Raw genomic sequence first — 144179 nt, 5'->3', positions numbered from 1 at the left:
GTAGCACTCTGAGCTGCCAGGCCAGGAAACCGAGGACCTGAAGGAACTGTGTGGGAGAAGCTGTGCAGGGGTGTGTGGTACTCTACCAAGCCTGGAAAAGAACTCATTATCCAAGTGGGGCCAGTTTTGCCCTCCAAAAAGTCACTTGGGGTTGAGATCTTGGAAGGCGACCCATGAATTGTCTAGTGTGGGAGGAAACTGAGATCCAGCCTCTGGGAAAACCACTATCAGAGGGGAGGGAGTCAGAAAGTGAGCAAGAGGGGAAAATAAGTAAAAAGAAGACTAAAATTACTAAAGATCTCAGAAGAAAGAAAATACAAAGACTTCCAAAGTAAGCAAATAAATAAACAGGGAAAATATTAACAGCAGAAAGAAATTTGGCCTCCAGATATAGTAAATGAGTTCAGACATTTGTGAATAAAGACTGCAAAACAAAGGAAAATGATGCAGTACTTGATAAGACAGAGGACTCTATGAAATTTGAGGAGAACATGGAAGAACAACACACTGTCTAAAAGAGAAATTAAAATTATGAGACCAGAATTTATGGCTTGCACAGCAGAAATAATTGGCAGAATAAAAAATAAAAAACTTGCATCTTCAATGGCAAGTCTCATCAAAGAAACAAAAACAAATGGCTGACCAGGAAGGCATCTACACAGAAGTGAAGGATATCCTAGAAGAAAAAAGAAAAAAGAAAAAAGCAATAACATTAAAAGAAAACATGCTCTCTATTCAAGCAAAACATATTACTCTTGAAAACAGGATTAACAGAGACAACCTAAGGATTTTAGATCTCCCAGAAGAATATGACAAATCAAAAAACCTGAGCACTATAATGCAAGAAATAATACAAGATAGCTATGCAGAACTTCTGAATGTAGAAAAAAGTAATACCATTTGAAAGAATGCATATAGTCTCCAGGGGTTGTGGGGCGGAGTGTGTGTGTGTGGGGGGGAACCAAGGCTATACAAATCTAAAATACATAATGGTTAGATTTAAAAATTCAATTCAAAAGTAACAAATTTTGCACATAAGTAGGAGTAAGCCCTGAAGATATGAAGGAAGGGAAATTTGAAGAAGCTCTTAGCTGCTCTGCTTTTGACAAAGGATGAGTTTAACCAGATAGTTGAAAAACTGAAGTCCCCCATCACTGCTATATTGTGCCTCTAAGTGAGGCTCATGATCTGTTCCCTAAATTCCTCATCAATTTCCATTTTTTTCTAGGTGGTCTGCAGTAGATCACAATGGCAAAGTCACCTCTCTCCCTCCATTGATCTTCACCCAAATACTCTCAGTAATGTTTCCTTACTCTGGTGCCTGAATTTCTCCTTAAAAGTATAACTTCTTAATACACAATGCCACTCCAACTCTCCCCTTTAAACTATCCTGTTTCTGTTTAATAAGGCATCTCAGCCCAGAGTTACATTTCAGTCATTGATTTTTTCCCATCAAATCTCAGTGATACTTCTGGAAGAAAACAATCTATAGTCTGCATTTTAACTAAAATCTTTCAGAGGCAATTTGATAATATACAAGCATTTATGCTTCGAAAGAGGTACAGATAGGCAAAGCTCCCTCTATTTAATCAGAATAGCTTCTGACCCCAGCAACTTCCAACACGTTTTGTAGCAAGGGTTGAGGTCTGTAAGCTTCTTGTTTTTTTAATTAAAATTTTGATAATTGCATTTCAACAGAATTATTTCTCTTTCAGTCTTCTCAGTGGTAAACAAAAAGATACCTGTTTTAATTAGATTAAACAATAAAACATCCCCATTCTTGATCACTATAAATCCTCTAACAATCACTCTGGAAATCAATAGTCTTCTATTTAATGAAGACAAATTAGATATTTGATCAAAGTAGACCATGACATTGATCTGACATTAATTCTTAATTTTTTCTTAATTTGTTTAATTTTTTTTTACTACACAAATGAGGCCTTAGTACTAGATTTTACGTGCCTGAGGTCAAATGTGTTTCATTTTGATAGTGCCTCTGGTTCTTAGCACAGATAACTTTTTTTGTTTGTTTGTTTTGATAACACTTTCAAAGAAAAGGCTTAATCAAGGAATTATTAGGTCAAAGAGCATGATTATTTGTACAGCTTTTCTATGTACTTTCTGAGCCCTACAAAATATTCCAAGTTTGCAATTCCCCAGCTACAAATGAGTTTCATTGTTTTTAATTCTTTTCAGTCATTTGATTTGTGTGAGGGGATACCTTAAAGTCTTTCTTTAATTTGCATCTTTTTGATTAATAAGTAGATTGAGCATTTTTTCAAGTGACTAACAGTATAGGTTGCCTTTTAAAAAGCATCCCTTATTCTTTTAACATTTTAGATATATACATTTGGGAGTCATCTGTATGGAAATGGTCATTGAGGGCATAGGTAAGATCATAGCAGGCTAGGTAAGAGTTAACAATAGGGAAGCCTACACCTTAGGAAATTCCTGCCCTATATGTCTAGGGGTGAAGTTATCTCCAGTAGGGACCTGGTAACTAAAAGATACCTTCGAAGTACTTCTTACAAATTTCCTGTTCACTAAGAGAAAATGAGATTTCATATATGCCATGAAGTAGTTTTCATGCTCCATAAACTTCCTCCCATAGTTGAAGCCCCAAAGGTCATCCTATAAACCTCTCTGCTTAAGTATTGCCCTTGTGCTTTTCTAACAAAATAACCCAAGAGATGAAATGTCTAATGATTGGTCTTAACCTAAGGGCAAATTATTTTTCTCTGAACTATGAAAAATAAGCTCTTTGGTCACTGTTAAGTAATAAGAGCATAGAAAATGCAGGTTTTATGCCTATAATAATTCCTGAAATATTGCCTTTATGTTACAAGAACCAAAAACCACATTTGCAAATCTTATCCTGACCTGGATCTATAGCCTTCAAAAAATGTGAATCAGAGAATCATTGGACCATGAGGACACAAGAGCTGGAAGGCAACTTAAAAACCCCCTAGTTCTATTACTTCATTTTGCAGTGTATAATGTTTATAACTTGCCAACACATGAATATGTACATGCATTTGGATCCACTATTTTGTTGTAGGATGACCTCTCTTAGACCAAATCCTATTATAAGATTGAGGTATTCCTAAGAGTTAATTAAGCATCCATTTACACACCTTTGCTACTCATGGTTCAGTGGGTTAGCATTCAGCCTGATGCATATTAAATGATAACCAGTCTGAAGGAATTAATGATGTTGCTTCTATTCTCAAAGAAATCAGTAGCCATGTAGGCACCTGGGGAGATTTCTTAAAACATTCTTTTCTTCATCATCATAGATATCTATTATTTTTCATCTCTTTCCTCTTCTTCTTGTTCTCCAAATCTTGTTTACTTTTGCTTTTTTGTGTCTTAGGCTTACAGGCTGTACCCCATGCCTAGAATGGCATGCAAATAACTCTTGGGAATACTTGAATGTCATAATAATCCTCTTCAACACCAGCTTCTTGGATCCTCTAACTCCCTTCAAAGCTCAGCACAAATGCCACCTCATGCTTGAGGTCCTGCTTGATCTCCCCAGTCTTTACTGCGTCCCCATCTCCAACACACACATAATAACTCTGTGTTTACTTTGTTTACATTTTAGGGTAGTGTCCCCTCTATAGCTATCCCTAACTCAGTACTTACGGAGAATAGGTTGAATAACCAGGTAGAATCCCTGGGTTCAAAGGTACTCTATGGATCTGTACTTATAGAACTATAGCTCAGGTGCACTTACCTTTTATAATCAACTAGGACACAATCAGCTCAAAACAAAGACACCTGCTAAAATGACATATTACATAGGAGAGTAACTACAAAACATTTCCTCCATAAACATGAAGCTTCTTGCTGTTGTTCGGTTATATCTGATTCTTTGTAACCCCATTTGGGGTTTTCTTGGCAAACATACTGGAGTGGTTTGCCATTTTCTTCTTCAGCTCATTTAACAGATAAGAATGGAGTCAAATAAGGGTTAAGTGACTTGCCCAGGGTCACAGAGCTAGTAAGTGCCTGAGCTCAGATTTGAACTCACAAAGATGAGTCTTCCTGACAGGCCTGAGGCACTCAGCTGGAAAGTTAGCACAAACTTAGAATGCAATGGTAGTAAGGCTCATACATAGGAACACATGTGGCCAAGGTAACTCACACCTACCATGCTGAAGGTCCCTAACTTCTTTTCTCTTCTTATAGTTTCCTCACATAGTTCCCCCTGAACACAACGTCTTTGGTGGTCAGAGTGTTTAGCTGTATTCTTGGGGTTTGTTCTTGCAGCTCAAATGTAGACTGCCAAGACCAATTCTCCCTTAAATCCCTAGATGCCTCTCTTCTCTGCTTCCAGGAGTCACTGTCTTCAGGCTCCATTGATAATCCCTGCCAGATGCAGTGCATCCTGCTGGTTGAGTAGCTCCAAGGCAAGATGTCATAGTTGATGGAGCTAGGGGAAGAGAGAAATTCTCCACCCCACCCTACACTCCAACCATCACTAGCCTTTGGTACAGGCATAAACAGAAAGGCAAAGAATAATCTCCTTCTCAAGAGTTGCATTCTTCTGCCATAGCTGGCTCTCCTCCAGTGTACTCCTTGAGGCTGCCACCTGCCCCGACTGTCTCCAGAGCTGGTAAGCTAGGTTTTTAATTGTCACCTGGGATGGCTGATCATCAGTCATCAGTAGTAACCTCCCCTTCTCAATCCATCAAGCTTAATTAAAGACTTCTTCACACTTTCTAATGAGGGTCGCAAATAGCATAAGCCTGCCTTTACACTTCATTTAAAACCTTAACAACTCATCTCTGTCATATGCTCCCTTATTTTCTATCACCTAAATTGGGAGAGAAAATCAGTTCATCTGAAGTGTCCGAAACAACTGCACCCATCACCTTATATTTACTTATATGTGTATACATGCTGTTTCCCTTGATATAAGTTTTTTTGAGTTCAAAAACTTTATTTTTTTTGGTAATTTTTGCCTTTTATCTCAATGCCTAGCACAATGGCTACCATAGAGTGGGCATTTGAGCTAAGGTGTGAATGAAGCCAGATATTCTAAAAGGTAGAGAGGAAAAACAAATGCAGTCCAGATGTCGGGGACAGCCTATGCAAAGGAATACACATGGGAGATGACATAGCAAAGTCAGAGAATAATAAGTAAACCATTTTGGCTAACATGTAGAATGGATGAAAGGGAGTTAGATTAACCTAAAAACAAAATTTTAAATAAATGTTTTGAAAGCAAGGACAGAGCTAGAAACTTTTTTTTTAACCTGGAACAAAGATAGATGAGGGGGAGCTATGGCCTGAGAATAGTTCAACCATAAATGTAAGGTCATGTGACTTGCCTAAGGTCACATAGCTAGTAAGTGTTTGAGGTCACATTTGAATTCAGATCTTCTTGAATCCAGGTCCAGAACTCTTCACTGCATCACCTAGCTGCCTGATCTTAAACTATATTATAAATAAAGCAGTAATCATCAGAACTATTTGGCACTGATTTTAAAAAATAGAAAAATAAATCAGAGGATTAAACTAGGTAATCAAGATGTAGAAAAATGGTAGCCTAGTGAGAGTCAAATTCAAAAATATAACCTGCTTGAGAAGGGCAGTCCATTTGTCAAAAACTCAAGAAAACTGGAAAGCAGTTTGGCAGAAAATAGGTTTAAGCCATCATTTTATACATTTATCATAATATGCTTCAAATGGATAAGGAACCAAAATTTAAAAGCTCACATCATAATAAAAAAAATTAGAGAAAAATATGAGGAACCTTTCAGATCTATGGTTGAGGAAAACTCATAAATAAAGCATAATTTTATTACATAAATTTAAAGTTTATATACCAACAAAATTAACACAAATAGCCTAAGAAGAGAAACTGTCAAATAGGTAAAAGAATCTTTGTATCAAAAAGAATCTTTAAATCTAATCTCTAAGTCTGAAATTCAAAATATAAAGGAAATTGAAGCATATATGACTACCATTCCATGATGGATAAGAGGTCAAAAGATAAGAGCATTTTTCAAAAGAATAAATGCAAATTATCAACAACCATATTTTTAAATGCTCTCAATCATTAATAAGAGAACTACCAATTCAAATTTCTCCAAGACTTCATTTCATGCCCATCAAATTGGCAAAAAAAAATAAAATAAAATAAAAGAATGAAAATAGTAAATGTCAAAGGAGCTGTGGGAAACCAAACATACTACTAACACACTATTGGTGGAACTGTGAATTGGTCCAATTGTTCTGGAAAACAGTTTAGAATTATATGAGGAAAGTCCTTAAATTGTTCATACTATATGTGCTACTAGAAATTCAAAGACAAAAAAAAGGTACCATATATAGCAAAATAGTTGTATTAATATTTTTATAGTAGCAAAATACTAGAAAGAAAGTAGTTGCCCAAAGATTGAAGAATATAAGAAAAAATGATGGTTAGCAAATGTAATGCAATTGTAATATGGGGAATTCAGAAAGACACAGAAAGAATTCTGTGAACTAATGTCAGGTAAAAAAAAAACAGAATCAGGGGAACAATACACACAATTACTACAATAATGTAAATGTTAACACTAAAAGGTAGCTGAACCCAGATTAACTGAAATGACCAAACTAGTCCTGGAGAGTAAATAACAAAACACTCTTTTCAGTAGCGAGATGAGGCATGAAGGGCGTAGAACATTACCTATGTCCTCAAATTCCATTGTTTTGTTGATCAGTTTGATTTAAATATTTTATTTTGTTGTAAGTGATGATTCAATGGGAGGAGGCATATTGGGAAATCATTGTGGTAAAAAAAAATACATCAATAAAACTTTTAGAAAGAAGCTACCCTTAAAAAGAAAAAAAACAAACCATTAACCATTCTAGTCCACTTCTCCTCTATTATTTGTCCTCCATCTGGCTTTATCTGCAAATGATATTAAGACAATATGACTTAGCTGGGTTTCATGCCAAGGTCTCTGCAGGCTCATTTTTCTTTTCAATTATTTTTTCTACTTTGTGAAGTTTCAACTAAATGGAAAAATGCACCACAGGTTTTCCTTGAAGAGGTAAATAAAGGAGTTAAGGGTTTGTTTGATTTTGCATCCAAAGATAACAATAAATATAATTTTGTGGGATATATGGTTGTGTTATATTATGTAAGTATAGAAAGGAATCAATTAATTACTGATGTGGGATTTAAATCTGAATCATCTATCTATTTTAGTCAGACCACTGACTTATTGGAGCAAAAATGAAAACCAATATCAAATGAGAAGATTAAAAATCAAAATAAATGGTATACAATGGAATGCAATTGAGGCAGTTCCAAACTGACTTATTTAAACAACCCATTTAATGCTTATTGGGTGCTGAAAATTGAGAAGTAGATCAGTGGGTTTGAAATTATGAGAATCTCTGTCAAAGTGGTAGCAATAACAGAAGAGAGGAGATGTATTTGAGAGATGTTTCAGTGGTAGAATTGACAGGATTTGTCAGTATATTAGATATGAAGCAGGGGTGAGACTGAAGAGTTGAGGAGGACACCTAGGTTGTGAGCCAGCGCAACTGAGGATGGTGGTACTCCTGGCAGTAATAGAGAAGTTGGGTGGAAGAAATGGTTTGAGGGCAAAAATAATGAGTTCAGTTCTGGACGTGTTGAGTTTAACATGTTTATGAGATATCCAGGTCAAGGTTTCTAATAGGTATTTGAGGATGCAAGACTAGAGGTTAGGAGAGAGGTTTTGACAAGTTAAACAGATCTGAGAATCAATAAAGATGATAATTAAATCCATGGAAGTGATAAGATCAAATAAAATAGAAAAAAATTAACAAATGCTAATTTGTTAAATGTTAATAATGTTAGGAATGTTTAACAAAATAAATAAAAATATAATATGATACAGATAATGTTAATTTGTGGCTTTCTAAGTGAATATAGGCAGCACAGTGGATAGAGTGCCAGGCCTAGAGTCAGGAAGACTCATTTCCCTGAGTTCAAATTCAGCCTCAGTTACTTACTAGCTGTGTGACACTGGGAAAGTCACTTAACCCTGTTTGTCTCAGTAAAATGAACTGGAGAAGGAAATGGCAAGCCACGCTAGTATCTTTGTAAAGAAAATCCCAAACGGGATCATGAAAAGTTGGACATGACTAAAAACAACTCAACAACCACCACAACAATGAAAGTGAATAAATGGCACAGAGGGCTCCTTTGTGTTTGAGTTTGACACCACTGTAGCAGAGAGAAAACAACTTAAGCTGTCTCCACAGCTAGGATACCAAGAATCAAAACAAGGTAAAAATTAATGAACTAATAGTAGAGATAGTTAATCTCTAGCCCTTACTGCACTCTCACTCAGCACCTCTTCCTTCACCACCCACCACATTTCAGGCAGCAGGGCTATACAAACCTATTTACACTGATTGCAACAGAACTCAATTCCACGCTCCAACCTACACCCTCTTCCCAGTGCTGCAGAGATCCAAACTGCACAAATCTGCTCAAGCTGTGATCGCAATGAGGCAGCACTCTGTGCGAAAGCAAAGCTTGGCCAGAGTATAGAGGATCAGAGGGAAAAGGAAGCTGGACGTATGTGCACAGTTATATGGCATTCCACTGTACCTGAGAGAAAGAACATCCAATTGGTGGGAACTCTGTCCTCTCAGAAGTCACCTGAGGCAAAGATTGAGTCTAGAGAACCATGAATTGCCCAGTAGGAGAGGAGGCTAAGTCACTTTGAGATCCAACCCCCAGGGAAACTTCTATCAAAGTGGAAGGAGTCAAAATATGAGCAACAGGGAGAAATGGTGGGGGGTGAGAAATTACCAAAGATCCTGGGATGACAGTACCTTTCATTCCATGAGAAATACAGAGACTAAAGAACCAAATAAGTATAAAAGCCATGAATCAAAGAATAAAAGTTTAGAACAGACCGAAAGGGAAATTAATAATGAAGAGAATGGGTGAATGAAATGCTTTCCAGAAGGTGGCACAGAAAATAAAATTTTTAAAACTAACAAACAAAACAGGTTGAAAGGGAATATAAAAAGGAGGGTTTTGTTTGCCCACTTCACTGAGAAATAAGAGAAAAAAAAAAGGAACTAACAAGCAAAACTAGATAAAAGAAAGAAAGGAAAAGGAACTAACAATCAAAACTCCAAAACTAGAGAAAAGCATAATAAATGGGGTGGGTGGGTGAATCTTAAAGTGAGTGAGAGATGGTAGGAAGAGAAACCAGCAGAAACAAAATAGATTAAATTAAAAATAATTGAAGAAATACAGTGTTACATTTCTAGAGAAAGAGAGAAAAAAATCTGATTTAAAAAAAATACTTATAGAGGAAAATATAAACCTAGCTCAGAATTTTGACTGTGAACGGTTTAAGTAACCAAGTAACCTGATAATTATTTGATAAAAGTTTCTGGGAAAACTGGAACACAATGCAGAAGAAATTCAGATTAGACCAATATCTTACAATATATTAAAATATATTGTATATTTTTATATATTCTCAAAATGGTAGAATGGGGTAGAATCTTCATTTCAAATTTCTCTGATAAAGGTTTTCTATCCAAGATAGCAAAAAAAAATCAACAGACCAAAAGCTATTGTCCAATAGATAAGTAATTAAAAGAGGAAAACAAACAGTTCTCAAAAGAAAAATTGCAGGGGCAGCTAGGTGGCGCAGTGGATAGAGCACCAGCCCTGGATTCAGGAGGACCTGAGCTCAAATCTGGTCTTAGACACAAGACACTTAATAGCTGTGTGACCCTGGGCAAATCACTTAACCCCATTGCCTAACCAAAAAAGAAAAAGAGAAGAAAAAGAAAAATTGCAAATAACAATCACACGAAAGAATGTTCAAATCATTAATAATAAAAGAAGTGCAAATCAAAATGACCCTAAGGTTTTACACTTCAGCCAGAAAATTGGCAATGACAAAAGATGGGAACAGTCAATGAGGAGGTATTGTGGAAAGACAGTCCCACTGGCACATTGCTGGTGAAACCAACTCCATGTTATGCAAACAAAGTGGCTAAAATGCTCATTTTGACCCAGAGATTCCACCACTGAACCCCAAGCAGGCTAATGATAAGAAGAATGTTTCCATATACGTCAAAATATTTATTTAGCAGCATTTTTTTTTGTGATAGCAAAGAATTAGAAATAAAGCAGATGCCCATTGATTGCAGAATGGTGAAACAAATTGTGGTATGAATCAATATTACTGTGCTGCAAGAAATAACTCATGCTGAATACAGAGAAGCATGGAAAGATATATAAGAACTGGCATAGAGTGGAAGAAGTAGAGCTAATAAAACAATATACCCAATGACTACAATGATGTAATCAGAAAGAGCAACATACAAAGAATCTAAAGTGAATGTTTCAAAATGATAAAGAACAAACGTACCTTGAAAGAAAAGATATGAGAAGAAACTCTACCCCATCTCTCTGCGTAAGTGACAGATCTACAAGCATTGCACATTGCATATTTTCAAACTTTTTTCTATGTATCAATCAGTTTTGCTGATTTTCCCCCCTCTTTCTTTTTTTGTCTTAAAAAAATTCTATTGGTTATATAGGTTGGGTCCCTGGGAAGAGTAGAGGGAGGGAAATGGCAAAACTATAGTAATGTAAAAGAAACAAAATGTATCAATAAAACTTTTTTTTTAAAAGAAATCAATGCTAACTTTGGAAAGTAGTTTCAGTTTAATTGATATTTACCATATAGATATTAAAACATCTTAGTATTATTTTGAAAAGTTTTGACCTCATGGAGCCTCTGAAAGGATTTCAGGGACTCCCTAGTGATTCCTGGACTACTGTTCTATAACATACCACATCTTTATTGCCACATTATTGACTAAAATATATAGATTCTACAAAATCCCACTGTGCTTAATGTTTATTGATTATTTTTAAAAGCATTTGATTCAGTGGATCAAAACCCTTCCTTAAAGATTCTCTTTCCTAGATGTACCTTCCATACATATGTCAAAATCATACACATCCATTTCTTGAAAGAGATAATGAAAGCAACTTTGTAAAATCAACAGTCAACTACACAGTAAAGTGGAAAGGATAGTGGCTCTGAATTCAAAGGACATGGGTAAAAACTTACCTCTAATGATTACTACTTGTGAGACAACTAACTCACTAACCTCCCTGGGATTCAGTTTCCTCATTTGTAAAATGGGGGAGGGAATAGACTAGATGGCTTCCTTCTAGTTCTAAATCTATTATGTTAGGATTACGTATATATCACATGAGGCATAAAACAGGGAGACATGTTTGCCACTGTTAAGATGTTTATTGGAGAGTTTATATGGGAAAGCCTTGCCTAATGGTAAGGAAGAGTGATGTTCCTGTTTGTAGATGACATTGTGTTGATTGCATTAAGTCTCAGAACATTGTCTCCTAGATAAGGCCCATAATAACTCAGAGTTTGATCTCATGTAAGAAACTAAACAGACAAAGAATGCCTACTATCCAGAATATGGGATGTTACTGAATGGAAAATCTCACAGATCTGTTCCATCAGTACAATTATCTTGGACAAACACTGAAAATTGACAATAAGTTGAGCCCAGAGTCAAACATAAGGAGGAAAGTAGGAGAGATTTTTTTGTTTAGGTAATTGAATAGTGATGACCCTAAAACAAAGGCCCATTTTTTAAACATTAACATTCTTCCATTTGTGTTGTATTACTGCAAGTCATATAATACCACAATACCATCTCAGAAGAATTTAAGTTGAGGATCAATCAAAGACCAGTGGAGAAGCTTATAGTGGGTCTGAACAAGTTGTAACACATTGTAATGAATTGCATTGGAAAAGCAGCATAAAAGATGTCATCAGACAGGTGTGAGTAGAACAACAGACGGGCCAGTCACCTAGGAATAACTGACAGATAGTTGCTCTGCTTATTGTTAAACATGAAATATCAAGAGATATGGAGGAAATCTCCCTATACATTAGATAGGCAGCACCTCCACCTGCAACACTCCATTGTAACAAATATGTAGAAGGGTATGGATAAGAGTTGCATAGGAGGGGGCAGCTAGGTGGCACAGTGGATAGAGCACCAGCCCTGGATTCAGGAGGACCTGAGTTCAAATCCGACCTCAGACACTTGACATTTACTAGCTGTGTGACCCTGGACAAGTCACTTAACCCCATTGCCTAGCCAAAAAAAAAAAAAGTGAAAGAGTTGCATAGGGGGGCAAGCATAGATGGGTTTTGATCGTATTGTAAGAATAACCGTACTGATGAGATCACAGATCTCATGAATGAAGTGAGTTGACTTCCTCATAATACTCCTTTATCCTCTTCCTTAATGTTTTGCAAATGAGCTTGTACCTTAAACCAGTGTTGACCTTGGCTTCCATATATCTCCACTTGGCAAAGAGATTAACATTTTTGGAACTTGATGTTTCTGGCTTCTATTCATAGTAACTATTTTGTAGTGTTTAAAATTCTGTTAAGAAATGTTGATTATCAGATTGTCATGGCCAGTGTTTTCTTTTGTTCATTTCCCATGTTTTGGAGTGACCAGTTTGTTTTAACAGGTCAAGATGAAGCTACAATAATTTCATGCAATGTCTTCTTTTCAAGCTTACCCTCTCTTCTTATTTGGTGTTTGCTTTTACTTTTGCTCTCATAATTGATATCTGACTGCATACAGACAACTGGTTCAAAAAATAACTGTAACCTGAGTTATATCCTGTCTGTTCAAATTTAGTAATTATTGTTTTTAAGATGCTGTTCAGTGCTTAACAATATAGCACATTGTATCTCTCTTATTAGGGAAAGTTTTCCCGATGTACAGTTTTGAAGGTTCTAAATAGTTTACACAAATCTTTGGGCTTTTTCATTTCTTGATCCTGAACCATATTTCCCAACAAAATTTTTCCTGCTCTTCCCTGTGTTCATTTACACACAAAGTCATTGAGCACCAAGGATGTGTTGAATTGCTGTGGAGGAGCTTGCCTAGTTCTCGAAATAATTTCTACAGCTCTTCATACTATGATACAAAAATGCTTGCAATATAAGTTGCTATTATCTTCATGGTATTCTGTTTGCTTATACTTATCATAAGCACTTCAAGTAGAGATGACTATATGGTCCATGAAATAATTTTTGCTTCCTTTTGTTGCACAATGAAAGCAATACTTCCATTCATTTATTTTCCTCTCTGAGTAGAAATTATAAGCTCTTCTTCCATTCAACGCAACTTCTTTTCATCTTACATTTGCATTTTTGGGGAGAACATCAAGATAGATGTGGTTCAACTTCACCAGTAGCATATCAAATTATTGGTTATTAGAAAAACATGGCAGAACCCAATATTTAAATTACTGATAGTAGATCGTCTAAGAATTATATAATTCTTTGCATGCTCTGATTCCTTTCTGACGTTCTTCCACCATTGCTGCAGAAAGGAAAGAGTCAGGAACGAAAATCATTATTTCCAAGTGGCCAGCCTCCTAGGGATAAGCCTCTTCAAACTTTCCTTGTCTAGTCCTCAGCAAATACAGTCTGTCATTTGGGAGAAATTGTTAGAACTTGTGCTCTGTTGACATAGTTGCCAAGAACACAAACTTCAGTAGGGGATCCTGTCAAAGCCCCTCCCAAAATGCAGTGCAATCAACTGAACTCAGTAATAGCAGCTCACATTTATATAGCACTTTCAGGGGTACAAAACACTTTACTTATAACGATACAGTGAGGTAGATAGTAAAAGCAACTAGGTAGCAATCAGTGGCTAGAGTTCTGGACCTGGAGTCAAGAAGACCTGAGTTCAAACATGGCCTTAGACACTAACTAGCTATGTTAGTGGGAAAAATCACTTAACTTCTGTTTGTTTCAGTTTCCTTATCTGTAAATTAATATAACAATAGCATCCACCTCCCTGGGCTGTTGTGAGGCTCAAATGAGATATTTTTAAAGTGCTTTGCAAACTTTAAGGCATCATAGAAATGCCAGCTGTTATTATTATTATTGCTATTAGCTATTAAAAATTTATTTCATGAGGAAGCTCAACTTGCTGATAGTCATGGAGCTAGCATGGGACTCATCACAGCCGGGATATGAACCCAGGCCTTCTCACTTTATGGTGCTCTTCACCTCAACTCTCTTCTATGAAATGTACTCTCCAGATATCATTTGGTTATTGCAGAGGACTGTGAGATTATTGCCACCTACCAACAGCTGATATGATATGATATGATATGATATGATATGATATGATATGATATGATATGATATGATATGATATGCCCTAGCAGTGCCCAGAAGTGGAAAGCCACAGAATAAGCATCCTACAACCATAAGGAGGGCAAGGAAGGGGTAGACAGTTCAGACCTGGGGACCTATGATTTCATTGGGGAGGAGAACTTCCTGTGAGGAAATCGCCCCTGTCAATGTAGAATAGCACCTGCTCTGCAAGTTATAGCCTTAGATGTTTGCTGGAGTACTGAGAGACTGGAGAAAGAAACAGCAAGTATCTTTGCTCAACTCCGGTATCTTTGCCAAGAAAACCCCAAATGGGGTCATGAAGAGTTGGACGTGACTGAAATGACCGAACAACTAAAAGGTTAAATGATTTATGTGGGGTTACACAGAGAGTATGTGTCAGAGGCGTTACTTGATTCCAGGTCTTGCTGACTCAGAGGTCAGCTCTCTAACCACTAGACTCTCTTGCCCTTCACTATAGCCACAAGACTATAAATAATCAAGAAACAGGACAGTGACAGAGGTGCTCACCTATCTCTCAGAAATTCAGACACCACAGCACGCTCCCCAGAATTGGAACCTTCTTTGGCATATGGTTCTACTGTGGAATTTCTCAATCTGACTGATGTGTTCTTTTCAGTGCCTGGTACCCTCAGCGTGCACCTCCCTTATGTGTGAGTTCATATATTCCTTTCTGAGTTATGGATCTTAACTAGGCAAGGTTATCAGAAACTTTCACATTTGCTCAATGACATGTTGGACGTCTTCTTGATTAAGACGCTATGGCCTACACATCTTATTCTTTTGCTGGTGGGGGATATTTGATGGTAACTCACTGTGAGGCTCTGCTCGGTGCTAACTGACTGTGCAGGACAGCATGTCTTCCTTGTAACCTGCTTTTCTTTCTGTGATGTCAAGGCTCCCATCTGTCAGATCATGGGACATAAATTTGTAGTGGACCCAGTCAGCATAATTTCCTGGGTTTCTTCAAACCCCTGTCTTCAGCACATGACTAGCAGCAAAGGCAGTGTATAGTGGCAGTAATCCAAGGCTGAGGCTTGGCAGGACAAGAATAGTGATAGGATAAGGACTCAAGAGAAGACAGTATAAAGTTGAACTGGTTCATCAAGGGGTCAAGATAAAGAAAGGAGGAGAGCATAACTAGTACAAGGGTGACAGCCTGGGAAGGAACTGAAGGGTAGAGGTATTGGAGGCCATCCATGGTAAAAATCAAGAACATGACAGGTTGTAAGGCAGAGGGAAAGGTGAAATGACAAACGATTATGATCTTTTATTATGACTTTTTATTATGAAAGGAATTTCTGAGTTCATGAAGTCAGAAGTGAAACTACTTGTGGGGGCTGACAAGATCAAGGGTATGACCATCTCTATGTATAGCTGTGGTAGCTTAGAGGGGTAGGTCATAGGAAATGGGTATGTTGAGGAACTGACAGGTCAGAATGTTTGAGGGAGTATTAAATGAGTGTAGGTTGGTTTTCAAGGTATTTGCACTACAAATTATGCCTAAACCCACAGTATATCAAAATACTGCCTGATACATAAAACTTGGGGAAGATGGAGGGAGAGAAGAAGCAGTGATACCCTACACCCATAATATCTCATTTTCTGGTTACTAAACTTCTATTAAAGTAGCATGAGATCAAATCAGATTTTGGGGAAAGCACATCACACAATTAACTAACATTTTCATTATAGTCACCTAAAGTCTCTAAGTCTTCATGACTTGAACTACTACTAAATAAGTTCTCTTTCCTCTTAGACTTATATGTTTTTTTTTCTTTAAAGGTATGGCTATACATTTGATCTAATTAAATTTCACCTTAATTTCAGCCTATTTTTGTAGCTTTGAAATTTTTTCTGAATCTTCATTCCGCCTTCCAATATATGATGTTGCAGGTGGAAGGAGAATTCCTCCACAGGAGAATATCTAATGAACTCCACCCCTTCTGTACCCTGGAAAATTTTTTCAAGAAGCTAGAGGGTCATTAAAACAAACACCAAAAACTATTAGGCTGAAAGTAACATTCTATTCAAGAATACTTATTAATCAACCAACAAACAAACATTTATTAAGTGCTTAATAAATTTAGGTACTGTACTGGACATTGGGGATATGAAGACAAAAAGGACATAGTCCCTGACCTCAAAGAGCTTGCTTTACTTCTATACATTAGTATATAGATAACAAATCCAAGGCAAATAGAGGAAGGAGGTCACTGGAAGCTGAGTTTCAATGTGGGCTCACCCTCAAGAGTAGAGAGTCTAACTTCTGCTTTGTCTAACTCACTGCTAAAATTCATTGTTTTGGGTCACGGGGCTAGGAGCTAGCAATTGACTTTGGAAAAGTATACATATTTATATTGTATTGGGGGTGGGGGGAGGAGTACAGTACCACATATCATTTGCCACAGGAAGCTTTGGGTAAAGCTAGAATGTTTACTGGGACAACATATCACTGTAAATTTCATCACGTATTTCACTTATTTTAAATAAATATCAAAATGTCATAGCAACCATACATCTGCCAATGGATGGCCATTACAGGGCAGGAGAGAGTTTTCACTTACAACATATGTACAGTTTTTAAACAATTCAAATTTGATTATTAGGTCATCATCTGAGTAGTTAATATAAAGATTGAACAAGGCATTTCCAAGGAAAAAACCTTGGGGTATACCCAAAGAATGACCTCTACCTCTGTCATTGATCAATTATTCAATTCTCTTTGGGTATGGTTGTTCCAATAACTACAAAAGCACCTAGCCAGCTAGCTCACACTACTCCATCTCATCCATAAGAATATTATGTGAGGCTTTTTCCAAATGCCTTGCTGAAATCCAGATATACTTTATCTGATCTGAAAATACTTTCAGAAAAAAAGAAATGAGATTATTTTGCCACGATTTGTTGTAAGTAAATGAATGGTCACTCTTACTGAAAACTATTTCCCTTACTAAGTGCTCATAAACTGTCTATCTATAATAACTATGATGCTCTGTATTATAGATAAGACTCCTGTTAATTTAATCCAACAACCATTTATTAAGAATTGATTATGCCAGGGGCAGCTAGGTGGTGCAATGGATACAGCACCAGCCCTGAAGTCAGGAGGACCTGAGTTCAAATACGGCCTCAGACCAAACACTTAACACTTACTTACTAGCTATGTGACCATGAGCAAGTCACTTAACCCCAATTGCCTAAAAATTAAAAAAAATTAAAAAAAAAAAGAATTGATGATGCCAATAAATGTTTGTTGACTGGCTGCTGGAGGAGATAAAAGGTTTAGATAAAACCTGGTCTCTATACTCATAGGGCATATAGAATGAGGGGGCATATCATATAAATCTGTACAATAAAAATAATACATAAGTGCATCTGAGAAGTACAAGTAGAATTTGATGTGAGGAATATATTGGAACCCCAGTATTTATTACTTGTGTGACCCTCAACTAATCACTTCTCTGAGGTTCAGTGTCCTCATCTGCAATTTGGGATAATAACATATGCACTACTGTCCTTACAAGGATGTTGTCAGGAAACAACATTGAAAACCTTGAAATGCTTATATGATGAATTACTATTGCATAACTTCAGACTTCTTGCAGAATTCTTGAAAGAAAATAGGATATCTCAAAAGTCTTACTGTACTATTAAACTTTAATAGCTTAAATAAGCTTTAATAGCTTAAGACTGCATTTTGGGACACTGCAGAGCAAAAAAAAAATTCAGTGTGAATTGTAATGATGTTGTAAATAACAACATTGTATTCTTTGAAAGAAAAATAATTTCTATGTGAGATCCACATCAGGGATCAGGAAAGGGTCTATAGAGCAGAAGCCCTTAACTTTTTAAAAATTTTCTGATACCTACATTTCAATATAATTGGTTTACTTTGCAATCCTATGTATTTTATTGTGTACATTTAAGAATATTACTCTGAGGAAGGGCTCCTAGGCTTTAGCAAACCACCAAAGAGTTGTATGACACAAAAAAAGGTTAAGAACCATGCAATCAAAGAAGTGGCATTTGAGCTGGGCTTTGAAGAATGGATAGGAATTCAACAAGTACCGGGAGGTGGTGGGGGGGAGGAGGAGAGAGGAAATTCCAGACAAAAGGGACAGTATAAACAAAGGAAAAGGGAAGGGACAGCAGGATGAGTACACAGAAGATGGTGATTAGTCCATTTGGGCTGGATCATAGAGTACATAGGAGGCAGCAGTATGCAATAAGGCTGAAAAGATAGAGTGGTTTAGATTGCAGGTATCCTTAAGGACTACGCAAAGGAGTTTGAACTATACTCAATTGGGAGTAAATTGGGAGCAATTGGGAGGCATCGAAGAGTTTTGAGCAAAGGTAGCACAAGACTAGATCCATACGCGAGAAAGATAAAATTTGCAGTTATGTGAAGAATGGGTTCAAGGAGAAAGAAAACAGAGCAAGGAAAATACATTAAGAAGGTTATTGGAACCATCTAAGTAAGCACTAATAAGATCCTGTACCAGAGTAGTGGCAGTGAGAATAGAGAGGATGGGATGGAAGGAAAAGATATTATGAAGGTAGAATAGATAAGACTTCATTACTGGTTGCATATAAAAATTACAGAGAGGAAAAAATAAAAGATAATACTAAAGTTTTGTAGACAGAACACTGAGAGATTGATGGTGCTACTGAAAGAAATAGTAAAATAATGAGTAGAAGTAGGCTGAGGGGAAAACAAAACATGCTGAATTTGAGACACTAGTGGGATATCTAGGTAGAGATGTTCTGCAGGCAATTAGTGAAGTGAGTCTGGAGCTTGGGGAAGAAGTCAGGGTTGGTGAGAGATTTGGGAGTTAGCTGTGTGGAGGCATAAATTAAACTAAAAGTACCTCCCCTGAAAATAAATGGGATTGCCAAGGGAGAAAGTATACAAAAAGAAGACCAAGGACAGACCATTGGGGAGTACACATTTTAATGGATCAGGAAAGGGATGAAGAGCTAAAAAAGGAGACAGAAAATAAGCTGTTGGAAGAGAAAAACAAAAAGAGCATGTTGTCTCTGAAGTCAAGAGAAGAGAATCCAGAAGACGTGGTCAAGAGCATCAAATTTTATGGAGAACCCAAGGTAGATGAAAACTGGGGGGAAAAAAAGATTATTTTACTTGGTTATGAGTAGATTACTTTCCCCCTCCTGGATCACTGTCTTCTCATGGTGGAGGGGCTTGCATAATTCAACAAAACTATGAGTTATGCTGTGCAGGGTTACCCAAGACAGACTGGTCATAGTGGAGAGTTCTGACAAAAGGTGATCCATTCGAGAAGAAAATGCCAAACCACTGCAGTATCTTCGCCAAGAAAACCCCAGTTTTAAAATGTTAAATATTTAAATATTTAAAATGTTAAATATTTATTTAACAGTTTTAAAAATATTAAAAGTATTAAAATGTTAAACGATATTACTTCAGCAAATGAACTCCTCAGGTCAGAAGGTGCCCAACACATTTAGTGGAAAACAGAAGGGCCTGGCATGCTATGGTCTACAGGGTCACAAAGAGTCAGGCATGATTGAATGATCTAAACAAGATCACATTTACAGTACATTGGTGGAGGGCATATGTCAGACTGTAAAGGATTAAGGAAAATCTTGGGAGGTGAGAAACTAGAAACACTGATTATAGACAACTTTTTCAAGAAGCATGCTGCTTGTAAAGAGGAGAGAAATTGGATAGCAACTGAATAGCATAGGAAGGTCAAGGGAAAACTTTCTTTAGGATTGGCAGTTTGTAAGAAGATGAAAAGTAGTTAATAAAACAAGAGAGAGAATGATTGCTGGAGTGAGGTTTTGGAAAAGGGATCAAGGATGCTGAACAAAAGTTTAATCTTAGTAAAGAGTAGAGGTGGGTGGCACAGTGGATAGAGTGCTAGGAAGACCTGAGTTCAAATCTGCTCTCAGGAACTTATTAGCTGTGTGACCCAGGGCAAGTCACCTAAATCTCTGATTGCCTCAGTTTGCTTAACTATAAAACAGGGATAATAACAGCACCTACTTCACAGAATTGTTGTGAGGATTAAATGGAATAATATTTGCAAAACACTAAGCATAGTGCCTGGCATGTAGTAGGTACTATATTAATGCTTCTTCTGTTCTCTTCCACTATTTCTTCTTCTGAGGAGTAGAAGAATACACAGTGGGTAATGATGCCAAGAAGTTTTGGGGAGTGGAGGAGAGGAGTTTGAGGAATCTCAAATCAGATGGTTTCAACACGTAAAGTAAGAAGTTAAATCATCTGCAGTAAGTGTAGGGGTGAGTGGTAGAAATGTGTCAGGAGAGGAAAACGCTTGAAATAATGCCTGTGAGGAAGGAGATGTTGATCAATAAAAGCAGAGAAGGCAAAGGCTCAATAGTTGTGTGAGGCCAGCTGAGGTTATGCACCATTAATTTATAGTGAGTACAATCAGACTGATTCACTTGTTTGACGGGAGAGCAGCTAAAAGATGTGCTCTTCTAACCAGTAAGAAAAAAGATTTCTCTATAGTCACAATCCTAGATTGTAACCTAAGGACAAAATTTCCCAAGTAATTTTCCCCAGACAGTAAGTTTGAAAAACTACATACCAATTGGGACTCTAGGATGGGAGAGTAGGAGGTTGCTTTTAAGATGCTCTCCCTCTCACTGCCTCAGAATAGTAAGAAATGCACCAAATAAAATAACAAAAATGGTAACAATCAGAAGGGCAGAAGAGAAACAATTCTTCTCAAGGTAATTTCTACAGAAAAAGGAACAAAAAAGCTGAATTACTAAATCTCTGAGCTGTACCTAATTCCTACTGTACCACCTCCCTGCTGCACTGGCCACAGCAGAGCATGAACTCTGAGATACATGTAGCTATGGCAGTGTCTGTTTTTATACTGAAATCTCAATTCAGCAATGGTTTGATGAGGAGCATGCCACACTCAGTGGACAGAGGTCCCTGAAAGTATTTGATGTGAGAGTCACTTAAAAGATGTTGCTCTGAAGAAAGAGCATTATTTCTGCATAGCTACACAACTATATTGAAATATAAAGACTAAGCACCTGAAGTAACCTTCAACAAAAGTAACCAGCCCCAGTGATGGACAGAAGATGCATAGCTGATAGTGGTGTTTTCTAGTAGAGAAGGGAAGAGATTTTCAGAGAGAAGACTGATTATAGGAAGAACATGAGAGAAAAGCTACCAGAGAGATTACTGAAACGGAAAAAATTAGCATGGAAAAGGAGCTAATACAATGAATAAATACTGTGGATTGAAGGAAGTGGACTAAAAACTACCCTACTAAATACTAGGAAGAGCTAGGTGGTACAGTGGATAGAGTATTGGGCTTGGAATCAGAAAGACTCATTTTCGTGAGTCACTTAACCCTTTTTGCTTCAGTTCCTCATCTGAGAAATGAGCTGGAGAAGGAAATGGAAAACCCCTACATTATCTTTACCAAGAAAACCCCAAATGGGGTTATGAAGAGTCAGAAACAACTGAAAAAAAATGTTTGAGTCTCCATAAATGATACCAGAACAATCACAAAAACCTTAAAATGGTTCAGATATGCATTGAAAGAATTAAAACAGAATATGAAAGAAACAAAGGTGGAAATTAGGATAAAAATTAGGATTTTCAAAGAGGTAGTTAATAAGACAGATAAGTGTTTAGAACAAAGCACTAAACAGCACTCAATAAGCCAGTAAATTCTCTGAAGAATAAAAGGGGAAGGGAGCAAATTTGGAAATGAAAGAGTAGAAAGGCAAAAAAAAAAAGAATGATAATTTAATAAAACCAAAAGACAAGAAGTTTTGAAGAAACATGTGACCCAATAAAAGCTTGAAGAGCTTGAAGATAGGCTATTACAATATAATGTAATAATATAATATAAGAATTATAGATCTTTTAGGAAAATATTATGAAATAAAAAGCCTAATTACCATACTTTGGGAAATCATATGGGAAAATTGCCCAAAAATATTGGAAATAAGGCAAAATTCAAATTGCTGTAATCCAAAGGACACTTGTAAAGAGAGACCTCCAAGGATATGCTGCAGTCAGCATTCAGAACTACATTGTCAAGCAATAATATTACAAACAGCCAAGAAAAAAGCCCTTCAAGTACCAAGGAAAATCAGTAAATCCCTTAGGACTTCTCCTGGATTATGAGAACTCAACGACAAGATTAAATTATGATATTGTAGAAAGCAAAGGATATCTGTTTGCATGTTAAAATACCAAATCCTTCAAAGCTGAGCTTAATCAATGAAAAAAAAAAAGACGGACTTTCAGTAAATGGTAGGAATTTGTCTCATGTCTTAAAAAAAGTGTAACAGCATTTCACACACAAATTTGTCAGATAAAAGAAACATTCTCTCAAAATGCTCAAATCAATCTGTGATCTCACAAACCCTTCATGCCAGCCCATCCTGGGTGACTCTTGTCAATGTCCTCCTGTAAAAATGTCACAAGGGTTTCTCTTTAGTGCTAGAGCCTCCCTTGATTTTTTAAGTATCAGTAAGTTAGTAAGATATCAGTAGAGAACTTGGGCTCTGCATCAGTCATCCTTTGCCCTTGCCACATAGGCTCATAAGATCAAATGATTAGCCTATCTTCTCTTCCAATAATATACTTCCTTGATGACATCTTTTTCTCCTTTTTTTCTTTGAAGTTCTTTATTCTTCGTATGTTACAACCTTCTCATACCCACTATTCATCTCTCCTTTACCCTCTATGTGATATTCTTTTTCGGTTCTTCAAAGATTTTGTGTTCTATGTCTTTCTGGCATGCAACAATAGTAGAAAGTTAGTAATAAAAATATATGTGTATATGTGTAAATATACATATACACACACACACACACACACACATATATATATATATATATATATATATATTCCTTTGTTTCTGGTAGAAGCTTGAGGATCTTAAAAGAGCTTTATAATTTTGAAATATAATCCAAACACAAAAGGAGAAAGTTTTTTTTAAAAGAGAAGAGATAAAACAAAAAATAAATAGAAGATTGAGCTGGTATAAAAATACTATTTTTAAGAACAAAAAAATCAATGTTATTTGCTAGTATGTGTGTGTGTGTGTGTGTGTCAGAGAGAGAGAGAGAGAGAGAGAGAGAGAGAGGATCAAACTGGTAAAAAAAAATTTTAAATGAATAAAGTATGTAAACATATAATGGAGAGAAAAAGAATATTCTCAGAAATCAAAGTATACAAGTATAATCAAAAATTAGAATTTAAATCAGAAGGTCTTGTGTGTGTGTGTGTGTGTGTGTGTGTGTGTGTGTGTGTGTGTGTGTGTGTTGTGGATCCCTTGTCAATCTGGTAAAGTCTATGGATCTCTTCTCAGATTGTTTTTTAAATGCATAAAATAAAATACAAAGTGATTACAAGGCAACCCAATTATACTGAAATGCAGTTATAAAATTTTTTTTAAACAAAACAAGTTCACAGAACCAGATTAAGAACCTCTGATTTAAAGGATATAGATAATCTTCTACAAAAAATATGTAATGTCCAAATTAACAAAACTAGAAATAGAGGACTTCTTCAACTCAGTCTCAGAAAGAGAAATAAAATAAGTCATAAATTAATTAACAAATAAAAAAAGCACCTGCTCCAAATGACTTCACGAAGTCTAACAAAACCTCAAAGAGAAATTCACACTTTTGGCATTTCAATAATTGGAATCAATCTATTATTATGTCATTGATGTAGCTATGCCCTCCCATGAAACAGCTCACATCCTATGTATCTCTTGTCCAAGTTCTTCTATAAATCTACTATCTCTATATCTTTTGACATTGCATGGATACAAATGGAGCAAAAAGATTCTCAGTTGGTTATCCCTTGTCTTCCCTATGTGATCAACCCATCTTTTTTTTTTCTGGCTGGATATTTCTTTGATAGTATCCTTTATGTAACTTCTCTTGCTTGTTTTCTCATTTGTATGCGTTACACACACCTATTGTCTACCAAGTAACTGTGCATTGCCCTTATGGTGAGCTTCCACTTCAATTCTTTTAGAAATAGTGATATTCCCTGACTCTGCTATGAGAATATTGAGGTTAACAATATGGGCCTTTGTTTCACTGCACCTTCTCTGCAACTTAGTTTTAGATAGTTGCCTGAGGGCCCTGAGAAGTTAAATAACTCACCCAGGATCACACATCCACTATGGGTCAGAGGTGTGACTTAAAGCCAGATCTTCTGGCTTCTAGGCCAGCTTTCTACCATACCACTAGGAATTCAGAGAAACCCTGGAAAACCTGTAAGAACTGATATAGAATGAATAAAGCAGAACCAGGAGAGCTCTATACATGACTACAATAACATAAATGAAGACAACACTAAAAAACAGTAGAATTTAGAGTAAATGATCAATATCGGTTCCAGATGACTGATGATGGAACCAATAACCACTGTCTTAGTAGAGAGGAGGCAGACCATGAGTGCAAATGTTACATACTTTGTCAGTGGTGGTCCCTATAATTTACTTAACTGTTTTGTTCATGTTATAAATGTAAGTGATGGGATAATTAGGAATTGAATTGTTACAAAAATCAATGGAATCCCAAAGTGGCAATTTTGAAATAGTCAAATTTGAGATATTTCTTTTCTCTGTATTTATATAAATTCAAAATAGATAGAAAATACATTAGAATGCTGAGAATCTGTTGGTCTTTTTTTTTATATTATCCTAGATGATTTATTCTACCAAAGTGAAGAAATTTTATCTAGTGAAAAAAGGCCTGATTCAATACTTACTATGGATTCAATTTTACCTTCAGATTTCCTACTGTCATCAAATCACCGGTAAATCTATTTCCTAGAACCCTAATCCTACCCATCTGAAAAAATGAATATTTAGCATACCCCACAGAAATGTTGTGCTTTGTTACTTGAGAGTCATTTGTATATTACTAATGAGTCCTAGCAAAGTGATATTTTTGTAATTTAAACAGACAAATGCTGAGGAAGGCTATATAAAACCCTTCTTAGCAAAGCAACTAAACAAGAAAAAGTAGAAAAGTAACAAATTATAACATTTAACTTAATATAAGGTCATTTGCTCCGTTCCTCCCCCTACACCCCAAAGCTAAATTGTATGAAACCTGAGTACTTTCTATAATTGGAATTTTTTTCAGGGTGTACAATTTTTTTTCAAGTACCATTAATAACAAAAGCTGACCTTTATATAGTACTTTAAGGTTTGCAAAGCACTTGACATTAACAATAATCCTGTAAGGTAGATGCTATTATCATACTGATTTTTATAGATGAAAATCCATTTTAGGAGTATGGCCTATATTAAAGAATAGCATAAAATCAAGTGTGCACATGCTCACACAGACATGAGGAAGAATAAATATCTATGGTGGACTTTAGCATGTATTCAGGAACATGAACAATATGTTGCCAACATTACATTATTGATATTCTGAATATTTCATAGTCTAACACATTAATTATATGTTTCGGTAATGTTCACTCTATAGGTAGATAATAATAATAATAATAGCTAACATTTCTGCAGTGCTTTAAAGTTTGCAAAGCACTTTACATCTAGTGCCTCATTTCCTCGTTACAACAAGTCTGAGAAATAAATGTTACCATTATCTCCATTTTACAAATGAGGACACTGAAGCTGAGAGATAAGTTTCTTGCCCAGATTCAGACACCAGTAAGTGTCTGAGGTAGTGGTCAAATTCAGGCCTTCCTCACTATAACTCCAGCACTCTGCCACCTACCTGTACATGAAAAATAAAAATTTACTTTCATTTGTTTTTATTCACATAAACACACATGTAGCTGATTAATGTGGTGCTTGTCTCTCACACTGAAGGCAAAAACACCATGGTTTTTTGCCTTAACTTTTGTTCTTTCATTTTAGGTGAAGGAGATTGGAGGCTATGAGTTTTCATGGTTCAGGAGAGCAAGCTACCCTGGGCCTAGGAGTATAATCCATTTTGGTTTTTTTGACTAGTCTAGAACCGAGGATCAAGGAACAACCTTCAGGACCCCAGATCATTGGTAGTTGAGACAAGAGCTCAGCCAGCAGCAATGTTGTATTAAGACGTGCATAAGGTGGGATGAATGCCTTGTAGAAACTGTGATATTAGCCCAAAGACTAAGACCCATAGGAGAGAGTGTGTGTGCCCTTGAAGTATTGGGAGAGGGAATTATTGCTGTGTCTTTGAAGTATGTGTGTGTGTGTTGTCCCTTTGTAAAAGCTAATTGATGGAAATTGGTTAAATGGAACTAGGGTACAAGTCACTAGAGATTAACATTGGGAAGAACCACACCAAAAATCAGGGCTTGAACCAATGGCATTAAGTAAGAAACACATTAAACCCTCAAGGGTATCACTAGAATAGTGAGAGAAAGATATAGCCAGTGTCATGCAGAGAGAGTAAGAGCAAAGTACTTGCTAAAATTATATAATACAAATTCAGAAATAGGTAGATAAAACATTAACAGTACATCACATATTTTTAGCATCATTCACCTTTCCCTATCCATCCTCTAGTCACCCTCTATAAATAATAACTTGGATCCTGGATAAATGTCTGTTAGGATTGGCAATGGACCTGTATAGGGAAATTGCTGTGGAGGAAAGGCTCTCTACCAATATGGCAGCTACTTATTGTCTTAGAGTGTTGCCTAGAACATGAAGAGGTTAACTTACCTGCCCAAGGCCAGGCCAGCATTATATGTCAGAAGCAGGACTTGAATCCTATCCTTCCTAACTCTAAGGCTGATTCTATTTCCTACCCTACATTGTCAATAAGTTGTCTTACTTTGCATCCTAACTCTATGGTTAACCAATAGGAAGAAGCAGATAGAAAAAAGTAAATGCTTTTTGTGACTGTCACTACAGGGATATTTTAACTTTTAGAAAGGAGTTGTGGCAAGGGTCTTTCACTTCTCACTTGTGCTGGACTGGAGGGATTTGTTCCATTGATTGCACTATTTGGGTGATAAATTTTCCAACAAGGTGCCACAGTAGTGCTGGGGACAATATGGAAGCAAAGGAACAGTCCATTTTTATTACTTGTGCCCTGTGCAACTGTCCAAGGTGGAATGATGGCTATATTAGACATTTTAAAGTTGAAAGGCCTAAGCACTATCCAGTGTCTTCTTGACTAAAATGAAGTTAGGACTGAGCATGAAGAACTCTAGCCTGGGATAGAACTAAGCTATCCCTTAACTCCATTACCTGACTGAGCAGAAGACCACATCACAACACTGAGGTTAGCAACACTTGGAGCTGCAGGGATCTATGTTCATAGGATCCTAGAATCATAGTTTAGGAGCTGGAAGTAATTAGTTTTCACGTGTCCCACCTCTTCTGGAGCTTTTTTTAAAAAAGTCTTATTATGATGATGTGAAAGGCAGCCATGATGTAGATAGAGAACCCACTTCGGAGTCAGGAAAAGCTGGATTTCAGGCTCTGTGGCCCTGGGCATGTCATTTAACGTCTAGTTACCTCCAGGCAATTTTCTAAGCCTATAAATTGCAGTGCAGGTATTAATCTGAATTGGTAGAGGGAATTTCTTTCCTGGGAGTTCTGTATATCTATGAAATCACAAGTTCAGTCAAAAAAAAAGCATCATCATCTCTATCATAATCAATTAGCATTTAGTGCTTTTAAGTGCTATTAGGTTTTTGAACCATTGTGAACACTTGAAATAGAAAATGATAGCTACAGAAATATACCTAATATAGCTTCGATCTCCCATTTGCTGACCTGACAAGCATTTGGTGCATCACTGCAAAAGTGTTCTTCAATTTTGGTACCTATAAATATTTTAATTTATGCAGAAATTATTTTGATTGCAAAATAGAGATATTTATAGATGACATTTTCCAGTTTTCTTCTTTTTTTAATCTCTCTGAGGGCTGTTTGGAATTTATATCTGTCTAAGGGCTCTCTTTTCAAAGTGAGAACTTCCCCATAGCACCTAGGAGGTAAAACAATTACAAAACGTCGGCGTCCCCGAGTGCAGTGTTCCCTGGGAATACAACGTCATAATGGTGTGTGCACAGCACTTCCTTAGATTACAGACTGGTTAGGTTAGACGCTTGAGTATCAGTCTTCTTAGGCTAGTACTGATTAACTGCAACATGTGCTCATGTGTCAAAAGAAGATGTCTGCCATCCTGAAAGCAGTACTCAAATTAAATTTTATTTGGCAAAATATTCAGGCTTAGTTGTAATTTAAAACACAATTCGCATTAATAATGAAGATATCGGGAAGCGTCTTGAATATTAAATGGTGCCGGCATAATGTCAGTGGCGCCTTCTGCCCCCACGATTCTATATGCCCACATGCTTCTGTCTGTCAGCTTCTGTCTCATGATCAACTCCTGCTGCGGCATTGATTGGGTTTCAGGAAGGAGAAAGGCGACCCAGGGTTTAAAGGGCTCTCACTTCCACCTGTCATGCATCGTCCACATGGTCTAACTTGCAAATAGCACGTGTGTTGTGTTGGATGAATCTCCCGCTGTTGCTCAGCTATTACGGTCTCCAGTGAAAAGAAAGAGAGTAACCGAGCTGTCCTCACGGTCACCTTGGAAATCTCCAAAAATGAAACTTGTTCCCTAGCCACTCACACAATCCATGGCACCCGGCATCTCATCCTAGGTCATCAGCGCTGGAGGGGCGGGGCAGGAAAGGGGTGGGGCTTGGACCGGGAGGGGTCTTCTGGGCGGGGTGAACTGAAGCCAAGAAAGGCAAAGGGAAAAAAAGCTTACTTAGTTTGCAACCAATAGAAGCTATGTATGCAAATCAAACCCCTGTCGCCCCGGTAACCGTGATGCACCTTGGCCAATGAGAGCCGAGAAGGCCCTAGCTGGGCTCCATGATTGGGGATGGGGAGGGGGATGAGGAGACCAATGGGCTGTAGAAACTGCCAGGGGCTGGCTACTGGGCGGGGGTATGCAGATGTAATTTGAAAAGCCGGCGGGAAATCCGAGTTTCGCGGGAGGACCTTGGCGCGTAAACCGTATCCCTTCATTCATTGTCAGCAGCAGCTTCCTGGAGCCATTTTTCAGCTGCCGGCCGCAGCACCGGGGCTGCCGCTGCCTCCTCGCAATCCGTTGCATCGGCCGCCCCCGCCGCCTCCATCCCCCCTCACGGTCCGATATCTGTGCTGCCGAGACCCTCCTCTCTCCGGAGCCCTGATTATTTTTGGCCCCCGGGGCCCGTGCATTGCGGAGAAATAAAAAGAAAAAAAGAGAGAGAAAGGGGGCTTGGAAGCGCCCCGGCGGGGAGGAGAGAAGGCGGAGGAGAGACCGGGAAACTCCGACTGAAAATAATAAAGAAATTGAAAAAAAACCATAAATAATTAGAGCAATAAAAAAGAACACGCGCAAGAGATGAGAAAGGGGATCCAACCCGCCCTGGAGCAGTTCCTGGTGACCGCCGGGGGTGGGGAGGGGGCGGCCGCCGTCGCCGCCGCCGCCGCTGCTGCAGCCTCCATGGACAAAAGGGCATTGCTGGCCAGCCCCGGCTTCCCCGCCACCGCCGCCCCCGGCACTTACATCCAGATCCTCACCACGAACAGTACCACCACCTCCTCCTCCTGTTCCTCCTCCCTTCAAAGTGGGGGTGCTGCCGCCGGCCCCCAGCACACTAACATCCCCGGCGTGGAGCAGACCGCCGGCAGCCTCCTCTACTCCACCCCGCACGGACCCTCCAGCCGAGCCGGGCTGCTGCAACAGCAACCAGCCTTAGGACGAGGCGGCGGTGGCGGCCCTCCGGTAATAACCCCCCTCCCCACCCCCATCCATCCTCCACCCCCACCAACTTTCCCAGGCCCAGATGGGATAGGCATATGGGCATGTGCAAGACTTGGGGTGGAGTGTGGGGGCATCTCTGCTCCCCCCGACCACCTAAAGTACTATGGCTTGGGGAGGTCTTCATTGTTGGGCTTCGACTCTTGCCCCAGAGGGGGCAGGGATTTACTGTTAAGGGCTTGGTCCCCCTGTACCCTCTACCCCACTCTTGGCTCCCACTGCCCGTGGAGCATCGTGGATCGCCTTTGCACCAACGACGTGAAACACGGGAAAACTTTTCGCGCCCCCTCCTCCCCAGATCTTTTCTGTCTTCACTTTTTTCCCTAACCCCTACCCTGCCCCCCCAAACCCGAAGCTTCCTCTTTCTCAGGGCGTCGGAAGAGGTCACGCCCCGGATGAAGAAGAAATTGGGGGGAAGGGAGCAGATAAATTGGGGGGGCTGTTGCAAGAGGAAAAACTAAGGGAGGTTTGGGACATTGACAAGACACTTGCCCAGCTCACACCACCCCTGTCGGGCCCTCGGGCCTGTAGCCCCATTTGTGACCAGTGGCTCCCGGAGCGGCCTGGAGTGGGGGGGGGGGGTCCTGGTGGAAGGTGGGGGGGGGAGCTGAATGCCAGGCACTCGCGGGCTTGGCTGTGTTGCGCTTTAGACATTTTGAGATCAGTAACTCCCTGCAACAAAGAAACTGGAGGAGGAGGAGGAGAGTCGAGGATTGGGGGAGGCGGCGAGGGAAGGATAGCGCCGTGTGGGGGTGGGGTGTGTGCGTTTTGGGGGCGGGGAGGAGGGGTGCTAGTGCAGCCGGCTAGGGCACATCGTGGCAGCACCCGCGTGGCCCAGCCGCCCCGGCCTTCTTGGTTGCGCCCTGGGCCTGCCCTTGACCCTGCCCCCCCTTCTCCTTGCCCCTTCCTTCCCCGCCCTGCCCCCCCTCCGCCTCCCTGGCTGCCGAGGGGGCGGGGGCACCGAGGTTCCCGTCCCGCCGGCCGCGGTCTGTCCCTCTCCCCGGGACCCGCCGGTGACGTTTCGCACACGTGCGCCGAGGACGCGCCTGTGACTGGGGAGGAGGAGGAGGCGGCGGCGGCGGCGGGAGGGGGCGCTGGTGGGGGAGAGGGGGCACCCACTTCCTCCTGCTGCTCCTGCTCCCCGGCCTGGGACAGTCAGGGATCCCCTCCCGCCTGCCCCGAACGCCGCCCCCGGCGCCCCGTGCCCTGCGCGCCCTGCTCGGCTTTCCGGGCCCCCCAGCCCCGGCAGCGCTCCGTGCCCCGCAGCCCCCGCAGCCGTCCGCGCGGCCGGGGCTGGTTCGGAAATGCCCCTCCAGCAGCAGGTCAGTGGCGGGCGAGGCCGGGGCAGCGCGCCGCCGGTGCCCCCCCTTCGGGGCTGGGCCGGAGCTCCAGGGGAGGAGGGTGAGCCGGGCTGGGGCTGGGGGAGGGAAAGCGCGTTGGGTGCGGGAGGGAAATGAGTAAGCAAGAAAAATCTAACTAACTCAATGCCCTGGCCTCCCATGGAGTATTCACCCGAAGGAAGGGGGTGGATGGGAACATAGTGTGGGCATTTTTTTTAAAGGGAGGGTGGGTACCCAATTGAAAAAAGGGGAGGGGGCTTCCCACGCGTGTTTAGCTCTTTAGTCTTATCGAGCTAGGAGTGTGTGTGTATGTGTGAGGTGCCCCGTGGTGTACCCTCCCCCAGTCTTTGCCCTGTATAAATGGTCTTTTGGAATGATGCTTTGGGGGTAGTAATTTAATCTGAATACTTTTAGAGAGCCTTACCTGTACCCTCAATCCCTTCCTTCACACCTCCCCTCCCCCATCTGGTGAGACACTGTAGGCCACTTTATATAGGGCATTCCTCACAACTGGCTGAAGTGGGTAGTGCACTGGATTATTATCTCCATTTTACAGATGAGAAAGCTTGGTCTCAGGGAAGTAAAAGTGACTTTACAAAGGTCACACACTTCCCAAGCATCAAAGCCATGACAGGAAACCTAAATCTTTAGCTACCCTTTCTGGAGAGATGATCAATAAAAACGTTGAAACCAATCCAACAATAATTTATTAAGTTCCTACTGTATGCCAGGCATTATGTTAGGTGCTGAAGATAAAAATGAAATGGTCCCTGCCCGTGCTCATCCCTCAACAGTTGGAGGGGATTGTTTGTTAACAGTACAATTTGTTAAGCTATTATAAGTAGGAAGTAGGGTTAGTTTTTGGATAGCTGTGGTCGGAAGGCGGAAAAGAGGGGAGAGGGATGTACGGTCTGATGGAAGAAGTATAGAATTGAGTTCTTGAGAATATGATCTATTTAGGAAGAAGTAAAGCACTGTGTACCCCTATAGTCCTTACTTTGTTTGGGGCTTGGAATATGGACTGCTTAAGAGTAAATAAAGTTGAAGATAACAAAGACAAATTAAAACAGTCCCTGCCTTCGAGAAGCTTGGGGGAAGGAGAATGAGGTGGGGGTGTGGAGAACAAAAGTGCAGAAATATATATATATGTATACAAATACATCACACACACACATACACATACATATATATGTGTATGTATAAAAAGTAATGGGGGGGTTGGCTTCACACTCCACATCTCAACAATTGGAGGGGGTTGTTGACTTCTATTTGTGAGCACATAGCTATTAGAAGTTGGAGGTTGGGTTAACATTTGGATAGCTGTGATTGGAGGGAAGAGAAAAGGGGAAAGATATGTAGGGTCCAATGGAAGAAGAGAGTGCTCAATTTTTTGGAATATGAGCTGTTTAGGAATAAATAAAGCTCTTTGTACCTCTGTAGCCCTTCCTACCTTTGGATTTTAACCTGTGTGCTGCCCAAAGATACAGGCAGTAAATGTTTAATGGAGTTAGTAGTCAAAAAAGAGGCTAACCATCTGTAGTGAGAGCCTTCCAGCAGGGGGTAATTGTGATATATCCCTAGTTTGTCTTGATTTTCTCCTGCACACCTGAGTATCCTATGCTTTTATGAGCAGCATTGTACCACTGACTTGACCAAAACATGCTTGTACATGTTTTAAGTTTATTTGCCCATGTATAATTCTGCCATTGTATTACAAATCTGACCTGTACCACCTAGGCACATACATGCTTCTTTTAGGTCTTGGTTGAGATTTGTATGATAGTGGGAAAATGTGAAAGCAGTAAGATGCTTTCTCTCCTGGTAACTAGTTAAGATAAAATCCAGATCTCTGCAGTGGTCTGGTTTAATTCATGAGAAACAACATGTTACAGTGGAAGAAGCTTTGGACTAGAAATCAGGACAACCAAGTCTGTCTTTAGCTGGCTGTATAATTCTCTAAGAATCTTGCTGATAGCCCTCTCATACCTCCCCAGAATAGAAAGAGAAGAATCAGAGTGCACAAAAGAAGAAATTTTGAAAACTATTTTTTAGGTAGCTACAACAGTGAATATATTTGTTTCTACTCCTAATTCTGGTTCCTAGTAGTTCTGAGGACTTGGAATCTTTAAAGAAATATTTGCTTCTTTCAGCTGGCCTGTAGAAGTGCCATATGGCACTGGAGTTGGGGTCAAGAAGACTTAGGTTCAAAATCAACGTCAGACGCTAGCTGTATGACCTCTCTGTGCCTCGGTGTCTTCAGCTGTAAAATAAGAGGATCAATCTAGGTGGCCTCCAAAATCCTTTCCTGCCCTAAATCTGTGAAACTATGTCAACTTGAAGGAGCCTGAGAAGCTTTTTATGCAAAAGATCTTCTTAAAAACATTTGTGTCAAAACGTGATAGCATTGTAAAGAGATTAATAATTATATCTAATTAGTCTTTTTTTTTTTTGGTTTTTTATAAACTGCCATCTTAGTGATGGGAGAAAAACGTTGAGTGTTATTGTAGGAATCTTTGTCGACAGGGATGATAGGTTGACCTCCTCAGGCTCTTTCTCTGCATCATTTTTGCCAGAAATGTTAACAGATCTGGGTAGAAACATTCACAGTTAATTCTCTGATTTCCTGGTGATTACTATAGAGAAACCTGTTCTGCCTTGCCTTCATAAGAATTAATCTCCTTCCCCCCCCCAATTTTGGTCATGTCAGGATCAGGCTGTAATCAAATAAGCTATTCTAGCTACAGACAGTGTGGATTTTCTGGGTTTGGTTAGTGAATGGATTGATGTGGAAAATTTTTAAAGAAAAATCACAACATCCATTTTGAATAATCAAGAAAAGAAGCCCCAACTCTATTCATCACCTCCAAAAAAATCAAATTGCTAAGGAGAAAATGAGATGGTTTTGCATTGTTAGAGTTTTGAGAATTTCACATGCCATGGACAAAGATCTGTCAACCCTGATGTAGTTTAATCTAGGGAAAGCAACCCACTTGTTATATGCTGCCGGTGGTGGTGGTGGGGACACCTTTCTTGAAGTTTCTGTGTTACAGCAGAAGAACCATAGGTGCTATTTCAGTGGGTTTTCCCCCCTGCTAGAAAATAAAAGAAAAATGTTGGGATCCTGTGGTTCTGTACTCAATAATCTTGTTTCTGCTGAGATATGTATGTGATGCCAAATTTAAGATTGGAGAGAAATTTTAGTCACTACACTCCCCAAAATGGAATATAATGCAGTGCCCAGGCTCTAGCAGCACCACTGTAATCATTACAAATGGCACCCCTGTAATCATCTTCTAAAACAAAGCACACTTTTAAATGCTTTAGTGTGGGCAAAAGAGGCTCAGCTTGTGTGCAGGAAACAATTGTTTGGTTTGGTTTTGTTTTTCTCTAAATCATCACCCTGAGTGGTATTTGCTCAGGAGTGGATGCTCACACTAATAACGTGCTGTGTAAAGCTAACCTGGGGAAGAAATTGTCCTGAGGTAGAGCTTTGTAAGTAATAGGACCTGAAGAAGAAATAGCTAGAAATTTTTACTTTAGTCACCCTGTCAAGGGATTTTAATTGGAGGCCTGTTTTCAGAGCGAGGCCAAAAAGTGCACCATTTATATGTTAAATGAGTGCCCTTGATGAACATCTTCATAGGGATTTAGTGGCATGATTATATAGCTTTCACAGTAGATAGTCACATATCCTGTATTTGGCTTTATATGCCCACATCCATGTTCTTGTTTCCCATTTTCCTCCCCTAATCATCTCTCCCATCTTTAACACCCATTACCCCAAGAAGTGAAGGACACAAGTGTTCAGCTGTAACAGGAACTAGGGTACCCCTCAGATTTCCATGAAAACTAAATCAAAAGAAAACAAGTTAAGTACTCTTTTGGCCTATATCTGACTATATTGACCTATATATTTATAGGATGCCCTTCTTTTCACTCAGTTGGTGAGCTTTTTTCCTTTCAAAGAGATAACACTGTAGTGGTTTGACATATTTGGGAGGCAGGCTACATTCCAAACAGCATAGTAAATAAATTATTAGGCCTTTTTAAGCTTCTGTCTTATTCTTGTATCTGCCCTTATTTCTTTTTGGGCACTAGTCATGAGGGTTAATACTTATATCTAGGGCTCTTGGCATAAAAAGTGTTTTCAAATTCCAAGAAGCATGAACAGGGAAGATTACATTGTCATTATTCATGAGACCAAAAAGGGAAAATAAGTGGGAATACAGTACATGTAGGAAACCACTAATATTATCTACTTCCTCACTACTTTAGATCTTCAGTGAGGCACCAAGGAATGACATGAAGAATGCCTATTCAACAAAGAAGACAATTATGGAAAAAATTGCATAAGCCAACAGTGCAAAATGAGAAAAAAATGGGATCATTGGCCTTTTTGGTTAGTTGAGGAAATGGTATAGATGGAGAATATAAACACATTTCACTCCTTTAAGAAGGAAATAACCACAAATCTTATGTGGAGGAGTCTTTTGAATTCAGCTTCCCAGAAAAGCAAAATGTGCATTGAGAATTAGAACTTAAGAAATTAATGATTTTAGTGAGGACCCTCTGCTCTCTGAAGGCCTTATTTCTCTGACCTCAGCCACCAAGAATTCAACTGCAACTCCAGAGTGCATAGGAAGCCATGTGACCTTGGGCAAGTCACTTAATCTGTCTCCTTGGGTCTTAGTCTTTTCATCTATAAAATGGGAGGGTTGGACTCCTTAGCCTTTGAGACTCTAGTCCGTGATCCTATCAAGGGGAGAGAACTTAAGACCAAGTAAATGTTACAAAGCTCATTCACTGTCTTCCTTGTCTGGATAAGGGGTTGTTACCACCCTTGTGGGGTGGCTCTGGCCTGACTCCAGGGGCTGTGTGGTCTCTTTTTCAGAGCATGAGAAGCTGAGTCAACGTATCCAACCCTCTCCACAGTAAAGAATCCTGGCTCTTCTCTCCAAAACAGTGATATCTTCCCATTCGTGTTCCTAACATTTCCCTCTTCTGCCCCTTCCCTCAACCTTGCAAGTCCTCAATCTCCTTCCAAGTTAGGCATCTGCCCTTTTAGACAGCTGTAACTAACCTCCACCAACTCCACAAGGGCCACTGGGAAAATTCCTTCCTCCTTTGCCTGTAGCTAGATCACCTTATAGCTGACAGGTGCCCTCAGTGTGGGCCTCTAGGCAGTGACCAGTAAGAGCCCCACTTCTAACCCTTTTCTGGGTGGGACAAAGTGAGTCATGTGGTTTCATTAAATTATCTTCCCCTTAACCCCCACCCCTACCCCCACCTTCAAATTTCAGTATTACTGTCTTAGATAAGCTCAGATCCCTAACATTAGTATCTTTAACTTACTTTTTCTTACTCCACATATCCAATCAGTTGCTACATATTATTATTTTGCTTCTATTTCTGTGCCTTTCTCTCTACTCACAGTTCAGGCCCTCATCAACTCTTACCTGGATTATTGCAATAGCCTCCTAATTGGTCCCCTGCCTCTGGCCTCTCCCCTTACCAGTCTGTGCATAGAGCTGTGGAAGTGCTTTTCCTAAAGGGTAGGCCTGACCATGTCACTCCCCTTACTTACTATCTCCAATGACTTGATTGACTCTAGAATCAAATATTTTATCATCTCGTCTTAAAAATCATGTACATTTACAATGTATACAATACATGGTATAATTTATTCATAACTAAATATGTACATTGGTATATACAATCAGAATTTTTTTTACTGATAAGGGTATTTGATTTTAAAATTTTGGAGATAAATATAAATTGCAAGAAGAGTTGTTGATTTGAATTGGTAGAAGGTCACCATGAGTTTACCACACCAATGATACACAAATCTTATAGATATGTATTTATGTAATACCAGATTTAAAAAGCAAGACATGAGTAGTAGTAAATCAATAAACGTTTATTAATGTTTATTACCTACTACTTATCCAAGCACTTAGAATACAAAGAGGCAAAAGACAGGCCTTGCCCTCAAAGAGCTTACAATCTAATGGACACAGTGACAAGTGACTGAAGAAAGGTAAATCACCTTGGGCACTCTTCTCTATGAAGCCTTTCCTGCTCAATCTAGCTGCTAGTTCACTCCCTGAAAAGCTGCTTACTCACAGTGTTTACATTTTAATCCAGAGATAAGTATGAACATAAATAACTATACATTTTATATACATCATGTATGTACTTATTTATGTTAATACTTGTCTTGGTCATTAAAGTGTTAAGTTCCTTGAGGGCAGAGATTTTCACTTTGCTTTTTGTATCAATGATTAGCTCAGTCCCTAACTTATAAATGCTTAATAATTGCCTGTTGATATAAAATAAGGTATGTGGCACCATGATAGATCAGGATGGACTTGGAGTTGGAAACATCTGAGTTCAGTTATGGCCCATGGCACTTAGTAACTTTGTGGTCCTAGATGAGTCATTTAACTTCTGTTTGTTTCCCCATCTGTAAAATGAGGATAATAATAGTACCTACCTTCCAGAATTCCTGCGAGACTGAAATAGGATAATATTTGTGAAGTGCTTTGCAAACCTTGAAATATTATATAAATGCAAGCTAGTGTTAGCTGTGGCAATCACAAAGTTGTAGGAGAAATTTAGATTAAGGGAAACTGGACTAACACATAGTCTCTGAAATTATTGTAAGGAGCATGTAGGTGTAGTGTAGAGTACTGGATTTGTAGACACTAAAATTGGTGTATCTATCTGCTTATTAACTTTCTCACCTAGGAAAGTCATTTAACTTTTCTGGCCCTCAGTTTCCTCATCTGTAAAATGATAGAGTTCAACTAGATAGTTTAATACTAATGGCCCCAGAAGAGCAGAATTTTAGCTATCAAAACATTCACTTGTATGTATGGAAGTAATAGAAGACATCTCAGTTGAACTCATGTAGGAGAATCCTTGACGAAATGGCTAAGGAGTGTCACCTCCTAGAAATCTTTGATGCTAAGTCGAAGAATTTAGTCGGTAGAGAGCTTGTTGTGTACTCTTTTGGCTCCCACTGTGCCTAATGATATCAAAATGCTCATATGTACTAAGTACGTAATGAGGACTCAGATCCCTAGGGGAGTGGTCTGATAGGCAGTCATTCTGTCTGTTAGTACAGTACAAAGACCGATCTTCATAGAACGTTTTAAAAATACAGTTTTAGAGGTGGAAGGGACCTTAGTGACTTTCTAGTCAATCCAACTTCTCATTTTGTGGATAAGAAAAAAGGCTAGAGCTAATAATAAAGGCAGACGTGGAAGCCAAGCCTTAGACTCCTAGTTCAGTGCTCAGTACTCCAGAGCTTAAAGTGCTATAAGTATCAGCTATTATGTCCCTTAAATGTAGGGAAGTATGTGATATTTTAAATTTTCCAACAAAAAATGATTAATTTTTTTTTAAAAATTGTCATAAGGGAATAAATTTTTCCAAAAAAATTCACTTTTGTGGAAACATCATGTTCCTCAAGGGTACTAACTTGTTGAGGTATTATTGTATTTCCTTGTTACTTAGATGCTAGGTGAAAGGAAATAAAAAATGGAAGGGATGACTAACTTTGAGTAAGTTGCTTATAGTGAGTAATTTGCAAATTTTGTACTAATGTTTTCTGTAAAGTAGACAGTTCAAATCCTGGAAAAATGAAGATTATGCTTTATGAAAAATAGAATCAGGGGAGTGGTATTTTTATTAAAAACTTTGTTCACAGGAGTGACACTTTGCAATTCAAGGTTGAAGGCCTTGACCTGAGCTGTCTTCCTCTTCAGTGACTGATGGTACCACTTTCAGGTCTTTTCTAGGGCTTCTCAGTAGCTTTGGGTAGCACCACCAGCTCAGGGAAGATCTTTGAGGCTGTCAAAGTGTTGATGTTTAAATTCTTGAAAACTAAAGCTAATTAATTTCCTTAAAATAACTTTATTTATAGAACTGAGCGTCCTTAAAAATAGAATAAGCATATTGCCTCATTGAAAAGGAGTCACATAACTTGAATTCAAATCCTGGCTTTTCCATTTAATTACAGTCATTTAACCTTGTTCCTCACTTTTCTTGTGTATAAAGTAAGAGTTTGAATTAGATGACCTCAGGCTCCTTCCAGCTCTAGATCTATAATCAAGTAAGATTTTATACCAGTGTTTATTTGAAAGTAAATATAATCTAAAGTGGCTCTTTGGTACCTCTTAGGCAAGAACCAAGAACTTATAGGAACTGTTTCTGTGATTTCATTGGTAAAGGAAAGTGGTGAAATTGGGGGTTGATTGATAGTGAGTCTGATTCTCAAGTCTTTTTTAGCACCACTGCCTGAGCCAGGTTTTCTTCTAGCAGCTACTTTCCTAAGTCATTACTTAGCTGCCAGCTACGATTGCAAGTGAGGGTGCTTAGGATTTAGAAAGAAAGAAGGGATAATTGCCATCCACCCACAGATTGGGAGAATGGCTCTGTATAAGGTTACGCTTTTATTGTAGAGTCCTATGGGCCTCAAATGGCAGTTTGATGATGGTGAACATACCATTCTCTTTAAGCCTGATTTCTACCCCTTTAAGTTTTCTAGAGGGTGATCACCTATTCCTCCTGGGTGTGGAGTGGACAGTCTTCATTCCGCCCTTTTCTCAGGTACAGTTTATGCCTGGTGACCTTTAGAGTAATGATTCTTACCCAGGGTCCATGAACTTGTATTTTTTAATATTTTGATAACTGTATTTTAATGTAATTGATGTTCTTTGTGATTTTATGTATTTTTATTTTATGCATTTAGAAACATCCTGAAGAAAGGCTCCATAGGTTTCACTAGACTTCCACAGGAATCAAGGATGCAAAAAAAGGTTAAAACCCCCTACCCTTGGATTCCTTAGGAAGGACTTTAAAGGCCATTTAATTTAACCTCATTTTACAGATGAGAAGGCTGAGGCCTAGGATAGACTTGCCTAAGGTTACATCTTTGGTAAGTTTCAGAGCCTGTGTATTATACCTTTGAAATATTCTCTTGACTAAGAAAAACAGTTTTCAGTATAAAGAAATGTAGGAGAAAACTTGCTGTAGAATCACTGTGTGGTGTAGAGTGTTCTAGGTTCTTTTCCTTTTCCTGCTTTTTCCTGCTTTGGTTTCTATAGAGTACCAGGAGTACATGACCAGAGCAGCCACACACAAAGCCATTCCACTAATGTGGATGGATGGCAGGTTTCCCTTCTTCCTTTCTGTGTCCCCAGCATCTTTCCTTGCGTACGTGTTGTTGGCAACTGAGCAGCAACTTAAAGGAATAATTACTGGACAAGGAAAACCTGGCTCAGCCAATGGTGTTCAGCAAGCTTGGTAGCTCTTTCATACAGATGAACCCAGGATTTCACCACCAAGGCAAAGGGTAGTACTTGTCCTGAAAGATAACCTCACATTTCCATTTTAATTATCTGTGTAGATAGAACTAAAAACAGTGTTTCACATACTTTAATTGCCTCCTTTTCAAGAGAGCAAATATTAAAAGAGGGAGACTGCATTCTTTCCTTTACAAACAATTTTCATTCTTCTCTTTTGTGAATTTTTAAGCCTGATTTCACCTAAAAATATTGGAGGAGGGGCAAGGTTGTGGCACATAGTAATTTAACCTCATTGTAAACACTAGGGCCTCCATATCACCCACCATATAGGCTGTCCAACATCCAATCACTCAACAGGCATTTATTAAGCAACAAATACAGTGCCTGGCAAAGAACAGATGAAATAGTTTATTTCTTGCTGTTCTGGTAATAATGATATATTTTTGTGGACTTTATAGTTTCTAAAGTAACTTGGATGTTTATTTCATCATAAAGTAGGTATTGAAAGTTATTGCCATTTTACAGATGAGGAAACTGAGGTTTCAAGCACTGAAGTGACTTGACCAAGGTCACTCAAATCACCCACTTACTTGAACTGGGTCTTCTGAACTCCAGATTGATCCAGTGATCTTTCCACAAGCCAGAGCTGCTATTATAACTATATAGAAATTAAGTATGCAATTTAGTGTGCTACCCTCAATGTAAAAATAGCCTTTGTGTTGATAGTAGTTCTTATGAGAAGATGCACCTTTTTGTAACTGGGCATATCGCCATCAATGGCAGCAAGTGCCATTGAATACTTTCTACATCCTTTTATTGTGGAAATATGAAATATGTATAAAATACAGCCCTTCTGTTCCCAAGAATTTTACAAGCAAGACTTTATACTAATGAATCGACCAGATAATTAGACTATATGCTGTTGTTGTTCAGTTGTTTCAGACTCTTCATGACCCCATTTGAGGTTTTCTTGGCAAAAATATTAGTTTGCCATTTCCTTCTTCAGCTCATTTTACAGATAAGGAAACTGAGGCAAATAGGATTAAGTGACTTGCTTAGAGTCACACAGCTGGTCAGTCTCTGAGTCCTGATTTGAACTCAAGTCATCCTGACTCCAGACCTGGCGCTCTGTCTATTGCACCACCTAGCTGCCCAATTAGACTACATAGTTCTAAATTAACATGACTCCTCACTCCTACCTTCACTCCCCAACAGTGCCTAGCACCGTGTTTAAGAAAAGTTGTTTAATTGTTCTGATAGGCAATATTGGGCCTTTATTGATAGATTTTTGAATAAAGGAAGAACGTGATGAAATCAGTGTTTATGAAAATGAACATAGTGGCATTGTGTAGGACTTAGAAAGATCAAAAACATTTTTATTGGTACCAAGGAGCTGAGGATATCGAGCATCTCTTGAATTTGGGAGTTCTGGGTTGCAGTGGGCTAAGCCAGTCGGGTGTCTGCAGTAAGTCAGCCACCAATATAGTCAGCCCCCAGAGCAGAGAGCCACTAGGCAGCCCAAGGTGGGGGTCAACTGGCCCAGGTTGGAAACAGTAGCTCCCCTGCTGATCAAGTGGCCACTGTACTTCCAGCCTGGAAGAGATGGGGAGATCTAGTCCAGATAGATCCAGATGTGAAAGGGATGCCACTTTGGAGGAGAAAAGAATTAATTTAGTTTGAACATGCGAAATTTGAGGGGAGAGTAGGACATCTATGTGGAAATGTCCATTGGGCTGTTGAAAGTGAAGAGAAGTTAGTGCTAAGCCCAATAAATACGATGTTTGGAATCATATAACAGAGAGTGAAGAATTAGTTGTCTTTTTAAAAAATTGATATGGTATAGTAAGTGCTTTTCATAATTTATTTCTACATCCTCAGTTTGTTGGGAGGAACCCACAATGTTGGAATGTCATGAGTTTTTTGTTTTAATATTTCCATTCTGAACTTAACAAATACACAAAGTGAACATGTCTATGTTATGATATGAGTTGGTTGGGTTTTTTTCACATTTGGTGGATATGCCTTGAGCATGGTGCATTAAAGAAGTCTTACTGTCTATCAGTTCCCAAGCTAAGGAGAGACTTCTGAGTCAGGAAGATCTGGGTTCATGTCCCACCTTTGATATATCCTGTTTGGGTGACCTTAGACAAGTGGTTTTATTTCCCTCAGATAACTAAAGTGTATAAGTTGAAGTACTGATCTCTATTAGTGGAAGGAATTTCTTCATTGAGGGTTCTCTTACTAATGAAATCAAGGATCTTATTTTTAAAGCTGCTTGTCCAATTTCCTTATTTCTTAAATATGTTCATAATGACAATGAAGACTCTTTCCCTGGACTATATAGTACAATAAAAACTACATATGACAGGAAATCTGGTACCAAATCAACACTGGTTGAGGGAGTTCCTCACCAGCAGCTCTCTACCCTGATGAAATCACAGGTTTGGGTTGTTTTTTGTTTGTTTGTTTGCTTTTGTTTTTTAAAGACTACATAATTTTGTTCTAAAGTATGACACCTATTTATTTTATTTTTTCTTTTGTGTCTAATTTTACTGATTTTAAAACCATGAAGTTGCATTTATATTTGATTAGTTCTCATGTATTCAAGTTTAAAAACGAAAGCGTCAAGCTCATCTGAAAGAAGAAGCCTTATGAATTCTAAGCATCTATTATAATTGATTTTGAATGTATAACTGGTGTTTGCCTATTTGTAGCATTCCTTGAAGTGACTGATTTTGTTGCTATAATTAGGTAGCAGGATAAGTTTTAGAATTTCTGCTGCTGATCATACTTACGCTAAGTATAGTTTGCTACCTTTCATATTTTCACACGATCCCGTGTTTTCCTTCTCTGTGTTTGTATTCCAGTCATCTTCACACTGGGAAATAGCCTACAGGGTTTTTAGTCATTTAAGAACCACAGCAAGGCATGGTGGCACAGGCCTGTAATCCCAAACTGGTGAATCTCTTGTGCTCAGGAGTTCTACCTTGCAGTGAGCTATGCTGATGTAGTGTCCACAGTAATTTTATCACTAATATGGTGGGAGCCACCAGTTTGCCTTAGGAGGGGCAAACTGGTCCAGGTTGGAAATGAGACAGGTCAAAATTTCCATTCCTACCGGATTGGGATGAGACTTCCAACCTAGGCAAGATGGGGAGACCTAGTCTTTTTTTTTTTTTCCTTAATGGAACTTTTCCAATTTTCTTTGGCTTTGTGGAAGCCATGCACCCTACTTTACAGTACTTACCCACATGGTAGTCACATTAAATGTTCAGTAGACTCTTAAGAATGCTGCTTTTGCTTTGTCATATCTGGTGGAAATCCAGTTACCTCTAACAATAAAACTGTTCACATTTATGCTTCATGATTACAAATCACTTTCCTCACAGAAGTAAAGGTGAAAATAAACAGTGCAGGTACTGGTATCCTCATTTTACTTATGCTTGGAATCAAGAGAACCTAGCCACTTATTGGCTTATATATAACCCTGAGCAAATCATTTACCATCTCTCAGCCTTAGTTTCCTCATCAGTAAAATGAGAGGATTGGGTTGGATGGCCTCCACAGTCTATGGTCCCGTGACTTACCTACAGTCAAGTAACTAATGATTCCTTTCCATTTGGTCCAATGGAAGGGGCACTCGGGCCTTGGGCACATTTACTTTTGTCTTGTTTTCTCGTCTGTAATACAAGGGAGCTAGACTTGATGATGTCTTCTAGCTGTTTATCTATAATCCTCAAAAGACCCAGGAAGCTGGACATATATTATTTACTAATTAGATAAATGGTTAAATGCAGAAGAAGTTCTTTGTTCAGTAGATGGGTCCATGACTACATTGGGAAGTGAGATTCTTTTTCTGCTCCATTCTCCATATAGTCCTATGTCAAGCTCACCTGTTCACAACCACAGCCAAGAGTTCCTAAAGATTTTCTTTATTTCATTCGATGACTACTTTGGTAACAGGAGCAACAAGGAAGTACATTGAGTGTAGGGGAGCTTCCATCACATCGGACTCCTGCCTCTTGACTTATCAGAAAAACTTCCTATTTCCAATACTTTATGCCTCCATTCACAAGATCAGAGCTCTAAGGGACCTCAGTCCATCTAGTCCAGCTGAGGTTAAGTAATTTTCTCCAGGGTCACACAGGCCATGTGCAATGGACAGTATTTGAAACGTGGCTCATTTACTTCAGAGTCAGTACTCTTTTCATTATTCTACACTGTCTTGATTCCTCCTCTGAGAAATAGGTCCACATTGAAAAATACCTTTTTAAAAAAGTATTTTTAAAATGTACTTCCTTTAACAAAGAGGTTTATATTCTTAATTTTTATCTCCGATTGTTTTTCGGCTAAACTGAAAGTGCTTTTACGCTAGGAATAATGATTTGCTTGGTGTTTGGATCTAGAGTTTCCCCAGCCTATAAAGTCATCTTTGGTTGCCTGAGCTAACTGGTAGGTAGATTTGCTCGTGCTTTGTTCCTAACCATCCTCATCTTTTAAATGGGAATATTAAAGTGAGTTTGAGATAATGATTATAAAGTGTTTAGTGGAGAGCATGGCACATAGTAATCACTGTAGTTGTTGTTGTTATTATTATTATTCTTTGGAAGAATCCCTGATGCCACAGCAGTGGACTGGTAACAAATCCATGTCTTGGAATTTCATCAGCCTTTTTGGTCTAACCTCTAGAAATGCATGTGAATTTTCTTTACTTTTCTCTTAGAGGACATGTTTATTTGACAATAATTTTTTATAAATTTTAGTTTATTTTCCTGTCATCTTAGAAATAGTATTTTCTTTGCCAGATTCTTTATATAAATAACCAGATTGTCAGACAAGCAAACCAATTTTGCTGGTTTTGGAAACATTACTAATACTTAAGTATCTGATTATTTTGATTACCAAGGTAATTTCATTGGGAGGAAAACTTTTGATGGATAATATAAAAACAAATGCAGTAAATCACCAGTTATTTTTGACGAGAAGCTGCATTACTTGTAAAATGCATGTGGAAAAGATCCAACACTGCCCACTTTTCCCCTGGTGTTCTCCTGAAGTGGTCTCATAGTCCCCAGAGAGAATCTCTTCTTTCTATTTCCAGTCACCTTTAACTGTGGCAACATCTCGTGGTGGTGGTGACAGTTTTAAATATACCATTTGTGGTTGATTGTGTTGTAGAGGTTGGGAAAGTGAGGCAAACCACTGCTCATTTCTTCCTTCCTGTCTTTGCCTTAGTGTTCAAGGATCAGCTTTTCTCTGTCTGTGAATTTCAAAATTTTTCTGCTTCTCAGCAGGGGTGGCTGAGGCGTTGAACTATGGCCACCTCTGCAGAAGTTCTAACGTGACTCAGCAGTCACCCTCCTGTCCTTAGCTGTACAGCCATGGTTGAGTTCTAGAACTAAGTAAAACCAACATTTATGCGTAACCATGTTGGATCTGAAACATGGTAGTTGAGGTTCTGTTTTTGTCCCTAGATTTGAGTAAAGGGGCAGGAGATGATACCTTAGGAAAGCTGTCAGTGTTGAGATCAAGTATTGGTTCAATTCTTGGCTCTCCTATCACTTAATTATTTTTGACAATTATTTGACATGTCTAGGCCTTATTTTTTAATAATATAGAGTTAATGTAGTTAATACAGGGCTGGCTAGGGCCTTGTGGAGCATCTTTACCTTGTTGAAATCACCATTTATCTTAGATTTGGTTTTCAGTTTTGCATACTTAGGGATGAACAGGCTTTAGGGGTTGAGGTGGGAGATGGATTGATGGTGACCTAATTCACAAAGGATTGCTTAATAGACCAGACAAGCCAGGCTCTTAATTTATACTGAGAAATATCACTGCCAACAGACTGGAATACTTCTTGGCTGGTCAATCTATTCTCACCTCATTAGGAAAGTTTGGGGAAACCAGGTTAACAAAAAAGGAACTGCTGGTAGAGAGTGAGAACAAAGGGAGTAGGGACTGTCTTAAGAAAAGAGTAGTTAGGCTCGGATAGTCTGAGGCACCCATTTCCATTGTAGAGATATACCTGTCTAGTGCAGGATTGGGGAATCTAAGGCTTTGGGGCCACATGTGGACCTAGAGGACCTGTGGCCTCAAGGCTTCCTGCCAGAGCATCCTTTCACTTGCTAGAAGTCCTCTGAAGATGGCTTTTACTTTACCTCTGCTTTCTAGATTCAGCAACCAGCTATTTCCCTATTCACATTTGTCCTGTTGACTTGTAATTTCTAAGATTATAGCTTATTAATTATATTTAGGTTGACATGGATGGCATTTTAGGAGACAATCTAGCCTTCTCAGCAACACAATTGGAAACTGTAACTTGTACATTACTTGTTGGGCAGGTTTCATTGGTGGTTGGATGATCTCATCCATTTTAGGTTGACTTTAGTTAATTCTGAAGTAAGGGATTTGTACCTTACTGGGTTCTGTAACCTTGTTGTACTAACCAAAGAGCAAAATTAATGCTTCAAAGGGATATTAGTATTATTGCTGATAGAAGGGCAGTAGTGAAGAAACAGTCATACCCTGAGAATGATAATTCATTTCAGCATATGAGAGGCAGCACAGTGTAGTGGATAGAGAGCCAGCCTTAGAATTGATTCAAGCTTTGCCTCTTATGTATGCAGGTTGTATGACCCTGCACAAGTTACTTGACCTTTCAGTGCAAAGTTAATGCTCAGGGAGCTCATGATCTAGTGGGGGAGACAACATGCAGACAAATATGTAAGATATGTACAATATAAATTGGGTATAGTCTTAATGGAAAGGCACTAAAATTAAAGAGGCCTGGGAAAGGCCTCTTCCTGTAGAAGGTGGGGCTTCAGCTCATATTTGAAGGAAGCCGGGAGGCAGAGATGAAGAGGAAGATCATTTTTGGCATGGGTGACAGCCAGAGAAAATGCTTGGAGTCAGGAAGTACAGTGTCATGTTTGAGAATTACCAAGGAAGTATGTCACTAGATCAAATAGTATGTGGAGGGGGAGAGTAAGGTATAAAACTAGACAGGTAGGAATAGTTACTGACCTGTGTTGCTAGGGGGAGTTCCCTACATTAATGTTCTAACGTAGGGAGTTCCCTACACTTTGGTCTGGACCCCCCAAATTCCCCCCTAAAATGTCATCCTTCCTTCTCTAGCTTATTTTACAGATGAGGAAACTGAGGCAAACAGGGTTAAGTGACTTGCCCAGAGTCACACAGCTAGTAAATGAGTTTTCCTGACTCCAGGTCCTGCACTTTATCCTAGCTGCCCATCTTACAGAATTTAGTACAGTATTTTTTTAAACTTTTATTTTAGTAAATATTTGTAGAATTAAGGCTGTGAATCAACATTAAAGGAGGACTCTGCCAAATTTAAATGTAGACATGATATTGCTTATGCTTTCCTGGCTCATTGTTTAATAGGGGTACTCCTTGGTTTTGTTGGTTTTTTGGGTTTTTTTAGCTGATAGACAATGAAAAGGGGCATCCAGGAAAAGATGTACTAAGTATACCTTTGTAAGCAATTCCAGTTTTTTAAATCTATAAATGCTATCTGTATTTATATACTTACTCCTCTCTTCACTGTGTTATAGAACAACTTCAGCTTTTTATAGTTGGATGTTTGGAGTCTGAGGGCAGGGTAGATTTTGTCTTGTTTTGGTTTTTTTGAGTAGGGGAAAATAAATTTAGACTTTCTTTGCATTGTGACTAACAAAACTACTGCCACAAGTCTTAGAAAATTAATTTCATTTATTAATAAGTATGTATTAATTCTGTATGCAAATGTGCCCAGAGGCCTGCAGCATACAAAGAATACATTTTAACTATAGTTTAAAATATTTAACAGAATTTATTTGCAAAAATAACAGCATAAATGATTAGATGTTAAATTAATATCTTGTGCAATTAAATTAGTAAATTTGAGAAGTTCCCAAGAAGTAAAATCTTATGTTTTTTCTTCAGTAGTTATTGGGAAAGTCTGCATGAGGAGTTCATGGAGCAGCTGCTCCAGCAGAATGATTCTTTCTGACTGAACTTTGGCATTATCTTACTTGAATTATCGGTCCAACCCTCAATAATCAATAGACGTGTATTATAATACCTACTGTGTGCCAAACACTGTCAAGTGCTGGGAGAGACAGAGACAAAAATTAAAGTCTGCTCGATTCTGTCAGGGGAGACTGTAAATAGGTACAGATGGAATAAGTACAAATTCGATACACAGCAGTATAGAGATGGAAGGCACTCGAAATTGGCATCAGGGAAAGCTTCAAAAAGTAGAAAGTGATCAAGTTGAGTCTTGAAGGAAGTGAGACTAGGATTCTTAACCTCAGGTTTTGGGGCATTTCAGGGGGTGATTTTTTTTTTAATTGTGGTTTAATAACTATTTCAACATGACAAATTTCCTTTGTGAGCCTAGATATTGTATGTATTTAAATTTTTGAGAAGAGATAAGGGGTCTGTAGACTCTTACCAGACTGCCAGAGGTGTCTGTGACACAAAAAAGGTTAAGAATCTCTGAAATAAGGGATTCTGTGGAGATGAGGAGGAAGTACCTTCTAGGCATTGTGATGGCCACTGTAAAGGCAGAAGAGTGGAGGTGGAGTGCCATGTGAAAGATACAAAGCGAAAGCCTTTTGGCTAGAGTGTAGTGCAGAAGTTCTTAACCTGGAATCTGGGAACTTGGTGTTTTTGTTTTTTTTGTTTTTAATTTTGATGACTCTTTCAACATAATTTTAATTCTATGGGTTTTATTTTATGCATTTAAAAACATTCTGAGAAGAGATCCATAGGCTTCTCCCTGCTACCAAAGGGGGTTCATGACACCTGATGTGGAGTGTAAGGAGAGTGTGTTGGTGCCACATTGTGAAGGGCTTTAATAGCCGAATAGAAGAATTTATTTTAATTCTAAGGGCAATAGGGAGCCACTAGTATTTATCGAGTAAAAGACTGATGTGGTGAAATATGCTTAAGGGAAATCACTTTGGCAACTGTGTGGAGGATAAACTGGAAAGAGGAGAGACTTGAGGAAGGGAGACCAATTTTGAAACTGTTGTAATAGTGTGGTTCAGAATTAAAGTGGCTAACATGAGTCTAGAGAGAAGTCAGATGGAGGAGAAGTGGAGCAAGAAATGGCCAGATTTGACTTCATTCAGGTATGGGAGAGTTCTATTGCTGGTGAGTTTAGTGTTAATGAATCAACAACACAGCACATCCAGAAAAAGAAAGAGGAAATTAGCTGATCTGTATGTGAGGCTGCTCCAGAAAGTGCTGAAGTAAATGTTGTGACCAGAGGCTAGCAGGAACGTAAACCCTGTATTTTCCCCAAGAGACAATGGTTCAACATTTGCTAATTCAGTGTTTTTGGCAACTTTATAGAATGTAAATACAGGAGATGATGAGCATCGGCTGTTCATTTATTCCTCTTTGATTGATTCCCTGTCGCAAAAGGTACTTTTCCAAATTTTCTCTACTCTCCTTAAGCCTCTTCTTCCTCCTTCTTTTCTCTTTTTCACTTGAGGACCATGCCTCTTACTGTACTGAGAAAATTTAGACTGTTCTCCCTGTGTGTTCATTTCAAAACCCCCTTATCATCACTCACTCTCCCTTTCCCCTAGTGTTTAACAATAAGGTGACCCTTCCTACCAAAGCCAACTCTAATACACACACACACACACACACACACACACACACACACACACACACGCGCGCGCCCACGCACTTTTGATCCCATATCTTTTTCCACCAACTTGCAACCACACAATCATCCCCTCTTCTCTAATCATCAACTTCTGCCCATTGGTTCCTTTGCCACTGCCTTATGTTTCTGTCTCCCCCATTCTTAAAAACATCACATTCTTTCTCCCCCTCTTCCCAATAAAGGGACAGTTAGGTAGCTTAGTGGGTACAGTGCTGGGCCTAGAGTCAGAAAGACCTGAGTTCAAAACTGACCTCAGCTACTTACTAGTTGTGTGACCCTGGACAAGTCATATAACCCTGTTATGTTTCTTCACCTATAAAATGACTTGGAGGAGGAAATGGCAAACCATTCCAATATCTTTGCCAAGAAGACTCCAGATGGGGGTCACAAGAGTGAAATGACTGAACAGTAATCTCCACAAGCTGTCATCCTAACCCTTTCTTCCTGTTCTGTCCCTCTCATGTTCAGCAAAAGTCCCAGCAAAAGCTGTCTACACACCTTGCCTTTCCTGTCACTACCTTTTAAAATCCAACTTCATACATCACTCATTTGAAACTATTCTCCCAGTTGCCACATCTGATGGTCTTTTCTCCTCATCCTTCTGCACCTCCCTGCTGCATCTGACGCTGTTGCCTACCCTCTCCTTTTGGATGCGCTCCTCTGGGTTTTCATGGCGGTACCCACACCTGGTTCTACCTCTGGATGTCTTACCACTGTTCCTTAGGTTTTTTTCCATATACCCCTTAACTTTCCAAGGTGCTCTTCACTTCTCTCTATTTTGGTGACCTCACGAGCCCCCATGGATTTGGGTATTATCTCCATGCAGATGACTTCTAGAGAGAGATGTATATGCATGTATGTGTGTGTATACATACACACACACACACGCGCGGGAGTATACACACATGTATAGAGATCTATGATGTATATATGTATGTGCATATATAAGTACATCTATACATGTGTGTGTATACATCTGTGTGTGTATGTATATATGTGTGTATATTTCCCCAGACTCTTTGATGAGCGACAATTCCACGTCACCAATTACCTATTAAAACATTTCAAACTGGGAGTCCACTGGACATCTCAAATTCAGTATGTCTAGATCTCATTGTCTTTTCCCCCAAAGCCCTCTCTCTTCCAGATTTTTGTATTTTTCTTAAATGTATCATCATCCTATTCTAGTCTCCCAGGTTCATAATCTCAGCTTATCTTGAATGCCTCACTCTCCTTAACTGTATAAATCCAGTCAGTTGTTAAAGCCTCCCATATCTACCTCCATTGCATCTTTTGAATTTGACTCCTTTGAATCTTGCCACTCATATAGCCACTACCTTAGTTCAAGCCCTGTCTTCAGCCCTTTCTTGCCTAGATGTTTGCAAGAATCTCTTAATTGATCTCTGCCTCACATCTCTACTCACCTTAGTCCATCCTGTGCACGGCTATCATAGTAATATGAATCTTTGCAATGGTCATTCCCCGTACATAATCTGTATGTGCCCTGTATTCTACAAGAATCCTTATCTGTTTTCTTCCCGCCTCTGATGCTCTCCACTCCTACTCTGTATTTAACTACTTTGTATTAATTCTCTAATAATCATTTTTGTGTGTGTGTGTGTGTGTGTATTTACGTAAGTGTTGAGTTCTGTTTTAGACATGTTAATTTTGAGATGTCTCTGGAACATCCACTTTGAAATATCCAATGAACAGTTAATGATGTGGACTGAAGCTCAGAAGAGAGACAAGATCAGGGGAGATAGATTTGCATATATACATGTGTGTATACATACACACATGTATATTTGTATATATGTGTACATATGCACTTGTGTATGTATGTATATATAGAGAGACAGCGATTGGGAGTCATCTGCGTAGAGATGAAAAATCTGTGGGCGTTGAGGTTGATAAGAGAGACTGTAAAAATAGTCTTAGGAAAGAGACCCACAACCAGGTATTATGATAGGGATGATGATCCAGCAAAGGAGACTGAAAGAGTCGGAGTAGAACTAGGAGAAGAAAGTGTTATGAAAACCGAGAGAGGAGACAGTATCCAGGAAGAGAAGATGGTCAGCAGTGTCACAGGGAACAAAAATGTGGAAAAGAACTATGAAATAAATGAATGTTGATTTGGCGATTAAGAGGTTATTGGTTACTTTGGGTGAAAAAAACAGTTTCAAATGAGTGATGAGGTAGGAAGTCAGGTTGCAGAGGTTAGTTGAGAAGTGAGTGAGATTAGAGAAGGTGTAGGCAATGAGTATAAATAGCTTTTCTAGTAGTTTGGCTGAGAAACGAAGCAGAGATATAACACCTTGGAGGGATGGTAGAGTTTAGCAAAAGTTTTTTAAGGATGGAGAGACTGCCATGTTTATAGGCAGCAAAGAAAGAAGCAGTAAAAATGAAGAAGTTGAAAATTAGGGAGAAGACGAGGATGATTAAGGAGCAAGCCTATTAGAAAATAAAAGGAATGAGATCAAGGACACTAGGGACAATTTTATATTAAGTAACTATTTGGTCTTTTACTGGCAGAGCCTTGGAATCATGGAGATGTGAGTTTGAATCCAAAGTGAAATATTTACTAATTGTGTGAAGCTCACAGCCTCAGTTTCCTCATCCATTTAATAAAAGCACCTGCCTCCATAAGTTTGTTGTGAGAACCAAATAGGATAGTATGTAAAGTCCTTTGCATGAAAATACTAAACACATTTTAGCTATTTAGCTACAAAAACCAAAAAATCATCTTGTATAGGGCTATTGGTACAAGTTACCTGTTCATCTGCTTTTTTAAAAATGCCATCATTGACATTGTTTTGTTATATTTTTGATTATGTCTAAAATTTTAGGTCCATTATCCACCTTCGTACAGCAGCAGTTAAGTACCTACAGAGACTGTCACCGTTAGTAATGCTGTATCTTAGCTTTAAGGACCAAGTACTGGTTTACGTTAGTGGAACCCTTCTGATCCATCACATGTCCATTGTAGTTCTTATGTCACTATTTTATCTGGGAGTCTAATGGCTATTAAACAACATAAAAATGTCACTCTTTCTTAGGTTTCTTTACGCATCATATAAAATTTACTCTTTCCCCTTCTGTAGCATTACTCCTGAGTACTGGCTTTTTCCATTCTTGACAAACGATCTGTACCCTGTAACTGTAGCTCAGTAGTGCTGATATCTGTTGAAATTGGACCTAGAATCTAAATGTAGCTTCATGAAACTATGTGCAAGACATTTTTTCCTTTCCTCTAGTAATCTGTATTATATTGGCATCTAAAATATCTTTACCTATTTTGCCAGAATATGGAGTAAAAACATAATATGAAAAGTGATTTTAAAGTTTAACGTGCGATAAGAGACTTGTTATTTTAACTATTTTCCCATATATCTATTATAGATATCTAAATGCTATAACCATCAGCACCACCTTTCAACATGCAATGGGAAGAACAGACTGGAATCTAATTTCAGTTTCTTATCAAATAATAGGAATTGGGGGTTTGTGCTTATGATGCAATATTACTTATCCAAAACCATTTCAAATGCCAACCATTAGAAGCCTGATGATCTCTACTGACTTGAGTTCCTCAAACAATTTTCTATTCTACTTAGCACTTTTCCCTTAAGGAATTTAAGTTGTTTTGTGATTAATAATTATGCTCTTAAAATTTCCACAAAGTAGGTACATGACAAGTTATTTTATAGCTGAGGACTGGTTAAATTGAGAAGCAGCTACTTTAGGATCATACAGTAAAAATGATTGGTGGTTTGGGGAACAGGATCTATGAAGTCAATCAGTGCTAGTGGTTCCCCTTCTAAACTGAGCTGTGGCTCAGTGTCTGGGACAGGTCTGACTTCCAGCTCCTCAAATGCAGAGACTGTTTTTTACTTAGTCTTTTATATTCTCATAACTTAGCACAATGCCTGGCATTTTAAATGCTCAGTAAATGCACGTTGACTTGATATCTTACAGACAGGGCAAAAATCTTACCTATTATCAAATACTTTTGTATGGTTTAAAGTCTTCTGAGCATAGTATAGTCAGACAATAAGCATTTAAGTGCCTCCTATGTGCCAGGCGCTGTGCTAAGTGCCAGGCAAAGAGTGCACAATATTGGGTCGTCAGAGCTTTTGACTGTTGCTACCTTGTCCAAATGAGAACTAGTTCTCGGTTTTTTGCCATTGAGTTTATAAATTTTTTCTGAGTTCTTTTTTTTTTCCTTTGGAATGTACATTACTGTTAATTAACCTGCCTTTCAAAAGGCCTTGAGCTCTGAATAGCTTTTTTTGAATATGAACTTGACCCGTCTGACTATGTAAAGATGGAATAAAGAAATGAATAAATAAGCATTTATTAAGCACTTACTATATGCAAACACTGTGGTAAGCATTGAGGATACAAATAAGCAAAATAGTCCTTTCTCTCAAGGAACACACATTCTAATAAGGGGAGGTGGTAACACATAGGAGGTTTCAGTTGTAAATCAAAGGGAAAGACCCTGTGGTCCGTAAAACATAGTAGCAAAGCAGATCATAATGCCTCTTCCTTAGTGTTATTTCCACTAATAAAACTGTGTCCATTTCAGATGTTGAACCATTTGACAGTAGCAAGGACTTTTTCATTGACCTTTCTTTTCTTTGTCTTAAGTAACTATAACTTCAGAGGTAGAAGGGGTTTTAGTTTTAGCATGTGGCAGTTGTCAGGCATCATTTCTGTAGGGGTTGATTCCCTGAATGATGACTGGGAGGACAACTTGGAAGAAAGGTCAGTGGGGAGAGGGAAAAGGGTTCTGTTATCCCTCGGGCTCTTTGATTCAGAGTCCTAGATTGTCTCCCTCTGGATTGGAGGAGAAATGGTGGTCAGGGTGATATATGTGTAAATATATTTGGTCTATACCTGTAATTTCTTTGGCCTTAGTAACTCCCAGGAAAAGAATTCCTTCTACTGAGTTGACTTTTCCAGTCTCAGAGTTGCCAGGGGTACTCAGAGGTTTTTTGACTTTTGCTCATGGTCACACAGCTAGTATATATCAGAGTAGGGAACATGAACCCAAGTCTTCCTGATTCCACAGTTGCCATCTAGCCACCCAAACTCACAAGTACACACAGGTTATGAAAAGATCGCATTAGAACATTTTAAACTGTGTTGGGTCGAGTTTCACGAGAACAGATTTTGCAGAAGTTGTTTTGGCTTCTTAAGCCAACTTCCAAAGATCTTTGAAAATTCCTGGAGAGCTCAGGAATTCATTTTTCTGGGCAAATTGTCTCGTGGTGAGGAGTCCGCTTTCTCTGATGAGTCAACCCCAGCAGTGTGAATTCATTTTCTAAGTGGCGTGCCGTAGAAATAGTGTTCGTTTTCTTTAACCTTCAGCTACCTTCTGAACTTTCATCATGGGTGATTACCCAACAGAGCAGTATAATGCCATAGAGAGGGTAGTTTTGTGTTCTTTTGGCCCTAATGCAGGAGCAGTACAAAGCAAATTCAAGCATTTTCTGGGATTGTTGATGGCTTTCTCTCCCAAATCAATGTTAGGACTTTCCACCTGATAGTTTATTCCTTTTTAAAAAGTGTACTTAGCATTGATTTGTTAAGGAGGATTTGGAGGGGAAGGGGTCCTTTTTTTTTTTTTAATCTCTTTGAGTCCTACTGAAATCCTATCTGATCATCCTTCTAGTGTTTAGAATTGACCACTTTGGTTCTAAAATGAATCCTACCTGCTTTTGGATGACGTTTGCTTTTTATCAATATTAACAGTGCGGAGTTTTAGCTTTGATGGTGAACATAAATATTCATTTTTAAATTAGGAAATTGCTAAATTTTCATTCCGCCATGGTGAGATAGGGCTTTAGGCGATTTGAGTATACCAGGGAACACCACCCATGTCTGTCATCTAAATATAGCATTTTATCTCCAGATGCCATACTTTTTAAAATGTGAAAGCTTCCTCCTGTGTGATTCTGTTTACCATCCATCAGGCAGTAGTTTTTGGAAAGAACTAAGAAAGCTTGTCTCTACAGCTACATTAGTTCACCTTAATTGAGTGGCTATATTTCAAACCAGGTCATGTGGCTTATTTTAGTTGTCATTTTGCAGTGCCACATCTGGACTAAGTAATGCTTCAACATTAGAGGTGTAACTCAGATTGAGAAAGGGGCTCTATTAGGAAATTAATCTCTTGAACATGTTTCATAGAGATAGAAATGACTTGGGTCTTTTTTTTTTTAAGGATAATTTATAACAGCCTGGTGAAAGTGGAAGTACCCAAAGAAAAGTAGTTCATGCTACCTTTCCTCTATACTGGGCTCTAGGTACCATTAGTACTTAGTGAGAGCAAGGTGCCTGCAGCATTTAGCTACCCTTTTTATATACCTTTCTAGCTTCTAAAATACTGATCTTATAAAAAAGTGAGCCTTTTACCAGGGCTGTTGCTGTGGAGTGAGCAACAGCAGTGGTCATCTTTCTTGATCTTTGTGAAAAAAGAAACCTGAAAACTCTTCTGCTTAACATTGTTTTTTGACTTGGTTTCCTAGCCTTTTCACTAAATTCCATTTTGTCTAGAAATTAATAACTCATACTTTGCCTCAGGTAAATAAACTGAAATCAGTTAATCATAACAAGAACTTAACATTTATATATTGCTCCAAAACTTAGAAAGCAGTTTCATTACAACAACCTGAGGAAGTCATAGAATTAGAGATCCTAGAGCTCTAGAAGGCCTCTTGGCCAGCTCCCCTCATTCAGCAGATGAGTACAAACCCAGTAAGGTTAAGTGATTTGCCCACATAGTACACAAGGGAGTTTAAGTGGAAGATTTGGGGTTCAGCTCTGATCCTGTAACTCCAGATTCATCACTCTTTTCCTTTGTACCTCATTGCAAGCATGGTTTTGTTCATTAAGGTACAAAAAGAAACAGATGAGGAAACTGAGACAAGTGGCTAGCTCACGATGACATGGTGATGTATCCATTTCTTATTTCAGGTCCACTCTTTATACTTAACTGTACTGCCTCTCAAATATTTAATCAGCATCTCCTTGGTACTTATGGGATATAGAAGAAGCATATGGGATGGAAGAGATCTTGAAAAATGACTACATAAAATGAATAAATGAAACTTAAGTATGTACTATGTGCCAAGCATTGGAAATACAAAGGCAGCCCCTGCTCTCAAGGAGCTCACTTTTTAATTGAGGTAAATAGCATATATGGGAAAATTAAGTTTCAGGGCCAATGTAAGGGCACAAAGTCTTCCATATTGCTGAGAAAATTAGAGGTGGTGACTCCTTTCCCTGTTTAAGAAAGTGACATGAGTGGCTATAGGTGGAAAGCCTCATGGTATCTGGGCAGAAGCCAAGAGTTGGGGAAAGAGCACCATACAATCGAGTCAGCTCCACCCTCCTGCTTTTGCACAAATAAAATTAGTGAAGATAGATTAGAAGAGAAGTAGTAAAGTGAGAAAGAATATTTGCTTCAGTTAAAAAAAACCAAGAGCCATTCCCCTATAGTTAAAGTGATCAAAGGTGATGAACATTTTTCAGTTGAATTGGAAACTATATATGACTACATAAAAAATGCCTCAGGTTACTAATTTGCATTTGAGAAATGCAAATTAGAGCAACCATGAGGTTTTTCACCTCATACCATTCAGATTGGCAAAGACAACAAAATATGAGAAGAGCCAACATTGGAAGGGCTAAGTAAGGGAAGAGAATGCTGATGAGCCCTGTTGGTAAGGGTGTGAAGTGATCCAAACATTTTGGATTTCAACTTGGAATTATGTAAGAAAGATGACTAAATAGTCCCTTCCTTGATTTAACAATCCTACTATTAGGCATATACTCCAAGAAAGCCGAAGACAAACTCAAAGATCCAATATATACCAAGATTTTCATAGCAGTGTTGTTTGTAACAAAGAACTAGAAACAAAGTGGGGAAAAGGCTTAAAAAAATCAACTATGGCTTATGAATATAAGGGAATATCATTAGACAATAAGAAATGTTGAATATAAAGAATACCAAGAAATATGGAACAGTTTGAACTACAAAATAAGCAGAACAAAGAGAATAATACAATTAATGGGCGCAGCCATGTAAATAAGTCTCTTAAAGGAAGTTGAACTCTTAAGTGATAGAAAAAACAATGAAAGTACCAGAAAAAAGATAACCTTTGTCATGATATGGAGGCTTTTTAGATAGACTATTGAATACATCAGACAGTCTTGTTATTGGATGGTTCTGATTTTTTTCCTTTGTCACAAGGGAGGGTTCATTCTAGAGATAGAATTGGAAAATGATTGATATAAAGATAAAAAAATCAGCTTGTTCAGTCATTGCAGTTCAGTCGTGTGTCTGACACTTCTTGAGTTCATTTGGCATTTTCTTGACAAAGATGCTGGAGTGATTTGCCATTTCCTTCTCCAGCTCATTTTACAGATGAAGAAACTAAGGCAAACCAGGGTTAAATGACTTGCCCAGAGTCACACAGCTTAGGAAGTGTCTGAGGCTGGATTTAACCTCAGGAAAGTGAGCCTTCCTGACATCAGGCCTAGCGCTCTATCCACTAAACTACCTATCTGCACATAAAAAAACGTCAGTAATCTATATTTTTAGAAGAGGAAGATGACACACACAATGTGCCCTCTGCCCTCAATGAGCTTATAATCTAATTGAAGAGACAAGATAATGTGTATGTTTCATACAAGATATGCTTATGTTTCATAGAAACACATAATGTATTTATAATTAAGTCCTAAATTGTGTGGTGAAGACATTGTGACTGTGTGAAGTCATTTAACTTATGAGCAATTTATAAGAAGAGATTTGGATGATCCTTAGCATACCTTCTAGTGCTGACATTCTATGATCTATCTATGGCTATAAAGATGAAGCGTTCAGAAGAGAGTGCTCATTTAAGGTTAGAGAAATCTGGAGAGTTAGAACTTTGGATGGACCTTGAAGAATAGTTATCAAATTCATCTGGTTAAAAGTAAAGAAAGCATTTAAAGAGGATTAATTTGGTAACAATACACAAAAAGAGCCTGGAGTTAAGGAGGCTATTCTAGTGACCTAGGTAAAAGGTGGTGAGAGCCTAGACTAAGACAGTGGGCCTGGAAGAGATTTCGAAGCTTGAGGAGATCGCTACTGCTAGCCAGAAGACATACATGTCCTAGCAGTAAAAGGGAAGACAAACACTGTCTCCAAGGTCAAAGGACTTGGATTTAGATCTTCCTTCTGACTGACTTTGGGCTAGTTGCTAAATCTCCCTGGAACTCAGTTTGACTCAGTGGCATTTGGAGGTCCTTTTAGCCTTGGATCTTTGATCCTGTGTCTTAAGACCATGAAAAGGAAGTCTTATATTAACCATTTGGATCGTTTAGACTTAACTTTCTGTTCCCTTCTCTCACTATAGAACAAAGCATTTTCATATGTCTGTAGGAAGTAGTACTCATAGATTTGAGAGTATTATAAATACTATTGATTGAACACCAGCTACTTAAAGGCAGCTGGTTAAAACAAGGTTTGTCCATCCCTATGGAAAGGAAATAGCATTCTTTTGGACAAAACCTTAATTAAAGCAGTCAGTCCTCATTCATTTCTGACAAGAATTTATAGAAGAAGAGTAGGGTATAACTCCACCTACCTGTAATTAGACAGAGTACCCTTAAGATGTCAAGAGAAGAATATTTTATGCTGCTTACCTAAAAAGACTTTCTCATTCTCTCACATTCTTTTGTATTTTCACTCCATTTTGCTTAATACTCACTTTCAGAAATCATGTTTTACCTTCCTTCTCACCACTTCAGTGGGAGGTTGTATTACTGCTGTTGTGATTTAATTCAGTTTTGCCGTCTCTGGACAACTGTCAGATACGAGATGTTAATACCTAATGATTTTTAGTTGCTGTGTAATCCATTGGGACCTTTTGTGACTATATTCACTTGTGAAGCCCTGGTGAGCTATCAACTCAGATGGCTTTGAAGCAATGAAGAAACATGTAGTTTAATGTTTAAATGGAAATCAAACATAACAAACATGATAACAGGTATACACATGTATACAGACACAGTCCTGAATGGTTGTTTCTTCCTCTCTTTGTGGCAATAGTTCCTAGTGTAACGGGCATATGGTAGACCTTACAGCCCAGCTCATTCTTGCGCTGAGCAGAGGGAAGGGGCTTATAGTAAGTCTTTGTGTATTTAACTATTTGTACTTAGGTGAAGATGCAAGGCAGTGTGTGGAGTTGGACATATATGTGTGTGCTTGTATACCTCTGCAGTTTTGGAAGAGGGTAGCCATTACTTCAGAGTGCAAGTGAATATATCTTTGGGTCAGAGATTGGTTTATCCAGTTGTAGTTTTTCAGGACTCAGCTGGATGAACTATGTAGTTGGTGCCCAACTTTACTTTAGGCCTCCCTGACCTCATCTTGTTCTTCCCTTTTAACCCTTTACCAGGGGTTAGAGTGGGTTTCTTAAATTCTTCTTGTCAGAAGGTGCCAGAAATCTTTTCCCCAAAACCTTTTCTAAATTTCCTTTTTTCTGTTGATTGGAGTACCAGAATATTTCCAATCTTTTACCCATGTTCACAACCTCAGTCAATCTCCAGTATTCACCTCCCACCCACCTCACCCCCAGTAGCAGTTACTGAGCCTTGCTGATTCTACCTTCACTACATATCTCGTATTCATCCCCATGTCTCCACTTAGACCATGCTCCCCTTAAGTCAGGCCTTCATGATGTTATCTTAATTGGTATTTCTGCTTCCAGTTTATCCCCTATATTGCTACCAAATTGATCAACCAGGTCACTTTCCCAAACCAGAAGCTTTGATTGTTCCCTGTTGTTGCCTTCACAATCTAGCTCCAACCTATCTTTCTAGACATATTATATTCCAGCTAAGTATACTGTTCAGTCTCAGTTTCCTCCTCTGCAAAATGGGAATGTTACAGCTCATTGAATTGTTGTGGTGCTTAAATTAGGTAAATTATTAGAGCTTAAAATCGCATGAAGACTTTGAGAACATCCTGTGTATATATAAAGCTCTTCGAAAACCTCAAAGCTCTATGTCAATGCACATTATTATTATTTACTATTTCTATTATATAATGTCTAGTCTCCTGTGTTTTGTTCTCCGTGCCCGAAATTCCCTCCTCCCTCCCCTTTGAACCTCCAAGCTTCCTTCAAGGCTTAGCCTGTGTACCACTTCCAAACATAAGTTCTACTCTAATTTCCCATCTTTTGTTTCTCTCATTGAAAAATTACTTTGTATATATTTTGCATTTATTTAATCTGCGTGTCATTGACTTCCTTCTGTAGAATGTCAGCTTCTTGAGAGCAGGAACCATTGGATTTTTGTCTTTGTGTCTCAATCTCAACTAGTACAGTGCCTGACACATAGAAAAGACTTAGTAAAGCATTAGTAAATGCTGGTTTCAATATACAGACCCTACTACAGGGTGCATGGCAGGAAATCATTTGAAAGCTATGTTGGAGCCAGATAATTTAGGCCTTGATGACCACACTAAGGAGTTTGTAATTTATTCTATAAGCTTTAGGAAACCACAGAAGGGTTTTGAGACCTGTGTACACAAGAGAATTTATTTTGGAAGTGGTATGAATAATGAATGGCAGAAAATAAAGACTGGAAGCAGGGAGACCATTTTAGAAACTATTGTAATAGTATAAGGCCTGAACCAGGAAGGGACAGATGTGAGTTGTCAGAATTGATGGCATATGGTCACTGGATATATTGGAGGAGAGGAATGAGAGGGAAGGGTCAAAGATGGTTCCCAGGATTTGTGCCTCAATGATTAGGAAGGTGGTGCTGCTGCAGACAGTTGGAGGGAGGTTAGGAAGGGCAAGTTTAGGTGGATTGGGAGAGAGATTGGAGATTTCTGGATAGAGTTTTAGACATGCCCTGATGAAAAGAATTAGAATTACAACCATTCTTATGGAGACATTAGAAGTATTAAGGAACTAACCACTATGGGAAAGACCTTTATGTGTCTTTTAAAAGCAGCATGCTGTGTATCTGTTTCACATGAAAAAACAAGTCTACAACTATAGTGAACTGGATACCAAGCTAGAAGGGGTTAATAGGAGGCAGTGGAATGCAGTGGAAAGCACTGGATTTAGAATCTAAGGACCTGGATTCAAACACCAGCTCCTCTACTATACCTGTGTGCCCTTGGGTAAGTTCTTAACCTCTTGGCCTTGATTTCATCTGTAAAATGAGGAGGTTGGATTGGATCAGAGGTGTCAAATTTGTAGTTCATTCCCAGTGCATGGAAACCGGATTAAAAAATAATTGGGAAACATTTAACGAAAGAATTAAAAATGCAGTACAAGGTAATTGTTATTTGTGGTTTTCTAAGTCCATGTGGGGCCCACAGATTTGAGTTTGACACCACTGGATTAGATGACCTCTGGCCCTTCCAGATCTAAATCACTGATCCAATCATCCAATAGGGCCACTAGGGCCCAGCTTGAGCAGCTTTGTCCTGTAGCAGACACCATACACAGAGCTGTGCTAACTGAATCTTAAAGAGTCCCAATACAGTTTTGCTGGTGACATTTTGATATGCCATAGTAAAATATGAAATGTATTTGTAGCTTTTATCCCTGGGATTTCATTTTATCCTTTTGAGAATCATAATGACAGCCCCTTGATAGCTAATTTCAGGTTTCTTTTACTTTTAGGGCAAAAAAAATTTGTTAAAGTATTACAGATCGGATCCTGTTGCAATAAATGCCATTATTGATGTAGTATCTTACAATGAGAAAAAGATCTCTAAACCTTTGCTATGTCCCACTTATATTTAGTATTTGATATTATGGAATTCCAGTAAAATAAAAGAATTTTGAGTAATAAGGACTTTTCCTTCTGTCTGGAGTATTTGTCCTGACAGACTCAGTAACCTCTAATATCTTGGTCTGTTTAATCTGCTAAGTTGTTAAGTCTTGGCCTTCTTAAACAACTTACCTACTAGAGCACATCATACTATTTATTTACAACTATAGAATATATACTACCTGGTGGTTAGTTGGGAAAATGTAGATGTGTGGACTTGAAAATTCCAGCCACTGATCTTGAAGGAGTGGCCATGTGGGTCTTGTGGCATTAGGGTTGACCTGCTATTTTCTCTCCACCCTGTGCCCTGTGGAACACCCTGTTTTGTTCTGGCTCTGAAGTTCTCACTTTTTCCTTTCATCTCTTTGTCTTAACATGGCTCTCCTTGGAGAGCAGACCTCAGTAGTGTTCCTCTTCCCATAGGGAACTTATCTCTTTTTTCCCCAAAACTTACCCTAACTTAATTAGTGTATGATGAGTGTTGAAGGTTCATGTCATCAGTCTATATCAGGGGCTCTTAATTTAATGTCCATGAACATATTTTTTTGAAAAATATTTTGATAACTATTTCAATGTAATTGACTTCCTTTAAAATCCTATGTATTTTGTGCATTTAGAAATATTATTCTGAGAAGTCCATAGACTTTACCAGACTGCCAAAGGGGTCTATTTATGGGGGGGGGGTGCATGTATTTATATACATATGTGTGTGTGTGTGTGTATATATATATATATTATATATATATATATATTAATATTATATATATATATATATATATATATATATATATTATTAAAGAACCTTAATATAACCTTCTCCAAATTGTTACAGTTTTACTGTTCCATGTGGCCTCTTTCTACTTTTCTAGGTAACTTCAGCACCTGGTACACATTCTGTGTGATTATCCTTGGTGATAGGCAATACATAGTCATGTATCCAGAGCTGGAAAGGATCTCAGAGGCCCTCTAGTCTAGCACCTTTAGAATAGATGAGGAAACTGAGGTCCAAGGATGTTAATAATTTGTCCAAGGTCAACCAGATATTATCATTGAGAGTTGAATCCAGGTCTTTTGATCCTGAGCCATACTGGATGGGCCTTGACCTCATTGTTTTCACACCCTCCTTGGCATCACACATCTCTTATCTGTAGAATAACTTTATACAGAATGGCCGTTCCTAGAATTTATCATTATAAAGCATTGTTTCATCTCTGAGCTTACTTTGACTGTCTCCCATGCCTAGAATCTACTTTACCCCTTTCCTCAAGTCTGCCTATTAAAATCTTAGCCATCCTGCAAATCCTAGCCCAGCTGTGCCACCTTTTTCATAAAACCTCCCTTTTCCATTCTGCCTCCTGCCACTCCTAAGCTGGAAGTGACCTTGCCTTCCTCTGAATTTTCACTGCATTTTGTAGCTCCTCCATGGCTTTTGTCATAGCCTGCATTGTATTAGCTCTTTGTGCCTTACTTCTCTCCTAGACTGTAAACTTTTTGAGGGCAGTGCCTTTGTCCTGTTAATCTTTGTAACCTCTACAGCATTTACCACATTCCCTGGTACATGGATCTACCAGTTTGTATCTTTCTCATCTCCCCTACACATTGTCTAACACTTAATAAATGGCTTGTGGAATTTTTGGAATTGGCCTCCTCCTTGCCTTATAAAGGTCTCACAAATTCCGTTTGTAGAGGCTGGGTGGACTAATGAACTCTAAGGTCCTAGGTGGCCTAAAAGCCTATGGTTTTATCCTATAATCCCTACCAAACCTTTTCTCTGCCTCATGTTCTCCAGCTTCACCTAGTCCATTGACTAGCTCCCCCTTCCTGGCTAAGCAGTAGCTACCACATTTAGGAAGAATCTTGGTAAACGGGGTAGTATCTTTGGAGCAGGACAACCAGAACGGTGAAGGACCTTGATATCGTGCCATATGAGAACCAGTCTAAGGGACAGGAGATACTTTCTAGTAGAAAAAACTAGGAGTAATGTCATGACTGTCATCACAGTGTGTAAGCAGGATAATATTTTGTTCACCTGCATCCCAAAGGATGGAGTTAACAATGGATGACAGTTGCATCATAGCATATTTAAATTTAATGTAAGAGGGGGAAGATTATTTAAAATGAGATCTACCCAAAAATAGAATGGGCTGCCTGAGGAGGGAACCAGGACAGAAGCATGATGAAGTCCAGAAGGATAGACGGGAAAGAAATTATGAAATGGCTACCCTAGGTGCCCTCCTTCAGTGGAAGATCTGGGAAAAGCTCTCCCCTCTCCACCCTCTCCAGTCAAAATTTGGTAGGGGTTATTGAGGAGGTAAGAGTTTTGATGGCTTCTGAGTGGGAAATGGGCTCCAGCGAAGGCTGGATCACAAGTTCTTACTTGTCATGTTATAGAGAAGATTCATGTTTAGAGATAGTTTAGACTAGATGGCCCCTGACACCCCTTCCAGTTCTGAGAATATAACTTGCTCCAGCACCCAGGATTTCTTCCTTCTGTTAACATTTCTAAGTCACACACCCCTTTCTGGATTGATTGTTGGATAAAGATGTACAGTTATGCCCACCTGGCACTTCCTTTCCCCTAAGCTCATTTCCTTACTATCTACTAAATAAATTCATATTTATCAACATTTGTGCTTTTGTTTATGTTGTTGGTCAGTCAGTAAACATTTAGGAAGTTCCTGCTGTATGCCAGGCACTATGCAAAGCATGGAAATACAAAGAAAGGCAAAACAGTCCCAGTTCTCAAGAAGCTCATTATCTAGTAGGAGAGACAACATGCAAACAATTACGTACAAATAAAATACACATAGAATAAACTGAAGATAACCAACAGAGAGAGGGGTTTTGTTGGTTCCATCAGAGATACTCCTTTTGCCTCTTCCTCTTCTGTCCAACTTTTCAGGATGTTTTTTCTCCTTGAAGTCTTCTATAAATGCTACAGCCCTTCATTTTTGGAAGTATACGTTTATGTGTGTTTAATCCAATACTACATAGTGTAGAACTTAATTGTTTGATAATTAGTACAGAATTATGGACTGAATTGGAAAGGAGCCCAAGGATTCAACTATTTCCTACTCAAGTCATAGATCCCATCTACAACCTCTCCCATAAGTGACTTCTGTCCTAAGACAGAGAAACCAACCTTGCCAGGGTAGCCAGTTTCACCTTTAGGCAACTCTTTCTCCATTGTATTCCTCCCCCTTCTCCCTTGGTTAGGTTACAGGTTTGTTGAGGACAGTGGCCAATATCCAACTTCAACATTCTTAGGCACCAGCTATATAGGCTAGCTTCTCTACTTGAGTGTTTGTCCAGTGGCTCCTAATGACATATGGGTGACCCAATACAAGAAAGGCTCAGCAACTTGTCCTAGCCAAAAAGGCTTTGAGTATAGGTCTAGCCATAGATTGTGTCTGTCCCCTGAGGACTAGTCTGTTTAAGTTCCAAGAAATTCATTACCAGTTGGATATAGATTGGTCAATGTTTTGACCACAACAATCGTTAAGGATTCATTTTCATGTTGTAGAGTGGTCACAGTATATACACACACACACACACACACACACACACACACACACACACACATGTACGTACATACATACATACATGTGTACATATTATACATATTATACACACATATTCATCAACATATATATATTTATTTTAAGTTGTAGAGTGATCACAGTATATTTTAGTGGGTAGGATAAAACCCTGTATCCTTGAATTATTGCATAATAGACATTTTAGGTCCTGGGAGACACAGAGAAACTATATAATGGGTGGCCACTGCCATCATAGATCTCACAGTCAAGTAAGGAGATAGGTAGGAACTAGAGTCTAGTCACTAGACCTGAGATTCCATTGCTATAGGAAATCCCAGGTGAAGAACATGCTCTCTAACAATGCAGGCCAGCACTTATGCTTGAAGTCTGTAATCGTGAGTACTGAGAGGTTAAGAGATTTGCCCAGGATCACACAGCCAGTATGTGTCAGAGGAGGGACTTGAACCTACATCTTTAAGGCTTCAAGGCCTGCTCTCTGTAGGACCTATACACAAATTAATTGTCCTACTAAACGTGCATAAAAGAGGTGCATACCAAGTTTGCAGAGTTCAGGTAGGGGAAGGATCTATACTGATTGGGTACAATTCAGTCCAGTAAACATTTATTAAGTGCCTGCTGTGTGCCAGGCATTGTGCTAAGCCCTTGAGGATACAGAAAAAAAGGGGAAAGTCAGGGGGAAGTCTTAAAGAAGGTAGCATTTGAACTGGACTTTTTTAAAGGGCAGATAGGAATTCAACAGGTATAAGCATATGGGAGGGCATTCCAAGCTTAGGGACTGCTGTACGCAGAAAAGCCTGGGAGAAGGTGAGTAGCTGACAAATAGTCCTGTTTACTCAGATCACAAATTAATAAATGGGGGAAGGAGGCAAATGATATGAGATGGGGCTTAAGAGATGATATATTGAAGCCCTAGAATGGCAGAATAAAGAATGAATTTTATGTGGTAGGAAGTAAGGGGAATGGGAGCTTTGAACAAAGAAATGACGTGTACATCAGGATATCACCGAATCTGAAGAGCTGTAGAAGACCTAAAGTCCAGAGCTGGACCTGAACAGAATTTCCCTCAGCATCATCCCCGATACATGGTCATCCAGCCTCTGTTTCAAGACCTCCTCAGAGGAATTAGTAGCAAGGGGGACGTCAGACTTTGAGAATTTTTTTCCTTAAATCGGCCTCTGTGTGACATCTACCCATTCCTGTCTTTGGCCAAGCAGGACAAGTCCAATCTCTCCATATAACAGTCCCTCAGATACTTGAAGACAGCTCTCATATCCTCTCCTATCTTCTCTCCTCCAAGCTAAATGATCCCACTTCCTTCAGTTGATTGTCATATGGCATGTTTTCCAGTACTCTTACCATCTTGGTCACCGTGATCAGATTTGTCCATTGTATTCTTTCACCAATTCAGAATCTAGCCACACAATATTGGGCACATAGCAGGTACAGAGTAAATATGTTGACAGGCAAGAATAGTTCATATTTCCATAGTGCTCCAAAGTTTAAACAACACTCTACTTCCAACCCTGAGAGGTCAAGTATTACCTCCATTTTATAGATAAAGAAAAATGAATATCAGAGAGGCTAAATGAGTTGGCCTTTAGTCACACTAAGTACGTGTTTCGTAGCTCCAAAGTTAGCACTTTCCTCACCACACATCCTAGATAGATTATTATAGAGTATACAATAAGGGATAAGCTAACATAGGGTGTGACTCCAAAACCTGTGTCCTGTTGTCACTTTATACCATTCCTTAGAAGGGGATATAAGTCCCCAGCACCAATTATCTCCTCGTCCCTTCTCTGAGTACCTTAAAGGGGCATATTCCACAGGGATAGGTGAAGTAGATAACCTTATTGACCTTTTGACTATATATAGCAGAACATCTCCATTGTGCATCCCTAGCTCACAGAAGCCATCCAGTTTGGTGAATTCAGTTATATGCATAAGCTCCTCTCTCCTCCCAGAAACTATTCTACTCACTCCTTCTAACCTTAGTGCTGTTCTTAGATGTTACTGGATTACATACAGTCTATAGACAGCAATAGTAGTGATCTATGGACAGTGTACCTTAGTGTGTGGTGTGGTGGAAAAATAACTGACCTCTGACACTTGTAACCTATGTGACCTTGTACTTAAGGCTCAGGGAAGTTCATTTTCTTCTTTAAAATGAAGAGGTTGGATTAGATGGCCCCATAAAGGATCTATGTTCCTTTTATGATCTTATGAATTGTTAGAACTAGCAAAAGCACTTGCAATCAAATGCTTAAGGACCAGGGGATTTGGGGAAGGTTAATAATAATTAATACATAATAATTACACATCACTTTCTTCCACCGAAGATCTACCCTAATACTTCATCCTGTTGTGGAGTTTATCCTGTATTCTCAAAGATTATACCAGTGGAGCTAAAAAAGTGACAACTTGTACCAGGTAGGAAAGCCACTGAGAGTGAGGCCTCGCAATTGCTTCTGGTTCTCTCTCTCTCTCCAGACACACACACACACACACACACACACACACACACACACACACACACCACTTATGTATTGTAATATATGTACACATGTATATATGTGTACCTACATTTATATTTAAATTTGTTCATATAAATATAGATCCATATTATATATAATTTAATATAATGAAATTTATAATACAGTTATATATAAACATAGATTTATAATCTTTGTAATGATAATTATGTCACAATTATTTAAATATATAATTTTATATAATATCTAATTTAGTCATATTTTATATTATAATTTATATGCTATGAAAATAAATATGTACCTATGCATACATGTGTTTGTGTGTATGGAGAGGGAGAGAGAAAATATCTGTCGTCTAAAGACTGGCCTTTTAAGTTCAGAAAGGTTCCATCGCAACATTAGCCACGGGTTGACAGTTTGCCTGCTATGGCATTAAGGAATTGTGATCAGTGTTAGTAGAGACAGTACCTGCATCATTGATAACCCGAATCCTTGAAATATTGAAGTAGATAGCATTTTACAGTTTACAACTTGTGAGTAATGAGTATTAGTCTCCCATTATGGGTGATGACATAGACTGAGAAGGTAATTCAGCCTCAGTTCGCCTGCCTCCACAGTCTAATGTTCTTCCTACTTAATTCCAGTGCTCTTCTCCCCTAGCCATGGTGCCTCTTGGGGAGCCTGGGGGTAGTCAGGACTAGAGACAGAAAGCTCTGACATGGCAGACACAGCAGGGGAACATAGTCCTTGATGGGGCCTGGATAAGAAAGCGAACTACAGTCTTTTTTGTTTGCTCTTGTCATAAAGTATCTTTGAGGTACTTTAGCAGGCCCATTTCACAGAAGAGGAGATTGATGCCTGGGTTGGTTGTAACTTGCCCAGAGTTGCATAAAAAGTTAGTTAAGTGGGTTAGTGCATTCAGCTTAGCTTTTTGATTTTAAGGTTAAGGCCTTTCTCTATAGAGTGGCATGTTTTGTTTTTTAAGTTGCTAAAGTTTATTGAGCCAATTTATTAACCTTTTTTTAAGTGTGATTTTTTTAAACATGTGATTCATTGAAATACTGAGCAATGTGACTGAAGTAGAATAAAGTTTATATAAGTAGAATGACCGCCATCACTGCTCAGTCTTTTTTGACCATTTCATTCCCTCCCCAACATATCATTATATACCCCTCGTCCCTTTAAAAAGCAAATAAATAATACCCACCAGGGGAGAAAAATCTGCCTTCTTTGGGAAAAGGGAAAAAAAATTTCCCAAATTAAGGACAAAAATGGAAGCTTTGTCCTTGCTTAGAAATTTTGGACATTTCCACTCAACTTCTGAGTTCTTTAATGATAGAATAAGAATTGACAGGCTCTCTTCTTCATGTTTATGTAGGCTTTCCTGGCCATTGGTTGTTTCTCTAGCCACACACATCCAAAAACCAAAAGTAATCAGATTAGGAAGAAGAGACACCCAAGGGTGTCTTGAGGGCCTAGGAGAACCATAGTCGTTTTTAGAATAATTCCACTCCATCGGAGTCAAAATTTAAACTCCCCATTACTCACAGCTGTACCTGAGAACAAAAGAGTCTTCTGAAAACATCTAAATCAACAGTGATAGGTAGGTGCCTCTTAGAAAAAGGAATGAACTGCCAAACTTATCTGAAAAGTAAAATAGCAGTCATACCTGCCTAGCAGTGATTGGTATTTACTGAAATTGTGGTTAGATTTTGAAGTGGTATTTTAAGTTGAAGCTTCCAACCAAGAAAAGCCAAGCAGTCAAACAGTTGCTTTCTTTCATTTTTGCTTTCTTGAAGCTGTTCAAAGGTATATTAAACAATTCAGAGCTAGTATCTAGAATTTCTCCAGCTCTTAATTTGTCTAATTGAATTGGCTGGTACCAACCAGGACTGGGAATGATAGTAAGCAGTATTACAGGTCTGTAAAAGAACCCTAATTAGATCTTTGTGGCATGAAAGGACAGCATGAAATTGGGGAAGAGGCTTTGGAATCAAGAGACCTATAGATTCAAGTCCCCTCCCTGACAGTAATGACACTAATTTTGTAGTAGTGACCAAGTCATTTAACCTCTCAGAGTCTCAGTTTTGTCTTCAGTAAAAGAGACAATAATACTAACCTGTGTGCTTTCCAGAATAGTTTAGGGGGAAACACAGTGTTTAAAATTAGGTACTAGGGCTTTTTATTTTTATTTTCTTCCGTTTTATGATGAGTCTATGTATTCTTTGGAAGTTGTACTTGAGCTTTAAATGGTCTTTTGAATTTGGCAAACTTCATATATGTCAGCATCATAATTGTCATTTGTGCTAGTATCAAAAAGAAGCCAGATGCATAGGATCTTAGAGCTGGCAGAGCCCAGGCCTGAGTCACAGAGTAGTCAAAGGGTTTGTGCAAGGTCATGCCAGCTAGAATCTAGGTCTCTGACCTTTTAGCCCCAGCTATTTCCACTCCAGTGTTGTTTCTCTTTTCTATACAAATATTAATATGAAGCATGTGGGCATGTTCTAAGCAAGACAGCTGTGACTTGTGTAGATTATTGCCCACAGCTCTTACTAGCTCTTTACTGTCCCTTGTTTTAGCTTTATCTACAGTTCTGTTGATGCTCTTTTACCTAGTGAAAAAGATAAAGGAGTTTTTTCATTTACTAATTCAATTCAATTCAACAAACATTTATTAAACATTTAATACATCCCAGATGCAATGCTAGGTGCTAAGTTATGCACAAATAAAACCATTCCTGCTCTCCTGTGATTTTCAGAGTAGGGAGCTCCCAGAGAGGAAAAGCTTTCCACAAATGCAGATTAATCACTGTTCTGAAATTTATACTGGGATAGAGAATTGCCTGAGTTACTGAGCAGTTAAGTTGCTCCAATCTAAACCTATGTCCCAAATAGGACTTAACCTAGGTCCTGAAATCAAGGGCTGGCCTTCTCTCTATGATGCTGTCACAGTCTGTTCTGGTAAGTAAGTAATTTGTTGTTGTTGTCGTTGTTGTTGTTTGTCTTTCATTCTTTAAGAGGACCATGACATCATGGAGGTGATGCCATGACATGCAAGTGAATTGGATTTAAATGAGGGAAGGCTGTACAAAGCCACCAGCCTCACTCTGTCCTCCAGAGCCATCTGGGTCCAGTGGCAAGATATAGATTAGGATGACTGGAGATGGCCCTGGATGCAGTGGGGGACCTTGGTCATTTTAAGCTAAGGTCTCTAACAATAGTAGGTAATTTGGTGAGGGAAAAGGACAGTGTTGACCACTGGAGGAATCAAGGAAAACTTCATGAAAGATGCAGAAAACCTTGGGGAAAGATAAGAATTTAGGCTTTAAAATCCTTACATGTTAGGGGCAGCTAGGTGGCACAGTGGATAGAGCACTAGCCCTGGAGTCAGGAGGACCTGAGTTCAAATGCAGCCTCAGACACTTAATACTCACTTAGTTGTGTGACTCTGGGCAAGTCACTTAACCCCATTACCTAGCCAAAAAAATGCCAAAATAATAAAATAAAATCCTTGCATTTAAAAAGGAGTGGGGCACAGTGGCATCAGGGTGAGGCACAGCTTGAAAAACATCATTGAGGTAGAAAATGGATTGTGGAGTTTAAGCTAGCAAGTCTCTATGAGAGTTCCTATCTACAACTCTGTCCTGATATTATTATTCTATATATAAGTGAGAAGGCTGCTTGGAGTAGTTATTTATATTATTTACCCATGGTAATATACCTAGTCAGTCCATTCTAAGGTCTCCTGACTCCAGGTCCTCTGCTCTTTCTGCTGTGCTAAAGAACCCAGAAAGCTAATGTGACTATAAGCTGCATTAATGGAAATAAATGTATTTATCATTCAGAATAAAGAAGATGTTAGTTCCCTTGAAATCTACCACATCTGGAATGATGTGTGCAATTCTGAGCCACCATGGGTTAGGAGGATTGGCAGGCTACAGTCATGATCCCAGTCTAAAGATATTTGAAGGGCTATCATATGGGAAGGGAGTTGAACTTTATACTCTGTTTGGTTCAAGAGGGTAGGGATAGGACCAATGGATAGAGGTTATAGCAAGGCAAATTTCAACTCTAAATGAGTGAATTAATAAATGAATAAAATAAAAAGGATTTATAAAGCACTTACTATGTGCCAGGTATTGTGCTTAATATCTAAGGATAAAAATACAAACAAGCAAGACAGTCTGCCCTCAAGGAGCTTTCATTCTAATAGAGGAAGACAATACATACAATTATAGTACAAAAAGGGAATGGGCTCCTTTATGAATAGGCTTTTCCATTTCTGAATGTTTTCCAGCAGAGCTTGGATGACCTGTTCTTTGGGATGCTGTAGATGAGCTGTTAATTCTAGGCCAGCCTGCCCCGGCCTGCAAAACTCCCCAGTGAGGCCCGAACCAGATTAAAATGTAATTTGGAAATGTTTAACAAAAGAAATAAAAATACAATACAACATACACAGTGTTAATTTGTGGTTTTCAGCATGCAACTGTTTCTGTTTGAGGTTGACACCACTGATGTAGAGGAAAGAGCTCTGAAAATCCTGAGTTTAAACCAAGGCTCTGTCATTTACTAACCACGTGACCTTGGATCAGTCATTTAAACTCATATATAAAATGAGCATAATAAAGCTGCACCACTTACTTGCAAGGTTTTCTGCAGATCAGTAAGGTGGAGATGTCTGTTAAGTGCTTTGCTTTAATCCATGAAGCATGAGTAAATAATATCAGAGGAAATCCATGCTTTAGGTAGGGGTTGGATAAGATAATCATTAAGATGCTCACCATTGCCGTGATTCTGTGCTTCTCTGAAACTGGAATGAGTGGAAACTTACAAAGAAACCATACACAGAAAGAATTTGAGCCTTTTTCCCCCAGTGGTAGAAGGAACCTTAGAGATGGCCCCATCCAATTTCCTCATTTCACAAATGAACAAGCTGAGGTTAAGTAAATTGCCTCAGATATCACTCCTTAAAAAAGGCAAGAAGCTGCCTTAATTTGTGATATTTTAATATACTTTCAAATAATGTTAGTATAACATGTTTAACAACAGTTGACTGAGACTTATCTGTTGTAGGAATTTAATTATATATCACATTTTTAGTTAGCATTAAATTCATTTAAGACTTTTATTACTAGAGTGATTTTTTTTTTACACTCTTAAAATATTTTATAGTTTCAGATATTTTTTTTCCACATTTTTACTTTGGATACTCTCTTACTCTAATTATGATTTTTCAGGCAGTTGGTACATTTTAGAGAGTTTTGTTCATTTGCTTATTATGTAAAGACTGCCCTGTGGTTAGAGACCATGTGGCCCTTTTACACATTTTAAAATGTTCTTCTGAAAACTTCCCTTTAGTTGGCCTGATCCATTTGGGATTTGATGAATAGACTCTACCACAGATACTACTTACTCCACAACCGAGGGTCTTTAAAGAGCTCACTTTCCACACACCAAAGTGCTGTCTAGACAGCAAAGTAAAAGGGAGATTTGGTAATTACATGGTTCATTTAATCAATGAAGACAGCCAATCTAGGCAGTTCTTGCACCAGAGTGAATTTTTAGGCTTGGATTATCTGATTAAGTTAGCCAGATAATTGCCGGCTGTTTCCTTTGCCTTGTGTTCTGTAGACCCTCAGCTCAAATCATGTCTACTGTTGATCATAAAACAAGTTACTGGTTTCCATTTTCAGACAAAAAAAAAAGCTGCCTATTAGAATGGCATTTTAAGTGCTCTATTCATATTGCTGACTGCAGGGGGGTGTTTGTCCCAAAAAAGTGTCTGCCATGTCAGAGTCCCTGAATCTAAAACTCACTTTGAGGCTTTCTTTGTTGCTCTTTGGAAGACCTACATGGCTGGGGAGGGGTTGTGTAGATTCAAAACTCATCAGTGTTTGAGATTTGTGAAAGTTGGACAGAGATTTAGTTTAAAATTTGACTGGATATTATTTATGCTAATTTTCCTAACTTAAGTGGGAACTCCAGCTGTATAAATAATGTTTGAGAATACTTCTTTGTTTTTAGGACTACAAATTAGTCCAGAGCTCTTTGTACCATGGGATCATAGACTTAGACCTGGACGAGGCTTTCTGGTCCAACCCTTTCATTATACACATGAGGATATAGACCCCTAGAAAGGTGAAGTAAGTTGCAAATGGTCACATGGGTAATAAGAGACAGAGGTGAGATTTGAACCCCAAGTCCCCTGACTCCAAATCCAGTGTTCTGGCTTATTTGACAACTGTTTCAAGTCTTGAGGTACTCCCAAAATTTAGGCTGTATTCAGTAATCACTGAGTGGCTGGTAGAAGTATGAAAAAAAATCATTTATTTCTTTGCTCATTTAACTTGACTAAGTTTGAGCATTTTAAAAGTAATATTTTAATGCTGCTGACCTATATTCTTGACTAATCTCAAATAAGATAAAATAAATTCTTCTACCCTGCTCACCCGTTTTTTTGAAAATGTAGCTTACATCTTACACTGTTTTCCCTCAGGTACATAAAAACCTAAAGACCTCTATATAAGTATATCCATAATGAAAATGTTTATATTCATATACAGCCCTTATTTTCAGTCTTGGGGTTTTCATGTATCCCCATTTGTTCATGTTGGATAGAGTGCTGGACACTGGGTGAGGAAGGCCTGAGTTTGAACCCAGCTTCAAACACGTATTAGCTATGTAACTGTAGGCAACTCATTCAACCTCTGTCTGCCTAAGTTTCCGCATTTGCAAAATGGGGATAATAATAACAACTACCTCCCTGAGATTGTTGTGAGGCTCGAATGAGACTACTTCTAAAGGGCTTTGCAAACCACAAAAAAGTATATAAATGCTAACTATAGAGCATTCAATGTAGCCCTTGTGCATGTAAATACTTGGCAAATAAATCTTGGTGCAGATGATAATAAAATCTTGTGTCCTTCCTGTTAAATTTAGTCTTAGTCTGTATGTAGGAAAAGGCAAACTGAAATAGAATTAACTCTTGATTATTTAAAGGTTGACTGATTACCCAAGGCCCAGTCTTTCCTTTTCTATTTAGGTATCGTTCCATTGCTCCACATCAGTAATAATAAGGAAACTGCAAAATAAAGTAACTGGCAAAGACGACAAAATATGAAAATAGGGAAGTTTTGAAGGGCAATAGACAAACCAGTACCATTGGTGAATACATCTAACTGTTCTGGAAAGAAATTTGAAATTGTGCTTTTTTAAAAAAGTGACTGAAATGTCCTTCCCCATTGGGATCCAGGGGTGCCACTGCCAGGCGTATACCCCAAAGAAGTCAAAGACAGAAAGTTCTTATGCATACTGAAATATTCATAGCGTTATTTTTTGTGTCAGCAAAATACTAGGAACAAAATAGATACCTGTCGATGGGGGAAAGCTAGGCAAATTGTGTTATAAGATATGTAATAGAATTGCTGTGAGAAATGATGAATATGAAGAAATCAGCTACAAGGGAAGATTTATATGAACGAGCTGATTCAGAGTGAAGTAAGAGCCAGAAAAATAGTATACACCGTAACAACAACAATGTAAGAAGAAAAGCAATACCATGAAACTGTATACTTAGGACCAAGCTTGACCCCAAGAAAGAATGAAGAAAATGTACCTCCCTTATTCTTTCATTGCAGCAGTGGTTGACCATGGGTTTGGTATATTTCATGTATTGTAAGGCACAGTTGATGTATTGGTTGATTTTGCAGACTGTTTTTCTTTGACTTTTAATGTTTTTGTTTCAAGAGAAGCTTTATGGGGAGGAAAGGAGAAGGGAGTATATTCAGAAATGAATGTGATGTAAAAACAAAGTATTAACGAAGTATCTTTACTGAAAATTTTAGATTTGGTCTAATTTCTAGGACAATAAGGAGATCAGTTCTTCAGCCTATAATGAATATTAAAGGTTACTATTTTTTTTTGTTGCAAAGACTCATATAATTTAAAATTTAGAGATAAAATGAACTTTGAGTAATTTTTTAAAATCTGATTACACACACAGGAAAATGTCATTTTTTTATTGCTCATTTTTCAACTTAATAGTATTTTATTTTTTCCAATTATGTGTAAAGATAGTTTTCATTTTTAGAAGATTTTGAGTTGCAAATTTTTCTTCCTCCATTTCTCCCCTTCCCCCTCCCAAAGACAGTAGGCAATCTGATATAAAATATAGGTATACAAACATGTTTCCATATCAGTCATGTTGTGAAAGAAGAATCAGAACAAAAGGGAAAAACCATGAAAAAAAAGTGAAAATAGTATGCTTGATCTGCATTCAGACTCCATAGTTCTTTCTCTGGATGTGGTTAACATTTTCCATCATGAATGAGTCTTTTGGAATTGTCTTGTTCATTGTATTTCTTAGAAGAGCTAAGCCTATCACGGTTCATCATCGCACAGTGTTGCTGTTACTGTGTACAATGTTCTCCTAATTCTGCTCACTTCACTCAGCAGCAGTTCATATAAATCTTTCCAGAGTTTTCTGAAATCCGCCTGCTCCTCATTACATTCATACACCACAACTTGTTTACGCATTCCTTGATTGACGGGCATCTCCTCAATTTCCAATTCTTTGCCATCACAGAAAGGGCTGCTATAAATATTTTTGTATGTGTGGGTCATTTTTATGATCTCTTTGGGATACAGATCTAGTAAGTGGCATTGGTGGATCAAAACGTATGCAGTTTTATAGCCCTTTAGGCATAGTTCTAAATTGCTCTCCAGAATGGTTGGATCAGTTCACAACTCTACCAACAATGCATTAGGGTTCCAATTTTCCCACATCTTCTACAACATTTATCACTTTCCTTTTCTGTCTTATTAACCAATCTGATAGGTGTGAGGTAGTACCTCAAGGTTGTTTTAATTTGCATTTCTCTAATCAAAAGTAATTTAGAGCATTTTTTCATATGGCTGTAGGTAGCTTTAATTTCTTCATCTGAAAACTGCCTGTTCATATCCTTTAATCATTTATCAACTGAGGAAATGACATGTATTCTTATAAATTTGACTCAGTTCTCTATTTATTTGAGAAATGAGGCCTTTATCAGAAACACTGTCTCTAAAAATTGTTTCCCATCCTTCTGCTTCCCTTCTAATCTTGGTTGCATTGGTTTTGTTGGTGCAAAACCTTTTTAATTTAATGTAATCAAAATTATCCATTGTGCATTTCATAATGCTCTGTATCTCTTGTTTGGTCATAAATTCTTCCCTTCTCCATGTACCTGACAGGTAAACTATTCCTTGCTCTCCTAATTTGCTTACCATACCATCACCCTTTATGTCTAAATCATGTACCCATTTTGACCTTATCTTGATATATAGAGTATTTTCCAGTTTTCCCATCAGTTTCTGGTCAAATAAGTGAGTTCTTATCCCAGAAACTGGAGTCTTTGGGTTTAACAAACAGTAGATTATTATAGTCATTGGCTACTGTGTCTTGTGTACCTAACCTATTCCACTGATCCACTGCTTTCTTTTTTTTCTTAATCTTTTCTTTCTTTTTTGGGGGGGTAGGCTAGGCAGTGGGGTTAAGTGACTTGCCCAGGGTCACACAGCTAGTAAGTGTCATGTGTCTGAGGTCGGATTTGAACTCAGGTCCTCCTGAGTCCAGGGGCGGTGCTTTATCCACTGTGCCACCTGGCTGCCCTGATCCACCGCTCTATTTCTTAGCCAATCCCAAATAGTTTTGATGATTGCCACTTTGTAGTATGGTTTTATGTACTTCCTTTGCATTTTTTTTTCATTAATTCCCTTGATAGTCTTGATCTTTTGTTCTTCCAGATGAATTTTGATATTTTTTCTAGCTCTACAAAATAATTTTTTGGTAGTTTGATAGGTATGGCACTGAAAAAAGTAAACTAATTTAGGTAGAATTGTCATTTTTATTAGCTTGGATTTCCCATGAACAATTGATATTTTTCCAGTTGTTTAAATCTGACTTTATTTGTGTGAAAAGTGTTTTGTGTTCATGTAATTCCTGGGTTTGTCTTGGCAGGTAGACTCCCAAATATTTTATATTGTCTACAGTTATTTTAAATGGAATTTCTCTTTCTGTCTCTTGCTGCTGGGCTTTGTTGGTAATATATAGAAATGCTGATGATTTATATGGGTTTATTTTATATCCTGAAACTTTGCTCAAGTTGTTAATTATTTGAAATAGTTTTTTAGTTGACTGTCTAGAATTCTCTAAGTATACTATCATATCATCTTCAAAGAATGATAGCTTTGTTTCCTCATTGCCTAGTCTAATTCCTTCAGTATCTTTTTCTTCTCTTACTGCTAAAGCTAACATTTCTAGCTAACAATATTGAATAATAGTGGTGACAATGGACATCCTTGTTTCACCCCTGATCTTACTGGGAAAGCTTCTAGCTTATCTGCATTACATATAATGCTTGCTAATGGTTTTAGGTAGATATTGCTTATCATTTTAAGAAAAACTCTATTTATTCATATCTTCTCTAGTATTTTAAGTAGGAATGAGTGCTGTATTTTGTCAAAGGCTTTTTCTGCATTTGCTGAGAAAATCATGATTTCTGTTGGTTTTGCTGTTCATATGGTCAATTATGCTGATAGATTTCCTAATATTGAACCAGCCCTGCATTCGTGATATAAATCCCACTTGGTCATAGTCTATTATCTTGGTAATAAATTGTTTATAATCTCTTTGCTAATATTTTATTTAAAATTTTTACATCAAAATTCATTAGAAAAACTGGTCTGTAATTTTCTTTTTATGTTTTGGCTCATCCTGATTTAGGTATCAGCACCGTGTTTGTGTCATAAAAGGAATTTGGTAGTACTCTTTTGCCTATTTTTCCAAATAGTTTATATAGTATTGTAATTAATTGTTCTTTAAATATTTGGTAGAATTCATGTCTGAACCTCTCTGGCCCTGTAGCTTTGTTCGTAGGGAGTTCATTGATGACTTGTTCAATTTTTGTGTCTAAAATGAGGTAAAGTATTTTCTTTTCTTTTCTGTTAATCTGAGCAATTATATTTTCATAAATATTCATCTGTTTCACTTAGATTGTCAAATTTATTGGCATATAGTTAGGCAAAATTGCTCCTAAATATTGCTTCAATTTCTTTTTCATTGGTAATAAATTCATCCTTTTCATTTTTGATGGTGGTAATTTGGTTTTCTACTTTTGGGGGGGGTTAGGCAGTGGGGTTATAAGTGACTTGCCCAGGGTCACACAGCTAGTAAGTATTATGTGTCTGAGGCCGCATTTGAACTCAGGTCCTCCTGAATCCAGGGCTAGTGCTCTATCCACTGCACCACCTAGCTGCCCGGTTTTCTACTTTTTTAAAAAATCAAATTAACCAAAGGTTTATCTATTTTATTGTGTTTTTTTTTCCCATAAAACCAGCTTAGTTGTATTTAGTCATTCAGTAGTTTTCTTTCAATTTTATTAATCTTTCCTTTGATTTTCAAAACTTCTAATTTGGTATTGCAGATTTTTAATGGGTTCTTTTTCTAGCTTTTTTAGTTGTGTGCCCAATTTGTTGGGCCTCTCTGTGTTTTTTGTTTTTTCATGTAAGTATTTAGAAATATAAAATTTCCCATAAGAACTGCTTTGGCAGTATCTCATAAATTTTGTTGTGTTGTCTCGTTATTGTCATTCCCTCTGAAATTATTGATTGTTTCTATGATTTGTTGTTTGGCACACTCATTCTTTAGGATTAGATTATTTAATTTCCAATTCATTTTTAATCTGTCTTTCCAAGGCCCTCTCTTACACATGATTTTTATTGCATCATGATCTGAAAAGGATGCTTTTAATATTTCTGCCCTTCTGCATTTGATTATGAGGTTTTTATGCCATAATACATGGTCAGTTTTTGTGTAGGTGCCATGGATTGTAGAGAAATAGGTATATTCCTTTCTATCCCCATTCATTTTTCTCTAGAGGTCTATCATGTCTAACTTTTCTAAAATTCTGTTCCTCTTCTTAGCTACTTTCTTGTTTATTGTGTGGCTAGATTTATCTGTTCTGAGAGGGGGAGGTTGAGGTCCTCCACTAGTTTAGTTTTGCTGTCTATTTCTTCCTGTAACTCACTTAACTTCTCTTCTAAGAATTTGGATGGTATACCACTTGGTGCATATATGTTTAGTATTGATATTACTTCATTATCTGTGGTTCCTTTTTAGCAAGATGTAGTTTCCTTCCTTATCTCTTTTAATTAGATCTATTTTTGCTTTTGCTTTGTCTGAGATCAGGATTGCTACCCCTGCTTTTTTTTTTTTTTAATTTCAGCTGAAGCATAATCTGCTTTTACCTTTACTCTATGTGTATCCCTCTGCTTCAGATGTGTTTCTTGTAATTGTATTGTAGCATTCTGGGTTTTAATCCACTTTGCTATCTGCTTCTGTTTTATGGGAGTGTTCATCACATTCACATTCACAGTTATGATTACTAATTGTGTATTTCTTTCCATCCTATTACTTTCCCTCCCTTAATACTTTTCTCTCTCCTTGCGCCCTGTCCCTCCTCACCAGTGTTTTGCTTCTGACCACCACCTACCTCATTCTCTCCTTCCTTCTATCAGCCCCCCTTCCCTTTTCTTTCCTTTTCCCCCTCTTACTTCTACCCTCCCTTTTGTAACCTCCCCCTCCCTTTTCTTTCCATTTCCCCTCCTTCCCTATAGGGTAAGATAAATTTCTATATCCAACTGACTGTGTATGATATTCCCTCTTTGAGCCAAATCCGATGAGAATAAGGTTCAGACAATGCTCACCCGTCGCTCTTCTTTCTCTCTACTGTAATGGGTCTTTTATGCCTCTTTATGTGATGTAAATTTCCCTATTCTGTCTCTTCTCTCAGTACAATCCTTTTTTTCACCCCTTAATTTTTTTTTATATCATCACATCATAGTCAGCTTATACCCACACCCTCTGCTGTGTACACTCCTTCTAACTGCCCCAGTAGAGATACAGTTCTCTAGAGTTACAACTGTCATCTTGCTCTATAGGGATGTAAACAGTTTAAGGTTATTAAATAACATTTTTTTTCTTTCCTGTTTACTTTTCTATGCTTCTCTTGTGTCTTCTTTTTGAAGATCAGATTTTCTATTCAGCTCTGATCTTTTCATCAGGAAAGTTTCTTATTTCATTGAATGTCCATCTCTTCCCTGAAATATTATGCTCAGTTTTGCTGAGTAGTTGATTCTTTTTATTTTTAGTTTTCAACATTCACTTCAATAAGCTTTTGAGTTCTTTATGACCAGGGAAGAGATGGAGAACACTATGAAATGCAAAATGGAAAATTTTGAATACATTAAATTGAAAATTTTTTACACAAAGCTAATATGACCAAGATTAGGAGGGAAGCAAAAAACTGGGAAAGAATTTTTACAACCAGTGTTTCTGAAAGGGCTCCATTTCTAAAATATATAGAGAACTAAGTCAAATTTATAAGAATACAAGTCGTTCCCCATTGATAAATGATCAAAGATATGTACAAGCAATTTTCAGATGAAGAAATTAAAGCTATCTATAGTCATGAAAAAGTGCTCTAAATCACTATTGATTAGAGAAATGCATATCAAAACAACTCTGGGTAGTTGATTCTTGATTGTAATCCAAAACTCTTTGCCTTCATGATTATCATATTCCAAGGCCTCTAATCCTTTAATGTAGAAGCTGCTAAGTACTGTGTAGTCCTGACTGTAGCCTCAGTATTTGAATTATTTCTTTCTGGTTGCTTATTTTCTTCTTGACTCGATAATTCTGAAATTTGGTTACAATATTCCTTGGAGTTTTCATTTTGAGATCTCTTTCAGGAGGTAATTGGTGGATTCTTTCAATGACAATTTTACCCTCTGGTTCTAGGATATCAGGGCAGTTTTCCTTGGTAATCTTTTTAAAGATGCTTTTTTTTTTATCATGGCCTTCAGGTAGTCCAATATTTCTTAAATTATCTCTCCTGGATCTATTTTCCAGATCAGTTGTTTTTCCAATGAGGTATTTTACATTTTCTCTTATTTTTTTTTTACTCTTTTGATTTTATCTGATTCTTGGTGTCTCATAGTCATTAGCTTCCACTTGCCCAGTTCTAATTTTTAAGGAGTTATTTTTCTTCAGTTCGTTTTTGTATCTCCTTTTCCATTTAGCCAGTTCTACTTTTTAAGGAGTTGTTTTCTTCCATGGATTTTTTTTTTCATTTGGCTTATTGTACTTTTTAAGGAATTGTTTTCTTTAAGTCGATTTTTGTCCTTACTTTTCCATGCCATTGATTCTCTCTTGCATAACTCTTATTTCTTTTCCCATTTTTTTCTTCTACCCCTCTTATTTGATTTTTAAAATCCTTTGTGAGCTCTTCCACGAAGGCTTTTTGGGCTTGAGACCAATTAATATTCCCCTTTGAGGTTTTGCATGTAAGTATTTTGACATTGTTGTCCTCTTCTGAATTTGTGTTTTGATCTCCCAGTTGCCATAGTAGCTTTCTATGGTCAGAACTCTTTTCTGTTTTTGCTCGTTTTTTTGCGTATTTCATTGCTCCTGGAGCATTGTCCCAAGCTTTTTGTGCTGGGAGCCAGGGGCCTGGTCACTGGCTTTCTGTATTGGGGCCTCAGCTGCTAGCAGCTTGTCCACTGCACTGAGGTGGGCTGGCCTAGTTGTGCCTGTTGTGCTGGGGGTTTCAGGGCTGGCAAGTTTGCCTTCTGCACTGAGACTGGAGTCGTTACAGCTGGCCTGCTGAGCCAGGACCAACAGGCCTCAGTTGCTGATCTGTGCTGTAGTTAAGAGCCTCCTGCTGGCTTACCCAGAGACGCCTGCACTCCCCTTTTACCCAAGTGAGACATACCTTTCCTAAAGTCCTTCTAAGTTGTGTTAAGCTGGAAAATTGTTTCACTCCGTCTTTTTGTAGGTTCTGTCACTCCAGAATCCTTTTGGAGGCTGGAAAATGGCATTCTTACAGTGCCTGGTTGTGCAACTAGAATTAGGATTTCTGATTCCCAGATTCTGCCTTGTAGCTCAGCAGTACCCGAACTTTGAGAAGAGGGTGAAGTGGTTTCAAAGTAACAGAACTCTTCCTTTCTGCTGGGAGAGAGATATGGGCCTAGAAGAAGCAGATCCCAGGGGCTGAAGCATTGTCCCCTTTGAAACATCAGAGTTACATCATTGGGGAGCCATTCTTCTAACCCCTGAATTTTACTTGTCTTGATAACTCTTCCTTATTCATTATTAGTCTTTCCCAGAAGAAATTCCTTTTGTTCTGTCTTGATTAAGATATTTTTGCCCTATTAAACTTTCCATCTTTATGTTGTTTCTCGATGTAAAGGGAACATTTGTTTTATAACTGGTTGGGTGGACCCATCCTATTTATGATCAGGAAGGCTTTCTAGGGGCCATAGGGTGTGTCCTAGTACTTTTGTGTGCTGTCTCAACTTGTGGTTTCCCACTTCACTTTAAAGGGGGTAGTTTTAGGGGTGGGGAGGGAGGTAGAGAGGTATCTTAAGAGGTGGTTTCACCAAAGGTAGTCTACCTTTTAAGTTTTTTCTTTTATTCACTTGTTAACAGTTTTCTCAATTAGCTGTTCCTTCATCTAAATGGAAAATTTGACTTGTACTGTTTACTCATGGGAAGGTCTTCTCACGTGTCATATTATTTTGCCAGTTATTTTAACTTCTGTGTTTTTTACTCCTTAAAACAAGAGTTTACAGTTACTGTCGGTGCTAAGAACAACAAATTAAAATTTTTTACAGTAATTAAAAGAACCATTATGGCAGATATAAATTGTTTCTCTACCTCTTCCCTGTTTATTATGTTGTCTAAATGAAAATAAGGAGTAAATGGGAAGAAACTACCAGCTGTCTGTGGTTGTGGATGGATAACTCAGATCACCCAGGAGCCTTGTTTCTAGTAGGCACTCAGTGAATATTATTCATTTGATTTAACACAGCATTCTTAAAACAAGGGGGATTTTTATCTTAGTTACTTGAAATTCATAGCAGTTTCATCTGCCATAAAAATTAGCTTTTGCTAAATCTTTGAAATCTCCTTAATAACAACATGACTACATACCTTCTTAAAACTGTTGACTGTGTGGTGAAGGATTAGGTGACTTCTTTAGTCTGATGTGATTAGACTTTTTTCTAGGGATGTTTCTTGGGCAGCACTGCTGGGGTGAGGATGAATTAAAAGAAAATATGGGGAAGCAACTAGCTTCCGGTGTCATAGTGATTGTTAACCTTTCTGCATTTTCTGTTAAGATTTTATTTGCATTCTAACCATGGAGACTGCAAGACCTTTTGAATTAAAATATGAGACTTAACTCAAATTTGAATGGTCTTCCAACTTAATTCAAGAAAATGCTAAGTAAGATGTTTTATAAGTTAATACCCCAAGACTTGAACTTGGACCCAAAGATATTTGTTGAACCATTCATTTTACAAGCATTTATGAAGTACCTATCCTCTACCAGGCACTGCATGAAATGTTGAAGAATCAGAGACAAAAAGAAAACTCTTCCCTCAAGAAGGCAGTATGTTAAAGAGCACTGGTTTTGGAGTCAGAACACCTGAGTTCAAATTTGACCTTATCTGCAAAAATGAAGGGCTTCAGCTAGATGATCTCCAAGATCTTTTCCAGGTCTAGATCTCTGATCTTCTGTAAATCCAAATTCAAAAAAGATAAAATCCTGAATAAAGTCTCAAATCATGGCAGAGAGGTACAGTAGAAAGTATGCTGAATTTGGTATCAGTGGACCAGGGTTCAGATCCTGAATTTTTAATTTACTGTTTCTGTGACTGATCCTTGTTTCTCACCTGTAAAATGAGAGAGTTAAGACTAGGTAGCCTCAAAGGTCCCTTCCATCTTAAAAGCTATGATTCCAAGACTGGAAGTCTGGAGACCTCAGTTCTGGTTATGGAGCAACCATTAATGAATTGCGTGGCCATGGGCAAGTAATTTAATTTCCATGGACAACTCTTTCCTCATCTCTAAAATTGTAGAAGAAATGCAGAGCAGGATGCTTTCAAAAAAACCTGGGGAGGCTTAATATAAACTGATGCAAAGTGAAATGATCAGAACCAGGAGAATGTTGTACACAGTGACAGAAATATTGTAAAGATAAACAACTATGGAAGGTATTGAAAAGCTATTTAACTTTTTTGTTAATTGTATTTTCTCAATACTATTCTGTAAAATAATACTGTAATTATTATTTCAAATTTTCCATCTGTTTATCTTGGGATCAGAAAAGAAGTGATTCTGAAGGCATAACTTACATTGGTAGTAGTAACAGTATGTTGATCTGAAATGGAGTGGGTTGTTTGCCATTGGCTAGTGTAATACCTGAGGCAATATTCTATTCGGAAACCCTCAGCTACTCTCCCTAACTAGTACTCTTTCCTCCCAATGCTTAACATTTTTCTTCCTGAATACTTTTAGGTTCTAGGCCAGGAGTGGGGAACCTGTGGCCTCAAGTTTTGACTGAGTCCAAGTTCTATAGAACAAATCCTTTTTATTAAGGATTTGTTCTGTGAAGTCTGGATTCAGTCACAGGGCCACACCCAAGGACCTAGAAGGCCACATGTGGCCTCTAGGCCAAGGGACTTTCCTCAATCATGACCTACTGTTAGACTTTGAATGTTTCTATGACTTTCTAATCCCTGAAGTAGGAAAACTTTTACTGACTAGGAGCATAAGGGAGGAGTATTGCATTGGATGAAACCTTAGTGATCATCTATTAGTCCCAGCTACCTACTTTATAGTCAGTCAGTTAGCATGTATTATGCCAGGCACTGTGTTAAGCTCTGGGCAAACAAAGAAAGGCAAAAGACAATTCTTGCCCTCATGGAGGATATGTTTTTTTGAGGGAGAAAACATGCCAGCAGCTATGTACAAATAAGCTCTAGAAAGGGTAAATTGGGGGTAGTCTCAGAGGGAAGACACTAAGATTAAGGAGTACTGGATGAGAGGAGGGGGTAGGGCTGCTATCCAGGTATGAAGAGACCTGCCTGAGTTCACACAGATTGTTACCTGGCTGAGATGTGAACTGCAATTCCAGGGCTCTTTCCTCTATACTTTTCCTTATCTAATGTAATCCCCTCATTTTACAGCTTAGCAAACTTGACTGATTGCTAATCTAAAGCATAGATCTCCTGATCCCATCTATTGTACTTTTCATAATATCATAGTCCCTAAGAATCGGGATTTGTTCCAGCTCTATACTCAGGGATGAGAGATGAATACTTATTTGTAGGGTCCCTATAATTTTGTAGTTATCATGATTTGCCATCTTCACTCATTATGGATGGAAGGACAACTTGTGAGTTACTGATATCGTTCTCAGATATTTAATTATATACTTACAAAGTTGCTGCCCTGATATGAAAAGCTATGGAAAGGGCATGGGACGCCATATTAAATTGCTTTAAAATTAGCAGACATTTAGGTCTTAAAGAAGTATGATACTTATGCTATTTAAACACCAACAGTCACCCACCTACCACCTTTGTTATTGAGTGCCCATTGGTGGATAGGGGGTGTGTGTGTGTGTGAGAGAGAAAGAGAGAGAGAGAGAGAGATGATGATATATATTGTATTAGGGTTATAAAATCTACTGTGTAAGGAACTTTGTGGGGTTTTCCAGGTATAATATGTGTGTGTGTGTGTGTATATATATGTATATGTGTGTGTAAATATACATTATATACAGTATAATATTATACATATACACACAGAGAGACATATATACACACTATACCTGGAACATATATGGACTATATATAGTATATTCACCCACCATACCTGGAACATTCTATAGACTAACTCAGAATAGGAGTTTTTAATCTGGTTTGGGAAGCATTGTATCCCCATGAAGTTCCTTACATGCAAAGTAGATTTTGCAATCCTATCTAATACAATTTGACCTTCTGAAAGTCAGCAACTTTGATCTTTAATTATCACTTGACATATGCATACTTTAAACAGAGTTCAAAGTTCCTCATGCTTTATATAGCACTGTAATTTTTATTTTAGTTACCAGTGTGAGGGAAACATTTTATAAATTAAAAAGTGGCTGCTTTCCTCTTGTAAAAGAAAAGATCATTGGTCAGAGCCAATTTGGACTTAGAAAGAATTCCTGGGGTACTTCCCAGTTTACATGACTCATAGCCCTTTTTTTTTCTCTAAGGCTAATCTGTTCCTTAATAGATGAAATTAGTTTGTTGACTTTATTATCCTCTGGGTTTTGCCATTACCAAATTTTGTTTTAATGATTTCTGTCTATATATCATTTCGATAGAACAGCTACTTCCAAAACAATCCTACCTCCTCCCAACAAATTACATTCCCCAAACATTTATGCGTAAACTTTTAATAGAACACCAGATTTGGAGGCAGAAGACCTGTATTTGAATCCTTACTCTGCTGTTCACTCCTTGTGTGGCCTTGAGCAAATTACTTCACTATTCTGAGCTTTATTCCTCATCTGTAAAATGAAAGTGTTGAATTAGATGACCACAAAGGTCCCTTTCAGCATTAAATCTGTGATCCTATAGCCTAACAGCTTGATTAAAATTCTTAGTAGGTTCCTTTTCACTTCTACAGTTTTACTGGTCCTTAAGGGAACTGAAAGATGGTTGCCTTTTCTTTGATAGTATATTGCCAACATCTATCTTATTTGACACAGCTTTATCATCTTAGAGATTTATCTTTATTTACGTTGTTGTAGGGATTGTGTATATTACTCCTTTGGCTTCATTTACTTCATTCCGCATCAGTTTATACAAGTCTTCCCATGTTCAAATTCTAAAGCATTCTTCTATAGACTAGTGACTCTCCAGGGTATTTGGTTCATCATGTCTCAGTCCTGAAGCTTACAGCATGGTAAGTATTTCCTATTTGCATTTAAATTCAAGGAGCCTCTCTTTTTGAGATGAGGTCTTGTGGTATAGTGTTTAAGTCATAGGACTTGGAATCAGGAAAACTGGCATTCCTACTGTACTTCAGACACTTAGTAGCTATGTGATCTTGTACCAGTCATTTAACCTCTCTACGCCTCAGTTTTCTTAAGTCTGTAAAATGAAGGGATCAGACTTGGTAGCTCCTAAAGTCCCTTCCAGCTCTGAATTTCGTAGGCTTCTATGAGGTGCCATAGAAGCTGATTCCAGGGGCAGCTAGGTGGCACGGTGGATACAGCTACTGGTCCTGAAGTCAGGAAGACCTGAGTTCAGATGTGACCTCAGACCAAACACTTGACACTTCACTAGCTGACCCTGGGCAAGTCACTTAACCCCAATTGCCTTTAAAAAAAAAAAGAAGCTGATTCCACTAACCCACATAGGGATATCTTGCCTCCTTGGAAGCCATGACTGGTTGTGAATGATTTCTGTTTGGTTCCTTGGTCCCTCTCCTCCTAATGTGGACAAATAAAAAAATGTTTTTTTTAAAAAGTAGATAGAGAACACATTTCTTCAGTTGTTTTGTAATTCTAGAGAGTTATTCCATATACTTCCAGAAGTCATGGAGATATCTCAAAAGTAGCAAATCTTTGTTCAAAATTTCTGCAGGTTAGATTAGTGTCGTATAAAAAAGAACCAGCAAAACTGGTTTTTGGAAAATGCTAGGAAGTGTTGCACCATTGAAAACTTGTCTTTCCACCACAAGGACATTATTGTTTTCTTCTCACTCTTTCCTCTCTGCCTGTAACAAGAATTTGAAATCAGAACAGAGGGATGGTAAGGCTCTTGGATCATCTTCAGTCAGCTAGCCTTTAGGTACTTGTATCCTAAGGCTTCTACTAAATTTAATAGTGAACTAGAGGCCTGAAGGTATGTGCATTTGTTGTCATGGAAATCTGAATATGAGGACTGGACCAACAAATGCTCCCCCCCCCCCAATATGCCTACATAGCTGGAGTCAAGATGGGGAATACCAAAATGTGAGATAACCACACACACACACACACACACACACACACACACACACACACACACACAAAATGATGACTGTATGATTTACTGTACCAAATAACAACATAATTAAAACTCCCAGCCTCTCTTTTTTAGTGTGCTTTTGGTCATTTGAGGAATGTCGTGTACTGTAGTTGCCTTTTCCCTCCCTAGGAGTCTTTATTAATTTTTGGTGTTTTGATTGGCTTCGTGATGATAAAATGTTAATGAATCAGTTTGCCTTGGTGATTCACTCACTAATGGACTTTCCCACTTGTCTCTGGTTCAGTGCATTTGACAGATTAATTTAAACTCTCATCTGGGGGATTTGACCGGCAGTCTTCTATAACCTTTTTAAGAGGTGCTAGGAGGACTTTGGTCCATCCTGTAGGTTTTGATATAAACAGTACCTTTTTCACCAAAGTAGTTGTTGGTGCCTTGCAGAAAAATTCTGTGGTTTGAAAGTGATCATGCTACACATAGGTGTCCCCTAGTAATAAACCTTTTCATGTTCATTTAAAAGGGAATGCAAAGTTGGTGTAAGTTTACCAAGTCATAGATTGTGTTTAACTGCCTATTCTCCCCCAAGACACAACACAATTTACAGAAAATAAAGTAAGCATTCTTTCCCACCAGTCCCTGAGGCTAGGGTGTATGTCCTTGGATGCTTTGACAAGGGTACTGTTTGGTCATAAATGGTGCAGTAACCGGGTGGAGACTGAAAGATGCTCTCATACCTCTTCAGAACTCCTGGCAATTCTGCAGCCAAGCCCTTAGGAATCTGAATGAAAAGCTCAGAGAATAATAATAGTAGTTGAGTTGAGGCTGGTCCCACTCTCATTCCTTAGGTTTGGCTTGCCTGTGGGGCTCTTGTGGTTTTTTAAGCATCATAATTTGGTTGGACATGCTTGGTCAGTATTTTCACCTACTATAGCAGAAAAGGTAACTTTTTAGTTGGGTCCATCTGGTAACCATGGTTATATGTTTAGGTAGTTGCTGCTTGGCTGTCCTGACATTGTCCTAAACTGAATTCAAAGAGGCAGTGAGGAAGGTCACAGTCCCGGTGTTCTTGTGGCCTGGATCTGTGTGGCCACATCTTGGGTATGACATGGGTACCGCATTTTAGCACTGACATTATTGGAATGTTGTGGACCATGGAAAAGAGCGTGAGGAGGATGTTGAAAGGACCGGAGAACATGGTCTTTTCAAGATTCTTTGAAGGAACTAAAGATGATTCTCCTGGCCCAAAGAAGACTGGGGGGAAAGAGTAGTGGCACATGATAATTGTCTTCAGGCATTTAAATGGCCGTCCTATACAAGATAGCTATCTTCAGAAAGCCTGTTGATGGGAAAGAGGGATCAGCATTGTCCAGCTTTGCTCCAGAGAAGAGACTAGGAGCAATAGGTGGGGGTTGTAGAGATACACATTTACATGTGATGTAAGGGGAAATTTTTCTAACATTTAGAATGCTTCAAAAGTAGAATGAAGTGCTTCTACAATATTTCCAACACCATGTCCACTGGTTAGTAATACTGTAGAAGAAATTTTTGTTTAGGTACTAGATGTAAAAAAAATTATTTGTCTTTTAATTTATGAAATAAAAATAGCATTTCCATAACAGTGTATTTTTTTTTCTTTTTGGCAAGGCAGTTGGGGTTAAGTGACTTGCCCAGGGTCACATAGCTAGTATGAGTCAAGTATCTGTGTCTGAGACCAGATTTGGACTCGGGTCCTCCTGTCTCCAGGGCAGGTACTCTATTCAACGTGCCACCTAGCTGCCCCGATAGTGTAATTTTTTTAAAAAGATCATTGTACGTGAAACTGCAGATCTCTTGTATACAATTTGCTATTCCTTTTAAAAATATAATAATGTCATTTTCTTTTTTCCTTCCTTCTCCTTCCCCACCCCCATTGTAGAGATGGCTACATTAGACACAAATATGCATATATAAAATGTATATACGTAAAATCATTCTATACATACTTTTATTTATCAGTTCTTACTCTGGATGCATATGGCATTTTCCTTCATAGGTCTAGGCTTGATGGTCTCTGAGGTTCCATACAACTTAAATTCTGTAATTATATCACACAAAAAGGCATCTGAACATGTGAGACCGCTTTAAAATGCCATCTAAATATTAGTTAATTAATGTAAGTCGAACATCTCTGTTTACATCTGACCTCAGACACACTTACCAGCCAGCTGTGTGATCCTGGGCAAGTCACTTAACCGCTACCTGACTCAGTTTCCTCATCTGTAAAATGGGGATAATATTAGCATCTACCTCCCAACGTTGTTGTGAGCAGCAGATGGGATGATTTTGTAAAGTGCTTAGCACAGTGCCTGGCACATAGTGCTTAATAAATGGGCATTTCCTTCTTCCCTTCCTTTGGAGGCAGTGTGTTAAAGTAAGAAAACTGTTGGATTGAATCCCAGCTTTGCTGCTTGTGATCTTGAGCAAGTTACTTCAACTCTTTGGGTTTCAGATCCCTCATACATAAAGTGATGTTTTCAAATATCCCTATTTGCCTCAGTTTCTCATCTGTAAAATGGGGACACACTGGAGAAAGAAATGGCAAATGACTGCAGTATCTTTGCCAAGAAAACCCCATGGACAAGTCCATGGGATCATAGAGAGTTGGACACAACTAAACAACAACATGGTATTTATGAGGAATTAGGGGGAGTGAACAAGCATTTATGAAGCATCTTCTGTATACTAGGCACTGTGTTAAGATCTTTGCAAATAGGATCTCACTTGATCTCCACCTGCCTGTGAAGTAAGTATTTTTATGACCTCCATTTTCCAGTTAAGGAGACTGAGGCAGACAAGTTAAGTGATTTGCCCGGGTCATGCATCTGAGGCCATCTAAGACTGGATTTGAATTCACATCTTCCTAACTCTAGGCCTAGCTCTCTATCCACCACACCTCATAGGTAAGAGAAGAGATTGTTCAGCATGTTTAAGGAATTTTTAATCTCCTAGTTTTTCCAGAGAATAAGTCCGAAGAACTTTTAGCGTCCTTGTATATAGTCAGCATTTGGACTGTATTTGCCTTTTCCATATTCATTGCAGCCTATTAAAAAAAAATTGGTGACCTTTGATCTTTCTGGTTTCCCTTCCATATCCCACTTTCCAACAGTGGTGGAAGAGAAGGAAAAAAGAATATGACTTTTTTGTTTGGGGGTTTTTTGTTTTTTGTTTTTTTTTTTTTTTTTTAGCCATCTTAGTGCAAGTAATTCATCAGTAATTTATGTTTGGAAAGAACCTTAGAAATCATTTAGTTGAACCCCTTCATTGAACTCATCAAATGAGGAAGCTAAGAAATAGTTACTTGTATAAGAGCTAGGAAATAAGCTAAGTAGTTGATTTGCATCTTTCTCCCTGTTCTTACGGGATGCACATAAACAAAGAAGTACAGAGGGGGATGAAAAGAAAAAATATACGGAAAACTAATGGAGGCAATGCAGTGAGTCCACGTAAATACAAAAGCAACTCAGAGATTCAGTGCTTATAAGTTTGTGAAAAGTATTTGCAACTTCCTCCATTGTTTCGGATTTGATAAGTTAATAGAGCTCTAAATTTCTTCTCCATATGAGGCTTTTGTGTAAAGGTGGTATTTGCTAGTTTTGAAGTTTCGTGCTCTATGTGTTCCTGTGCTAATTAATTGTACAGATAATACTAATAATAGGACCCACCAGCTAAAAATATGTTGTTGTTTTTTAATTCCCTGCAATATGCAGATAGACTAATCCCAGGAGAGTGCATTTCAGTTTTAGGAACTTACCTGACCTCCTCTGAGATTTCTAGTGAAATACCACAAGAAGAGAAATATTTTGAAGGACTATGAGTCTAATTTTTTTTAATGATTCTGAATTTTATAGGGCTTCATAAAGAATAGTTTCTGTTGCCTAGATTTGGTAGCAACTGTGAGCTATGAAAAAATCATTCTCAGTACTCTTGAACCAGGGATATCGATTGCTTAAGTCTGGCTCTTTCCACATGACTTCACATTTTTCTGTTAAATGTCATCTTTCTAGATTCAGCCTGGTGTCTTAGTCCAGGTCATTTTGGATCTTGACTCTTGTCATCTGATACATTTCTTATCCCTCTCAGATTTGTATTACCTGCAAATTTGATGGGTGGGCTGTCTACATTTTTATCAGTTACCAATAAAAATGTTAAATCCAGGTCCAAGCACAAATACCAAGAGCATTCTACTGAATACCAGCTGACTGGTTAACATTGAAAAAACAGTAACTGTTTTGGGCCCAACCATTCAACATGTTCCAGATATCCCTGGCTGTATTATAGCTAGTCTCATATCTGGTCTACATTTTCCACAAAACTGACATGAGAGAATTTGTCATGCTTTGCTCAGGTAAACTATATCGGGATCACCCTGCTGTATCAGTCTAGTAAGACTGTCAATCAGAATATGTTCTTAATGAAGCCATGGTGGTATGTTTGATAGCTTGTTTCCTATAATAGTTCCATCCATTACATCTGCCAGTTCCTTTAAATACCCCAGGATTTAGTTTATCTGGGTCAGATGATTCAAACTCACCAAAAGCAGCTAGAGGCTAGATTACTATTTCTCTATTTTATCTTAAGTATAAATTCCTTATTGGCCATCTTTTGTTCTGTTCTTTCCAATTCCAAGGTCATTGTCCTCAGTAGAGAAATTAGAAACTATATAGTAGTCCAACAGCTCTAGTTTCTGTGTTGTCATTTTTCAAGTTGCCATACACCCAAGCGTCCGTCTTATTCTATTATTCTTCAATTGTCCCTTTTCCCAGTATAGTGATTAGAACAACTTTTATTAGCCTTGGCTTTCCTTACTAATCCAAATTCATTCTGAACTGTAGCATTTCTGAAACTGTTCTTACAGGATCATGTCTTGTTTTTGTGTGGTTCCCCTGTTTCCTGTCCTTTCATCTTATGTACATGGCTTTTAAAAATCTAAGTTGGTTGGTGAGTTCTCTTTATACCAACATCAGTCTCTCTAAACAACTTCCCTTTTTCCTTCTCGCTGGAATTGTTTCCATTTACTTCCACAAAATTTTATTCTTGAGCTTCTTCATTCCTTTTAAGTTTAGTTCCTACCATAGAATTTTAGTTTGTGGTATCCTAGTTACCCTTTCTTTGAACCTCTTGAAAGCAGCTGTCCCCCAAAATCTAATATAAATGTCAAGTGGACCATTTCTGACTTTCCTTTTCTCTATCACAAATTCTGGAATTGGCTGATCATTTCCCCCTGAGTTCCCATCATTTCTACCTCAGTGACGAGCATCATGTGTTGAGAATAAGATCCACAGTAGATTTCCCCCTTGTTCTGTTTGAAGGATAATCATTAAATCAAGCCAAGTATTAGCTTTTGGCATTGAGAGAGCTCAGCAGGTATCCAGGTAATTGAAGTCTCTCATCATGCCTCTGTGGCAGGTTTGTGATCTGTTCCCTGAACTCCAACACACTTTTTACTAATCCTGTTTTTTTAATAAGGTGAATTCTTCCAGAACTATATTCCAGTCATATGTCTTATCCCATCAAAGATTTTTTCAGTCATTTTCTCTTCCATGACCTAATCAAGAAGAAGAGTAGAGTAGCCCACTGGTCAGCAAATCAGCTGAATAAATATACTCATTGGTTCATTAAATTGTTACCTGATTAAGAGCTAGGATTGTCTTTTACAGCTCTTTTCATCCATTTGATTGAGAACTCCTTAAGGACTGGGAACTGTCTTTTGTCTCTTTTTGTATCCCTAGGCTTAGCGCATTGCCTGGCACTACATAGGCTTAATAATTGGTGGATTGGTGGTTTGTGGATTGATTCAATGAGAATAGTTCAAATAGTTCACTGGTCTTTAACAGTATAAAATACCATATCTTGGAGAGTTTGTGCCCCGATGTGCCTCACACTGCTGACTGCTAAAATAAAATAAATATTAGCCCAGAAGTTGGTATGTTTACTTGGAGTTCATCATTTTATTGTTCAAGTTTCTTAAGTGACTAAAACTGTTACAAAGCCCTCAATGTCTTATATGTAAAATAACAGGGTTGGATAAGATGACCTTTAAAAATCCTTCCCTCCAGCTCTAAATCTGATCCTAAGAGCAATGCCTGGTACACTGTGAATTGAGAATTTTGCCTACTTGAGAAATAATAAAGCAAAAGGTGGCAAGGGAGGAGAGAAGAAAGTGTTTCAAGGGAAGAGCTTAAGATGATATAGTGGAAAATCAGCATATGCAGCGTTAGATAGCCAACAATTCAGAAAATGCCATCTTGAAGGGTAATGCTGAGAAGAAACAAAGTCTAAAGAAAGTAGTTTTTGGTACTCACCCCTGTTGGGGACGCATGCTGTGCCCCTCTGATTGGAACATTGGAGCAAAGAATTTCTCTCTAAAGCCTCTACTTAGAGAAGGCTCACTTTCTTTTCCCATTAGCTGCACTCCTTCAGCTGGACTCTACCATAGCCCACCCCCATACCCCCGAATGCCTGGTACCTTTTCTCTCCCTCCTCCCCAACTTTTTCAGCTTTCTTTTGTGTATTTTCTTATTCCATTAAATTGTAAGCTCCTTGAGGGCAGGGATGACTCATGTCTTATTTTTATCCCTAGTGCTTAACATTTAGTAGGCCCTTAATGTTTGACTATTGACTAGAAAGGTCTTCCACTAAAGTAGAAAAGTTAGTATGCCAAGAACCACCAATATTTACTGCCTCCTCCCCTCCTCCAATAAACAAAATTCTAATATCTCATTTCATTCATTCTTATATCAAGCAAGACAAGGTGATTATATATTATATTGGTTGAAGTAGTGGCAGGTAATAAATGAAGGCAAAGTGGAAAATGGAAAATCTATCAATAAGCATTCTTAAGTACCTCTGATTTGCCAAGCCAAGGGGATTCAAAGATAGCCCCCAAAAAGTAATGCCTGCTCTTGAGTTTAGTTCTCTGAGAATGACGTAGTCTCCTCTGAACCTGTCATTATAGGTAGAGATTCATTCATTGAATTTAGCGGTTTGTGTAGAGAGGTTCACAAGTTACCTCCTAGTATTCAGAAAACCTAGGTTTAAAAATGTCAGTTGGGGACAGCTAGGTGGCTCAGTGGATAGAGTCAGGAGGACCTGAGTTCAAATGCGACCTCAGACCAAACACTTGACACTTACTAGCTGTGTGACCCTGGGCAAGTCACTTAACCCCAATTGCCTTAAAAAAAAACTGTCAGATGGTCCTATTTCCATGAAAAAGCATTCTGGAATATCTTGGCAGTTGTTGGCTTATTACTCTCCTTTCCCATATCTACAGCTCTGCTTAGGAATTGTTCATTCTGGGGCAGGGTAAAAAAACAAAACACAACCAGGTTCTTCCACTTGTCGTAAATAGGTACCAGCTTTTCTATGGTAGATCACATCCACCACACAAGCAACTTCAAGAAAATAATAAAGAGCATCTCAAGCCCTCACATGCTCTGTTTTTGTGAACGATTAAAATGTTTCTACTTAGAAACACTGTCAGAACTGTACACACCACATCGTAATGAAGTGAATCCAGCTCTGTTGACATCATTGAGGAGATAAACACCAGATGCAAAACTGGCATCTAGCTATTGTGGAACTCTGCCAAATCAACATTCACAAGGAGTTTGCTCAGTATACCGTCTGCCTCAAATTCTTGACTGCTACCTTGGAGGTGTCGTTGCAGGTCCTTGACAGGTAGAAGGAAAAAAGTGAGAAAAGGGGGTCATAATTGATGATCAACACCTTGTACGTTTGTGTTTCACAGATAAGTGTATCTCTTTTATAAATGCCATCCTGAAACTCCTAAGTAAAGTGTTACCTGCTACAAAGAATATCTAATAAACTCAGCATCTTACAGGTGAGCCATGATCAAAAGGAATACAGAGTGAATATTGCCTACAAAAACACAGTATACATAGAAACTTAGGGGGTTTTGGAATAAGTCTACTTCAATCACCATCTTCAGCAACACAGCAATATGCATGGAAAATGAATTCAAAACCCAACTTAGATAGTGTGGATAAAGAGCTGGCTTCAAATTCAAGATCTGGGTTCAAGTCCTGCCTTTGGTATATCTCCTTGTACCTCTCTGTACCCCCACAGGCAACCTGCTTATACCAAGTTGTAGAGCAGGTTCTGATTTTCACTGGTAGTTTCCTCACCTAGAGTTCCTTACATAAAAGAAATCACATCCTGTCCAAAAAAAGAATACTGTACCAGAAAAAAGAAAAGAGCATCTCTTGATGTACTTGATCTTTTATCCATATCTCTTGTAATCAGTACATCAGATTTTTTAAGTCATTCCTCTTATCTTAGCTTTTAACTAAAGAAATAATGCCTTTGGTCTTACCAAAAAATGAAAAAAAAAATTGGAAGAAAAAAATATTTAAATTCAGGGTTTGGCAAAGATGTCAGCTTGAATTTTGACACGTCCACTACCGTTGTGGCTATTTATGTTTGCGTTGGTTTTGTTTTTTAAACCAAGTGTTTGACTTCCTGCTTGTGTGATTGGGAGTAGAGAGTGGGAAAGGGGAGAAGGGACTTTTCTCCAGCTCCAAATGGCCAGCCAACTTCCTGTTTCCATTTCTTCCCAACGTTGTTCATTTTTTTTGATATAGGCCCCCCCTTCATTTCCTAACCCATAGCTATTTCTAGAGCTCCCAGAAATCTTTGCCTACCTAATTAATGCAGATATATTCACACCGGAGGTAATCAGCTAGACAAGGAAAATGAGTTGTTTTGTTTTTTCAGTACCTACTAGGAGTGAAATTTTAAGGGGTATTTTTTTGTTGTTGCTTTTGTTTTTTTCTTGAGGGGGTCAGGCTGGAGGATGAGTTAAGAGACACAGTTTCTGTGGTAATGAACACTGAGTCTAAAGTAGCTGGACGTACCAAAAGAAATAGGTGTGTCTGAATGAGACAGGAAACCAGGACAAAATATCTGAGTTAAAAACCAAATTTTCAACCTGTGTCCCCTTCGTAGCAATTTTAACAGTGCCCTTTTAAGGGGCATAACGATTGCTTTTTCTTTTAGTTCCTGAAGATGTTAACCATTGCTGGGAAACAGCATTGGTAGCATTGAAGATGACCCATTCAGACCTGGGTCCAATCAATCTAATGCCATTAATTACCTCTCAAGATTTCTCATAAGGATGCCAAACAAAATGGCTTATACCATGGGTTGCCTACCTCTGATTTTGAATATAATATATTAAGAAACCTTTGTTGTTCCAGTGTTCGTAGATTCCCTATGGAGACTGAGGAACAATGTCTGACAGTTTTTAAGTTCAGTTTTGCTTCATATTATAAAATTCAATGGTTAAAACTTTCAAAAGGTCCAAAACCAGTTATTAGCCTTAGTATACATGTGATCTACTTTGTTACAATGTATAAAAACATGACAGAGACTATATACTCTTTAGCATCTAATTTATCAATTTAAGAAGTTAATTTCTTCATAGTGCTTAATTAACTATACAGTAAATTTGTAGGGGAGTAGCAAAAAGGTAATCATGAAAATCAGGCAAATTTGAAAATAATGATGCCATAGCCTACAGCTTTCTTTATTTCTAAAAAAAATTCTATTGCCTTATACCATTGATCCTTTGCCCTAATCTTAACCTTATCTATTCAGCTTTTCAGTTTAAAGAACTTATGATGAAATATCTCTCTTCCTTTAGTGCAGGGGAGGGGAACCTGTGGCCTGAAGGCCACATGTGGCCCTCTAGGTCAGTGGGTACAGCCTTTTCACTGAGTCCAAGTTTTACAGAACAAATCCTTTTATTAAGGGGATTTGCTCTGTGAAGTTTGAGAGGGCCACATGGTCTAGAGGCTACAGGTTCCTCACCCCTGCCCTTAGTGAGTTTTGTTGCTTTTACTACTTAGCCAAAAATATTGTTCTGTAAAATTGGGTTAAGATACTTTGGAGGAAGGCTTCAGCTGAGAAAGGGAACAAACTAAACATAAGTTTTTCAAAGGTTCCTCGAGAACAAAAGTGACCAGAAGTAACTGTGGTTGTTGTTGCATACTCCGTCTTTGTCACCGATGATTTTGTAATGGAGTTTGTTGCTAAGAAGGATATAGAAAAGGAAAATGTCATTCATCATCCTTCATGATCATAAGCCTTCAGGGCATTTGTGAAAGATTATAGGATGCTCCTGAAAAGAACACATGAATAACAGATGTCAGTTTTACAACCAGGGTACAAACCATTACAAAAATAATTTGTATTTTTAAAATTAACATTTCAGTACTGAAGAGGAAGTTCTTCAAATAGCTCCCAGGTTCATAAAAAAAAAATCTTCAAAAAGCACTCTTCTGGATTTCATTAATAGAGCTCCTTCACAATGGAGTGTTTGTAAAATTGTGTCCACTAGGGCCAATTACCCTGCCCACTGCCCCTTGTCTCCAGACTGAGGAGAATTTAAAGTGCTAGCACCACAAACCATCCCAGGGCCTGAGTTGTACTGACATGGATGGAAGGGAAACACTCCTTCATGGAACCAAAGGAGTCAGATCGAGAGAGGTTGCCCTGAGAGTTCCCCAAGTCAAGCTTACTAGCTAAAGAAAGATCATAAGATGTTTTCTGAAATGGGAAAAATGTTTCTTGTTTAACAAATATCAACAAAAGCCTTTTGTGACTGGATAAAATGCACACCCAATTTTAATAAAATAATTAGGAAATCTAATCTCCAAATCGCAAGTAAAAAAATTCTTGGATATCTTCAATTAAGAAGGTGATTTTTCTTAGATTGACTCTAAAATCAGTGTTATGCTAAAAATTTGTTCTTAGGACTTGGTTACTTCTTTCAGAATGTTTCTATATGAGGAAACGACAAAATATGAGAGATTAACTCAAGGCATTAAGGCTGGTGTCTAATTTTTGTTTTTATATTTGGTATTTGTTTATGTTCTTGAAATTAAGACAAACCAATTGGATTAATCCATTTCAATCTTTCCCCAGAAACTACTGTCTTTTATAGATTAAGGATGTGATTCTGTATGAGACATACTGATTGGAAATAGCCTGAACTGGTGATTTCATCAGTGTAGGGTATTCTGAAATGATAAGGTAATGTTTGAGCCAATTGACTAAACTACAATACATAAATTTAACACAGAAAATGTAAGAGATTGAAAAAGAAAGTAGAACTACATTTGTCTTCACTCATTGTATTTAAACCTTGGAATATAAGCTCCCTGAGGGCAGGACTGTTATTTTTGTCTTTCTTACTGGACTATGTGCTTTTTTAAAAATGATAGATTTTAGGACATTAGAATCAAAGACACAAAGTGACAGTGCTTTGAAATTTTTAGCTTTGGGGCCCAAGTCAGAAATGGAGAGGGTCAAAACTTCCATGCCAGATTGGGGTTCTAGGAGCCTTTGCATTTGGGGCACAGGCAAGATTGTGTGTGTGTGTGTGTGTCTGTCTGTCTGCGCGTGTGCACATGCATGTGTGCAGACCATCTGAGCAGGCTGCTGTGAGCTAAGTGAAAGCAAAGGAATCCTTATTGGGAAGGAGGAGAAGAAACAGAACTCTTTGGTACTGTCTGCAAAGATAATTGATTCCTTGTCCCCAAGTAGAGGTCAGAATCAGTCAGCAGGCATATAATGTTCACTTTTCTTAATCTTTGACTTCTGTTAATCAAGAATTTTATTCACCAGCTTAGCTTACTTGTTTTCATTCTGTTATTTTTTAAGTTTGGTTTCTAACAAGGTTTCTCACCTTGATATCTCTTCTCTCCCAGACATAAATGGGTACCAGGACATTAAGAAATATTCCTTTTTAACCAATTTGTGAAGATGTTTTTCATGACTATACTTACTTGTTATGCCTTTTTTATTGAGCATGTTGCAAGAGTAATAATAATGTTAGTTTGTTTTTGTTTTTGAAGGAAGACTCAGAAGAGAAAATTGGCAATCAAATATTTTAAAAATAAAGAAGCAGAAGGAAGTTCAGAAAGAAAAACAGGGCAGTGTTGGAACTACCATTTTAAATTTGAATGATATATGCGTGTGTGTGTGTGTGTATACACACACAATATACACACACACAAATATGTTAAACAAGCTTTACAGGTAGTAGGAGGAAAACACTGTTACAAAAGTTCAATTTCACACTTAATGTACTTTAAATTGCTGTTTGGTGTTTATGAAGACAAAGGAATTAACTGTGTAAAAAAAGGAATTAAACCAAGTGATAAAATATGTAAGGTATTGCTTCTTTCATAGAGAAGCAAGAGATGAAGAACTTGATGTATGGAAAGGGCAGGAAAAGAACTTTAGTTTATTAAAAACTGAACAAACTGTTTTCAGGCTGTTAGCAGTTTGGTTATAAGAAGGACAGAAAATGAACTTTGACATAAATATTCTTATAAGGCTTATATTCTCCACTTGATAAATGGTCCAAGGATATGAAGAGGCTGTTTTCAAAAAAGAAGTCTATGGTAACGGCCATATAAAAAAAATGCTCCAAAATACTAATAATTAAGGGAAATAGTGGAAACTTACAGGGATGTCTATCCATTGGGAGGTGGCTGAACCAATTACAGTATATTGATATAATGGAATATTATTTCACTTCTGTATAGAATGATGAAAGAAGACTTGTATGAACTGATGGCAGAGTAAACCTAAGAGCAATTAAACAATAACAACAATATTGTAAGGACAAACAAATTTGAAGCAACAAAATAACCAGCCACAGTCCCACAGGATAGATGGTGAAGCATTCTGCCCCCAATCATACAGAAAGTCATGGATTTAGAGTGCAGGACAAGTCACACTTTGGGACGTGGAGGATTGTTTTATTTGACTATCCATATTTGTTGCAAAAGTTTTTTCTTTTTTTTCAATGGGGAAGTGTATGGAGGTGGGAAGGAAAGATAATAAAAGCTTGTTAATTGAGAAGTTTAGAAGAAAAAATATACAAAAGTTTATATAGGCTGATACTTGAACAGTGTGAAAGTTTGAAGGGACAGAGAAAGAACTTAGGAAAACTGCTAACATGTATATGGAAATACTGTTGTCAGGGGCATATTTTAGTCATTTTTTCAGTTGTGTCTGACTCCCCCTGACCCCTTTGGGAGTTTTCTTGACAAAGAGACTAGAGTGGTTTGCCATTTCCTTCTCCAGCTCACTTTATAGATTAGGAACTGAGGCAAATAGGGACTTGCCCAGGGTCACACAGCTAATGTGTGAGACTGGATTTGACTCAAGACTTCTTGACTCCAGGCCCAGTGTTCTATCTCCCACCCTCTCTAACTCTGCCTCCAAGAAATGTTAGAGTGAGCTGCTCAGTCAGCCCAAACAATGAATAAAGGTCCATATACCCAGAATAAGAGCAGTGATTAGTTACAATGTTCTGTATACACCTTTTTTTATTTATAGTTGGTCTTCCCCTTTTGTTTTTCTTTTTATGTTGAAGTGTACATTTTTGACATCTGTAATTAAGCTCACAATTTTAAAAAGAAATAATTATTCCCCATTCATTTTGCATTATTGCTTCTTTTGCTTTCAAATTAAGTCTCACCTGTACCCTTTTTTCTTTTCCTTATTTTGCCTCCTCTAGGTTGCCCTATCTCCTTTCCTAGTCCTTCCCTTAACTAGAGTCACCAGAACTTGTTAGGGTTTGTAGTTTATCAGAAAGCCACCCTGCTCTAGTTAAGGTAAAAGCAAGAAGTGGCCTTTCCCTCCTTCTGCTAAAGTGTTTTATTGTAGCACAGTTCATTTTCTCCTACCTAGCTGTGAATATGCCTTTTTTCCCCACTATATAATTTTCTCTACTCCAGCTTTGTCTCTATATGCTCACCCACGCACCTGGAAGATGCCTCTTTGCTTGTCTTGGCTGGCACCTGTTAAACTTGTTTTTTGGTTTTCCCCTTTATGTAGTACCTGCTCCATTCTCTGGCCCTATTTCATGCTTGTCTGTTAAGATATTAAGTTGATAGTTCTTTCTTAGATCCAATTGGGCACAACTCTCTGAGGTTGAAATTCTACAGTGCTTTTCACCAACTTTGGCTCCAAAATGCACATTTCAACTGAACTCTGATTCTAGGATTTTAATATAGTGGATCAGGAACCTAATTCTGGTCTTGGCTACTGCTGACTGTCTGAATTTACATTTGATTTATGCTTTTTTTTGTGCCCTATTTTAGCTGTCTCTAAAATATAGATAAAGTTAACATGAGAGGAGTTTTGTTAAAGGCACCATTGAATTTATGTGTTTTTTGTTTGGTTTTAAACCTGAAAATGTTGACTTAAAAAAAAAACCTGGGCAACTCACTTCTCTGGGTCTGTTTTCTTTTTGTGTAAAATGAAAGGTTGGACTACTAGACAATCTCTAAGGTCATTTAATTCTGTTTCTCTTAATCCATATGTATGACAAGACATTATGGGCCTGCTTAATCTAATGTTACATTTTAAATACCTAGCTTGGAACTATGGTGTATTATAATAATTAACAGGAATTACAGGAACTAGCATTTAAATAGCATTTTAAGATTTGTTTGTTTTTGCACAGAAACCACCAAATTTTAAATCAGAAGACCTGAATCCAGTTCCTAGCAATTATTAGCAACTCATTGAATCTGTCTCAGTTTCCTTGTTTGTAAAATGGGGATAATAATGTATGGTTACTTAAGAATCAAATGAGAAAATGTATGTCAAACTGTTTGTAAACATAAATTAGTCTGTAAATAAGAATCATTATTGGAACATAGCATTAAAGGTACTATTGTATCATTATGCCAATTCAAAAATGAGAAAATTCATATTTATATTTAGTGTGTGTGTGTGTGTGTGTGTGTGTGTGTGTGTACACAAAAACTAGAGGTTCCCAATTAAACATTTACATTTTATCCAATAATGCATAGTATCTGAGGAAATAAAATTTGTAGCCAAGTAGGAAAAAAGAAAATGGAAAGCAGCTTTCATTTGAGTCTTTTCTCTACTTCCTTCCTATTCGGGGGAGGAGGAAGGAGTAAAAGGAAGGGTGACCTGTAGTATATTCTTTCCAACCAGTTCCCACATCCAGTTAGTATGCTGCTTTGCAAAGGATACATTAACTTTGCAGAAGATATAAAGCATAAATATTTCATTCTAATAAACAATTGTTATTTTTGTTATTTGGTTGTAAATATAACATGAAATATTAAATATTGTAAATATTCAAGGTTATATAAATATTTCGCAATTGACTTTTTGTATAGATGAACAGGAAATTTTTGTTTCCAATAAACAAAAATATAAAAATAAGCATTATTGAGAAAATGTTCTCATACAGCTACTTAAGCTTGTTGTCTATTTGTAAGATGTATGTCAAACTCTTACATAAATTCGTCTTTTCTGTTGATGAAATTGACAGATGTTAGTATTCAGAATTTGCCAGCATTGTCAGTGGAAAAAGATATTCAGGAAACAAGGTTCCTGTCCTTGAAAGCTTGTTTAAAATGGGTTTGTGGTAATAGAGATGCCAAGAGTTGAGGTGTTTCATTTGCTTTCCAAACATGATACAAAAATTCTACCCTGTTTTCCTGTGTTTGAATAGGGATGATAAAAGTAACAAATGATGCTGATCTTGGTTACAGGAGAAAACCTGCTACAAAAACTGCTTTTGAAAAACGAAAAGCAACTTGTATGTCCTTCATTGCAGCATAGTATACTTAAATCATAGGTGCTTAACATTTGTTGAATTGAATTTAAAAAAATTTAAATCCCACATTTTATGGGCTATGGTAAAATTTTGGTAAGATTTGAAGCCAGATTGAGATATTTCTACTATTAATTGATGCCCTGTGTGTCCTCCTCAACACAGATCCAATATTAGATATTGGACATTATCTTGGATAAAACATTGGTGGTGCTCAGAAGTCTAAGAACTCAGTTGAATATGAGTGCTGGATGTCTTTATGTGATTGTCTAATTGAGCATGTTCTATACTGGCAGGTCATTATGAAAATTGTCAGCATTATAATTAAATTATGTCACTGCCAACATCTAGCACAGTACTGGACACATAATTGTCACTCCAGAAATAATTGTTAAATTGAATAAGAATTAATGTTGGGATTCTAGTCTGATGGTGGGAAGTATTTGTTATTCATTGTTTCTACAGTTGTAGCCTAAGTTTGAGTCTCTGTAATTTCTCTTAATTCTAATGTTTGATACCACCACTGTACCCCTGCCAATCCCTCCATAGTCATTTTGTGAAACTAGGAGACCTTTGTCATTTATTACTTCACTTTTTTAGATGTAATCAGTAATGGATATGTTTGTACTTTCTAATAGGCAAAGCGAAGGCTGGAACTAGGAGAAAGTGGTCATCAGTTTCTCTCAGATGGTCTCAAAACCCCCAAAGGCAAAGGAAGAGCCGCAGTAAGAAGTCCAGATAGTCCAAAAAGTAAGGAAATATTAATTATTCTATTTGGTGTAGGACTCCCAATTTTCACAGCATGTGGCTGAAAGAGTGCAAAATTTGGAATAATTTTGGCACATATTTCATTCTTTTTAACCTTTCTATTTCTGTCCTCTACCCTACTCCCACCCCTCCAAGTGCCCGCAATTTTCCAAATGAAACCTGCTGAGTATATGTCTGTGCATGGATACACTGTCATTGCGAGATCTTTACTACAGTGTAGTTACATTTTCTACCTAAATTATAAAATATGTTTGGCACTGTTCTGCAATCAAATTTAATTTTATATAATTGGTGTTGAAACTAACCAGATCAAGATGAGCAGCTCCCCACACATTGATTCTGTAGCTAGGTAGCATTAGAATTGATTAAGAACAGTAAAGTTACAGTAGTTACTACTACCTGTGTGATTGTGGGCAAAGTCACTTAAGTTGTCTGGGCCTCAGTTTCCTCCTTTGTAAGCTTCTGTTGGACTAAGTTCCCTTCTAATGCTGAATTTCCTCCCATAGTCACCATTACAGTCACTTAAATGGGAGAAAGAAAAATTGTGTAGACTAGGGAAGGGACTCAGGTAAGTCATTTGACAGTAGAAGCCAAGTTGGCCTGTCTGGTTGAATAGAAAGAGCCTTCTCTGTCTCTCCAGTAAGGACTTGGGTTCAGATCCCACTTCTGATGCATATTTACCTATGAGACCTTAAGTAAGTCACTTAGACTCCCTCCACCTTCAGTTTCCTCTCATATGTGTATATATATATATATATATATATATATATATATATAAAAAAATGGTGAAGCTTCAGAACATACACAGCTGAATGTAAGGTGCTTTAATCCCCTTTAGAAACTTTCTGCTACCCTACCTTTTTTATTCCAAAACTTTATTATGTGTAACTTGCAAAAAAAAATACTGTGCTTTGGATGCTAACTCATGTGCTGGAATGGGAAGGAAGGCTTGCTTCATTGCAGAGGAACCCTTCAGTTCATTACCTTCACCCCCATCCCCTACCCGTTCGGTTTTTGTTTTTCTTCAAGCTCCAAAATCTCCCTCAGAAAAAACACGGTATGATACGTCACTTGGTCTGCTCACCAAGAAGTTCATTCAGCTGTTGAGCCAATCCCCAGATGGGGTCTTGGATTTGAACAAGGCAGCCGAAGTGCTTAAGGTGCAAAAGAGGAGGATTTATGATATCACCAATGTGCTGGAAGGCATCCACCTCATTAAGAAGAAATCTAAAAACAACGTACAGTGGATGTGAGTATCAGTCCCTGTCCCTATGGGGAATAGCTCTTCAGATCTAACTTCCCCATTCATATCATATTCCATTTCTTTCCCTCTACTCCCATACGTACCATTCCCCTGATTCATTGTCTCCCTTCATCTACTTAGTTCCTTAACCCAAATAATCTTAAAAGATAAAAAAATGGGCTTTTTATTTGAATAATATCAAAGATAGAAGAACTTCTGTTTGATTAGCCTAGAGTGGGAAAATCTTTGACCTAAACAGTGCTGTCTTAAATACCAACCAGAATTTATTTTTGAATGACAGGTGACTAGCATACGTGATCCATGAGATAGATACACATATTTGTCCTTTGGATCTTCTAAAAATAGAAGTAGGAAATAAATTGTGGCTTGCGTCAACCACATACACCTCAAATTAACCAAGCCTATGTCATCATTCAGTGAGACTCTGTGGCTTAGTTTGGGTCTTTGCCTTTCTTGATTGTCTGTGATTTTGGCCAGAATGCTCGATTCTTATCCCTCAGTTTTGTTATCTGTAAAATTCAAGGTATGACAGTGCTTGACCTATGTGCCCATTTGACAGGGTTATATCATGACTTAAAAGATGATAGTAACCTTTGTAAATTATTGATAGAATACCTGAACAGAAAGGAGAAAAGCATTAAATCATTTTAAGCACAAGGAGGGAGGAATTAATTTTTTACTTCGTGGCTTTATAAGATAATGCTTCAAAGGTGATGTGCTGGACCTCTTTGTGGTGCTTGAAAGAAGTTGGAGCAGTGGAACATTTTTGTCTGTTTGGCTGGAGGGGGTAAACACAGACACACAGAGAGAGACCTATTGGGTGTTAGATCTCAGTATCTGTTACCCTCACCCTTCTTTTTCTTATTAATTACTGGTGACAAAGCTTCACTGATTGTCTTGGTAGACCACTCTTTGTAGAATATAACTTAGAGTCAAAACCATCCAGTTTTTGCTTGGAGTTTTTTTTTGTCTACTTCGAGCTCAAATTATCTCTTGCTTTCTGTTTCTGTTATGAGTGTTTATTTAAGTCACATGGTTTTGTCCTGTTTTCTTTTTAATTCAGGCCTTCTTCTGAAGGAAAAATATTCTTAAAAAAATAATGATGATGATCTGTTGTGATTCAGCAGTGAAAACTGTAGGACTGCTTTTATGTAAAAAAAATTGTATAAATATTCTTTTTAAAATTTGGCTTACAAAGTGTAAGCTTTCTTTGTACTCTGCTTGTCAGGGATGCCTATAAAATGAACCATTACCGCTTCTATTCCACCCCCAATCTCCCCACCACCACCACCCTCCCAGTCTCCTGAAGTTTTATGAATAGTTATGCAAAATAATCTCTCTTAATTTCCAGGGGCTGCAGTCTCTCTGATGATGGGGGCATGCTGGCTCAGTGTCAAGGTTTGTCAAAGGAAGTGACGGAGCTCAGTCAGGAAGAGAAGAAGCTTGATGACCTGATTCAAAGCTGCACCCTGGACCTTAAGCTGTTAACAGAAGATTCAGAAAATCAAAAATATCCTTTCCTGCAGCTCAGTGGGTTGGGTTATGTCCATTCTAGAGTTCCAGTAAGACAGTCTCCAGATTTAAAGGACTCTGCATTATGCTGAAGGATTCTTCTAGTTTAATGCAGAAGTAACTCTGTGTGTGTGTGTGTGTGTGTGTGTGTGTGTGTGTGTGTGTGTGTGTGTGTGTTTTTGTTCAGTAATTAACCTGATTTGGAAGATAAGAAAAACATGTAAAAATGTTTTCTTGATCCCTGTAACAGATTAGGCATAATAAACAACCTGTATACATGCAAGTAGTTGGACATGCTACTTCACTAACTTTTTATAGTATAGAGTTGTGTTATTATTAAGTACTTAATGTGACAGTATTAATTTTGATGACAGCTTTGCATTAGATTTAACTTTAATGTGTTTCACTCTTTGCTAGGTGTTGTAGCCATTAGGACAGCATAATCCTAAATGTGATTGGGGAATAAAAGGGCTGAAAAAAAAACCAGAAAAAAAGATACTATCACACCATTAAAGATGGTAGGCATTGATCCAAGGGTTGCTTTTTAAAAGGCAACAGTGTCATAGAGAGAAATCCCAACTCATGTCTCATGAAAACTTATTTGTCATGTTTCTGCATCTTAATGAAAGTGCAAATTATTGCTTCCAGACATAGCCAAGACATTTTTTTTGTGACTCATTGGGGGGAAAAATTTTTGATGCTTGATTAATAGAAAGCAAAATTGATGGGACTTTAGTTGTCCCAAGACTTATTTCAACTTAAACTTTCTGACTGTTTGACACTTAACTTTTGTCAGTGGGGAAATAAAAGCATTATGATCTACTATGATATGTTATAGTCACATTGAACTGTAATCTTTCTCGGCCTAAGAAAGGAAATATATCTTAGTCGCCTTTTACTGATATTAGAAGAGCATCTACTTTTTCGATACAGAATAATTTTGGACAAGATTTTGGTAGTGTTTTTTTGTTTTTTGTATCAACTGTTCATCACTAATTCAATTAAACATTTATTGTGTCCACTCCATACAAGGTGGTCTGTTGAGAAGAAAGGGTGATTATTAGTGAAATAGAGAATAGCTAAGCTGGATATGTTGGCAGTGATGATCAGCCCATGCTGGCATTTAAGTAGCCCCTACAAGGATTGTTCTAGTTCCTCTATTTTTTTGTACCAAATCCCAGAGGAGTTGCTTAGTACCTGATGAACAGCCTTTCAGGACATGTGATAGCTACAGTTGCATTGTCGTCTACATCAGCCTTCTCAGCATTTTATTGTAAATGTAAAAGGCTCAGTGCAGGTTGCTGACCTTCATGGAGCAAATTCAGGAACAGGCCAGAGGGAAAGACCTTTCAAGTTTATATGTTTATGACATGTTTGCACAATTCACTTCAGTTCTTCATTCTGTTGCCAGTTTTGTACAACTTGTTGACAAATGCATTGAAATTTCCTTTCTTACAGCATACTGAGTAATTGTGGATGCTTATAATTTTATTTTAAAAAACTTTTATCCCATGTGGCAATTTAAAAAAAATGTGCCTACCATGGCACTCCTTGATTTTCTCAGTGCTAATCAGAACTGACAAGTGTAAAGAAAGAACCAATTACAGAAACGGTAAGGCACTAACAACTGAACCCCAAACCATCCTTCCTGAAGTTTCCTGCACTCCTGCAAAACTGCTGGGGCAGAGATTCCTCTTTCTCTCCTACCATCTTTCCTCCACTGCATTTATGTGGCTTTCACAATACTCCCAAGTTGCCTTTGCATTACTGGTATAACTATGGATAATAGGCTTTTTTCCCCTCTTAGTTTTCTTGAGACAGAGATTGTATTCTGCTCCCCAAAAAAAAGCAAACAGGAGGATGGGTAATTTTGAACAAGATTTTGGTAGTGTTTTTTGTTTTTCATATCAACTGTTCATCACTAATTCAATTAAACATTTTTTGTGTCCACTCCATACAAGGTGGTCTGTTGAGAAGAAAGGTTGATTATTAGTGAAATAGAAAATAGCTGAGCTGAATTTATTGGCAGCAATGACCATCATGGAGTAGCCCCTACAAGGATTGTTCTAGTTCCTCTATTTTTTTGTACCAGATTCCAGAGGAGCTGCTTAGTACCTGTTGAACAGCCTACAGAATACAAAATTGAGTTCATAGACTGAAGAAGTCTCATCCTAAGATATTAGTAATCAAACCAACCCTGGAATCATTCAAAACAATTCCCAGTGATGCCTATTAATCCCAGCCTTACCCAACCTCAGTAGCCTCTTATCAGTTCAGTTCAACAAAGAATTTGTTAAAGGGTCCACTATGTGCAATTGTGTTAGATAGAACAAATAAGACATGGTCTCTGCCACCAGGGAGTCCACCATCTAGTAGCATGGGATAAAACATAAACAGACAAGTAATCTATAATAATAATTGATACATGATAAAAGTATTAAAGAGATGCAAGCAAAATGTTACATGGGGCCTGAGATGGAAAAGATCATTTTCTACTTGGGGAAATCAGGGAAGCCTTTGTGGAAGAGGTGGCATTAAAGATTACTTTTGGAGAACAATTTCAGCAAGCACAGTTTGGGAGTATGAGGAGCAAGGGAGGGGAGGCTGCAGGTGTAGGAGCAGCTCAAGGGAAAACTGGGCTGGCATTTACTTTAGATGAAATTCTACACCATCATCATTTGTTGTGATACTGCTAGCGTCTAGGCCTGTAGCCACTCCCTTGCTTTCTTGACTTCAAGGCTTGGCACCCCCAGATATCACCTCCCACCAGATTCCCACTTTGGTGGCATTTCTCTTAGCCCGTTTGTAAAGCCTAGAGACAGTGATAACCCACTGGGGTCCAATTAGCTGTTCACACCTGTCCTGGTCCAGCTGCCAGCTTTGCCTAGTTATTAAGGTGGTTTAGGGATTTTTTTCCCCTTTCCCTAGGAAAAATGGTTAATCTTTGCTCACCTTGAGATTTTTATAATCTCACCAATGCTTTCCACTTCCAGCAGTCCACACTAAGAGTAAGTGAAAGGTGATTTGATCACAGCAAGTCTTTGCCTTGGAAAAATAACAGGTGGTTCATAACACAGTCCTGAATGGAGGGGGAAAAAAAAACCACATGGGAGCAAATCATGATGACGATCAAAGAACCAAGAGAAATTTAGCAATATAATTGAAGTAAACTATTTTACTTTTTGTGCCAATGTGGTTAGGAGATTTGTTGTTGTCTTTCAGTGGGTTACTTTTGCCAGTTATATGCTAATTTTTCTTTAACACTTTATCACATTAGCTTATGTTACATATCAAGATATCCGAAAAATTAGTGGCCTTAAAGACCAAACTGTTATAGTTGTGAAAGCCCCTCCAGAAACAAGACTTGAAGTGCCTGATCCCTTAGAGGTAAGGACGAGACTAAAAATTCCTGGTGTTGCAAAGCTTTGAGCTAGAAATATTTTCTTAAACTCACGAAATGGGAAAATCAGTACATCGTTTTCTCCTGAATACTTGCTATTTCTCCTGGCTTGCGGTAGGAGGTGTGAATTTGTCTTGAGGGTTTTGTGAGTTAACCAATAATAATCTGTCTTCTATTTTTTTTTTTTTGGGACATAGTCAATGCAGCAATTTGTTTTGCTCAACACTGCATATTTATTACAAGGGCTTTGTTTTTCTTTTATTTTTTGGGGGGGTGCAAGTGGGAAGTAGAGGAAATAGTTTTTTGGTTCATTTTTTAAAATTAGAAACAGAAAAAAATGTTATCTTCCCTTAAGGGCTTTTAATTCAAGGGTAGATTTAGTTGAATATTTGAAAAAATACAGGAGTATTTTCTCTCTTCATATATATTAACTAAATCTATCCTTGAACTACGAACCCTTAAATTAAGGAAGGGATGTTATTATTTTTTTCTATTTCTTGGGATAAATTTATTTTTTAAAAAAACTTAATGACAAATAAAAGTGTGTGCTGCATTCTCTTTATTACCACTTGGAAATACCATCCCTTGATCATACCGTACAGTTGATCCCTATTTTAAAGTATATACTATTAAGAATATTTTTATTGTAATGCTAATAAAAATGGACCTTTTAATATCATATAATAGATAAGTGATGGTAATTCAAAAACACAGTTCCTAAAACTTCACTAGTGGTACTTTTTTCAAAAGCCTGTGAAAGAGTATATTTTATTTCTTTCCTGAAATCTTGATAAACCCTGAAGGAGGTGAAATATCTCTCAGTTATGTTATGACCTCAGGAACATGCTTATTGGCAGTTACTCTGCTTCTGTGATGAAACCATAATGAAGTTTAGTAGGGGAAATTGCTGAAGTTTCACCTCTTACTGTAGACATTTTTATATATTTGTAGAGCCTACAAATACATTTATCAAGTAACCAAGGACCCATTGAAGTTTACCTGTGTCCAGAAGAGAATGAAACACACAGTCCAGTAAAATCCTACAACCAAGACCACAATGGGAATATTCCCAAATCCAGTTCCAAAGGTAACAATCTTTGTTTTGCATCATTTAGAAACTTGATGTGAAGATTAATGCATTAAGAATCCTACTTGGGTTCTATAAGTCTAGGCTTAGGAAAAAGAAACATTGAGAGAAAAATACTCTTTCTTTTGGTTTTTTTGTTTGTTGGGGTTTTTTGTTTTTTGAAATTTATTTTTATATAGTTAATTCTAAATCATTCAATTCAAGGAGTTATCAATTAAATTGTCCTTATGTGGGCACAGAAGGGATAAAACTCCATACTGTACTCCCAAATTCTTCTACTGACCACCTTTGAAGTAGGTGGTAAAGCTTCCTCCTATTTAAAAAAGAGCAACTTATCTGCTGTATTTGACCATGTCCCCAATATAGTGCTAGACAGTGAAGATCCAAGAGAAATGAAGTGGAAAAATTGTGCAGGAAGATATTTATTTTTGAGAACTTAATTTTTTTTTCAGCAGAGATGAAAAGGGTACAAAAGGTAAAAATCTTCATAAAAATAATTATTTTTTCCTAAATTATTCTTTTTTTCTTCTGACTCTTAACCTCTTCACTACACCCTCCCTTTTTTGTTTTTCTTATATATTACAAATGTACCTACATCATCTTTAAGAAGAACATATCCTGTACTTTTCCTCCTCCCTCCCATAAAACTGGTATATCTAACTGTAAGCTGTGCTGGGTTAAAGTTTGACCTCATCTACTTGGCTCCTTATCCTTAGTCTTACACATATCTTACATATCTTCCTTATCTCCCTGGGCCAATAGTAACAAATAGTGACACCTCCTTATTTGTGACATAAAACTGTGGTGCAACTGGCACAGACACATGAACTCAGTGTAAAGGTTTGTATAGGCTGTGGTTGCTAATTTCTTGACAGCCTTAGTCACAGCTGAATGGTCAAGAATACTGCCTGCCTCTTCCTACTTCATCCCTGAAAAGTTCAAGTACAGTATAGTAATTCTCCAGCAAGTAATGAGGGATTCCCTTCCTTTCCCCACTCTTCACCCCTGGAACTAAAATTAGGATTGCTCTTGTCAACAAGCATTTACTAAGTTCTGGCATAGTGTAATGTTCCATTCTAGGGGTGCAGATGCAAATGAAGTATCTCCTGCCCTCAAGAAGCTTATGTTCTTTCAGGGGAGATAACACTTTGTTTTTCTCACTTTACTCAGAATTATACAAATTCAACTCCACAGCAGGCGGCACCACTAGCTCTGGCTCCAGACAGGTGGCTGGGGGGTGATGGGGGTGGGGACATGTGGAGGGAGGAATGCTGGGGATGGGGTAACAGCCATAGCTTCTGCAGTGCAGGTCCCGCACAAGGAGTCCTCTGCTTCAGCTGTGGGGACCCCAGGCACTGAAGCTGTTCTGGCTATGGACCACAAAGCTGGAAGGGGTTGGGACCATGAGGGTAAGAGGAGGGTCTGCAGAACAGTCCACTTATGTTAAGTGAGAACTGGCTATATGAGAAAGTTCACTTATATCTGGACTGTAAAGTACATGAATGAAAGTAATGTGTGAAAATGAAAGGTTGGTTGGGACTGGGTTATAAAATGCATTCAGTGCCAGACAGAAGAGTCTGTATTCAATCCTAGAAGTAATAGGTAGCTACTGAAGTTTATTGAGGAGGGGGAATAACATGATATGACCTGTAACTTTAGAAATATTACATTGGCATCTGTGTACAAGTTGGATTCAAAAGGGGAGTAACTTCGGTCAAGGAGGGTAAATAAAGATAGTGTTGTAGTAGTTCAGGTGAGGGGTGATTAGGGCCTGAAATTGGGTGATGAATTGAATGAATAGAGAAGAGACATACAAAAGGTATTGGGGAGGTGAAATCAAAAAGGCTTAGCAGATGATCAGATATGTGGCGTGAAGGAGAGAGCAGTTAGAGGTGGCTCAGATGTTGTGAATCTCTGCAACTGATGATACTCTCAACAGAAATAGAGAAGTCAGAAAAAGAAGTGGCTTTGGGGCAAAATGGAGTGAGTTCTGTTTGATACATGTTGAGTCCCTTGAGAATTGGGATATCAAGCTTAGAATGTCTTCTCGGTAGTCCGTGGTGGAGAGAGGTTAAAGCTTGAGGTAGACAGACAGGCAGATAGATAGATAGATAGATAGATAGATAGATAGATAGAGCTGCAAGTCATCTACGTAGAGGTGATCATTAAATCCATAGGAATTTATGAGGTTATTGAAAGAAACAGAAGACCCAGGACAGAACCTCAGGGTAACACAACCTAGAGTGTGCTAGTAAATGTGTAACAAACTGGCTTTCTGAAAAGCAATACATTTTTTAAGTTTAATCTTCATTATTAATATTTTCTCCATCACTTTAACTTTAGATAATTGACAAAACAGTAAGTCAGGCCTTGATTTGTAGCATTTGCTGGTTTTTTGAGATACAGATGCTCACATTAATCATTGACTCTTACAAGACAGTATGAGCCCTTGCAAAGAGTGAGAGAGGGAGTCTCCAGTTTATATAGAGAGAGGTTGGCCTTTGTGAGTTTGGAACGAGGAGAGAATGGAGGATTATGTCGAAGGACTGAGATATAGAAAAGGGGGAGGTCATGGCAAATGGTCCCAACTAAGAATGATTTCATCGAGGCAGCTGGGTGGGTGGCACAGTGGATAAAGCACACAGCCCGTCTTTCAAAGATCAAACTTCATTTTTCCTTGGGTTTTTTTTTCTCTCTTTTCCTTTCTATCTTACTTCATAGACTTGGCGTCAACCAACTCAGGACATGCTGATTGCTCCATTTCTATGGCAAACCTTTCTCCCTTGGCTTCTCCAACTAATCTTCTCCAGCAGACTGAGGACCAAATTCCTTCAAACCTAGAAGGACCATTTGTGAACTTACTGCCTCCCTTGATCCAAGAAGACTACCTTCTCAGCCTTGGGGAAGAAGAAGGCATCAGTGATCTCTTCGATGCTTATGATTTAGAAAAACTTCCATTGGTAGAGGACTTTATGTGCAGTTGATTGTTTTGTGTGAATTCTCTCTATATATAAACCAATATTTTTTTATCATGGAACTAGAACATCTGTCCTTCAGTGTTGTCCCTTGCCACCTTCTTCCTTCAAGAATATTATCACGAAGTAAACTACAACTTCACAACAAAGCTGACATTTTACTAAGTTTTTTTCTACATATTGAATAAGCGCGCAGTGGCAGGCTCCTTTGGGAAAGCCTTGCTTTTTGCCCTAGGCTCCAAAATCTCGTGGATGAAACAGCAGGTGGAACATGTGCAATCAGGTAGCTGTACCTTGCCCTCTCTCCTGCCTGCTCTCCTTCCCTTCCCAGGTGGCCTCTGTGCCTGATGGACGGGCTGGTGGAGAAGGGCCAGAACCACGTGGTCCACTTGCAAACAGCAATCTTCCTTAATAGCATTTCAAGCCGTGCCTTCTTTGTAGAATGCATGTCTTTGGGGTCTGCTAATATGGAATGGAACTGTGGGAAGCATAAACTTGAAGTCATGCAAATGTATGAAAATGGATTTCTTCAGCTCTTCCTAGGAATATTTAAATTGTGGTCTTAACTTGGTTTAAGCTATGTACTTTTTGTTTGGTATGAGGTTAAGAAATACTAATGCCCTATTATGCCTTTGGTTTGAAGTGTTCCATATAATATGTTGCAAATGTATATGAAATATATTCAATTTCTGCCACTCCAAGCAATTGTGGATTTTCAGGTGCTCCCATAAAAATCTCCATTTTATTTGTATTTGTAACGTTTATTTGTAGCACACGGTCACTTAGGAATTCTTGGTGGGGTTTTTTGTGTGTGTGTTTGTTTTGGGTTTGGTTTTTTTTTTTGGTTTTTTTGTTTGTTTGTTTGTTTGGGGTTTTTTTGTTTTTTTTGGTTTTTTGCATTTAAGCCTTCTTGTGGGCGCCCATCACCATTTCAATTTAATTGTTTACTTTGAAGCAGTTTCTACTAATTCCTTCCAACTTGGGGTAAAGCTTGTAAGAACTGCTGCTGCTGAGTAAAATTTCTAAACCTGTGTCATCCCAGTGCTGTATAAGCCTTGTTTCCCATTGGTCCTTTTTCTGTGGAATGGAGGACTTGGGGTGAATCAGTATTGGATACTAATGCATTGGGCCACCTGCCGAAAGGGAGTGCCAGATTCATGTATACAGCAGTTCTGAGTAGAGGCTGAGAAGAACTGCTTCCTTTAAGGGTCTTTTGTCCGCCAATGACCACAGGAAAGGGCTCTCTTGCGTCACACTCAGGGACACCACTCCTAGGGATGGGGTCAGGAAGAGACCTCTATAGGAAGAATGATGTTCCCATCCCAGGAGGCTGAACAATATTTACTTTAGCTAGTAAGTAATCACAAAAGGTATTTGGTCCAGCAATATCTCTGGCCCAAATCCTGTTCCCTCTTGTGAGGGAATATCATGGATTGAAGGGAGTCAAGGCAAGTAAGGCAGTATTAGTTAAGGTGTGGTAGGATTCTCCCAATTTATTCTCAGGGAATGGTGTCCAAGTTTGGGGGCTTGGGGGCTTGTGTTAGCCTCATTTGGGTGAATATCCAAGTATGCTTTCCCATCTCCAGATGGAAACATGTTCTTCATAGCCAAGCTTGTAGGTTGGAGTTTGTCTTGTACCTCAAACTCCATTCCCTGAATGCTGAGAATTCTCCCATCATCTATTCTAGAGCAACAGACAGAGTATGGGGGAAGAATTATAGTTAGGAAGAAACTCAGAATGAACAGTGAAGTTGATATTTTGTATGCCTGACATAGTGCTTAGGCACATGGGCACTTGATAAACACTTTAACAAAAAAAAAATCCCTTGGTAAATTTTGAAAAGAACCTTACCTTGGAGTTGACTATAGACAGAATTCCATAATATGCAAAGTGGTGGGGGGAGTCATAAAAGTGACACCAACACCTTAAAATACTTGTGTACATATGTGTGGGTGTGTATTTGAAAAGGGAAAAATGATGCAGAACAAAGATGCACAGTATGTGTTCTTGCCCCCACACACCCTGGACCTGGTACAGAATGTTTGGTGGTGGTACTACATAGAGAAGAGGGGAGGGAAAGGAAGGGGTGGGGGGATGGGGAGGGAAGCTTTGTGTTAAGTGCCTACTGGAAATGCACTGTGGGGTTTTTTTTTTTCCTGTAAAGGAAACAATTTATGCCAAGCTTTTTTCCATGTACCATATTTATCTCATCTGGTTAGCTGCCTCTGCTTCCAGCTTTGTGTAATTCTCTTTGCCAGCAGCGCAAAGCTGACTTTTCCCAAAGTTTAAACCGGAGTATCACCTGACTGGATTGTTTATTTTTTTAATCCTTTTGGTAATATAATACCATATTTATTGTTTTGAAAGTGAGAGGAATCCTAATAAGTCTTAAAAGTTCCTTTGTGTGTAAGATTTTTTTCCAATTTATGGGCTTATTTGATGTACACGAATTAGGTGTCCCATGTATTTTTGTTTGCAAGTTGTTTTATCTTTATCATCCTCCTATCTGGCACACAAAGTGGGTTAGTACTACAGTATTTTTTATTATTTACTTTTGAGTACTCTGTATTGCAGGTTTTCTGGTACCCTTGAGTTGCTGCTATAAAAACAAGCTCACATCTGAAATGGCTAAAAGTTAAGTTACTTGTGTGCAAATTCTGACTGAGTGAGCCTTAGAATATAAAATTGTATAAAGGGCAACACATTATGAACTGTCAAACAGTATTAAGTGTGTGTTTATATGTACAAATATGTGCACAGTGAAGGTTTTATTTAAGTTGCTAATGTAGTCTATTCACTTTTTAGTCATCCAGCCATTTTGTATAATAATAAAATTAATTTGTAAACACTGCCAGAATATTTTCTAGCTGGTTTGTAATTTTTTAAGAGTGTTTGGTTTAGTTTGTTGTTGTTGTTTTTGTTTTTATTTTTTTTTTGTAAGATGTAGATCTGTAAATAAAATTGCAGTATTTAAAGCTTTAGCCCTGTGGAAAAAGAAAACTTGAGTTCCAAATGAACACGTGAATGAGGAAGGAGGAATGTATAGGGAGATTAATGGAGAATGAATAAAATAGAATGGTCAGTTTGTGGATTTTTTTTTTTGCAGAAGATATATCATTTTGTACAAAGTAAACCCTTCTCCCAAAGAAGGAATAGGCAAAAACAATACTAATTGGTTGAGCTTTGTGTTGTATGTTAGTTTTAAAAAGGTAACATGTAAAATAATGTAAAAAAAAAAGTTAAAAAAAAAGCTTTTATGATGGGTTTTGTAAATAGATTTGTTACAGGATGACCTGTTCTCTAGCTGTGATCTTACCACTTCAAATGGATGTAATTTGAATAAATTTTGTATGGTAAAGAATCAATAAAACAATTTTTTAAGAGTTTAAATTTGTGAATGGATCTGTCCTTTTAAAGATTTATCTTTAGGACAATTAAGATTCATTTTTAAAAGCATTACTGTGTGTTTAACATATTTAATGGCCTTCTGGGTATATTCTAAGATTGTTGGTTTCATCAATATGCCAAAGATCCTGCTTCTGCCCTCCTGAATAGACCCAACATAGCCAAAGTCCCATTACTGCACCACCCCAACCCAACATACAAACACTTCCTTATACTAGACAAGACCTTGCTCCATGTCCAGTCCCACCTGCAGCGCTCTCTCAAGTATCTCAGTTCCTTCTGAGACAAAGCTGCCAAGATGCATAGCCTCTGCTAGGACCAGCAAGCCAAAATAAGGTCATCCACCCACAGTGTCCAAGGACAGATCTTACTTTTTTGTAGACACAGTCTGGACTATGGGTCCCAGAAGTAAGTCAATAAAGAGAATAGAATTACTGGGGTAATTTGGGCATTTGAACAATTCAGTCACATGACCCAACAAGATGACAAACAACATTTTCTCCATTCCTTACTAATTTTCAAACCCTACTTCCAAAAAGAGGAAATGCAATGATGCACAACAAATGAAGCAATTACAGTTGTCTCTGTGGACCTAGAAACTAAGAAACCTAACAAGGTACAGCCTTAAAAACTAACAGACTCCCAATGCCCTAGCACCTAAATTCATAAAGTAAAAATTAACTGAATTATAAGGAGATACAAAAAGTCATTAGTTACAGAAGATTTTGCTGTCCCTCTCTCACTTTTGGAAAAATACAAACAAAATAAAAAATATAGAATTAAATTGATGAAGAAACTAGAGCTAAACACATGACATCTTCTAAATGGCACTGCTAAAGAATATATGTATTTCTTGGCACTGTATGGAACTTTTATAAAAAATTGACCATGTATTGGAGGGCACAGAGATTTTGCAAAGAAGTGCTAAAAGGTAGAAAGAGTAAATACATCCTTCAGAAACTTATTTGTTCACTTGCACTGATTTTTTTCTCCTTTTTTCTTTAAAGACTTTTTTTTTTAATGGGGATGGTAGGAAAAGGATATGGGGAAGTTTAGATGATAAAAAATAAAGATATTAATAAAAAAACTTAAAAAATACCAAGAAGAAACCAAGCAATGAAATCAAAACTTTGGTTTAACTTGGACTAGATAATATTGGTTATTTGTTTTTTTAAGTGAGCACACATGAGAAGTTTCACATGACTGGAGGGCATAGAAAAAAATCAAAAGGGAAAAGAATCCAAGATGTCAAATGTCAGAGAAGAGAAGGAAGAAATTAATTAAAAGCTACATTCACTTTTTTTACTAAATTAATATTCTTAAAGGAAGGACACTTAGAAGAAATTCCCTTGGGTGGGGAGAGTAGAAGGCAAATACAAGGATCAATAAGAAACATTGCTGTATGACCTGGGCTTCAGAATACAGAGAGACAACAGTCTTGAGATTGGGAATAGGGAAAGAATTTAGATTTTTTTTGAGGGGATGAGAAGGGAAGTAGGGTGTGAGAGAGTATTCCTAGAGTGGGAAGTAAAAGTTGAGTTCTGTCCAAGGAAGGGCAACGTTTAGGGGAAAGCCTTATTATATCCCTTTGAAAATGAGAAAGTGTGGAAGGGATCCCATAAGAGATTCTGTTACAGAGAGAGGGACACATCAGGAAACCCACAAACAGGTCATAATACTCAAAACTGCCTGTCAGTCCAGGGAAGGATATGTCTGGTTCCCTGGCACATCTGGCTTCTTAGAGATGAAGAACAAGGGGATATATGAGGAAAAGAAAGGAAGGAGAAGGAAGCATGACCTCAAGATGGAAGGGAGGGGAAGAAAAGGATTGAGGACAGAGCCCCAGTACATATTGTGAAGTATCCTGTCCAATGCTCCACTGCCTTTTTAAGGAATTAATATTGCTAAAAATAAGAATCTTGCAAAGAAGATCCTTGAAAAATAATAATAGAGGTGGGAAAAAAGAAGAGAGATGGGAAAGAAGGGTGTGGAATAGAAGATTGTTCTCATACATAATAAGGTAAGCTAGTACAAATAGAAAATCTTCAGTACAACAGAAGCCACATTATATCAGGGTCATAAAATTCCTAGCTTCCCCAAGGCTCAGATCAAGTTCACTTCCTTAAAAATTAAGTTTCTTTTTTTGTTTTTTGTTTTTTGGTGAGGCAGTTGGGGTTAAGTGATTTGCCCAGGGACAAATCACAGAGCTAGTTAAGTGTTAAAATTAAGTTTCTTTAAAAAGTATTTTAAATACACAAAAATAATTTTCCATTTTAAATACAAAAGCAATATACCAGCAAATTTGGGTCATATTCCAAATGAATATTCACATCATTACTGGGTAAAGAAATATAATTACTTTGCATATATTTTATATTTAATTGTCTGCTGTCGTCCCCCCCCCAATAGAATGTAAGCTATTTGAGAGACTGTTTGCATTTTTTCTTTGTATTTCCAGCTCCTTCCGCAGATGATTTACAAATTGTTAGACTGAATTGAATTGAATTGAAATTGAACATAGAATTGAAAAAGACCATACAACTAATAAATGTTTTAAAGAGCTGGCCTTTCAGAAAAACTAAGAAAGCAGAAAGCCAATTTGATTTTATTTTTTAAAAATAAAGCAAGATAATCAAATTACCAAAGTAAAATAATAAGGTGAACTCACAATTAAAGGAGAAGAAATAAGAAGAACCATCAGAAGTAACTATATATAATTTTACATCAGCAAAAATAAGAAACTAGAGGTTATAGAAAATTATCCACAAAAAAAAACTGACTATTTTTTAAATAGAGATTTTATGTGCATCAATTTTAGAAATGGAAATTAAGTCATAAAGAAACTGTTCAAATAAAAAAACTCAGACTATATGTAGTTATAGGTAGATTTTATCAAATATTTTAAGAATAATTATCAACTATACTAGAAGAATTAGTCAATTAGAGAAGACAATCTATCAAACTTCTTTAATGATACAAATATGGTCTCAATACTCACACCAAGGAGGAATAAACCAGAGAAGAAAAATTATGGACTAATGTCACAAATATTAATGACAACATTTTAGCAAGGACTACAGAAATACATCCAAAAAATTCTCTATTACCATGTTGTATCAGGGGTGTAAGAATGATTTAACACATCATTAAAGAATTAGGATGGGAAGGAGAAATAGAATTTGGAACTCAAAACTTTAAAAAAAACTGTTAAAATTTGTTTATACATATAATTGGGGGAGGGAAATAAAATATACTATCTTGGAAGAACTGAAGGCCTACAGACTCCCAGAACTAGTTCTGAAAACAGCTATGCAAAACCGCTGAGGCTTGAGACAGTGAGCACTCCACCCTGGGAGTAGAGCCCCTCTTTAGCAAAAAGTTAAAAGTCAAGAAATAGGCTGGGAAAATGAACAAACAATAGGGAAAAAAAAATTCTTACCATAGGGAGTTACTATGGTGACAAGGAAGATCAAAACACACACTCAGAACACAAAAAAAAAGTCAAAATGCCTACATCCGAAGCCTCAAAGAAAAGTATGAATTGATCTCAGGCTATAGAAGAGCTCAAAAAGAATTTTAAAAATCAAGTAAGCTAGGTAGAGGAAAAAGAAGAGAAATGAGAGCGATGCAAGAAAATCATGCAAAAAGAGTCAATAGCTTGGTAAAGGAGGGATAGAAAAATACTGAAGAAAATAATACTTTAAAAAAACAGATTAGGGGGGCAGCTGGGTTGTGTAGTGGTTATAGCTCCACCCTTGGAGTCAGGAGGACCTCAGTCCAAATCTGACCTCAGATACTTGACACTTACTAGCTGTGTGATCCTGGGCAAGTCACTTAACCCTGATTGCCTCACCCAAAAAAAAAAATTGATTAGGTCAAATGTTAGAAGAGGTACAAAAATCCAAGGAAGAGAAGAATGCCTTGAAACGTAGAATTGGCCAAATGGAAAAAGACATACAAAAATTCACTGAAGAAAAAGAATTCCTTAAGAAGTAGAATTGGCCAAATGGAAAAGAAGGTACAAAAGCTCACTAAAGAAAATAATTCCTTAAAAATTAGAATTAGGCAAGAGGAAGCTAATGATTTTGAGACTCCAAGAAACAATAAAGCAAAATCAAAAGAATGAAAAAATAGAAGAAAATGTGAAATACCTCTTTGGAAAAACAACTGACCTAGAAAATAGATCCAGGAGAGACAATTTTAAAATTATTGGACTATCTGAAAGCCAGAATGAAAAAAAGAGCCTAGATATCATCTTTAAAGAAATTATCAAGGAAAACTGCCCTGATGTTCTAGAACCAGAGGATACAATTAAAACTGAAAGAATCAACTGCTCATCTCCTGAGAGAGATCCCAAAATGAAAACTCCCAGGAATATTACAGACAAATTCCAAAGCTTCCAGGTCAAGGAGAAAATGTTGCAAGCAGCCAGAAAAAAACAATTCAAGTGTCATGGAATCACAGTCAGTATAACACAAGATTTGGCAGCTTCCACATTAAAGGAGTAGAGGGCTTAGAATATGATATTCTGGAGGGCAATTAGTATTACAACCAAGAATCACCTACCCAACAAAACTAAGTATCATTCTTCAGGGGAAAAAATGGATATTCAATGAAATGGAAGGCTTTCAAGTATTCCTGATGAAAAGACCAGAACTGAATAGAAAATTTGACTTTCAGATATAAGACTCAAAAGAAGCATAAAAAGGTAATCAGGAAAGGGAAATCATAAGGAACTTAATAAGGTTAAATTGTTTACATTCCTACACGGGAAGGTGATACTTGTAACTGATAAGAACTTTCTCATTTTTAGGACAGTTAGAAGGAATATATATAAAGGGCGCAGGTGTGAGTTGAACATGAAGGGATGATATCTAAAAAAATAAAATTAAGGGGTGAGAGGAATGTACTGGGACAAAGGAAAAGGCAGAAGTAGAATGGGGTAAATAATCTCACGTAAAAGAGGCATGAAAGAACTTTTAGAGTGGTGGGAAAGATGGGAGAAATAACAGGGAACATTTGAACCTTACTCTCAGAATTGGCTGAAAGAGGAAATACACAGTCAGCTGGGTATGGAAATCTATCTTACCTTACAGAAAAGTAGGAGAGGAAGAGCATAAAAGAAAAGGGGTGGGGCTGATAGAAGGGAGGGAAGATTGGAGGAGATGGTAATCATAAGCAAAACAGTTTTGAGGAGGGACAGGGTGAAAGTAGAAAATAGAATAAAGGGGGGAATAGGATGGAGGGACAGACAGCAATCATGAGTGTGAAAAAAATTTTAAGCAAGTGTTTCTGATAAAGGCCTCATTTCTCAAATATGTAGATACCTGAGTCAAATTTATAAAAATAAGAGCCATTCCCCAATTGATAAATGGTGAAAGGATATGAAAAGTCAGTTTTCAGAAGAAGAATCAAAGCTATTTGTAACTATAAGAAAAGATGCCCAAAATTACTATTGATTGGAGAAGTGCAAATTAAAGCAATTCTGAGGTGCTACCTTATACCTGTTAAATTGGTTAATAGGAAAGAAAAGAAAAATGTATTGGAGGTGATATGGGACAATTAAGCCTCTAGTGTACCGTTAGTGGAGTTGGAGTTATGAACTGATCCAACCATTCTGGAAAGCAATTTGGAATTATGCCCAAAGGACAACTGTCCGTACTCTTTGACCCAGCAATACCATTACTAGATTTCTATCCCAAAAGAGATAAAAAAACAAAAAGGAAAAAGACTTATATGTACAAAAATATTCCTAGCACTTCTTTTCTGGTGGCAAAGAATTGTACATTGAAAGGTTACTCATCAACTGAGAGATGGCTGAACAAGTTGTGGTATATGATTGTGATGGAATACTATTGTGCTATAAGAAATGATCAATAGGATGCTTTCAGAAAAACCTGGAAAGAGTTACATGAGCTGATGCAAAGTAAAATGAATTGGTGCTGAATGAAGTGAGCAGAACCAGGAGAACATTGTACACAGTAACAGCAATATTGTGAGATGATCAACTATGAATGACTTAGCTACTCTCAGCAATACAATGATCCAGGACAAATCTGAAAGACTTATGATAAAAAATGCTATCCATCCCAGAGAAAGAATTGGTGGAGACTGAATACAGACTGAAGCACAATTTTTTTTACTTTCTTTATTTTTCTTGCTCTATGTTTTCTTTTACAACATGACTAATATGGAAATATGTTTTGCATGACTACACGTGTATAACCTATGTCAGTTGGCTTGCCTTCTCAATGATGGGAGTGGGGGAGGGAGGGAGAGAATTTGGAACTCAAAATTTAAAACCTAATGTTAAAAATAGTTTTACATATAATTGGGGGAAAATAAAGTGTTGAATAAATAATTTTTTAAAAGTATACATGGGGTGGAGCCAAGATGGCAGAGTGAAAGCAGTGACTTGCTTGAGCTCTCCTCCAAACCCCTCCAAATAATCATAAAAAATGGCTCTAAACAAATTCTGAAGCAGCAGAACCCACAAAAAGACAGAGTGAAACAAATTTCCAGCCCAAGACAACCTGGATGATTGATCAGAAAGGTGTATCGCACCGGGCTGGGAGTGCAGCGCAGAGTGGGCTTGCAGGCCACAGCGAACCTGGAGCAGGCCTCAGAAGACTGAATCGCAGGTAGCTGTGGCAGTTTCCAGACTCCTCAATCCACTAACGCCAAAGGCAACTTAGAAGGTCAGTGGGAAAAGTCTGCTTCTGTCGGTGCTGAGACAGGAAGGTGGAGTTTCAGCTCCGCTACCCAAGAGCATGGCCCTGGGGGGGTGAGGTGGGAACAGCTGCTTCCCGAGCTTCTGGTCCACAGACTGAGGGGGAATCCAGTGGCTGATCAGAGAGGGATTGCAGGGATCTCTTTGCCAGTGCTGAGGCAGGAATCTCTTGCTTTGCCTGTGTGTGGATCTGGGTCAGAGTTCTGGGCGGCGGTGCTGGGGTGAGGAGGAGCGCTGGCTTGGTGGAGCTTGTAGTGGCTATAGAGAGGAACCCCTCCTCACAGTTACAGGACAGAAAGGAATACTTGTGGTTACAGGCCAGGAAAGGAGTAAACACCTTGCCCCTTATCATACCACCTTGGAAGAACTGAAAATTTACAGGTCCCTACAAGTATCTCTGAAAACAGCTACACAAACCCCTGAAGCTTGGGACAGTACACTGTTCACATTGGAAGCAGACTCTTACCTTAACTAAGAGTTTAAAACTCAAGTAATTGGCTGGGATCATGAGCAAGCAGTGCAAAAAGAGTCAGACTATATTATCTTACTTTGGTGAAAAAGAAGATCAAAATATACAACCAGAAGAAGACAACAAAGTCAAAGCTCCTACATCCAAAGCCTCCAAGAAAAATATGAATCAGTCCCAGGCCTTGGAAGAGCTCAAAAGGGATTTTGAGAAGCAAGTAAGGGAAGTAGAGGAAAAACTGGGAAGAGAAATGAGAGTGATGCAAAAAAATCATGAAAAACAAGTCAACAGCTTGCTAAAGGAGACCCAAAAAAATACTGAAGAAAATAACACCTTAAAAAATAGCCTAACCCAAATGGCAAAAGAGGTCCAAAAAGCCAATGAGGAGAAAAATGCCCTAAAAAGAAAAATTGGCCAAATGGAAAAGGAAGTCCAAAAGATTACTGAAGAAAATACTTCCTTAAAAATTAGAATAGAGCAATTGGAAGCTAGTGACTTTATGAGAAATCAAGACACTGTAAAACAAATCCAAAAGAATGAAAAATTAGAACAATGTGAAATATCTCATTGGAAAAACAACTGACCTGGAAAATAGATCCAGGAGAGAGAATTTAAAAATTATTGGACTATCTGAAAGCCATGATCAAAAAAAGAGCCTAGACATCATCTTTCAAGAAATTATCAAGGAAAACTGCCCTGATATATTAGAACCAGAGGGCAAAATAGAAATTGAAAGAATCCACAGATCTCCTCCTGAAAGAGATCCCCAAAGGAAAACTCCTAGGAATATTGTAGCCAAATTCCAGAGTTCCCAGGTCAAGGAAAAGATCTTACAAGCTGCCAGAAGGAAACAATTCAAGTACTGTGGAAACACAATCAGGATAACACAAGATTTAGCAGTTTCTCCATTAAAGGACCGCAGGGCATGGAATATAATATTCGGAGGGCAAAGGAGATAGGATTACAACCAAGAATCACCTACCCAGCAAAACTGAGTATAATCCTTCAGGGGAAAAAATGGTCATTCAGTGAAATAGAGGACTTTCAAGCATTCCTGATGAAAAGACCAGAGCTGAATAGAAAATTTGACTTTCAAATACAGGACTCAAGTGGAACATGAAGAGGTAAACAGGAAAGAGAAATCATAAGAGACTTATTAAATTGAACTGTTTACATTCCTGCATGGAAAGATGATATTTGTAACTCATGAGAACTTTGTCAGTATTAGGGTAGTTGAAGGAAAAAAATTTTATGTATGTATAGATAGATAGATAGATAGATAGATAGATAGATAGATAGATAGATAGATAGAGGGCACAGGGTGAGTTGAAGATTAAGGGGTCATATCTGGAGAATAAAATTAAGGGATGAGAGAGGATGATAATCAGAGAAGAAAGGGAGAGGTAGAATGGGGTAAATTATCTCACAAAAAAAACAGAAAAGAAAAGTCTCTCACAGTGGAGGGGAAACAGGGGAAGGTGAGAGGGAATGGGTAAATCTTATTCTCATAGGATTTGGCTTAAGGAGAGAATAACATACACATTCAATTGGGTATGGAAATCTGTCTTACCCTACAGGAAAATAGGGGGAGAAGGGGACAAGAGAGCAGGGGGATGATAGAGAAGAGGGCAGATTGGGAAAGAGGGTAATCAGAAGCAAATACTTCTGAGGAGGGACAGGGTCAAAAGGAAGAATAGAATAAATGGGAGGGCAGGATAGGATTAAGGGAAATAGAGTTAGTTTTTCACAATGTGTCTAATATGGAAGTGTTTTGCATAACTGCACGTGTACAACCTATATTGAGTTGCTTGCCTTTTCAGTGAGGGTGGGTTGGGAGGGAGGAAGGAGAAAATTTGGAACTAAAGTTTTAAAACACATGTTTTAAAAAAATGTTTTCACATGCAACTGGGAAATAAGAAATACAGGAAATGGGGTACAGAAGTCTATCCTTCTACAGGAAAATAGAAGGGGAAGGGGATAAGAGAAGGGAGGGGGGAGAGATAGAAGAGAAGGCAGACCAGGGGAGGGGGTATTCAGAATGCATGCAATCTTGGGGTGGGGGAGGGGTGAGCAATTTGGAACTCAAAAACTTGTGGAAGTGAATGTTGAAAACTAAAAATAAATAAATTTATGTTAAAAAAAGTATATATAAAATCAGTTGGGAAGAAGAGAATTTGACTAAGGCAAACTTATTTGCATCAACTGTCTGACAAAAATCTCCTATCCAAGAAATATGCAAAGCAGTGGTATAGTGAATAAAGAGATGATCTCAGAGTGAAGAATACATGGGTTCCCATTTTATTGCTTCTTTTCTTAACCTTGATGCATTAAATTTATTTTTTCAGAAGCTTTTCGGTTCACGTAATGTTATCTAGTTTATATTTATTGTTTCTATTCTGTGTTTGGCTAAAGATACATTTCCTACTCATAACTCTGAGTTATATGATTAAATCAACCCTAAAGGACCTATGAAGGAAGATGCTATCCACCTCCAGAGAAAGAACTGATAAATAGAAATGTGCATAGTATGATTTTACATTGAGAGGGAGAGAGAGAGAAGGAGAGAGATATAGATATCTGTGTCAAATAGTGGCCTTCTCTAAGGTGAGGGGGTGGGGGGGAGGAAGGCAGCTTGCAACTTAAAATGTAACAAAAAAATTTTAATTTAATTTAGAAAAAATTAAAAGAAAAGGAAATTTAACTAAAGAGTAAAATATAGAACAAAGAGGAATCATCAAGTGACAGGGAAGCCCTTGTGGGTTAAAGATTTAAGATCTTGAAGAATCAGGAAAAGTGAAAAATTTCTTTGGAATAGGGGATGAGTAAGTGAATATTAGCAGAGATGGGGAAAAAGAAAAGAGCAAAATAAAATATTTAAAATACAGAGGAGAAAACAAAGCAGTTGTTCAGAAGGAGACTCGTAGACATTTTTTATTACTGTGTGAAATTTAATTTTAACTTAATTTTAAAAATCAAAGTGTATATAGCAGAAATTCATGCTTTTAATACCATCTTCCTTGGTGTTTTCCTTATACATAGAAATGTTCATTTATTGATGATTTTTAAGTTCATAATAAGATACATTTTGCAAATGTCAGAGGAATAACTGAATTAATAGTACCACAGACTGAAGTCCTCTATAAGTATGCAGAAATATTCACATAGCCTTTAGTTTTGTTAAAAAAAATATTAATATATGCTGTTATGTCAAGGGCCTTGTCTGAAATCCTTTTGTAACATCTTTTTCAAGGATCTAACCAGTTTCTAAAGGAAATGTAATTCAAAGTTCAGGGGATGAACTGTGATCTCCTTGAAAGATCTTAGAATGATGATTAGATAATGACAGTAGCCTACTTTAATTAATCTAGTTAAGAATAATACCTCTTTCTGCACCCCTGACCACATAGAATGAGCTTAGGAAAATCATTCTCCACGGTTGTTATTCGTCCTGTAGTCATATCTCTTCATGACTCTATTTTGAGGTTTTCTTGGCAAAGACACTGGAGTGGTTTGCCATTTCCTTCTCCAGTTCATTTTACAGATGAAGAAACTGAGACAAACAGGGTTGAATGACTTGCCTAGAGTTACACAACTAAGAGGCACTTTTGAACTCAGCTCTTCTTGACTCCAAGGCAGGAAACAAAAGAACATATCTCCTCTCAAGGCTCTCACCAACTCTACCTCTAGGGAAGCACAGAGCATCAAATAATCATCCTCTCCACCAATCAGGAGAGTCATATGCAAATGTATCAGGATTGGACTCTAGGTTACACTTCTACCATAAAAGGGATGGAATTTCTTTATTGTCTCAACAGGAGTGGTGGCAGTGGGAGAATAGGATAAAAGCAAAGGAAGGAGGGGCAAAGATGAAGAAAGTTAAAAGTAGGCCTCATCACTAAAAATGAAATAAAAGTTTTCACCATATAAAATCGTTTCCATTTAGCATTGCTTACTTTCAAACTAATGTTTCTAAGAGTGAGCAACAGGGGGGAAAATAAGGATAGAGTTAGATCTAAAAGTAGTATTAATAAAATAGAAGGTAGATTTCAAATTTGGAACTCCGAAGGTTTTATCTTCCTGAAAAACACATAAAGAATAAAGAAGGAGGAAATAAGAGCATAGCTCATGGACTGAGAGATAAAATTCAAAATAGACTAGAAGGGAGAAAAGTAAGGAGGAGGTCAAAGTAAATGAAAACTTCTTGGCAAAGGGCATAACAAAAGTATGTTTCTTAAACTAAGGAATTGGGTGGAAGAGGTAAGTTTTTGAACCACAGCACTTCTAGACAGAGAAAAAGACAGATCAAAAGGAAATAGTTGGTGATGAAATACATAATTAATAAATATTAGAGAAATGAAAGGTGGTACAGTAGATAGTGCTGGGCCCAGAATCAAGAAGATCTGAGTTCAAATCTGGCCTCTGACAATTCCTAGCTGTGTGGCCTTGGTCAAGTCACTTAACCTCTGCTTGTCTCAGCTTCCTCAGCTGTAAAATGATTATAATAATAGCACCTACCTCCTAGGGTTGTTGGAAGGATGAAATGAGATAATGTTAATAAAGTGCTTTTAGCATAGTGTCTGACAAATAGGAAGTATCATATAAATGGTTGTTACCGTTATCATTACTATTATTATTATTAAAATTCAAAGAACTTGATGTAAAGTAGATCGACAAGAGTTGGAGGGGCAGGGGAAATCTATAGGAATAAATCAGTATCAAAGTAATATAAGTAAAATTGATCACAGAAACAAAATACTGACTTTTAAAAGGAAGGGAATAAGTATCAATACAAAGGAAATAAATGGAGGAAAACAGAGACTTTGCAATCATTAATTAAAGGTGAATATATTAAACAATCCAATAAACTGAGAGTAGCTGAATGGATAAGAAAATGAAACCAAAACATCTGCTACATGCAAAAAAAACCTATCTAAAAAATAAAGATATATGCAAAATAAAGACAGGCGAGTCTAAAATAAAATTTGTGTCAAGCCTTTTCTCCAAAGAAGGAGTTCCAGTCATGTTACCAGATAGAGCAAATTATCTATCTATCTATCTATCTATCTATCTATCTATCTATCTATCTATATATCTATCTATATCTATATATATATCTATATGCACATACACACCTATTGTGAGAGAGGAATGTGCTTATCACCTGTGCTCTAGGTTTGGTTCCTATGCTCTTCTTTGTTGCTTTCCTCAAACAGAGCTCATTCACAGGTTCTGAGCCTTTCTTTCCTTTTAAATCCCTCCTCAAGATCTACCCTCCTTAGAATTTGTTTTACTTAGTACTAGTCCTTTCCTCACCCTCTTATTTCCTTCTTCCCTCACACTCCCTGCCTCCTCTTTCCCTGTTGAGGAAAACGTATTTCTGTATCCAACTGTTTAAGTGTATTCTTGCCTCCTTTGACCAGTTCAGAAGAAAGTAAAGTTCAGGTGTTGCCTATTGCCCCCCATCTCTTTCTCCTTGTTCATATATTCTTCTGGTTGCTCAACCTGAGTATGTGAAATAATTTTCCCACCTTTCTTCCCTCCCCCTCTCCCAGTGTATTCCTTTTCCCCTCACTGTCTATTTTAATTTTAAGAGAATCAAAACAGAACAAAACCGCTCCCAGTTCCTCAGTCTTATTAGATTCTTTCTATGACCCCCTAATAAGTATAGGATTCTGGGGTGATGCATATATCACCTCCCCATAGTAGAATGTAAACGGTATATCTTTGTTTAGCTCTTTATGATCATTCATGTTTACTCCTTTATGTTTCTCTTGACTCTTGTGTTCAGATCTAAAAGTTTCTACTCAGTTGTGGTCATTTCAAGAATATTTGTAATTCCTCTATTTCATTACAGGTCCGTATTTCCCTCTATAGGATATACTCAATTTTGCTAAGTCAGTTGTTCTGGATTGTAAACCTACCTTTTTGCCTTTTGGAATATCATTTTCAAAGCTCTCTACTCCTTTTTTAGTGGTCTCTGATAAATCTTATGTGATCTTAAGTGTGGGTTCCTTGGTCTTTTTTGCTGCTTGCAGTATTTTTTCTCTCACCTGAAAGTTTTAGACTTTGGCTATAATATTCCCGTGAGTTTTCACTTTGCGGTTTCTTTCAGGAGGTAATTAGTGGGTTCTTCCTATTTTCCTTTTTTCTCTCTGATTCTAAAAAGCATAGGCATATATATCTAGATGTTAAAAATACAATTTATTGAAATATAATGTACAAGTACTTTTTTGAGTCATGCCTTTCAGGGAGTCCAATAATTATTAACTTATCTCACCTTAATATGTTCTCGGTGAACTATTTTTGTTATATACTTTACATTTTCTTCTATTTTTTCAGTCTTTTGACTTTGTGTTTTAATATCTCCTGTTGTCTCATGGTTTCTTAACTTCTATTTCATCCATTCTTTCAGGGAATTTGTCTGTGGATATGGGTTTGCCCCTTTTGGGCCAAGCTATTAATTCCCTTTCCAATTCTTTCTTTTGTAGAGCTCATTTATGTTCCAAATTTCCCCCCTCAATGGTCTCATTTCATTTTAAAAAAATTAAACTCTTGCATTATCTTTTCTAGCTGTGTTTTGCTTTGAGGTTTTGCTTGCAGATATTTTGGAGTCATTCTCTTCTTCTCGGTTTATGTCTTGAGTGTCAGTGGATACATAATATTTCTTTATAGTCTAGGTCTTCTTTTGTTTACTCATTTTTTCCATCCTTACTTTCTGATTAAGACTTTATGTCAGGCCAGGCTCTACACACTTGTGGGAGGAATGATGGGACTTTGTATCTGATACGTATTATCTGGAATCCTCCCATTTCTTCTCCCAGGTATTGAGGGTTGTGTTCTTCAATGACATCAGAGAAGGTTCAGGCCAGTGAAAGGCAAACTTTCAGCTTCCAAAGTGGTCTGAACTAGGAGTGATCTGATTACTTTTCTCTTTGTCTAAGCTTTTCAGGTTCTTAGCCTGGTTAGGAGCCTGGGTAACAAAGCTGCAGTTTTATCTCTGGTCAGAGCTCCAGCTGGTGGCTCCAGCCTGTTTAAGAGCATTGAAAGGCTCTATTAGGTCAAAGCACCACAGCTATAGGCTTAGCCCTGGTAGGTACCCTCTGCCCCATTTACATAGTTACAGAGGTCAGCCTCAGTCCTCCTACTGGAATGTTCCATGAGTGGGGATCAAAACAACACAACTGCAGGGCTATCCCTGGTCCTAGCTCCCCACACTGATACACAGCTATGGGCCCCAGTCATGTCTCCATAAAAGAATGAGCAGAGTCATGGTCAGAGTCAAATAGCTTCATGGTCACCCTTGGTCTGGGCTCCCTGAACAAGGTATACTGCCATAGGTCCTAACCACAGTTCCTGCTAGAAGGTTCCCGTGTAGACCTTCTTGGCTGCACCTTCTCAATATCCACAGGCTTCTGAAAATCTCCCTGTGCTGATATGGACTAGAAAAAAAGGTAGATACTGTGATTTCTCCTTGTATTTCCTGATTACCACATGGACTGGTAGTCTTCCTCTATCTCTGTTGGGATAATTGTGCAAGAGAGTTGGGCTGTGATGTTTCCTCTCATTCTCATTGCTAGTCTTTAGAAGCTAAAAATGTTCACCAGACCTGGAACTGCATTAAGAGAAGCAAAGTTTCAAAGAACAAGGAGGTAATGGTCCCACTGTACTCTACCTTGATCACAGAACACCTGTAGTGTGATATTTAATTATGGATGCTACAGTTTAGGAAGAACACTGATAAGTTTTACATTGTCCACAAGGTAGCAACCTGCATCCATGCCAGAGGAGGATTGGATTGGACTGGGTCTGGAGAAGAGTAGACCTGGTGGTAAAGGGTAGGGATGGCGAGGGAGGACATTATATCTATCTTCAAGTATTTGAAGGACTATCACATAGAAGAAGGATTAGATTCATTCTATTTGTTCACAGAGAGTAGGACCAGGAATGGAATGGTGGAAGTTGCAACGGGACAAATTTAGACTTGAAATCACATAAAACTTTCTAACAATTAGAGCTATCCAAAAGTGAAATGGTCTTAATCTAATGAGATAATATCTGTAAAGTGCTTAGCACAATGCCTGGTGCATATTGGGCACTATATAAATGTTTATCCCCTTCCCTTTTCCCTTACTTGGACTGTGCTCCAGGACTCTGAAGGGAGGCCAGATTTAATAGTCTGGCTGAGGGAACACCAGCCTGGGAATCAGGTGTCAGAAGTTCTAGCCCCTGCTCTTTTACTCTCAGTCTTTGTTGTCTCCTATGTAAAATGAAAAGGTTAGACAAAGCAATTCTTTTTTCTTAAAAAAAAATTAATAATAAAATTGATATATTTGTTTTTAACATCCACTTTTTTAAAAAATTGAGTTCCAAATTTTCTTCCTCCCTTAAGATCCTCCTCCCACCCATTAAGAAGGTAAGCAATATGATAGCAATTATACATGTGAAGTCATTCAAAACATATTTCTGTATTATCTATGTGGCAAAAAAAAAAGCAAGAAACATAAAGAAAGTGACAAGTATGCTTTAATCTGCACTCAAGAGTTCATCAGATCTCCCCTCTGGAGGTGGATAATGTTTTTCATCATGAGCGTTTTGGTTTTGTTTTGGATCATTGTCTTGATCAGAGTAGCTAAATCTTTCACAATCAGTCATCATTCCAATATAGCTATTACTGTATATAATGTTATTTTGGTTCCGTTCACTTTGCATCAATTCATACAATTCTTTCCAGGTTTTTCTAAAACCATCCTACTTGTCATTTCTTATAGCACAATTCCTTCATGATCATATACCACCACTTGTTTAGCCATACCCCATTGATGGGCATCCTCTCAATTTCCAATTCTTTGCCATCACATAAAGAGCTGCTATGAATATTTTTGTACATGTGGGTCCTTTTCCCTTTTCTTTGATCTCTTTGGGACACAGACCTAATGGTGGTATTGCTGCATCAAAGAGTATGCACAGTTTGGTTGCCTTTTGGGCATAGTTCCAACTTGTTCTCCAGAACGGTTGGACCAGTTCACAACTCCACCAAGAGTGCATTAGTGTCCCCGCTTTTCCATATCCCTTCTAGCATTTATCATTTTCCTTTTCTGTCATGTTAGCTATCTGCTAGGTATGAGGTAGTACCTAAGAGTTGCTTTAATTTGCATTTCTCTGATCAATAGTGATTTATGGCAATTTTAATGTGATTACTGATAGCCTCAATTTATTTTTCTGAAAACTTCCTGTTCATATCCTTTGTCCATTTACAATTGGGGAATGGCTCTTATTTGAAAAATGAGATCTTTATCAGAGAAGTTTGCTGTAAAAGATTCCCCCTCCCCCCTCACCCCAGTTTCCTGCTGTCCTAATTTTGGCTGCATTGATTTTGTTTGTGTAAAGCTTTCTTAATTTCATGTAATCAGAATTATCTATTTTACTTTCCATAATCTTCTATATCTCTTTTCTGGTCACAAACTCTTCCCTTATTCATAGATCAGAAAGGCAAAATTTTCTATGCTCCCCTAATTTTCTTATGATATCATCATTTATGTCCAGATCATATACCTATTTTGACCTTATCTTGGTAAATGGTGTGAGATGTTGGCCTATGCCTAGTTTCTACCAAACTGCTCTCAGTTTTCCTAGAAATTTTGGGCAAAGTGATTTTTAAGGTCCATGCTAGATCTAGCAGTCTGTATGTCTAAGAGATTTCTGTACCTTTGGTTCCAACTCAACTCATCCTCAGTTTTCTTAAGAGTTGAATCAGCATTAGCCTATGAAGTTGGACAAGTCACTTTCTCTCTCCAGGGCTTCGGTTTCCTACTTTGTAAATTGAAGGATTTAAAATAGATATTCCCTAAATTCCCTTTTAGCTCTAGCATGATGCTTTAATGTTTGGGGGAAGTTGACCTACAGCCCTCTTTCAGTCCCCTCTCCCCAAAATTATCTATCTGTTGCTATAAGTTTTATCACTCCATTCATCTCCCATCTGTCAGGCTTTTCAGGGGACAAGTGGGAAGAAACAACTGATCTAGTTATCAAATGACCTGTTTCCTCTGGCATGTTTTTTGGGGGCAGTCTCCCAGAAACAAGTTTCATGGTCTTAGTTATTCACACTCTCCACAATGATCCATTAAGGGGTTCATTTGCACTGGCTGTGGTTTGTAGCACTTGTCCTCGGAGCAAAAATTGCTAGTTAGTGTACTGTGTATAACATCTACATGGAATCCCCTTCTATTATTTTGGTGATTCAGAGTTTTAGAGCTGATGTTACCTGATATTCATTATCAATTTTCATATCAAATCTTTGTCTTCTAGGTATTACTTGATAGTTCGTTTTCCCCCCTAAACCTATTCACATTTTGGAGTCTTCTGCCAGGGATTTTTCTTCCTACAGAAACACTTAGAAATATTGTGGTGAATAAAGAATCTTTAACTCTTCAAATATTATTTCTAGTTTAGCTGGGTAGGAGATTCTGGGGTAATTTTCTATAAATCATGTTGCTGCTACTTCTGTGTTTTCTATGTGATAGGTAATCCTATGTAATTTAAACTAGGCTACATGTATTTGATCATAAAAATCAGAGATTTGGAATTGAAAGGGACCTTAGAAATCATAAAGTCCAACCACTTCATTTTATAGTTTAGGAAACTAAAGGAGGTCAAGTGACTTGACCAAGGTCACAAAGATACTAAATGACAAGCAGGTATTTGAACCCCCTGTTCTCTGATTCCAATTCCATCATTCTTCTCATTTTACCAAATTCTTTAACTGCTTTCAAAATCTTTTCTTCAATATAGATCTAGAGTTTGATAATAATGTGTCTGGGTGAATTAAATTTCCCAGGGTGCTCAGTGAATTTTATCAATCGGTAGTCTGTTGGTTGACTTTGCAACATCTGGAAATTTCACTTGAGTGTTTTTCCTGGAAAATGGTCATTCTCTCTCTACAGCTTTTTTTCAGGCAATCTGATAACTCAGATTATTCCTCCAAGCTTTGTTGCCTAGTTCCATCATCTTTGATATTACTCAGTTCTTTTTAATTGAGTTGTACTTTGATCTTGTTTTGCTGCATATTCTACTATTTTGCCTCCTAATTAAAGGATTTCATTTCCAGTGGATTCTATTTCTTTATTCATAGTATATTTACCACTTTCTCCATGTTTGGAATATTTGTTACCAATTTGTCTTGTACCCTTTTTACTGATGATAAAGCTCATTTCAGATGTCAGCTCTTTACTTAGATAAGCAAAATCATTCTTCATTTTCTTTAAACTGTTATCTATTTTCATACATCTTTATTTCTTGGATCATGATGTCTGGTGATAAGAACAAACTGGAAATATGAGGAAATAGCTCAAAGAGGCATCAGTCTTCCAGTCTTTTTATTAGACAAAACCTATACAACTATTGATGATAGAGAAAAACTCCTACCAGATTAATCATGGGATGAATCCAATTATCAAATTCTGTCATCGTCAAAAGAGATTGAGTAATAAAACCATTAGAAAAAGAAGGCTTTTAAAAAGAAAGGAAGGAGCATTAATACTATATAATCTGATTCATGTTTAAAAAAAAAACTCAAGCCAGTAGTCTAAAATTATAATGGATTCTTAGCTTTTTAAAAAACAAATTAATGCCACCTGGTGTCTTGACTTTTAGAACAACCCAGAACCTAGCAAAGTGAAATGAATTATTTAGACAATGTTAGTAGCTTCCAGAATAATAAGAAATGCAAAACATTAGCTGTATGCTAACATTATTAAGATCACCAACTTAAAGGTTATGTAATATATTATATGTTATCCATAGAATGTAATTTCAAAATTAAAATATTTCTTTCTATGGTTCATAAGATTCTGAAGGATGATAATGAAACGAGACCCCTCTTTGAAAATGGCTCCTTTCTTAATTCCACTTTTGAAATTGCTTTCAGAGACAATTTATTAACTGTGAAGAAGACAGGAATTTCAGAAGTGCTTTAAGCAATGGTCACATAACTGTTATGAGAGTATAGTCTCCAAACATGACCACTTTAAAAAGCAACACTTCTCTGGACATGAAAGTTCTGGGGGTTTTGTGTTGTCTTTTTTTTTTTTTAGTAAAAATTCAGTCTCAATTAAAAATAGATGCATGCCTGTCTATCTATCTATTTATCTAATCTATCTATCTATCTATCTATCTATCTATCTATCTATCTATCTATTTCTATACAGCCATATCTCCTACATGGTACCTATCTCACATATCTATAAAACCAATTTCATGGTTTATGAGGCTCAAATTAAGGTTCACAAAGTGTTTCATCATGCTAAAGTGCTATATAAATGTCAGCTGTTAATATCTATATCATCATTTTAGATGGAATTCATATAGAAATGGGGCTACAACAAGTTGCTAGCCTGCTATTATTCTTCTGTAGACTTGCTGAAAACATGGCAAAGATAATTCTAGTAGCAAATAGGACAGTAGGGATGAAATTTATATCATTTTGTTGCAACACAATTTTGATTTCTTCTGCTAGGTCTCTTGAAAGCTCTTTGTTTCAAAATTAAATTTTATTTTATATTCAGTTCCAAATTCTCTCCTTACCACCTTCCCTACCCCTCATTGAGAAAGTAAAAAAACACATAAGCTTTTACAAGCATGATTAGTCAAATAAAAGAAAAAATTCACATTAGCTACATCCAAAAAAAAATAAATAAACCAACACTTCAATCTTCACTTTGGGTCCATCACCTCTCTATGGAAAAAGTGAGTAGCATGTTTCATCCTCAGTCCTCTGGAATTATGGCCAGTCATTGTACTAACCTCAGTTCCTAAACCTTCTTGAAATGTTTCATTCTCCATGGCTCATGTAGTTAATATAGAAACATGTATTAATAACATTATTCTTAAATTTTTATTGATCAATGTTATATCTGGATGATTGTGTTCTATAGTGGTGTCTGTGATAATGGTCTGGTTCCAATACAGTATGTGGTTGAAATTTTAAGGATAGATTGAGATTTTTATTTATGGAATGAGGATTTATCATCTGTCAATTTTTGAAAGCTAGTCAGTTTCTGCTGCATAATTCTAGCCATTAGGTCATTCCTGGTTAGGCATTTCATACATACTAAAATTTTGGATCCAGCTATAATCATTTCACTGTTTCTATCATTTCCTTGCATTATCTACATTGATGAATAAACTCATGCTTCTTCAGATAACCTGTCTTAATTTAATGTGGCAATGGCCTGGTCCTGAACTGCCATCATAAACCCTCTATTTCTATAAATAAATCCCCACAAATTAGCCATTTGTTTGATTCTTCTCTGTGGACATATTAGTGTTTGAGTTCATACAGATGTCACATGAATAGAGTCTTTTGATTCTACTCTTGGATCTCAACCATTTCGTAGGCTTCATTTGGAGGTAAACCATTTTCATTTGCACTTAACAAATCTAATGGCATGACTTAATATCAATCTTTACTTGGTGAAATGGTGTATGTTGTCCCAAAAGTATTTCTTCAAGCGTTCAGCATGTTTATCATAAGCTCTAAGAATGATTCTGAATTCTCTTGCTCCTTTTTGAAAATGAAGTGTTAATCTTTCCAAGGCTGCTTTAAGCTGAAGGGCCCTGTGTTTCATTAATATTGTATGGGTTTTTCATAAATTACTTAAGAAAGAATTCCCTATTTGATAAAAACTGCAGGAAAACCTAGAGAGGAGTCTGGCGGAGATTAAGCTTAGATCAACATCTTATATCATAGTTCATAATAAGTTCAAAATGAATATGTGATCTTATTAAAAATAATGTAGTAAAAAATTAGAAGAGAAGCAAACTATATACTTTTCATAATTCTGGATAGAAGATATATTTTTAACCAAACAACAGATAGAAACAGTTTCAGATGATAAAACAGATAATTCTGATTACATAAAACTGAATAGCTGTAAAAACAAACTTCATTAATCTAGCTTAAGAGAGGAAATGATCTAATGGGAAGATCTTAGTATCAAATACCTCATATAAGGGTTTGGTATCCAAGATATATAGACAACTCACAAATATATGGGTATGTATGTGTCTGTATAATAACATATGTATATAGACATATCTTTCACACATCTGTATCTGTTTCTGTGTCTATATACCAAAAGCTATTTCTCAATAGATAAATACTAAAAGCATATGAAAAAATAGTTCTCCAAAGAATTGTAAACTATTAAAGACCACATGAATGCTCCAAATCACTAACAATAAGAGAAATGAAAATTTAACAGCCCTAAGATTTCACCTTATGTCAAGTTTTTGGAAGGCTTATGGGAAGATAGGCGAATTAATGCACCATTGGTGACACTGTGATTCAGTATAGCTGTTTTGGAAAGCAGTTTAGAGTTTTGTAAATAAAGTGAATAAAATTTCCATGTCATCTGACCCAGAGAATCTTGAGGGGCCATTGGTAAGAAAAAAGTCCCCATGTAGACCAAAATATTTATAGCAGCACTTTTTGTGATTAAACAATGAATTGGAAACGAAGTAGATGCCCGTCAATGGAGAATAGCTAGACAAACTGTGGTATGTGAATATGATGGAATATTACCATCCCATAATAAATGACAAATGTGATGAATACCAAGAAGCATTAAATGATCTAAAGGAACCATGCAGAGTGAAATAATCAGAGCCAAGAAAAAAAAATACACAATGACTACAACAATGTGAACAGAAAGACAATAAAAACAATCAAAAGTGAATATTGCACAATTACAAAGAACAAATATGGTCCCAAAGAAGCTATATAAGACACCTGTACTGCATTCCTTTAGAGAAATAGGAAGTCCATGGGTGTGGTTCATTACATATATTTTCAGAATTTTTTGAAGTATTTATCTGTTTTATTGATTTTTTTAAAGAATAATTTGTCTTTTTATTGAGTTTCTTAACAACCTGTGCCTTAACAGCTAATTTCCAAAAACAGCACAAATCATTCCTTCCTCTGCTGTATTTTGGTCTTCAGGCTTTCCTCATGCTTATTAAGCCTGTGACACATAACACTGGTCTTCTTGGGCCAAGATACAGGAGCTTGTATTTCTTGCCGTTGTAGAATTTCCCAAGGTTCTCTTTCTGAGTCTGGCTGATGACAGTCAGGATTTAGGCAATGGATTTTTCATACAACTTGGATCTTAGCTAGCTTGGATACAGCTTCTCTAATGACCTTGTCACTCAAAACTTTAAAAGTTCCACTTTTAGATCATCTGTTTGAGCAGCTCCTCCTTCTTCTTCCCTTGAAAATGTCCTTGATCTTTGCTATGATAGTTGCCATAATACACTGCTACTGGCTCCAAAGAGAAAGATGATAATTTTTTTCTTTCTTCTTCCTCTTTTTCTTTAAAAAATATCATTTGTTATATGGGATGGCTCTCTGGGACAGGAGTAGAAGAAGAAATGTTAAAAGAGGTTCTAGTGACATAAAAAACAAAAAGCCATAAATAAAATTTTATTTAAAAACAAGAAGATAATGGAAAAGAGGAAACACTTATGTGTATATTCATGTGTGTATACATGTATGTATGTATGTATGTATGTATGTATGTATGTATAGGGCAGGTAGGTGGCATAGTGGATAGAGCATCAGGTCTAGAGTCAGAAAGACTCATCTTCCTGAGTTCAAATCCCACCTCAGATACTTACTGGCTGTGTAACCCCGGACAAGACACTCAGCTATGTTTGCCTCAGCTTCCTCATCTGTAAAATAATCTGGAGAAGGGAATGGCAAACCATTCTAGTGTCTCTGCCAAGAAAACCTCAAATGGAGTCAAACATGACTGAAACAACTCAACAACAAATGAAAATGTATATGTATATGTAAACACACACACTTACACATACACATACACATGCATGTGTACATATACATATTATGTGGGTTTTTTGGTAAGGCTGCTTTCCAAATCTGTTGTGGTCAATTTTACAGGTCCAAAAATGTGTGTTTAAACAAATACAATATAGATGATAATGGCTTTTTGAGTTTTCAGCTTTTTCCTTGATAACTTTGTGCTGGATGTGTTTCGCCTGATATGTTTCATTTGTTGGTTCAATTTGACCTCTGGATTAAAGCTTGAAGTCTTTAGTGTCTATCTTCCCTTGGCATACGTCAGCAATCTTACATTTTTCAAATCCAAATAACATTTTTATGTCATGTGGGAAATTCAGATCTAGAAAAAGGCCTCCAATATGAAACCTCCTTATGAGATGGAGAAGCTGTTTAATATGTATGTTTTATGGTAGAATCATCTAGCAGTGCCATCTATGTACATCAAATGATTAATAAAATATTTCAGTATACTTCATTCTATAACTTGGAAGCTGTTATTCATTCTATTTAGGGGAAATTATAATGGGTGTAAGACTAGGTGGAACAATAATAAATTTTCTCCCTGAAAGATGACACATTTTAGATCAATTGTTCTTGGAAATATTGTGTTGGTGGCATGTTTCAAATAGAGACTACTTTTCCTTGTGGAGATCAAATGTTGTAGAATTCTTGCTAAGCTGAAAGATTTTTTAAGTGTAAGACTTGGGTTTAAATACCATCTCTGATGAGTACTATTTGTGTGACACCTCACCTCTCTCTCTAAATCTCAGTTCTGTCATCTGTAAAAAGGAGTGTGTTGGACTAGAACAGCAATTCTCAAAGTATGGGAGGGGGTTCAAAACCCTTTCTGGGGCT

General features: G+C 37.7%; 1 protein-coding gene across 2 annotated transcripts; it reads left to right on the top strand.

The window, feature by feature from the left end:
* Positions 1 to 29242: 29242 nt before the first annotated feature.
* E2F3 (E2F transcription factor 3) lies at positions 29243 to 120260 on the top strand. Of its 2 annotated transcripts, none has more exons than XM_078153571.1 (7): positions 29243 to 30017; positions 106502 to 106613; positions 107661 to 107880; positions 109247 to 109407; positions 112682 to 112794; positions 113759 to 113894; positions 116616 to 120260. In XM_078153571.1, the coding sequence occupies exons 1-7, from the start codon at positions 29634 to 29636 to the stop codon at positions 116876 to 116878; spliced, it is 1389 nt and encodes a 462-aa protein (XP_078009697.1). In that variant the 5' UTR covers positions 29243 to 29633; the 3' UTR covers positions 116879 to 120260. The 2 variants fall into 2 exon arrangements, with proteins under 2 accessions (XP_078009697.1, XP_078009698.1); XM_078153572.1 differs by lacking the exon at positions 29243 to 30017 and adding an exon at positions 31112 to 31375.
* The last annotated feature ends 23919 nt before the right edge of the window (positions 120261 to 144179 follow it).

Source organism: Phascolarctos cinereus, unplaced genomic scaffold (assembly GCF_003287225.1).
Source record: "Phascolarctos cinereus isolate Bilbo 61053 unplaced genomic scaffold, phaCin_HiC Scaffold_4;HRSCAF=312, whole genome shotgun sequence".
Lineage (NCBI taxonomy): Eukaryota > Metazoa > Chordata > Mammalia > Diprotodontia > Phascolarctidae > Phascolarctos > Phascolarctos cinereus.
Note: the sequence above shows the minus strand (reverse complement) of the source record. Positions and strands in the feature narration are given on the sequence as shown.

What these genes read in the sequence shown, in the direction of transcription:
- E2F3 (XM_078153571.1), top strand. Translation starts at nt 29,634, where the DNA reads ATGAGAAAGGGGATCCAACCCGCCCTGGAGCAGTTCCTGGTGACCGCC. An exon ending in GCGGCGGTGGCGGCCCTCCG is followed by an intron (nt 30,018 to 106,501) that starts GTAATAACCCCC and finishes ACTTTCTAATAG; the next exon opens with GCAAAGCGAAGGCTGGAACT. An exon ending in AGATTCAGAAAATCAAAAAT is followed by an intron (nt 109,408 to 112,681) that starts ATCCTTTCCTGC and finishes ACTTTATCACAT; the next exon opens with TAGCTTATGTTACATATCAA.